Raw genomic sequence first — 131,533 nt, 5'->3', positions numbered from 1 at the left:
ACAAATATTTAACCAGATGTACTTGCATCTCTTGAACTTTTCTATATAAGCAAAACAGTTTTGTGGAGAAAATAGTAGCAAATTTCATAGTAGCTCTTAATAAATATTTGAAAAGGGTTGACTTCACAGTTCCAGAATAGAAACCTACGAGATATGATTTATCAGAGTCAGTGGCTCTCGTTGACCAGCACTGTGCTCGGTCACTAATTGTCCTCCAAATGCCCGCAGGAGGCACATGTAGGACCATGAGGTAGGACCTGGGGTGCACCGGACATGTGCGAACACATTCTATGAGGAAATCACTTGTGTTCTCACATACGCTGACATTATTCACGTAATTTACCCACTGGTGGTCTGAGTTTCTGCTTTACCTGGACTGTTCCTAAATCTGTCTTCACGCCTCTTAACCCCGCGCTCCAATTCCACGTTCTATTTAGTCCTCAAATTCTCCCCACCTGTGTGTTTTAATGTTACCTGGCATGCAAAACCAGCACCTTTTCCTGCCAACACTATGCCATTTCTTTGGTCCCAGGATTTGCAGAAGGGAATTAAAAAAAAAAATCCCATCATTCCTTTTACCCTGCAGTGGTAATCAGTGACCAAGTGATGATAATATTTTTTCCACCTCGTCTCTCACCTCTCTCCCTTCCCGTGTGTTTTCCTGCTTCATCTTCATCCTCCTCAGGACAGTCCAGGGCCCGTCGTGCTCTCCCGCACTCCCCGCCTCGCACGGGCTCTTCTCGCTGCCCGGGGTGACCTCTTCACACCCTCCCTCCACTCACACACAGTCATTCTTCACAGTCCGTTCCCACGTTCCCTCTAGAAACCCTCCCCCCCCCCCCCCCCGAAACAGGGTAAGTGGACTTCCACCCTTTCTGCTGCTTCCTCTTGGGAACGCGTTAAGCACAAGGCAGGATTGCTCCGTCTGGAGTCTGGTGTTGGCGTGGTCCCTGGTGTGTAGCTCCCTGGTTCCTCCTCTCCATGTTTTCTTCTACACGGGGCAACAGAACACTTTTTTCTTCCCTGCAAAAACATTTTCATGTGTCAGCTTCGCAGTGGGCACGACCGGCCACCGTGTCATTCCAAATTCCACGTCTTAGCCAGGTCACTGGACTCCCAGCTGCTGTTACTTCTCACCTTGCCATTCTTGCCAGCAAGGCAGTTTCCTTCCTGTTTCTGTATATAAATGCATTATGTCATATACCTGTACTGTATAATATTTTATATAATACACCCAGCTTCTTGGTGAGTTCACGTCACACTAAACACATAAGTGCCCTGTTCCTTCACCATCTCACCTGAGAAGCTTTGCGCATCCTCTCACCTCCCGAAAACCTCCTCAAAGGACCTCAGTCCCCAACTGATCGCTCCTCATGCTCCAGCCTGTGGCTATTTTTGTAGTACATGCATTTGTCTATGTTGATATTCTGCTTTGTTGTATAAATTCTTTAGGGCAAGAATAATATGTTCTGTTTCTTTTTTGTAACCAACATTTACTTCTTATGGTGAGCTTTGTTGTCTAGATGGACCTAGTATAAATTGCTAACAAATTGTCATGCTTCCCTAAGTCTTTAAAAGTCTTAATCGAATTATTTTCTTTCAGGTTTCTTATACTTTTTTTAAAAGAGAGAAACAACTGCGTTAAAATGTTCAATGTTTTTTCTTAATCACTCCTCCATTCCTTTTCTTATTTAGGTTACATTTCTCTTCTTAGTGTCATTTGGTACATTCTTGAGAGCGTATGGCTCCCCATGTGGAAAGGACCAAAATAAATCGGCCACGGCCAAGTGGCGCTGCCCGAAATGCAACTGACCCTGTGGTTCTGTAAGGATCACTTTTAGAAATGTGACTGTACCAGAATGTTGTCTTTGTGAGGAAATAAGAAAATGGAGGAGAAGGCCCTTCCAAATGCTGGAGTGCACGGCATCAGGGTAGGCCAGTGTAATAAAGAGAGGTGGCAGCTGTGGAAACAAGACCCAAGTGGAAGGCTGCACCTGCGGCTGTGTGTCCTTCTGCAAGTCCCTTAGCCTCTGAGGTGCGTTCCCTATCCAACTGGGTGCCGTCCTTAAAAAGGGTGCCTTAGTTTGCCCGTCTTTTAGAGTTGTGCAGGGGACCGGGGTATTTTGCTGATACAAATATTTAGCAGGATACACATTTAATGAATAAAACTTGTAAAATATAGCACACTGAATTCTTATTTATGGTAATATAAATATAGTCACTAATTATAGTCAGTCCAATTATGGCCTTTTAATCCATGGTGTTGGATAGTCCAATGAAAGATTTTCCATGTAAATCTCACCGCATACTGAAGTAGTGATATTTTCATCACTATATTTTTTATAGGGGAAATGTGGCCATTGATTTGTAAGAGCAATTATTGCAAAGAAATGGGAAGATTTTTCAAATACTAGTGTTTGGTGCGTCTATGGTATTTCTAGAGAAGAATCACAAATTTCAGACATTTTGGACAGAAGAATGAGTCAACTCTGAGAAAGCCGTATCACGTTGGAAAGAAAACAATAGAGTTATAGGAGCAAAAAGGCATTGTCTGTCCAGTCTGTAACATTTAGACAGAATTGAATCCTGGCCACAAGGGATCTAACAATTAATGGAACAGAACTGTTCTCATCCTATGCCAACAGTTAGATGAGATTTTTTTAAAGCTTTTTTTTGTTTGTTTTTTTAAAGAGTAGTTTGATGTTTCCAACAAACTGGAGAGGAAGGTACAGAGCTATCTCAGATAGCCCTGCCCCCACACAGGCCTAGCCTTAGTGTTCTGGATTTTGGCCATTCTCATAGGTGAGGAGTGGTATCTCATTGTTGCTTTAATTTGCATTCCCCTGATGGCCTATGACACAGAGCATCTTTTCACATGCTTATTTGCCCTCCGTACATCTTCTTTGCTGAGGTGTCTATTAATGTCTTTGGCCCATATTTTCATTGGATCGCTTGTTTCTTATTGTTGAGTTTTAGGAATTCTTTGTATATTTTGGGTAAGAGTCCATTGTCAAATGTGTCTTTTGAAATATTTTTTATACAGGTTTCTGGATTGTCTTCTAACTCTCTTTGATATTATCTTCTGCAGAACAGAAATTTTAAATGTTACTGAAGGCCAGTTTATCAATTATTTCTTTCATGGATTGAATCTTTGAAGTGGAATCTAAAAAGACATCACAATACTCAAGGTCATTGTGTTTTCTTCTGTGTTACTTCCTAGGAGCTTTAATAGCTTTGCATTTTATATTCAGGTCTGTGATCCACTCAGAGTTGATTCCTGCGAAAGTTGGAAGGTCTGTGTCCAGATTCATGCTTTGCATGTGGGTGTTCGGTTGTCCCATCACCACTTGCTACAAAGACTGTCTTTGCTCCATTGTATTACTTCTAGTCCTTTGTCAAAGATCGGTGACTATATTTATGTGGGTTTATTTCTGGGCTCTCTATTTTTTTCCATTAATCTGTGTGTCTGTTTTTTCACCTATACCACACTGTCTTTTTAATTTTTTAAAAAGATATTATTTATTTGTTTTTAGAGAACAGGGAAAGGGAAGGAGAAAGAGGGGGAGAGAAACATCAATGTGTATTTCCCTCTTGCTCACCCCCTATGGGGGTCTGGCCTGCAACCCAGGCATGTGTCCTTACTGGAAATGAAACCAGCTATCCTTTGGTTCATAGGCCCATGCTCAAGCAACTGAGCTACACCAGCCAGGGCACCTATACCATACTGTCTTGATTACTGTAGCTTTACAGTAAGTTTTAAAGTCAGGTAGCGTCAGTCTTCCAACTTTTTCCTTCTCCTTCAAATATCGTATTGACTATTCTGGGTCCTCTGTCTCTCCATATAAACTTTTGTAGGTGAGGTTTTGAGACCATAGGAATAGTATTTTGATGGTGAGTTGGTGTTTATTTATGATCACTGTATAACAGCTACTCCTAAACTAATGATATAAAGTAACTACAGCCATTGATTGACTCAAAATCTGTAATGTGGGCAGCGCTCATCTCTGCTCCACATAGCATTAGCCAGGCAGCTCAACTTGGGCTAGAGGATCCATTTGTCCTGTGGCTGCCGAGCTGGTGCCAGCTGTTGCCTGGAACGTCTGCTAGGGTTGAGAGCCGAGGTCCTCATTTGTCTCTCTGGGAGCTCCTCTCTGGGACTTCCATAAGAGTACGGTGGCTCGGTTTCAAGAGTGAAAGTGAGTGCCTAGAAGGGGAAGCTGCTGGTTTCTTAAGGTTAAGGTTCATTTATACTGTATTTTCTAGGTCAAGCAGTCACAGAGCTCAGAATCAAGGGCAGGAGATATGGACCGCCCTACCTCAAATGGGAAGATTGTCAAAGAATTTTGGAAACATGTCTTATAAGCTCTACGGATGAAGAGGGAATGGGTCTGAGTGTTGGAGGGGAGGGTTGAACTGGGACGTTGGGTAGCCGTAAGGGAAAAGGGTCTTATCTAACTGTTCCAGAAACAAGTGGAAACCGCTAGGTATGACAGACCTGTGCAAGTGCAGGTTAAGAAAGAGGAAGTGGGATGGTGCCCGACACCTAAATTATTCAACTTCTTAATTTTCTTTAGGTTTTATTGTGACTGAAGTGGGCTCTGTATTTATTATTTTCTTTAATCCTCTCTAGGGAAACTTGAAGATTTGCTGTTGCTTCCTTTTCATTATTTTCTCTTAAGCTGGCAGTTAATTACCGAGTATTTTATAATAGGCTTTGCATATTAACCAGTATGCATTGAATTCGAGACTGTAGGAAGGTCTTCTGTAAATACTAAACTTACTGTCATTCATGTAATTCTGCACGGCTGATAAAAGTTTCGCTGACTTTGTCATTTAGTTGTCGTGCAAACACTGTGAAGTGGGTTGCTAGTATTAATAAGAACCCTCTCAAGAGTAAGCAGACAGGGGACTACTTGGGTGTGAGCCGCTGTGTGTCAGTCTGGGGTCCAGACAGACGCTCTCTACACGTGGAGCACCTTTCCTCCGCTGTGATACCTGGTCGATACCTGTGTTTAAATGGCCAGGCTGTTGCCTGCTCCCTCTGCCTGCTTCCTGAGTTCTAGCCAGAAAGCCCTCAGGATGGAGCTTTGGAGGCCTAATTTCTTATAGATTTTAAAATTTAATAGAGACTCAGAAGAAACATTGCCAAGTGGTTGCTAGGGCCCTTTATTACCTGGGTTTGATGAGGAGATTTTAGATAAAATGGACAGATGCTTTATTAAACCATCTACAAACCCTGCTTTAATTTCTAAACCTTTTTTAGTATAGCAGCCTTTTGTGGACCTTAACTTATGATTTTAGAGCCATAAGCAAACTTTTATTTCTTACCTCCCTCCAAAATATCTTCCATGTTAAAAAGATTGACTCTTTAATAAATGATGCAGAATTGTGGAATCACCATTAAAAAAATTAATACTTTAAAATGTTAGATTTTGAAGTAGTAGACAAGAACTAGAAAAAGATCTGAGGGAAGGTATTCTAAGTTTTAGGACGCAATTTCTTTCTTGATTTCAAAGCTAAGGAAGAAACTGTAAAAGATTGATAGATTTAGATACATAAAAGTTTTTTTTTAAATTTCTATACTGATTAAACATTACAAATGTTTAAATGCACAAATTAGGCCAAAAGGAAAGTTGGGAAGACACTTTGATATTTATACCGAAAAAAGATTTGCTATTCTAAATAGAGACAGTGCTTTTCTACATAAATAGGAAACATTCAAACTCACCCCATAGGATGTGGGGCACAGTTTCAGAGGCTATGGTCACAAGACTATGATTATTTATAACAACAGCAGCAGCCACATTAATCATGATTACAATTACTGAGCATTTTTTCCTGGACGAGACATTATTTTTAGTGCTTTGTTGGTTGAACTTTTCTAGTACACTTCTGAGGGAAGTACTCTTATTTTCTCCATTTTACAACTGAGGAGATAAGATAAAGAAAGGTCATAATTTAATTTGCTCAGGATTACACAGGGAGGAAGTGCCAGGGCTAGAATTCAAACCCATGTTATCTGGCTTTAGGCTGTGGGCTACTTCATTTCTTCCCTCAGGACACAGATGGGGGGGGGGATTTTATTTATTTATGTATTTATGTATTTAATAGATTGAATTAATTTTTAAAAACCATTTTTGTTGTATTTTTTACATTAACTTTTAGTACCCTTGTACTCACTCCCCAGCAATCACCACACCGCTGTCCAAGAAGTGATACAGTCAGCCAATAGATATATACAATAGTTAACCTCATTAATAAGCTAATAATTAAAATAATAGTGACATGTAGTCTTTGTTAAATGGACAGTTATTAACAAGCACACCTAAAACAAAAGCAAACTAAAAGGACAGCTAGATCAGGAGTGGAAACATAGAAATGAAGATCTCAAGGAGGGTTAGCAACAGGGGAGTGGGAGGAGGAGAAGGGGGGAGAAGGTACAGAAAATAAGTAGCATAGACAGTAGATAGAAAATAGAAGGGGGGGCAAGAATAGCATGGGAAATATAGAATCTAAAGGACTTGAGACACATGGTCATAAACTAAAGGGTGGGTAATGGTGGGGATGGGGGGTAGGGTGGAGGGGAATGAAAGGGGGAATAGAACAACTGTAACAGCATAATCAGTAAAAAAATTAAAAATAAAATAAAATAAAATAAAAATGAAAAAAAAAAACAAAACAAAACAAGAATCTAAAAAACAACACCAGTGAAAGCAAGAGTATAAGGAAGAGACTAAATAGGTTAAATGTATTAATATCCACCATAAGCCTAAAGTTTGAGCGCAGTGTTTGACAAGCTCATTGAAAGCATGTGACCACCGGTTGACCCGAAAGCTGGACCTGGGCAATCAGAGGCTCCTTACCCCTCCCCTGTCCTCTGAATATACTTTCTGCCCACTGTCCCCACAGTGGCGGCTGTTTTCAAGGACACAGCCTTGAGAGAGCCACCTGTTCTAGAGGCCATCTGGATGGGATATGTGACAAGCATGTAAAATTCTAGCAGGCAGGAGTGGAGGTACACTCGTTCGTGTGGCCGCCTGGCCCAAGCCTCGCAGGCAAGTTCTCTTGCTTGTTGGAGCTGCCACCCACCGGTCCGAGCGGGCTCCCTCTTTCTTCGGGCTCTTCCTGCCCAGTGTGTGTGAGGGCCGGTCTCGGGGTTCACCCAGGGAACTCCCGGGATTGTGCACCAACACGTGGATTTTTACCACTATTCAGTTTAAGAAACTTATTTTAACAATACTCAATGATTGACATAAAAGCACACGTTCAAGAAAAGTCGTCACAGTGAATTTTTGTTTTCGGAACATTTTATCACATAATAAATGCATAGCAAGTATAGAAAATTAAACAATAAAGCTCATCCAGCTGAACATTCTTATCGCATTTGTTTGTCTCTCATCCTTTGAAACATTTTATGTACAGTACAAGGTTGGTTTTGCTTTAAAGTAATTATGAGCAGACCAAAGGTTGGGTAAAGTATATCAACTGATTTTTCTTTGTCATTTTATGCATTTCAAAATTCCCCTTGAAATATGTATTATAATAAACAAATGTAACTAAGAATTTTTAATGAGGCATTATTGGGTTTCCCCAAAAGAATGAGACTTAGAACGTATGTTTGTTTCTCCTTTCTGTTTAAAGCCCAATTAGAGAATTAGAGAATAGATATAAATATATATTTTAAAGAATCAAACTGCACCATACTGGGAAATATCAAAGAATGAGAATGGTGCACTAAACTTTTTGAGAAATTCCCAGAATGTTAAAAGCAGATGCAGTTATAAACACACACAGATGCAGACACACAGACACACAGATACAGACACACAGACACAGACAGACACATGTACAGGCACACGCAGCAACAGCAGCAGCCAGCCTGGAAAGGACTCGAGAAAACGTCAAGAGAAATTGCATTGATAATTAATTAATTAGCCTCCAATTAATTAACTGATGTTAGCATTTCAGTTGCCCTTCCCCCACATACGGAGCAGCTGATAGCAGGGATCTTTGCTCCCAGAAGAAAGCCCTCCAAATCAGTCTCCAGAGGCAGTGGGTGGTCTGCTCAAGAGATGCTCAAGAAGGAATGCTGGAGCCTGAGAAAGAAGCAGAGCTTCAGACCCTACCATCCTCCCCGTCAGATACAAAGAGAGAAGCACAGCGTCAATGCAAGGAAAGATACCTATCCTCAGAGATGGAAAACGTCTCCCTACCACTTCTCCCCCTTTGCTGCAGAGGATAATGAACTGCTCATGGGAAAAACTATTTGACTAACAGAACTTAAAACTGCTCATTAAGCCCACACTCAGTTGAATGTGTCAATCAGTCTAGACAGTGGTGCCAAACTTTATCTTGAAAAAGAATTGCCCAGAAGCTTGTTAAAAGGCAGATTCCTGAGCCCCAGCCTTGGAGACTGGGATTCAGCAGGTGTGAGGTAAAGCCCAGGGATGTGCATTGTAACAAGCGCGTCAGCTAATTCAGAGGCAGGTGGTCAGTATGTGACATAGTGGACCCACAGAAGACCAAAGCAAACTAAGAATGAGTCATAACAAACCAAATCAAAACAATGCAAAACAGAACTTCTCCAGAATAACCCTAATTGCCTTGGGGCTGGGATTTGCTTGGATTGAGTCCCTTTAGCACCAAGACCCTGTTTTTTCGTTTATGAATGCGGGTGACCAAAACTGTCACCTGTCTTTCATTGCTTTTAAGGATCGATGAGATGTCATTTGCAAAGAGATTTTATGGGTAACTTTGCACAAAAGTTTTTGGTTTTAAAGTTATGTTTGTAAATACTATTAACTAATTATTCTGAATTTATCCATAATAAAAGCAAGTATATATTTTATGGCAAGATCACAAGTATCCTGATGATATCAACAATTCATGTAATTATTTTTTACTTTATTTAATATTATTCATTCACCATCATTTAATATGGCTTTAAACAGTCCAAAGCCTCTGGATTGGTACCTGTTTGTATGAATGGCCTGATTGGATCATGTGTTTTGCAAATATCAATGGTAAGCTCCAGCATACAGGCTTCTCAGGCCTTATTGACTGTCTAGTTTACAAACAGCTAATAGCTGTGGTTGCCTTCTGGCTAGTCACTTGGTATTTTGGGACAGCTGTTTCTCTGTCTCAGAAGGCTGTCTTGTGAATTGTTGGATGCTTAGTGGCCTCTCCGGATTCCGTTCACTACATGCCAGTAACATGTAGGGTGACGCACTCACAATGTGCCGCAACCGAAAATGTCCCCAGACATTGCCAGATGTCCCCCTGGAAGACAAAACTGCCCCTGGCTCAGAGCCACTGCTGTAACGCACAGGGAATTTTTCTAGAGTTGTGGGAGGTGCAACAAACAAAGAAATAAGAGGAAAAAACTGCCTGGGCAAGTGTTTAGTGAGGCCTGTGAAACGTGAAAAACATTGTGTTCATACTATCATATAAATAGGAGAACAGATGCTACTGAGTAGGATATCTCGAACTTGGCAAGTGACTCAGTGTCTACTTACTCATCTATAAACACAATATATTGTCGGCCTCACAGGGGTAACAGAAAGATTAATTTTATGTAAAGTACCTAGAAGAGTAACTGAATGTAATAAAGCACCAAATAAATGTCATCAGCCAGTATTATTACTATTAACTATTATTTTTCTGCTTGAGTTGAGTAATGTAACAGGTAATAATTCTAAGTAATTCATGCAAACTGAACATTTTTAGCTAATAGTGACTACAGAGAGGTCTCTTTTGAAAAAGAGCACACACACCACAAAACCTTAAATCTTTGGTAGAATAAGTGGAAAATAAACTTTATTTGGTAATTTTGCAGGTATGTACCTATGAGTGTATGCTGTATTATTTAGATTTGGCTTCTTCCAAAAAGCGTATGAGATGATATAATACATACAATACATAATATAAGCAATGCTGTTAAAATAGAGGTAGGCGTGGACATTTTCAGATGTGAAGAAGAAGAAATAAAAGCCACCCCTTTCTAGTGTTTTAGAGCTAGCCAGCCATTAATAATCTAGACGTTTTAAAAGCAAACCCATTTTTCACTTTGGCACACAAGTGACAGCTGATGGTGACAGATCTCAGATCCTCACTGTCAAGAGGAGATGAGGGAATTATTGTGCTTTACCTATGGGAATCGTTCCTTCCTAACTGTATCAGATCCTGGGATGCTGAACATTCTTCAACTCAAATTGCTGTAAAGCAAGATTTCTGGCGTTTTGGTGATTATGATTCTAAGAAAAATAGAGCAGACATTACTTCAAACGAAGGTGTTTACCCCCACACACAAATCTGTAAAATAATATCAGTTGTCTTTCTTCAATGACTGAATCCAAAACTCATAAAAACAATACAAAGAATTTTGACTCAGAGATTTCTAGTGGAGTATATGTTTCTCTCTCTCTCTCTCTCACACACACACACACACACACACACACACACACACACACACACACACACACACACAGTATTACCATAGTAGTTAGAAGAAAAAGCAAGCAGAAAAATTTAGAGAGCTGTAGAGACTGTTGAGCATACAGTCACAGATGCAAAACGCGCCTGGCCTCGGAAACCTTTGAAAACATGGTCCATTGCCTCTGGTGGCTGGTGGTCAGTGCACGTCTGGACAGTGGAGAACTTTGGGACTACTCCCCGAGGGCCTAGGGCGCCCCTAGAGACGCGGCGCTGGGATCAGAGCAGAATGGAGGGAAGCAGAGACGGTGGGAGTTGTGCGAGGTGTTAGCCTCGCTCTGCATCCGTTGCCCCAGGGGTCCCCTGGGCCGCCAGACGCAGTGACTCTGAGGAGGAGCGCGAGCGCCTCCCCGCTGCTCCCGCAGGGGGCGCCGCGGCCAACCCTCCCTTCCTGGGGCCGCGCGGCCAAAGTCAAGGCCCGGACGCGAACAGCTTTCCTCAGAAGACTGCAGCAAGCCTCGAGCCGACTGGTGGCACAACCAGGATCCAAGACAAGCGGGCATCGGCAGCTTGGCTGCGGGTATCCCTGGCCAGGTGGCTCCAGGCCTGGTCTCCGCAGCTGCGCCTCGCTCTGGACAAGTTTGCCCCACGCTCATCAAGTTGCGAGCGCGGAGCTTCTCTCCGGGGCTCTGGGAAGAGCATCCTGCTTCTCGCTCGGGCTGCTCCGTGCATGGCTCTGCCGGGGGCGGCGCCACACATCTGGGGGTGGCTGCTGCTAGGCGGCTGCCTCCTCGCTGGAGCCCAGGTAAGAATACGGGACCCGCAGCACCTGCTCCTCTGAACCTCCGGCTGCACTCGGAATCAGGTAGACGGAGACTCTCTCTCTCTCTCTCTCTCTCTCTCTCTCTCACACACACACACACACACACACACACACACACACTTTAGTGGAACTACAAAGATATGCTTTGACTGATGTCCTGAGGGTGAGGCTGGGAGGTGAAGGAACTTTTCTTACGCGTAGTCGCCTTTGACCCCATTTAATTAATCCAAATTATTTTTGTCTGCTGGCAATTTACCATCACTTTTGCGAACTTAAACTTCAAGGATCAGATTGTTACCATTACCTGAAAGGCCACCTGGCTCTCCTTGGTAAAAAAAAAAAAAAAAAAAAAAATCATGTATTATCAAAGCAAAAAAACTAGATGGAAAAATATCTCCAAATAGAGCTCAGTTGTTAATGTTAAGAATAAGGGGTGGTTGTGATTTCGTACCATGCTAACTAATACCGTTTAGAGATTTTCCGGGCTTTCACAAGGGACCCTCTCGCATGTGCAGGCCACATTTCATCTGTACATTTTCCTTGTGTCAAATAAAATCTAGAGTTTACACTCAGCTCTTTAGATGAACTAGGAAGAGATGTACTGCTGGGTGTAGTGCAGTTTTAAGAGCCCCGTGAATTTCAACGGAATCAACCTTATTACTCCTTCTGATCGGTAGGGGGCGCGTCTTGACCATCAAATAAAAGCCCCAGTTCTTTAAAAATCCTTCACAGTGAGAAAATTAGGCGTTGATTTTTGCACGGATACTATATAAACTTAATAGTATGTTACTGGCTTTTAGATGACCAATTTGGATTACGATTATACTAAAAGTGCAATTTTTAAAAAACCACATAACCACAAAAATGAAAGGAGATAGTGCCCTGCTAAATACTGGGCTTTACCTGACACAACCAGGGTGTTTCCATAAATTTGTTCTGTTTAAAAAAATCAAACAATGTGTGCATTATACATTGACTGGTAAGATTAGCTGTCAGAGTGGAGGAGGTTTGTGGGGCTGGTTGAAAACTTTGGCGGGATTAAGAATGAAAAGAAGACTCACAGTCACAGACAACAGCAGGGTGACTACCATGGGGGAGGGAGGAGAGGATTTAGACGAGAGTAAAGGGGGCACGATGGTGACGGAAGACGACTTGAATTGGAATGGTGAACACATAGTACAATATACACATGATGTGTCATAGAGTCATACACCTGAAACCTATATAATTGTATTAACTAATGTCAGCCCAATAAATTCAGTTAAAAAAAGATTAGCAATGGATGCTTAAGAGCGTGGTGTGCTTAAACTTGAAAACTTTCACCAACAGAAGTAATATGGCTGAATTGAAAAAAACCCCTAAGATTTTGGTGATAGTTATAGGACTCTGGTGATCTCTAATGTACTGCCCGCATGTCTATTTCCTAAGATACTTGAATAATATGCTTAAACACACTGCTTCCTTGTATAAAAGGCAAGTGAGTGCTAACCACTTATTTTAGTCAGTGTTCTAGATTATTTCTTTAAGAAAATGTGAAAATATCGGTTAGTACAACAACAACAGGAAATCAGTATGGGACTATGGATAGAACATTTCTGTTACTTTTAGATTTCAATGAAACAATCAGGATATTAAACATTGCTTTCTATAAGCCTAAACCAAGGTTTCTCCACCTGGCACTCTGGACATGTGAGGCTGTATAATTCTTTGTTGTGGGTTTGTCTTGTACGGGGAGGATACTGAGCACCATCCCTGCCCATTTCCACTGGATTCCAACAGCGTCCGGCCCCCCTGCCCCTGCCCCTGCCAAGCTGTGACACCAAAGGTGTCTCTAGATATTGTCAAATGTCCCCTTACAGGCAAAATTGCTTCTGGCTGAGACCCATTGGTTTAAAGTGATTTTCATTTATATTTCTAGGTTAAGAATTGTATGAAATGGCAATGTGTGATAATACATTCCATTTTTGGCACTTTAAACAAAATCTGAAAGTTAAAGTGATTGACATGGACATTGAGAACTTTGCTGATCTTTAGTTTCTTTATCTTTGCTGCCAGTTCATACATACATATATTTAACAAGTTTTGATTCGGTGCTAGAATAACAAAGAGAACTCATTCAAGCAGAATTGGCATGTGTGGAATGATTCTTTAATAGTCAATAGACCTTGGATCACATCATAGGATAGATTATATAGACTGGTACTTGTTGATTGTTTTAGAAATTTCTGTGTTTTTTTTGTTGGCAAAGATGGCACCCTTGACTCAAAGCACAGTTCAAAACTCATTCATTCATGCATCAGGCATCATTACAGAGCCCAGCCATGTATTTCCTCAAGTTAGGTACCACATGGTAATGAGGACCACGATATGAATATGTGTAGTATATTTTACTGTTGTCAGTGGTTCCTCCTAAAAAGACTCTGATGGAATTAGGGCTGCAGTGGGTATATTGGGGAGTAATGCTTGTGAGAGATAAAAGGGTACAGAGGCAGGATTGGATAGGGGGAGCCTCAGACCAGGGTGCGAATCTGACAAAGTCATGGCCAACTCAACAGAGAGCTCTGGGACAGTTTGTCCATCAGAGGAGTCCCATGTGGCTAGGCCCTAGCACTCCCATTGTGCTCAGTCATCAGCTGGGGTTGTTTATAAGATCACAGTCTTGGCTGCAGGGCTCAAGCACATGATTAAAAGCAGTGCACCTGGAGGCTAGTGGCCAACTGACTCCTAGCGGACCAATGGCTGGTCTTTCTTGAAGGACCAGCTCCATGGTAACCTCCATGGCTGCCTCCCTTACAGAATTATCAAGGAGCAACATTGGCTTTGCTGGGCTGACCCCACGTGACTCGGTCACTTTCTCCGGGCTCCATGGCAGCAGATCGTGTGGCTCTCAGACAGTGTGTGTGCAGGGAAGTGAGTACAAATCAATCAGCACAGCTAGAAAAATTCCCAGAAGCTAATGACATACTGAATAGAAGCAATAAGTTCTACAGAGTGCCAGGTGTGAGCAGGCAGTCATGGGCAGGGTTTGTTTTTTCTAGTTATTACTCATTTTTGCCTGGGTGGAATCTCATCACTGCCATGGACATTCCCATACAGGGGAAGGGGCGCTATCCTGGGAACCCAGAAAGCCGAGTTCACATTCTTCTGATAACATTAAACTAGGCATTAAACTTGACCTCTATTCTCATTCTGTGTGTGGAGGAGGATGAGTTCTACTGATCTTCCTGTGTGAAGATTCAGAGTCTACTGGAAAATCCAAAATCTCTTAACGGGGTGGAAAAAAACTGGTAATCAGTTACTTAACATGTGTAGAGTTCTGTGCTAAGCATTTTAATCTATTATGATCCCATTTAATTCTGATAGTAACTTTATGAGATAGGCACATTTCATAAATGAGAAAAGGGGGCCAGGAGATTTTAGATAATATTCTCAAGTCCCACAGCTAAAGAGTCACGATTCGCATGCTGGCTTCTATTCTGAGCCCACCCCTCAGACTGGTGCCTCATTATGGAGACCAGCTGGACACTGCTTAGCTGAATTATGTATGTGCGTGCCTCCCTCTCAGCAGTATCCACTCCTGGGTATAGATCCTGAGGAGTTTCTTGGTGACACAAGCCCATCATGATTATTGCAATAATTCTCTGGTATTAGAGAGCTGAGGACAATAAAAAGCAATTGATTCAATGTGCACAAAGCAGCATGAATGAGATCTTTAAAAACAAAGACACTGAAATAGAGAACAAGGGGACAGTGACCAGAGGGGAGAGGGGAGGGAATTTAAGGGGAAAAAATGGGAGGGATTTAGAGGAACAAGTATGAAGGACACAGGGACAATAACTAAGGGGGTGGAAATGGGAGGGAGGTGGGGAGCATGGGGCAGGGTGGGCTGGGATGGGAGAAATAGACAGAAAACTGTACTTGAAAAATAACTAAATAAAAAAACAAAAAATTAAAAAACAGGATATAATACAACACAAATGGGATGTGCAATACAATACCATTTACATACATTAAAATACATGCATGTAAACATGTTCAGATGAAAAGGTATATGTGTATAGATATTTCATATAAATGGTTGGATATAGGAAGGCAGAGAAGTACGAGTGGAGTACAGTGATAAAAGGGGATAGGTGAAATTAATAAAGCAAGTAAACCCTCTCAATCTCAATCTCTTGTGTTATTTGGAGATTCTGGTGACAGTAGATGGAATTACCAACAAGCCATTATTGGTAGGTTTAGAAAGAGGACATAACTGGGACCTAGGCAGTTTCTCCACGATGGTGAGCTAGGGCACTACCCTCAGCACAATAAAATGAAACCTACAGCCAATTAGCTCTGTGTTGTGCTTATTTCCATGAGCACTATTGTAATCAAAGAGCTGATGGTTGGTTTGTTCTTCCTTCCTGTTGACAGCCAGGTCTGTTTCCATTTGTCTTCTAATTATGCGGAGACCTGGTACCCCTGAAGGTGGCCTTCTTGGTGACCACACTAATTGTGGGTGGTCCCTTCAGCCCCAGGGACCCAGGAGCAGCAAGATATCCATCTTGGGAGTCACATGTGGCTTTTTCTTGGCAATGTACAGAGAGTAGGTCTCATTTGCTCAGAACGTTCTCAGTTCATTGTAAGGAAAATTAGAGCATTTTCAACTAACATTCACACATTCCATTTAATTTCCTATCTTGGGCTTCAGCTGGTTTTGCCATCTGCTAGAAATCATCTCCTTTCTTTCCCCTCTGTTTTTGTCTTGCCTTTGGGTTGCTCTTTAAACTTTTTAATGGCAATGTGGCTTCAGGCAATTTATTTCATCTCTTTGTGCCTCCATTTCCTCCATTCTAAAATGGGGAAAATAATCTCATGTATCTCAGGGAATGTGGAGAGTATTGAATTAAAAAATGTAAAAACAAACTGTAATTGAAAAAAAAGTGTACAAAGCAGATAAAAGCCTTAAGGTGTCTGATAATGAAGATAGCAGCTCTTTTCTCTTGTTCCGGTAGCCAATTAATAAAGGACTTTTTAATGGACTGGTTATTATTAATAGAGTGAGATGATATCTCAACCTGATTGGGAGCCACTGAAGGCTTTTAAATGGTGTGTGTGTGTGTGAATGAGTTTTGCAAGGCTGTTCTGTCTGCCTGCAACACTCTTTCTTCTACTTGTGGTTTCTCCTGCAGAGCCCATTAGACATTTTATTTGTAGTACTAATAGGGGATTTAATTTTACATTTATTAATATGAGTACTTGATTAAAGCCTGTCTCCCCCATTGAAGAAGTCATCTGGAGACAGAGAAGTTGATCTGAAGGCAGTGCAGCCGTCACTGGTGTGTCCTTGCACAAATAGAGATGCAACAAGGCAGATGGAATATTCTGTCCGGAGACAGAAGGTACGTTCAGCTGAAGGAGGATTGGTCAGGGCTGGTCTGAGGGTCAAATTTCCAGGTGGGCTAAGAGTGAGGAGCCTGTGATACATTTAATAGGAGGTTGGATATTGGATTATGGAATTTGAGAAAAGCCTTGGATTTAGCATCATTACTTTGCAGGGAGTACCTGAAGCCACATGGGTGAATTATATTCTCAGGGAGAGTATAATTGTATTAAAAGGGCCAGTGAACGTGATTGGAAAAGGCCATGTGGATGGTTTTCTGTAATATTACATCTGGATTATAAATCCACGGAGCAAAGGGGCTAGTAAACAATTTGGAACTCCCTGTGACAATGAGCATGGTGCCTTTGGGTGATAGGTTCTCTATCAATGTTTGAATAAGCTGATTTTTAATCCTTTCATTCCAAGAAAATTCATCCTCTTTGATCCCACTTGGAACTCATCTCTAATCATTTACTCAAGTTTTAATTTTAAAAAGGTCGTTCTGTTCTGAAGGGCAGAGATGGCTGCCATGGGTACAGATGATGCAATGGAAGCTGCATCTGGTCATGAAGATGGAGGGACAAGCGCCACTGGCAGAGCGTGCCTCTGAGAGTCCGTGTTCCAGTGGGTTCTTATTGTACAGCTGACAGGCAGGCAGGCCAAGGGTTGAGCTTGGCAATTATTCCACGGCTGACTCTCAAATAAAGTAAACCAGAGCTTTCTGGAGCGGGAGGTTACTATGCAGAATGGTTAAGGTTAGGGACTTTATCAGAAACAAAATTTGGAATCTGTTTCCTACTCTTTTAGCCCTCACATAACATCTCAAAAACTCAGTCTGTTCATTTACAGAACAGCAATGAACTAAATGAAAAAGAGCATGTGGATGGTTTTCTGTAATATTACCTCTGGATTATAAATCCATGGAGCAAAGGGGCTAGTAAACAATTTGGAGCTCCCTGTGACAATGAGCATGGTGCCTTTGGGTGATAGGTTCTCTATCAGTGTTTGAATAAGCTGACTTTTAATCCTTTCATTCCAAGAAAATTCATTCTATTTGATCCCACTTGGAACTCATCTTTTCTAATCATTTACTCCATGGAGTTTACCATGGAGCTGGTCCTTCAAGAAAGACCAGCCATTGGTTTGTTAGGAGTCATTTGGCCACTAGCCTCCAGTTGCACTGCTTTTAATCATGTGCCTGAGCCCTGCAGCCAAGTCTGTGATCTTATAAACAACCCCAGCCAATGACTGAGCACAACGGGAGTGCTAGGGCCTGGCTGTTTTATCACCACATAGGACTGCTCTGATGGACAACACAACATATTCATTGTGTTGATGTGCAGATTATGTGCAAACCTCAGGAGAAGCATGTAACGCAGTGCCTGTCACAGAGTTTGCTTACTGTGAGTGTTGGCCATCACGGTTGTCATTGTCCTCCTTGTGGTCATCATTATCGTCCTTACCACAATTTCGATTACATTTTCTAATTATGGCTGCTGGAGGTGATGTCTGTTATTTTTATTGATTGATTCATAACTACCAAGTTTATTCTTGGACAGTAACAATTTTCTCCAGTATCTATCTCTGCTTTCTCTTTTCAGTCTGTCTTATACTGGATTAGTTAGAGCTCCCAGTATAATGTTGAATGGCAGTTATTATTGCAGGCATCTTCTCTTGTTTGTTACTTCAATAGGACTGCTAAAGATTAATTATTAAATATGATATTTGCATTAGGTTTTTAATAGATGTAACATCATTGCTAATTTTGTTAAGTTACATGTAGGCTAGAAAAAGAGTTTCAAATGACAGTGTGTATGATATTTATTTTAAAGTCATAAGTATGTTATTTCTTTTAAAAATGTCATATTAGATGCATCAAGCTTCTGCCACAGATACTGGGCTAGTTGAAAAAACAGAACTGATTTTCCAGTAATTTTTTATGGTATTTCAGTACCCAGTAGATGCTCATTAAATATTGGCGTTTGTGTGATCATAGGTAGAAGGGCTATGATATATTGCTACTTGAATTAGCAAATAAATCAAATACTTTTGTTAATAATAAGATACAGACTGATAAAAAATTAAAATATCTCACAAACAAAAATGTTGTTTAATACTCCTTGGCCAGGTATTTTTTGTGACGAGACTGGAACCATCTTCTACATGTAATGGAAGTGCCCAAAGGCAGACGGCCGCCTCTTCTCACCGAAACCCTCTACACTGAATTGCAATCTGGCCGAAGTTTCCTAAATGAGAATAATTTATACTACTTGTCATTTTCCTACTTATATAATTAGGCTAGCTCTGTTTTCCACAAGAAAAAGTTTTTCAGTTATTTTTAAAGGCATTTTTGGGATTAAGATTGTGGTTAACAGTGCATTTAACCCAAGACTGTGGGCATGGCTGTGCGGAAGCTTGCTTAGCCTTCTGCCTGCCCCGCGGGAGGACCTGCCTCCGGAAGGGCACTCATGTCTGGGATAAGTATCTAGGTGGGACTTCTCTCACCGTGTGTTCTGACATCTCAGTTTCTAGATGACTAAAGTCTGTAAGATCCAGGATCCAGGAGCTTTTGATAGTCACATGAGACAAACTTCCAAGATCAGGTGAGACTGGGTGTGTTCCGTGTGGCATGGCCCTAGACACATGGAAGCAAAACTTAAGCACAATGTTCGTGTTGATTAATTGAACTTAGAGATAGATTAGAGACATCTGAGAATTAGATGAAACCTTGAGTAGACATACAGAGCTTTCCCGTAGTCTCAAAAATGCCTTTTAAAGTTCATCTGAAAGGTACAGCAGACTTCTATTTCCGTGAGGTTGGTAACATGTTAGTAACTGCATTTTGTTACTGAGCCCATTGTGGTTTTTGTACCACTCATGGTGAGCATGTACTAAGTGCCTGAGAGCCATACCGTCCTCCCCCAGGGCTGGATGCACGGTGCCTGTAGACGGTGTCTTCCCCATGGGTGGCCTCAATGAATACTTGTAGAATAAATACGCACAGCAGTCCTTGCTGCTGAACCAGCACAAACACTGTAGTATGAGTAGAAGTCGTCATTCTGTGAAAATGAGGATATATCCTTCAATTAAAATTCTTCTTTCCAAGGCATCTTCATTTTCAGTGTAGTAAAATTACACTGGACTGCTAAGTATTGTGTTCATTGTGCAGGCTCCGTCTTCCAAGAGGCTTTCGCTATGGAGGGGGCAGGTTGCCTGTAAGCAGAGATGTGTTCCTTGCCTCTGTTCTTGACTCTCATCTCCTCCCTGCAGTATCTATTCATTTTCCTTCTTTCTAATGCATCCAATCTGCCTCTTGCTTCCGTCTGTGTAGGTGTCGATGGTAGATCCTCAGGTGGGGACAGGAAAGGCCTCCCCGATCTCTGCCCAAGGTTTCTCATGTTCAGCATTCTTTTTTTGCTTCAGTAATTTATTTTGATCAAATGTTGTATATTTAGAAAGTGGTAGAAGTATAGACTCGGTGATAATAGCAGTGGTAATAGTTAGTGCTTGTGCAGTGTTCACTCTATCAAGGCCCCTAATTAGGCACTTTGTGTGCATTATTTTCTTTAGACCTCACAACCTCCTTATGAAGAAGGTTGAGCATTTTTACGCCTCTCCAACATCCATTCTGTTCCTCACCAACTGTGTGGCAAACACTAGTAATTGGTAGAGTAAGGACACACTGAAAAAAATGCAACCTCCTAAATCCTTGCTCTCATAAATTTTACATTCTCTCATGCTCCTGAAGTCAGCTTTACCTGTGGATTCACATCCATGTGCCAAAAATTTTTACTTTGTCACTTCTCAGGGGAGGTCGAAGTCTAGGTGCCCCAGCCAGCTGCTGTTGACAGCCAAGGTGAGGAACTCCTTGTCGCCGAGGACTGACGGCGTGAGTTCTGCTCTCACGTATTCCCACCGCACTGCAGTGGGGTGGACTTGGGGCTGCTAGACTGACTCTCACTAGGTCTTCTCTGACACCGCCCCAGCGGGGAGATGGAGGGACACTTGTTACTGCCAGGCTGGGGTGGAAGTCCAGGCTCCCCACAGGGTCCCCTCTGGCACCTGGGGTGGGAGGACAGTCAGTGGCCTTGTTACAGACCCGTGTGGGTGGAGTCCTGGCTCTTTACTTTGCTCTGAAACTACTCTGGTGAGGGTGCAGGGGCACCTTCTTATGGCACCTCCTTAAACCTCCTTGCACTTGGACTTTGCTGATGTGGATGGTGGTTGGACTGTGTTTTTTTCTGTTTTTTGGGCTGAGTTATTATTGTCTAAAAGTTATCTGCCTTGTCAGACTGCCTCTTTGCTTTCTTTGCCATAGAGAACAGGGGTGCTGTTTTTGTTTTTTTTTTTTTGAGACTTTATTTTGGTAAGTGCCCATTGGTGTTTTAGAGTTGCCAGTTTCTAATCCAAGCTAGGAATATATGAGACCAAAAGAAAACTCAGAGAATTTCCTCTTGTATTATCTTCAGGATCTGAGGTCCCTACCTGGTCTGCTTTCTGCTTTCCACTTTTCAGAATCATCTAATGTTCATTTTATAGAGAATGTCCAGAGTTTTTAGTTGTAATTACTGGGAGGAATAGAGGAAATATGTTTACTCCATCACACCAGAAGTAGACATTCTAGAATGCTTCTTTTAAAATGCATCTAATTTATAAATTCATGTTGACTTTAAAATGGAATAAATGTGAATGTTGTACTTATGAGGATTCATACTCTGACATTAACAATTAGTGTCTTTAATGACGACAGTAGATCCTTTCAATAAAATACACATAGTCAAATTAGAACTTTTTTAAGCAATCAAGTTATGTGACAAATTGAAACTCAACACTTTATTTCGTATTGTAAATGATCACTTGCCCATGAAAAATGACTAACATCTATTTTTCCTAAAAGTACACTTTTGTTTTGGATGCAATTATTGCTTTGGGAATAAAATAGAATATGAAACACCAAAGTAGACATTGGCTATGAAACTTTGAGGTATATATTAGGTATGAAAAGTGCTCTTCTGTTTTAAATGAACTAGTGTCTACAGTGAAGAATGCTTGTATCTGTAACAAAGGAGGGGAAAAAAGCAATATAAAAAATGTAATAAGCATTTTCTTACTCTCACTTGAAATGACTAAAGATCAATTTAACAGATCAAGAGTAAGTACATCTTAATCAAATTTGCTCCTGGATTAAACTGGCTACATTTTTTAGAATAAAATATGTTTAGAAGCTTTGGTTTACAAAATGCCTAGTTTCTGAAAGGATTATCACAGCAAAAGGGCCACAGATATACAAAAGAACACAACAATGTATTTGTTCAAGTAAAAATGGTACAAGGAGTGATTTTAAATATTTGTGTTTGATATTGAAGTCAAACTTTTCTGAATCAAATTTATAGTTCTGAAATTTGGTCATAGCTTGCCCAGTATTTTCTAGGATTTAAATCAAAGAATTAACTATTGAGCTGGAAAAAAAAAGAAACAGCTTGAATATTTCCTGACTTTCTGGAGGATGAATGGGGAAGAAGTCAATTTTCCTTCCAGGCCTACTCAGATGACTCATGTGTTTTTATTTTATTCTCCCTTTGTGATATGTGAGATTTTATGGGTTGCTTTTTGTGTGGCTGCTTATAACTCAGAGTCTGCATTGTGTTAGCCTTAGATGTGGCTGTAAATCCTGTTGTGTAAGCCAGCATACTCCCCAAATTAGTTTTTGATTATTCTCTTTTTTTTATGAAAAAAATTATTAAAGTTTATGCGGGCATTGAGCTATGGATATTATCTAGCAATCTCCAAAACTATATACCTGATTATTTATTGAGCTACTCTTTATATTATAAATATATCAGTATTAGAAAGTAATAACTCATAATTTTCAGGAATAACACATTTTTTGTTACTAAAACTAGTTCTTATGACAGATAGTTTTTTTGTAAACTTCATTTCAGTTGAACCTGTCGGTCTACCATTTTGTGTCATTTATAATTATTGTATCGATGATTAATAATCTGTAATTGTTCTTTTTTATGTCTAGTGATATAAATATCTTTAAATTTCTTGGTTCAGTCCACAATGTCTTATTATAAATATAATATTAAATATATATAAAAAGGCTTATATTCCACTTTCCTTAAATAATGGTTCTTGAGAATAAGTGTATTTGCAGCTGAAATGAAAGATTTTGGATTGACAAAGGATTATAGGGAGTTTGTCACTTAGATAAACTGATAGTTTTTGTCATCTGGTTGGATGTAGGAATCTCTAAGTCTCTAAATGAAAATAGACCTGCAATGCTCTGGGCCCTGGTACCGTTATGAACCTACAGAACACAGAGCACTCAGCATCCTTTTTCTAGAAAATAGATGATCATGTGCAGAAAATTGTGGTTGTTTCAAAATATATTTATAAGGTTTTTGATACTTCCCTTTAAAGGTGGAGATTGACTTCTCTTTCCTTGGTGAAGGTTGGTGACTCTCTTTTAACAAATAGACTATGAGGGGACTGATCACGCGTGACATCTGAGACTAGGTCATAAAGGGCTTGTCGTTTCCTTGCTCGCTTTCTGGAGTCACTCTCTGTGTAGGAATGTCCACAGTTGACATGCTGTGAGGACGCTCGAGCACCCAGACAGAGAGAACCATGTGGTGAGGAACTGAGTCCCTCCGCCAATAACCATGTGAGGGGGCCATTGTGGAACTGGGTCCTCTAGTCCCAGGCAAGTCTTCAGGTGACAATAGCTATGGCTAAAGTGTTGACTGCAATCTCCTAAGAAGAGACTCTGAGCCAGAACCACCCAGCTAAGCTTCTCCAAGCTGTGAGACAATTAATGTTTGCTGTTTTAAGACAGAGTTTTGGGTTAATTTGCTACACTACCATCGGTGACAAATACAGATTTTTCCTGTCTTAAAGTTCTGTTCCTTTGGAATCACTTTTGGCACAAAATAAATTGCATCATGTTGGATAGAAGCATGACTTTGTTATCAAATGTTTTGGAAACTAAGTGGTTTGAAGAGATCTGTATGGTGCCAGGTTGGCAGAGGTGGATTTTGGTGGCTTTGTAATGTGTAAATTTGGCTGTGTTAGACTATACTACCCCCAGGATTGTTTTCCCTTCATGTTTCTCATTAGGGTGAGCCGCAAGAGGCAATTGTTCATGAGCGTTGGAGGCCAGAGATGAAGCAGCAACTGTTTCGTTGTTTTACACCAGGAGGTCAAGGCTGGCACTTTTGTATCACGAAGGGTATTCCTTATCTGTGGGGTCATCTCATTAGAGAGGGGCTGTAGGCAGACCTGCAATGGCTCTCCCTTCTCTGGGTCCTCCTTTAACTTCTCCGATTCCTGGGTCAAGTGCGTGTTTAGGTCTATGATGAACCTAAAGAGGCCGAGTGACTTGCCCAAGGTTTCACAGTCATTCTTCAGTAGAGCTAAATTTAGCCTTCTCGTCCATTCTTTCTGTGTGCTATAACCAACATATTGCAAGAGAATGAATAAAACATCAGGTCTCCATAACATTGTAGAAAATTTCCAATTGGTTTATTATTTTTCTAATTATATTATATCTAATGTAATTACTTAATAATATTAAAATTTTCTAGTATGGGAAAATTTTTTATTTAGGCAAATTAGGTGAAAGTAAGATTATCCTAACATCTTATACATTGATGGATTTTGAATTTTGATTCAAATAAAGGACTATTTCAGATAGCTTGATATCAAAACTTTGATTTTCAATTATATCAGAAGGGAAAACCACTCAAGCGTATATCATTGCTTTAAAAACTGTTGTGAGAGTGTTTTTCACGGTTCGTATTCTGCTCATTTCTGCAGCTGGATTCCGACGGCACCGTGACCATGGAGGAGCAGATCGTCCTCGTGCTGAGAGCCAAAGTGCAGTGTGAACGCAACATCACGGCTCAGCGCCAGGAAGGAGGTGATGTCGCTGAGTAAATCGTGTCCTCCTTGTGGCCCTACTCAGTCTGCACCAAGATTGCAGATTCCCCTCCTTAGTTAGTGTTAGGAGAGCCCCTTAGTCATTTCGTTTCCGTTTGGAGGGGTGTGTGGAATCAGGCTCTTTTCATCTCTTGGACCCACTAGCTTTTCCCTCCCTGTGGCAGGAGGAACTTGCTTGAGTTGTGAGTTTGGGAGCAGCAACTGTGCACACCAGCCTGTGCCTCTGGCCTGTCTTTGGGCTCTGCCTGCCTGCAGGGAGCAGGCCTGCTGGTTTATCCAGGAAGCTTGGAGGGGTGGGCTCTGTCTCTGGGGGTGTGGCCTGCAGTTTTAGGTAGGATGTAAAATCCAGAGGAGCAAATAAGCAAGCCCTTTTATATGTACCTAAGTTATGTTCTCAAAAATCCTTTTCCTTAAAGTGATTATTTAGAGTTCGTCTGTCTGACTCCTTATGTAGTTTCTCAGATAATTGCCAATTCAACTGGGAAGGGAACTACTATTTACTGAGCTCCCTAAATTCCCAACAACCTGAATGCAGCAGATAATGTTCTTACAGCTATGTCCTGTAATAAAACATGTAGTTTGCTATCTGCTTGCTTCTAGTCTCCAAATACTACAAAAGTTTTGTGGTGAGTTCTTGATTATTATCAAAGAATGTGTTCTGCATGGTACTGATTCTTTTTTTTTTCTTTTTAAAATTTTATTTAGGTATTTTTCAAGTACAGTTTTTTGTCTATTTTTCCCATCCCAGCTTCCCCCACCCTTGCTCCCCACCTCCCTCCCATTTCCACCCCCCCTTAGTTCTCGTCCCTGTGTCCTTCCTATTTGTTCCTCCAAATCCCTCCCCCTTTTTCCCCTTAACTTCCCTTCCTTCTCCCCTCTGGTCACTATCCCCTTGTTCTCTATTTAAGTGTCTTTGTTTTTTGTTTTTGTTTTTTTTTTTTCTGCTTGCTTGTTTGTTTTGTTGTTTAGCTTCCTGTTAAAGGTGAGATCATATGGTATTTGTCTTTCAGCACCTGGCCTATTTCACTCAGCATAATGCTTTCCAGTTCCATCCATGTTGTTGCAAATGGTAGTAGCTCCTTCTTTCTCTCTGCAGCATAGAATTCCATTGTGTATATGTACCACAATTTTTGGATCCATTCATTTACTGATGGGCACCTAGGTTGCTTCCAACTCTTGGCTATTGTAAATTGTGCTGCTATGAACATTGTGGTGCATAGGTTCTTTGATATTGATGTTTTAGGATTCTTAGGATATAATCCCAGCAGTGGAATTGCTGGGTCAAAAGGCAGGTCGATTTTTTATTTTTCTGAGAAAATTCCATACTGTTTTCCATAATGGTTGTACCAGTCTGCACTCCCACCAACAGTGAACTAAGGACCCCTTTTCCCCACAACCCCTCCAACATTTGTTTGTTGCTTTGTTTATGATAGCCATCCTGACTGGTGTAAAGTGGTATCTCATTGTGGTTTTAATTTGCATCTCTCTGATAGCTAATGATATTGAGCATCTCTTCATGTGTCTCTGAATGTTCTGTATGTCCTCCTTGGAGAAGTGTTTGTTCAAGTCCTTTTCCCATTTTCTAATTGGGTTGGGTGTCTTCTTAGAGTGGAGTCGTGTAAGTTCTTTGTATATTTTAGAGATTAAACCTTTGTCTGAGGTATCATTGGCAAATATGTTTTCCCATACAGTTGGTTGTCTTGCTAATTTAATACTGTTTTCTTTAGCCATGCAGAAGCTTTTTATTTTGATGAGATCCCATTTGTTTATTCTTTCCTTTACATTCCTTACTCTAGGGGACATATCAGTAAAGAAGTTGCTGCGTGAAATATCTGAGATTTTCTTGCCAATGTTCTCCTCTAGGACTTTAATGGTGTTATGACTTACATTTAAGTCTTTTATCCACCTTGAATTTATTTTGGTGTATGGTGTAAGTCTGTGCTCAAGTTTCATTTTTTTGCATGTAGCTGTCCAGTTCTCCCAACACCATTTGTTGAAGAGGCTATCTTTACTCCATTTTATGTTACTGCCCCCCTTTGTCGAATATTAATTGACTGTAGAGAGTTGGGTTGATTTCTGGGCTCTCTGTTCTGTTCCATTGGTCTATGTGCCTGTTTTTATGCCAGTACCAGGCTGTTTTGATTACGGTGGCCTTGTAATACAGTTTGATATCAGGTATTGTGATCCCCCCTACTTTGTTCTTCTTTCTCAAAAGAGCAGCTGCTATTCGAGCTCGTTTATGGTTCCATATAAATTTTCGAAGTGTTTGTTCTATGTCTGTGAAATATGCCATTGGTACTTTAATAGGTATTGCATTGAATCTGTATATTGCTTTGGGTAGTATGGACATTTTGATGATGTTAATTCTTCCAATCCATGAACACGGTATATGTTTCCATTTGTTTGTGTCTTCCTTGATTTCGTTCTTCAGGGCTGTGTAGTTTTCTGCATACAGGTTTTTTACCTCCTTAGTTAGGTTTATTCCCAGATATTTTATTTTTCTTTTTGCTATATCAAATGGGATTTTTCTCTTTATTTCTGCTTCTGCTGATTCACTGTTGGTATACAAAAATGACTTTGATTTCTGGATATTGACTTTGTAACCAGCTGTTTTGCCAAACTCATTAATTAGTTTGAGCAGTTTTTGGGTAGAGTCTATAGGATTTTCCATGTACACTATCATGTCATCTGCAAACAGTGAAAGTTTTGCTTCCTCCTTTCCTATTTGGATGCCTTTTATTTCCTTTTCTTGCCTGATCGCTGTGGCTAAAACTTCCAATACTATATTGAATAGAAGTGGTGAAAGTGGACAACCTTGTCTTGTTCCTGATCTTAGTGGAAAAGCTTTTAGTTTTTTCCCATTGAGTATGATATTGGCTGTAGGTCAGTACTGATTCTTAACAATGTGTTGTGACTTACTGGCTTATATTGTGGTCAGTTTTAGTAAATGTTCCATGTGGTCTTCAATGGAATGTGATTCTCTGAGTCCGTTGTCTTACAGTGTCCACTAGGTTAAGGTTATTGGTTGTATTATTCATGTATTCTGTATCCATAATGATTTTCATCTGCTTGGCCTATTCTTGTCTGAGGTTTATATCTTAAAATCTCCCACTATGATGGCGAATTTTTTGCTTCACATATTTTGAAAATATTAGGTATACAAGTTTAGAAATGTTATATTTCCTGGTAAATTACACCTTTCATTGACATGAAACAGCCCTCTTTATCTGTAGTGGACTTTTGCTTTAAATATAAAATAATATAAATTTATTATATTAAAAGTACCAATATTTAGTAAAGAAAATTTCTTTCTCTCTTGATAGGTATTTGCCTTACATATCTTTTTCCACCCTTTAGAAATGTTGCTAATTATAAAATACACATAACATTAAATTTACCATTCTTAAACATTTTTAGTATATGTTTCAGTAGTGTTACATATATTCACATTGTGGTGCAACCAATCATCTTGCAAAAGTTGATACTTTATGTCCATGAAACAAGTCCCTATCTTTTCCTGTTCTTTCACTAAACTTTTCTGTATACTTATGTTTTGGTAGTGTCTCTTATAAATAAGACATGTATGGATTCCTTGTTATCTATTCTGATGATCTTTGTCTATTAACTGAAGTATTTAGTCCAATTACATTAATTGCATTTATAATATATAGTACCTGATTTTAATTCTACTATTTAATTCATCTTATTTGGGCTCTTCATTTCACCACCTTTTCCTTCCTTCCACTACTCACCCCACCTTCTTTTGGGTTCTTTTGAATCGAGACTTGTTTCTTGCTTCCTCCTTCCTCCCCCTGTTACTCTGTGAGATATATATTATATTTAATTCTTTCAGTGATTAACCTAGAAAAGCCTCCAATGCAGTGCTTGCTGACGCTGCAGAATAATTTCTGGCCCCAGATTTATTCTTGTAATGCATAGCCAGCCCAGCCATGTTTTAAGGAAGGTCTTTATCTTATTTTAGCCTTTGTTGATGCCTTCACTGGGAAGCAGCCATGTGAATGGCCAGACTGACAGTGTCAAAGGGGGTCAGCCGTGCTACCTGGATAGGACATGGAAGGAGCACTACACCATGAGCAATTTGTAAGGATTATTATGTATGGAGGGCTGAGCAAGCTATTTTCCCTAAAATCTCAGGAAATTTTGAGCTGGAAGATATCTTAGGGATTACTTAGTCTAACATTATCATCTTCAGTGTCCTTTTCACATTTGTCAAATATACTATGTGTCCCCAGTGTGTCACTTCTTACTACACACTGGAAAAAATGAATCTGATTCTGTCTTTGCCCCTCGGAGGTTAGGACATAGTTAAGGAGACTGATATTTTCAGTAGGATGTTACTAACAACAGAGACACCACGAGTATGGAAAAGGCTGCTTAATTCATTGTGGAGGGGCTAGAGGGGGTTTCCTGGGGGAGTGCGAGGTGTAGAGGAGGAAGGGAAGGACGTTCCAGGCACAGGGAACAGCGCAGGTGAAGGCAAGCGAGCGTGAGTCAGTGACACACCACAGAGTCGCACATAAAAAGAGCAGACGATCTGGATGTAAACTTATATAACACCTAAAGGTGTGGGACATATGAAACAAGTGGGTGGATAAATATTAAAGGAGAAAAGGCACTTTCTTTGAGACATTTCTCCATACAAATAGGATTGAATTAAATCTGGTCAAACTTTGGTCTACCTTTGAACAAAAGATGTCTAATTATATGTGAATTGACTCTAAATTTCTTCCCTTTGTATGTAAAAATGTAGAATGACATTTTGAATTCACTAGCTAACTTAAAAAATTTTTATTTTTAATTTTTTCTAAAATCAGGAGATACGTATTAAAATATTTAGGAGTGAGTTGTTATGCTATCTGCAACTTAATTTAAAATGCCACCACAAAAAATAAATATGAAATACTATGGCAAAATATTAACAAGTGTCAATTCTAGATGATAGATATATAATATTCTCTGTTTTGTTTATAAAAATTTGTAATAAAAAATAAAAATCTTCTTCATGTCTATGAAAGAAAGAAAAAGAAAATATAAATGCAAATAACCAGTTATAAAACTAGTCAAGTGTTTAAAAACACAATCCAAGTATTATTGACACTGGCTCCACTCACAAATGTATTGTTACTGTAGAACTGAAGAGACCAAGGCAGAGTCTTGAAATTTTAGATTGTCCTGTGAAAAATATCATAGATTAACAAACTTCACTGGTACTGGTTTGTCCTATCACATACAAAAGAGAACAGGAAATGTGATTAATGGTATTAATTTATAAAGGGAGATTGGAGAGTCATCAGGCAATTAATTAGTTTCTTACTAAATAATGAAAGTATTCACTCACATAAGGGTGAGATAATTATCAAAGAGTAGATGTTAATTCAGATCTCTGTATTACCACTGCGGTCACGGCTTCCTCAAGCTTGTCAAGCTTTTGAGAATAGTTATCATTGTGTTTGTCCAAAAGCCACCAGAGTGGTGAACATGTGTATAGAAACCTTATTTTGGGGAGTATTGGTTTTCTGGATTTTGGCGGTTATGTCTGTGTACATATGTGTGTGGACTGGTACCCTGTAGGGAACCAGAAAACTGTCCTTTTCCGAACATGAGGAAAAATCAGAGATTTTTCTCCACAGCAGTTTAAAGACCACAAGACTATAGAATAAACTGGTCATTGGATTTCAGTCTTATCCAAAGACCTTATTCCATCATGTGCTCAACTCTGGCCAGAACGCCTCACATGACATTGCTAGGTACATTTTAGAGGAACAACTCGTTACAAGAACACAGGAGTGTGTGTTGGGCTTCAATTTATGTAGACTGCACAGTGGATGTCTACCAGGTAAAGGACTGGGCATCGGGGATGAGCAAGGATGCGTGGCTTGTTAAAGACAAAGCGATGGATGGGAAGCCATCTGGAATGCTATCAAGAGAGAGGAGTGTCTGGTGCAAAGTTGATAGGAGAGATCGATTTATTCCACTCTGTTTAGACAGGAAGGAAAACAACCAGGCAAAAAGCAGGTGAGGGTGGAGAGGCAGGTGAGCTGTGCCTCAGACGCAGGAGCCAGTGTAAGCAGTTCCTGGTTTCTTGCAGAATGTAAAGCCCAGGCTTTTATAATGTGAACAAAGTGTGGCTGTTTCTGGGAACAGGTTCTCTTCTGTAAGAAGAGTGTGGGTGGGGGAAGACATTTTCTTTCTTTTTTAAAAAATTGCCTCAGCAAGGCACAAAGCAAATCAAATACGTGTTTCTGTGTGATATGGTGGACACTAAGAAGTGCATTTCAGATTTATGCTGAATTCTGTTTTGCAGAGATCTGTGTTTGTGGGAGGTTCTGTTATGCTGAGTATTCAAAAGGGAACAAACTTGAGGTCATGAACATTAGTGAGAACGAAAAAACGTCGGCCACAATTAGTGTAATTGGTAACAAAAAATTGAGAGAGCTGTAATGGCTAGTACCCCTACTAACAAAATAAGTCATGTCCCAAAGATGTCCACTCCCTAATATCTGGTGTTATGCCTGTGCATGTCCTGTTACATGATAAAGGGGCATCATAGATGGAGTTGAGGTTGTGGGACTTAAAAGAGGTGGATCATCCTGGATTACTTGGATGGGCCCAGTGTGATCACACGGGCTCTGAAAAGTGGTTGAGGAGGGCAGAAGAGTCACAGAAAAGGAAAGCGAGAGACTCAAAATGTGACAAGTATTCGACGTGCTTTGTTGATGTTAAAGATGGAGGAAGGGGGTCTTGAGCTAAGAAATGCTTGTAGCTTCTAGAAATTGGAAATAGCCCTCAGGTGACAGCTGGCAAGGAAATGGGGACCTCAGTCCTACAGCTGTGGGAGTAAGGAGACAGTTCTCTGTCAGAGCCCCCAGAAGGGAACACAGCCCTGCCCACACCTTGATTTTGGCCTTGTGGGTCTGGAAGCAGAAATCCAGCCATGCTTGCTGGACTTCTGAGTGACAGAATGGTGAAGTAATAAATTGTGGTAATTTGTGAAGGTCGGACTAGGAAGAGTGGTCTCTGTTTGGGAAGTCGGAGTATAACATGGCTGAAATGCTCTCTGTTTGGAAGGTCAATACACAACTAATGGAGAGGAGTCCCGCAGAACTGAGTGTTGACACCTGCTGACTCTTGTTCAGCCCCTCCCTGCTAAGGGCCAGGTGGCTAATGCATGAGAGTAAACAGGCAAAATCCCCCACCCTCAGGGGCTTCAACCCTATGGTTTAAGAAAACAATAGTAAAATAACACAATATTGGGAGGTAAAAAATATATCAGGAAAGGTGATACAGAGTGTGTCAGGGTATAATTTCACAAGGGGAAAGTCTGCTCAGAAGTTGAAGTTTGGGTAAAAACCCGTAGGAGGTAAGGGAATATTCCCTTGGAGGCTGTCCCAGGCAATGGCGTTGAGTTCACAGGAGAGAAAAGAGGCCTTTGGCAGGGGTTGAGGTCAAGGAGGTAATCTAGGGAGAGGGCCATCCTGTCGGAGCCTTCAGACATTGTAAAGGCTTGGCTTTTGCTCAGAGGGAGATAGGAAGCCTTTGGGTGATTTGGGGCTATTATATTAAGAATAAATTAAAGAACTTATTTCACTTAGCATAATGCCCTCTAGGTCCATCTATGCTGTCACAAGTGGTACGATTTCATTCTTCCTTATGGCCGAGTAATATTCCATTGTAGATATGAACCACATCTTTATCCAGTCATCTATGGATGGACACTGAGATTGGCTTCCATATCTTGGATATTGTAAGTAATGCTGCAATGAACATAGGAATGGATGAATATATCTTTTTGAGCTAAGTCAGACAGAGAAAGACAAATACCATGTGATTTCACTTATATATGGAATCTAAATAACAAAATAAGCAATCTAAACAGAAACATACTTGGATACGGAGAACAAACTGATGGTTGTTAGATGGGCGGGGTGTTTGGGGGAACTGGGTGAATAAGATGAAGGGTTTAAGTACAAATTGGCAGTTACAAAACAGGCATGAGGATGTAAATACAGTGTAGGGAATGTAGGCAATAATATTACGATCACTGTATATGGTGCCAGTAGGTACTAGACTTATGGGCGGATCACTTCATAAATTATATAAATATCTAAACACCATTCTATATACCTGGAGCTAATAGAGTATTGAATGTCTACTGTAATGAATAAAAGAAGAAGAAATGAAAGGAGAGCAAGCAAGAGTCAGGAAGACCATGTTGCTGATGACGGGCGTGGACCGTGCTGGTGGCAGTGGAGGTTGTGAGGAGTGAGAGGATCGTGGATTCATCCGGAGGAGAGGAGGGCTTATGAGAATTTTCTGTGAAATGAGTGCTAGACACAAAGGAATTACTATAAGTGTTAGTAAAAGGCAAACCCACATCTTGGAGCTTACCTGTGAAACTCAATCTGTTTCATATGTCATGTTTTTTAACAGCAATTTAAAAATAAAATCTAGGGTACAAAAAGTAGCTATAGCTATAATAGTTGGAAAAATTTTACTGCAGAAGTTGTTCACAGTGAATTCTAATGTTTCTTATATATTAATTGCTGTAACTCATTCATGTTGGAATCACTAAAATGTTTTAAATTTATGCAAATCAAGTGTTCCTATCAATGGCCTTTTAATGGGGCTGAGTGGGTGAATTTTAGGACATTTACATCCTATCTACCTCATTCTAGTTTCCAAAACTACCGGTTTGTTTTACATTTCGTTACAGGCAGTGGCTTGACATTCTATATTTTGAACGAATTTACTCTCCGATCCTAACTGCGTTTTTGTTTATTTGCTTTTAAATTTCTTTTTTCATCAGAGGGAAATTGTTTTCCAGAATGGGATGGACTCATTTGTTGGCCCAGAGGAAAAGTGGGGAAAATATCAGCTGTCCCATGTCCTTCTTATATTTATGACTTCAATCATAAAGGTATTGGGTTTTTCTGAAATGGTTAATTTGGAACAGAAACTTACTTTTTTTTTTTTTTGGTAATGGACTCTAAGGGACCTGAGCAATCTCACTGTTTTTCTTCCTGTCTTCACAGGCATTGCTTTCCGACACTGTAACCCCAATGGAACATGGGATTTTATGCACAGTTTAAATAAAACCTGGGCTAATTATTCAGACTGCCTTCGCTTTCTTCAGCCAGACATCGGCATAGGAAAGGTAGTGGTGATTTTGTGTTTGTGGATCCCTACGGGAAAGCCAAATAATGATTTTTTTTTGCAATTTTTGATTGTCAACCATTATATGTAAAACCCCTTTTATTCTATGACACAAAGATTATAAAAGGTAAAAACAAGGTTGGGATCTTCAGATACCTAGTTAAGGAAAGGTCCAGGGCCTGAAACATTCTGGTATTTTCTTTAGGTTAGAGTTACCTGGCTAAGATACATACAGATATGCTTATAAATATGTGTCTTTCTGTGTATTGTTGCGTTACATTATGTTTACATTAGATTATATTATGTATAAAGATTTAAGTAAGTAATTGGCATCATGATTCCTGATTTTCTTTTGATTATCTGTAGATGTCTGCTTCTCATCTCATTCTACATTCTAGGAAAAGCTTTGTATTTTAGAGATGTATTTTCCATCTCTTAAGATTTGCCAGTAGTTGATTTCATTAGTATGTGAAAGACTAGAGTTGCAGGATTAAAGAGGAGCAAGGGGCGTTCTGCAGGTGCTCCGTCATGGTACCTCAATTTCACACACGACAGTCAACTCCAAACCCAAGGTTAAGCGTTGACCAAAGTTACACGCTCACGAACGGCAGGGTCTAAAGCACAGCTCTGATTTACAAATTTCTCATGAGTGCTGTAAACTTTGAAAACGTCTAGATATTTACTTTTAAGTTATACGTGGTGCTTTAAAGTCATGCTTAAACTCCTATCACTCAGACCACGTGAGTGAAATGCATGATGACATGCAGAGGGGGCCGGGAGTGAACACGGCAAACTGGTGCGTAAATGATTTTTATGAGAGCCCTGAGAGCAGCTGTCATACGTAAACTCTCCGACAGTAGATATTTTTCTTTATGCTGCATGATTTTTTTAGGTGGTGAGGAAGTGGGTGAGAAGTGGTGAGTTGAAGATTTCTTTGATTTTTCAGTAAATAGTCAGACCTTTTTCTTTTCTAACATAAGGCATTATTACTACCTAAGCGAGCTGTTTAGTAAGTTGCTGGAAGATCTTCAGTTTGTATTTCATTGTTGGTGAACTTCTTAGACAAAACTAGTGAATGTGAGATTGTTGTATACTCTGCAGTTGAACGAATGCCAGCAATGATAGTAAAAAATGCTTCAAAATGATTTCAATTCCATAGACACAAATAACATTCATGATATCTACTGTACTCTGTGATGAATTTATTTGTGCATTTAATTATGAAAAAATGCAAGTCTTTCACAGGTTTTAAATGGCCTTTAAATTCCAATCATGGTTTTATTTACACTGAACTCTAATTTTATGACCGTTTTTTGTGGTTATGATGTATTCTAAGAATCAAGATACCTAAGGATGGTAATATACCCAAGATATACACTATTTTATATAAAAATGATTTAAAATTTAATTGAAAAATTTGAGGAATTTTGTTAGCATAAATAATTTGATCTCTTGAATTAAAAATAGAAAGTGTTTCTATTGTTTACAACCATAAGCAATAATTTGAGAAAACTTAAGAAAAGTAAATATCTTCTAATAAGGAAACTGGATATTTTCTGACATTTTTGATACTTTAGGAAAAAACAATATTACTTAGTTATGCAATATTAGTTATTAATGGTTATAAAGAAAAAATTTTGTATAAGAAACACAAAATAAAAAAAGTGTGCATTTCAAATAAATGCAGCATCTTTGTAGGGGAAATAAGACTAAGATATTTAAAATATCCATTATTTCATTCTTTAAATAATTTCTATATCATTGGCTTGACAGAATGAGATAATTACTTTTAATAAAATAGAAGGAAAAAAACATCATGATAGATTACAAGATTATTAAATTCTTTAGTGTATGAGATCTAAAACACCAGCTTATTGTGTAAATTACTGTATCATATATCTCTTGTCTAAAGGCAAAGTGTATTTCTGGGAAGCTATTTAGCAATATATATTTAAAAACTTCAAAGGGTTCTATCCTTTGAGCTTATAATCATACTTCTAGGATTCAAGCACAACGATTTGGAATGGGGGGGGAACCAAATGGATTTACTGAACCATTAAGAAAAATATTTGTTGAGTGCAGGCTGCAAACCAAAGTGTCACTGGTTTGATTCCCAGTAAGGGCACGTGCCTGGGTTGCAGGCCAAGTCCCTACTTGGGGCACATGAGAGGCAACCACACATTGGTGCTTCTCTCCTCCCTTCCTCTCTTTCTAAATATAAATAAAGATAAAATCTTTAAAAAAGAAGAAAAATATTTGTATCTCTTAGACCAGCTGTGACCTCTGAAGGGTTAATAATTATGTGGATATTGTGAAGAATTAAAATTTCCAATGATGAACTAGTTAAATAAACTTAATTTTTTTGTTAAGGGTTTTTGGCCTTAGAAAATTCTTTTCTCATACATTTAATTGAAAAAAAACATGTAAAAATGTGTATAAATTGAGGATGAAGATGTCCAACACAATAGGCAATGATGCATAGAAATAGAATTAAAAAATACGTGAAATACTAACTGTTTCTTTTTGGTTGGTGAGAATTTGGGAGTTGTTTTCCTCTGTTTTGTATTTTACACATTATCCAACTATTTTATATAAAACACTTTAAAGTTTTATTAACAAAATACCGTGTAGTAAGTGTTAAAAAAAGAACCAAAGGCAGAGTCTTCCGCTTCTAGTCAGGAAGTTGCAACAATAAGTGGAGTGAGATACAAAATCAATAATTTGTAAAAAATGCATTAGTGAGTAAAGGACGCCAAAAGTGAAAATGAACCAAATTCTGGAGGAGGGCAAGCCCTTTCTCTGAGAGAAGAGACCCGTGGATGCATTCGTCCTGGGTCTGCAGCAGAAGAGGAGCAACCAAACCAGGGAAAGGGATAAAAAGGATATAATCAGACTTTCAAACCAACTTTTAACAGACAAGGTTGGCACAGGGGCTTAGGATCCGGAGGGCTGAGTCCCACTCACAGTGGGCTATTAATAGCCCACCAGCCAGTTGTTTCCCATGGGGCCTTCCTTCCCTGGGTGCCTGGAGGCGGCAGTGTGCCAAGGGCTGGGACAGCACAGGAGGGCTGAGAGAAATCCCCCAAGATGTGCATGGGGCCCTCATGAACAGGGGAAGGCAGCAGCAAGCTGAAGACACAGAGGAGGTGAGAGCCATGTGTTGAGGCGCATGGAGCCCTCACTAAGTGCATGGCTGTTGCAGCCCACCGGCCAGGGAAGGGCGGGAAATCCCCACGGTGCACGGATGTCGGTGCGTGAAAGGCAGCAGCCTGACTAAGCAGAGCTGGGAAAGATTGTTCCCAGGCACAGAGGCTTTGGTCTAGTAGGGCTGTTCAACCTTTTGGCGTCTCTGGGGCACTCTGGAGTAAGAATTGTTTTGGCCCACACATTAAATAGACAAACGCTAATGAAACTGATGAGCAAAACAAAGGTTTTAAGTAAATTTATGATTTTGTGTTGGGCTGCATGCGGGCTGCAGGTTGGATGCCTCTGAAAGCAAGGCAGTGCCTCACTGAAAACTGGGGCCCGGCATTGGGGTGCAGTGAGATCTGCTGAGATGCAGAAAGCCCAGGGAAGAGCTGGAGAGCCAAGTGAAAACCCCCCAGCAACTTAAAAAGCTGCTGGGTGGTTCAAACAACAGAAAGAGTTCTCCTGTGGCTTGGGGACTTGTCGGTAGGACTGAAGCCCATGTAATGGACACCAGAGGTTGCCAGAGCTTGGATCCTGGGGTCTGCTGAAGGGGATGTCTTGACATAGCTCTCAAAGCCTAAAACCAAGATGAAAGAATCATAATAAAGAAAGCAAAACAAAAGCTACAACAAAGCCCAACTCCAGTTTAAGAACAGAGTAATCCATTCACCCCACCAAGAAGCCTGAGAAAAGGAGAGGTCTGTCCCTTTCAGGCCACTAAAATTATGTACTTGGTTCCTGCTATACTTTGACCTGCAATGCCTGGAATATCATAAAAAATTACAAGGCAGGGATCCAAAATCTAGAGTAAAAATAACAGCAGAAAGAAACAGATGACCCAGGTGTTCAAATTAGCAGATGTCTCCTTAATGACAAACTATTATAAATATGTTAGATGATTTAGTGAAAAAGGTGCATAAAGCCAGTGGGAAAATTAGCAATAGAAAATGAACAAACTTGATGATACATGCAACAACTTAAATGGGTTTTGAGGTCATTATCTGAGTGAAAAAAGCCATTCTCAAAAGGTCACTTACTGTATGCACAACTCCACTTATAGAACATTTATGAAATGACAGAATTGTAGAGATGGAAGCAGATGAATGGTGGCTGGCTGTTAGGGATGGAAGGGAGGGGGCAAAGGGACAGCACAGGGAGGTCTTTGTGGTGATGGACTAGCTCTCTGTCTTGATTGCAGTGATGGGGATAAAAATTTACAGGTGCATTAAAATGACACAGAAAACACACAAATTGCACCAATGTCAAATTCCTGATTTTGATATTTTAGCATAGTTATTTTTTTCTGTAACCGCTGGAGAGTCCTGGGTGAAGGGTACATGGGACCTTTCTTACTATTTTTCCATTTCTTGTGACTTTATTGTTTTCAAATAAAAAAATTGAAAAGGAATGAGTTTGATTCATGCAGCATCACTGAGTTTCAAAACAGTATATTGACAAAAAGAGCATATATTATGTAATTCTAGGAACTCCAGGAACAGTCAAGAAGTAAATGAAATACACGAACAAATAGAGCTAATTTACGGTGACAGAAATAGGAATGGGAGTTCACTGGGGGTGGATGGTGGGTGGTTTTTTGACTTGCAAGGGGCACAATGAACTTGGTTCGTCAAAACCCATCACACACATTTAAAATTAGTACATTTTAGTTTATGTAAATTATAGCTCAATAAAAAAGTTAAGGGGAGCTAGAAGTAATATGCCAAAACTGACATATTTTTGCCAGTTTCTCCTTAAAATAGTCCCATAACATGTGTTTTGTTTACTCCATGTACCTGATGTTTCATTCCAATTAGTTAAAATGAACAATACAAAAATATATGAAATAAACATTGCGACATTTAATTTGACCTCACTTAAGTAATGAGAAATGCCAAATATCATTATTACATCTTTAATCATGACTTCAGTTTAGGAGATAAAAGGAAGACTAGGGGGGTAATCTATAGTATTCTATGAATGTGATAACACATTGCCTCTCACTAAACTGGCAGAAGTGTGATTTTTAAGTTTACCTACATCGACTGATTGGCTCAAACCTGCTTTTCTGATTAAATCTCTTCACCTGCAGCAGGAACTCTTTGAGCGCCTCTACGTCCTGTACACTGTTGGATATTCCATTTCCTTCGGTTCACTGGCTGTGGCTATTCTCATCATTGGCTACTTCAGGTGCGTGTTTCCCATTCATATTTTTATTCACAGAAGACATGGAGGCCTCACGATTTGTGCCCCTGAATATTTTTCCCAACTCAGGTTTTGAATTCAGCTTAATGTTATTGTATTACTTGACTTTGACAATTTATTGTTTTCATGAGAAGGGTTTTGTTTAAAATCTTAAAGTATCAAAGCACTATGACACCCTAAAGCCAATAGATATGCATTGCAGTGTATTTGTTTGCAAAGTGATGCAGAATAGAATTGAAGGAGTTACATACATTTTCATTCATGATGAAAAGTGACTTGTGTCACTTTTCCCAAATGACTTTGGTGACACTGGACAGAAATTCATTTTAAATCTCCCAAATTATTTGATGTCATATATCAAGAAGTAGTATTTATTACATTTGCTCTGGTGTAGTCTTTATCTACTTATTTGTTCAAGTTAATTCAACTTAATCTATACCAATACAAACTTTTGATTACCAATAAGGAGATAGAACAGTGGACAACGTGGATAGGCTATATATGCTCAGGATGCTTGCAGGTGGCTTGTAACTCAAATGGCTGAGGACACCATTAGTGCACAGCTTGAGAAGGGCAGTGGTCCGGTTGGTTGTCAGTAACTTGGGAGAGCAGAGGAAGGAGATGAAGGAAGACCTCCCAAATGAAGGGGAGTCTCAAAAATACATGAGTACAAGTAAGATTGAACCAAAAGAGGAAACTGGGGAAGAGAGTTCCAAACCTAAGTTTCGATTTTAAAAAAGCGTAGAGTATTTGTGATTGGAATTTTGGTGTAGGTAAGTGATGGGCATCAAGAGAGAGGAAAGCTGGTTGAGAAGCTATTGAGAACTGCAGGTTGTAAGGCACTGAACATAACCCTAAGAGTCAGAAAGAGCCATTGAAGGATTTCAAGCGAAGGAGTGACAAGAAAGGGCACTCGCACTGGGAGGTGGAGTGTGAGCTGGGGGAAGTGAGACAGGAAGCCCATTTGGAAGAGGCTGTAGAACAATCCAGGACAAAAGATGGTGGCCTGGGCTTGGGCAGTGGCCCTAGGGACTGGATGGAAATGGAAGGTTTTGAGATACAGTATTTGTGATAGCACACGGATAAGAATTTAGTGCTAAATTATGTGTGGGAAAAGGAGTGAGGACATAGTTTAAAAAACTGAAATAGAGCATTTAGAAGCTAACAGAAACTGCAACTAGAAAAAAGTTTTATATTTTACTTCCTATCACATTATAACCATCTCTTGAAACATCTCACACCTATTTTCTGCTTTGTTTATTTCCTTTGATTTATTACTATCTAATGTACTACCTGATTTACTTATTTATCTTTTTATTTTTTGTCTCTTCCTCTAGATTGTGAAGCAACATGTCTAGGCATTTACTTATTTTGTTCTGTTTGCTCATTGCTACATTTTCAGTAGCCACAATGTACTTGATCGGTATGCACTGGTACTCAGATATTTGTTGAATTAATAAATAAATGACTAGTTCTGATATTTCAAAGCTTCTCCTCACACAGTTACCTACATTGCAGCGGCACAGTTTATATTTCCAAAGCTTTTTCTTTATTGATTCACTAGGCCATTTATTGAACAAACATTTTTCTCTATCATGTGATAGACTCTTTTGGGCGTCAATGGCGGCCAAGTTATGCTGTACACCAGAAAAATGGTGTACACAGCCTTGAGAGAAACCAACCCATTAAATAAAATAGTATTAGTACTGTCATTATTAAATAAAATATTGTTAGTACTAGAATATCAGTTTCTATTATATAAAGGGTTTTGGGAACACCAAGGAGGCAGTCTGGAATTGGCAAGATGGGAAAAACTTCCCAGAACAAAGACATGTGAGCTGACATTGAATGGTGAGAAGGAGTTCAGCACATTCCGGAGGCTGAGAACAGAATGTGCAACAGTCAGAGGTACAAAGGAGCAGAGGACAGCTGGGGAAATAGAAGGGTCCTGCACGAACACAGTGCTCCGTGTGTAGGGAGGGGCGGCCACTTGGAATGTCCTGGAAGAGACTGGATTTTGTGGCACTAGGTTTTGCAGGTGCTTGTCAGGGGCTTCGAATTTTGTCTTCTAAAAGTAGGTAACAGGGAGACAATAAAGTTTGAAGTAGAAAGGTACCACAATCACAACTATGGGATTACAAAGGGGTTCCTCAGAACAGTCTTATGAAATTGGCTTTGCAGGCCTTATCCCATTTTAGAGACCAAGAAAAACGAAGCTCATTGTCCGAGGTCACAGGTGATGGGTGGTCCAACCGGAAACAGAGCCTTCGTTAGCTGACTCCTATCCAGCGGCCATTCCATACACCAAGCTCAACTGTGCTTATTCAGAATAAGACACAAGTGTTTATGAGAAATGCACATTTCAGGAGCATCTGTGTGACTAACAATTCTTTAATTTACATAACAGTTCATCACAGTATTTAACAGTGGAGTTTTTAATGATTACTTTCTATGTAATTGCTATACTATACAAAAAATGAATTATACAAGAATTTCAGAAACTCTTCTGTTTCACAAAACAAAAATCTTCTTTCTTCGGATAGCAAATAGTGTCCAGTCTCTGAAAAATCAAAGCCTACTATATACTGGGGTGGCACTAATCACAGTAAATAATCCTCATGTGCTTATGATAAACTCTCTGGCCACATGCTGCTCACCTGTGAAGACACTCCCCTTGAAGAGCCAGTCTGAGAGGACTACAAGGGACAGAAACATATGTCCCTAACATATTAACGTGTAATACTTGTGGAATGTCTAAGTTTAGCTTATTTTCATCTGACCTTCCCATTCTAGCTTATGAAATAGAGAAAGAGGCTATTGGATTAAAAGTTTTCTTACCCCCTGGCACTTGGGCACTTGGTCTTCTGGAGGAGAAGTAGTATAGAGAGTTGTGTTTTCTCACAATCAAGCAGTGGCTGAGCGGGGCCTTTGGACCAGATTATACCTTTTCCTAGAGTTTTTTTTTCCATCAAAGTTGTAGAAAAACTCTTTTTTTGGAGTTAGCCTTCTGCACTGGAAATTAGTGTTATGATATCTAACAAATGAAGTATGTCACTGACTTCACTTGTGTCTATGATCCTTTTATAGTTTCAAAGCTTTTTATGTTCAAATAAGCTTGTTTACTCTCCATCATGCCTAGAAAATAAACTGTATAATGCTATAACAATATCTCACTTTTTCTTATAGAGAATATATTGAAAATGTGAAAGTTAACAGTCTTGGCGATGTTTATCTCTGTTCAAGGGGTTCTCTATGAGCCGATATGCAGTACAACATAATGCTCTAGTGTAGTCGAATATGATGTTTAACACTGCAAAGTCTGCATGAACGTGGTAGCAGATAAGGACAAATTTGAAGTTAATTTCTGAAAAGTCACATTTTAGTTATTGATCCCAGTTGTTTCCATTGAAAAATATATGATAATGGTTTTCTGTCTTTGTTCAGGTTTATTACATTTTCCTTTTTTGGGGGGGGGGAGGAGGTTGGGCCCATTTGTATATTTCCTTTGCCCATTTCTATTTTTAGATAAATCTATAACCGAATATTTTCTCTCCATAGACGATTGCATTGCACCAGGAACTATATCCACCTGCACTTATTTGTGTCTTTCATGCTGAGAGCTGCAAGCATCTTTGTCAAGGACAGAGTGGTCCATGCTCACATAGGGGTGGAGGAGCTGCAGTCCCTGATGATGCAGGACGACCTACAGAATTTCATAGATGCGCCTTCTATGGACAAATCACAATATGTAAGTGTTCTCACCATTTTCTCTCACTACTGACTTGTAGAACATTACACATAAGTAAAATCTTACAGGTCACTGAATATGTATTAACTTGTTTGGGCTTATCTTTATCTCCAGACTAACTGAAGTAGATGACTAATTTGTGTGCTGATGCTTACTATTTCAATTCTGTGCTCAAGTCTCATGTTTAATTGCTCATTCAAGAATATTCTGGAATGGCAACTGCAAAAAGCACATGATTGAAATGGCATTTGATGTATAACATAACAGCTGTCACCACCTCCAAAACCAGAAGCTTGGAATTTAAAAGCTTATGACATTTAGGTCCTTTATTGTAGAAGCACAGACTTGTTTCAATATAATATTCCATGATACCTAATCCTGCTGTTAAATATCTTGGTGTTATTTACTAAATAGAATCACCCAGTGTTTCATTTAATTAGCTCCTTGAAGCAATATGTTTAGACGTTAAGTCTAGTAGATTAATTGTCTTGTTGGTACGAGTCAATGCCCTGTCTGCATCTTTGCCCTTTGCCGTGTAGCTTTGTAGTCCCTGCTGATCCCAATTCTAGACTGGCTTTGTGACTTGTTTTACCCAGCAGAACCACGCAGAGGTGATAGTGTGCTTGTTGAGGGTAGACCTTTCGGAGGAAGCCTAGCCAACCAAGATCAGCTGAGCCTGGCCCAGATCAGCACAGTCACCTAGCAATCATTAGATTCATACAATGTATTTAATGTTTTAAGTAATTAACTTTTGGGGCATAAAAAATACCAGAATAAAATGAATTTATGGTAAAATGATGGATAATATTTTCTTCTTATTGCTTTTCTATACTTTCCTCATTTTCTGTAGTGATCATGGGTACTTTTTCTAAACAGAAATAATTAAGAAAAAGTAATTTTTAAAATAATTTTTTAAGAAAAAATCTTATTTTAGAAATAGAATCAAATTTACTATCTTAAGAAAGAACATATGAGGGGAGACCCCCCAAAACCTGGGATTATCTTCTGGAGGGTGAGGCCCTTGTAGTACACTGGATTTTTGTTCTGAGAGCCCATCTGTATCAGTGTACCAGCTGGTGTTGTTGTGAGAGGTCACGTTTGGCTTCAGTGAAATTTTTTGAAGACTCAGCACTTTTCATTTCATGATGTGTGTGATTTATTAGCACACCAGCCTAGACTGTGCTGAGTGTTCAGCAGTTTTTGGCCAAAAACTGCACGACCCCCCATACCCAACCCACCCTATTCACCTATTCTTGCCCAGAAGAACATTTTTTTCATTTTCCCGAATGAAAAAAAGTTTTCAAAGGGAAACATTTTGCTGATGTGGAAGAGGTGAAACAAAAAATGGCAGAGGCATGAAAAGGCATCAAAATTGATGAGTTCAAAAACTGTTTTGAACAGTAGAAAAAACATCTCAATAGGTGTGTTGCATCAAGTGGAGAGTCTTTGAAGGTGACTGAAGTTTAATATGTAAGAATAAATACACAATTCTTTCATAAATAAATTCTGGTTTTGGTCCCCCCTCATGTGTGCATACATGCAAAGCCCGTGGATACAGACTACAGTGTGGAGAAAGCTGGGGTTGTGGGGTGCTGGGTGGAGGGGGGCAAAGAGAGGAAAAATGGGGGACATCTGCAATTCTGTCAATGATAAAAAACGCTGTGTTAACATAATTTTATTATAGTTTTTTCAAATGCCTTGGCCTTGATATGTCAAGAGGCAGATTATAAAAAGGAAAATGAGGAGTCGCTTTTCAGTCGTTGTCGTTGGCACTCAGTAGAATGAGGAGTTCTAATATAATTCCACTCTGGTTTGTTTGCAACAGATTGGGTGCAAGATTGCTGTTGTGATGTTTATTTACTTCTTGGCTACAAACTACTATTGGATCTTGGTGGAAGGTCTCTACCTGCATAGTCTAATCTTTGTGGCTTTCTTTTCCGACACCAAATACCTGTGGGGCTTCACCTTGATAGGCTGGGGTAAGGAAATTATGTCTCTTTTTCTTTGAAAGTGTATTATGGATGTTAGGGCTTTCTGCCATGCCTGTCATTAACATTCTTTCAACCATTTTCCTGAAGTCATCGCTCCTCATTTTATCTTTATCCCTCCCTCTTTCTCTTTCATTGTTCACTGAGGAAAATTGTAAGAGCAAGGCTATAACTTTCCCAGTGGCAACAGGCTTTTCATGGTTAATGTATGGCTCGTGCTCTTAGGCCAGATCCTTGAGAGGATTTTCTGGTGGAAATACAAAAGAACACACTGTGTGCATTACACATTTGGAACTGCTCTGTTCATGTCTTATGCCAGTGTCCTGATTGAGCAATAATTTCATCCTAAAATTTTTGATTTTTGAATTTCTGAGCTAAAATGGCTCATTGTTGATTTGTGTTTGTAGGTTGTCTGATGAAAATGCCAGACAGGAATTTGTAAGACCATCTTGACTACATGTCACAATAAACAGTGCAAAATAATTATGTAGATTTAGCATGTCTTTTGGATAGAAATAATTCAAATTCCTTATGGGATAAGTAATGTAAAAAAAAAGATATTCAGCTCACATTTCAAAGATGCCTTATCACTACTGCAGGGATGATTGGACTAGGCATGAATGCAACATGATGTGGAGAAAAGGATGTTTGTTATAATTGAAGACAAATTAAAACTCATATGTAGTTAATATTAAGAAGTTTCAAGATTAGCAATTGCATATCAGGATTGCTATTTTAATATAAAATTATGAGGTGCTCAGTATAGCAAAAAAATGAACTAAGTGGCTCAAGATGAAATTGGAAGGATTTTTTTCCCCTCTCCAAAATCAGAATATTTCTTGGCCCATTTTTTCCCCTCTCCAAAATCAGAATATTTCTTGGCCCATTTTACTAGACATTAGTAAAGTGTTAATTTACTGACACATTTATCAATAAATGTTGAATTACATTATATATTTTTAGATTTCTACAGCAGTGGTCACACAATTGTAATTCATTCATTTTTCTTTATTTACTCTGGTTTGATAGCTAACCAATGAAAATGTCGGTTCTGCTCTCCCTTATGGTCTGAACTTTGTTTCACTGAAACCCAGGAAACTAGTTGTCAAGTCTCTCTTTGAAAAGAGAATTAAAAAGTCCAGTGAGCTTCTATATAAGTAAGAGATTCTTACCTTTTTTAAAACAACTTCTTTAATTTGTTCACAAAAGTTTTGTGATAGGAATGATAACTACAATAAAGAGATATGCATCACTCTTTGAAATCATTTTATCGAATGGCTTAAGAACATACATGAAAGCAAGGAGGATTTACATGGAAGCTCACTTTGAAAATGCATTTATGCTCACTCCATTAACGATAGTCTGAAACACTAATAACCAATCTTTATAGAGTTATGATTCTAGGGTTGGTCTCTCTTCTGACTCCCTCTCTTTTAAACTACATTTTTAAAAAAAGTAAGGGCTCCAGTTTAGGACATATATAATTAAAAGAATAGTAATATTCTTTGAAGACTCTCTGTCTGCTACACAAATGCATCTATTTAAGAAAGAAATGTCTGTTTGATTAATAGACCATTCCCCCCTCACTATTGAGAGTCTGATCTTAAAACATTTTTATTTCTTACTAATTTTTCCAAATTACTATGAGAAAAATAATGATCAAAAACATTACAGCTGCTTTGCCAGGGTCCTTTGCTAGAATAATTCCTTCTTTTTTCAAGGATGTGATTTGCTGGCTTCACTAGAGAGGAGAGCTTGCTGGGACTTCTTTGGTATTTATTTAGATGCAGTCACTGTAACTTTAGCTTTCTTCAGCTGGGTGTGCAGTTACATCATTTATATTGATTTTGCTGATTTTTAGCAATCCGTTGGAAGGGAAGGAAATGACAAGCTAAAAAGGATCAGATGTCACATCTGACCTTTAGTAAATTGAAGGCAAATATTTAAAATTACTGCTTTTACACATCTTTATTATAAAACAAGATGTATAGAGGTGGGAAGCCAAATACTGGTGATGAGTATGTTTCTTTTCTTTCAACCATCCTTGTTCCTTGTTTTCCTCATCTCTGCCTCAGTTTTCTCATAAATATGGCACTTTATTCTTGATTCTATTTTGTCTTTTTAACTACACACTCGAAAAACATAGTTAGTTCTCTATTTAAAAGGTGTCAGTCTTGTTTCTTTATCTTTATTGAAAGTAATTTACCTCCATATCAGCAGCCATCCTCTTTTCCTTAAACTTTTAAAAAAGATTTTATTCATTTATTTTTAGAGAGAGGGGAAGGGAGGGAGAAAGGGATAGAAACATCCATGTGAGAGAGAAACATCGATCGGTTGCCTCTTGTACGGGCCTGGACCGGGGACTGAACCCACAAAACAGGCCTGTGCCCTGACTGGGGATGAAACGAGCGACCTTTCACTTTGTGGGACAACACCCAACCAGCTGAGCCACGTGGGTCAGGGCGGAGGAGCCATCCTTAATCTTCAACTGTTAAGTGCTATGTCAGAATGTACATATTCCTGTAAAAGCACCTTTTCTGGTTATACCATGTAGTCATATCCCTATTGCCAAGCTTTCACGTAGAATATTTTCATGTTCTATATCCTCTGAGAATAATAAAAGAAGGTACTACATCTCTAGTTTTATTAGCTCTGTATAGAATGAGCTCAATCCAGAAACACTATTTTATTATTCATTTGGCCGTAACTACAATTGAAATGCAGGGATATGGGCAGAGACCCCACAGGAAGCATGCAGTCTGACCACTTAGCTTATTTTGCTTTTTGTTTGTCTGTTCTGATGATATCTATTCTATTCAAAATATTTAATGTATAAAATCTGTTTAGCCTAACCAGGTAGCTCAGTTGATTAAAGAGTCATCCTGATACTCCAGGGTTGCAGGTTTGATTCCCAGTCAGGGTACATATAAGAAGCAACCAGTGAATGCTTAAATAAGTGGGAAAACACAGTGATGTCTCTCTCTCTCTCCCCCTTATGCTCCAAAAATAAAATAAATAAACTTAAAATCTGTTTATGTGATTATTTTGATAGTCAATATTACAGCTTCATATAATTAAAAATCTCATTGTATTACTTCAAACATAAGTTAAAAGAGAAAAATCTCTCTTCTCCCTTATGGTTTTTAATATCTTTATTAATTCTACTGAAAGCTACCTTAAAGTAAAAATTATATTACCCATTCAAGTTAATAAAATAGCTATATTTTGGCTTTGCCTTATAAAAGATAAGGAACTTGCTACTGTCTGCTTATCACTCTTCCCACACTTTTTTAGGCTGTAATTTGGGGTTTTACTCAGTCATTTAAAATTATATAGATTATTACCTCTGTAAATGAAAATGAATGATAGCCAACTTCAGATTCATATTTCTAACAGTGATGCAGATTTATCTCTCTCAGTTTACTTGGTTCCAAGAGTCAACCTCCTCACCATCAATTTGATTTTCTACAGTTTCTGCACACTGGCAATATTTAACTCAGCAAACATATTCTCTTTTCCATTGCAGATCTTCTGTTTCATATCGGTCCTTTTTTATAATGCCTTATTCTAGTTTTCGCAAGTATTTTGTGGTCTGACTATAAATGTGATATATTTTTTAAAGATTTCTTTTGTTTCCTGTAATAATTTCATCTCAGCAGGAGGCAGCTTTTCTACAGTTTCATATATAGACAGTCTTCTTTGTAACAACAAGACTTTCAAGGGCTCTGCAGTTTTCCTGACAGAGAGATGCTTTAATTCATTGTTGGCTTAGAGTCCCATGAGAAGGATTCTGTGGAAGTTGTATAGGGGACTTCTAGGTTCCTTAAAGAAAGGACCAGCTGGGATGATTTGGAGCATCCTGCCATAAATAGTGAGGGACCTGGAGGCACAGCCCGGAGCTTCATGTCTGGGCAGTCACTATCCTGGATTCCCAGGGTCGTCCAGGTTTATTGTTTCTAAGACATTGTATGTCTGTAGTGAATCTAAGAGTCCCCGTGTCCTGATGAGTCACTGATTTCTAGGACTAACTCTATGATCAGTCTGCGACTTCACAAGTCTGGAATAGCACCATAGGATTAGGGCAAGGTTGAGGTGGGGCTCCGTGAAGCCTCTGAAGTATTTAAAACAAGATGAAACTACATAGACAAGATGAGGAGAATCTGCTCCCCCTGTTTGGCTTCAAAGCATCTGTCTTTTTGCTGTGGGGGGCTGTGTATGTTTTATTTGAAGAGTCTAATTGCTAAAGTATTTTTGATTATTAGTTGAAACCTTCATTTGAAAGGAGAATACTAATGGAGCCACACCATAACCCAAATCTACTTATTCGCAGACCAGACATTGCCTCTCAAAGTCACTTACTTATGCTGAGATATTTTATGAAAATAACTTAGCTCTCAAGGTAAATGCATATATTTAGTTATATTAACATTAAATGGACACTTAAATTTAAAATAACATTGAATTTTGAACATTTTCCCTATATTTCTGTGTTCTCAGTTATGTGATAATGTGATACTAAGGTTGGTGGTTCAAACAACCTTAAAGAACCCCTAAGCGGTTTCTGCTCTTTATTCCTCCATGGTGGTCTTAATGCTAGTCTTGTCAATGGGAGTCTTCCAAGAGCATGAGAAAAGCAATATTTATTGAGACATGGTACCTGATATAATATATTTGTTCTGATTATCATCTGAAACATAATTCTAATTCAAGCACCATTAATCAATGCATGCGGTAGAACATCATTCAGGAAATTGCCTGATTAGGAGATGGTAAAGGAAGCAGAAGATAAAGACCCGCAGGTGAGAGAATGTGGAAACTTGGCTCAAAGGAAGACAACCACTCTCTAAAGATAGCCAAGGTGTCAGGGCAGCAAAGGGACATGTCAGGCCTTTGTGAACCATGCTGGCAGAAGGAGCCATGCTGTATCATCCTTGTTTTTCTTCAAATCGCCATTGATAACTGTAGTTGTACTATTAATCTTGCCTCCTTCACTATAAGTTTCAGAGAAACAAGGATTTTGTTTACCTGTTCATTGTTTTATCTTCAGACACTAGAACAATCCTTGACCCAGGACAGACAATAAATGCTTACTGGATGTGTGGGTAGACACTGGGTAAACAGGGATGCAAATACTTGGATGGCTGAATAGATAGGGGAAGAGAGAGACAGGATAAGTGAGCTGGACCTAAGAAGTAATCAATCTATTATGACAAAAACAATTTTTCTAGAAGATAGAATTTGAGCAGATTTTTAAAAATAGGAGTTACATACAAACAGAAAGTAACATTGGAGTGTAGAATCATAAAATTAATAGTCTCGCAGGCAGGTTGAAGTTAAATTCAATGAGGTAATTTGCTGAGGAGACCTCTCTATTGTAGAGTTACATCTTATTCTCATTTTCTCATGAAAGTTTTTTCTTTGAATATATTTCTTTGTTCACTTTTTTGCCAAGGAGTAATATCTGAAAAATTACAGATATGTTGTTGAAAAGTAAAGAATTTAATATTATGTTTAATAAAAAATTCTAAGTTAGATGAAAACTTTTTCTCTCCCTTTGTAAGATGTTTCCTAGCTTCTGTAATTTTTTTCATCATGGTCTCGCTCTCTCTTTTTAAAATCTTCTTTATGAAAGCCACATAATGAAAATTATCCATCAAATCCTTTGGTCCCCTAATGCAATGTTCCATAAAAGTTATGGTTCATAATTACTTTCTGTGATGTCAAAGTCTTATTAACTACAGCATAAACTGAATGGTCAGCTTTTCCTGGGAGCAACAGACTGGTGGAAACTCAGTGTAGTAGATTTGACTGTTACAAACTCACAAGGTGCTTATCACCAACGAGGTGCAAACTCGTCACACTAACATAGTGACCACCCTTCGCTAACCTGTTAATGCTTGCAAATGCTTCTGTCTTGAGTCAATATGAGTATACACACACACACACACACACACACACACACACACACACACAAGAAAAGGAGGCTACACTGATCAAAACCTTCTGATTTTGTAATTCACTGAAATTCCACTTTTAGAATGAAGACTTCTAATTTTTCGAAACAACAGCCTCCCTGCAGCTCCTCATGAGTCCCTCTTGCTGCTTGACTCTGCCCCGAAACCATGTGACTGTCGGTGAGCACGGCAAGAGTCACACCTCAGTGCACCAGCCACTGCCTGCCCTGGCCCCGGGAACCTTAGTCCGCTTTCCCTATGGCTGGACTGTACATCTGTCAAATGAGAACTGAGCCAACCTTCATCTTCTTACTTTTGGGACCAAATAACACCCCTGTATTGGCTCATTTCTCAAATGAATGCAATGAAAATTAGACTTTTTCTTGTGCACATATTCACATTTTTCATGTCTATTTTTTCTCTCTCAACTTTTAATAGTATATTTTTATGTGTGATGAATGTAAGAGAAAAAGTCCTTAATCTTAAAAGAAAGACAGCCTCTGTGTTCTTTTCTGATTTCAGGGTTCCCAGCCGTGTTTGTTGCAGCCTGGGCCGTGGCACGGGCAATGCTGGCTGATGCAAGGTGAGTGCAAAGAAGGGGCAAAGAGAGAGCCTCAGGTTGTCTCAAGATGCAGATTTGCTGCTTGGAATTCACGCTCGATGGCATCACCCTTCAGGGATGTTGTGTGGGAAATTACCTTGATGTAATGGTAGCCTCTGATACACTACCAGCAAGCTATGCATCCCAGAGGTCTTGGAATGGAAAGACTCACAGACTAGATTAGGATGCTCAAATTTCATGACTTGTGAAATCAGTTTAATACAAGGGGAAACTCATGGGTGAGTTAACGCAGTTAGGATATGGTGCAAGTAGGTGGAAGGACCTGAGTCCTGGGATGGGCAATATTCATATCTGTTCTCTTGCTTCATCTGCCACATCAGCTTTCACCACTGATGGTGTGTTTACGAGCACCAGTGATGAGATCGCAGCCAGGGGACCCACAGCCAGAAGGTGCCCTGAGCCAATGACACACACTTGCTGTCTCAGAGAGATGCAGGTGCAGGTACGCTGGACCACAGCCGTAGCTTCCCAGGTAGCCAGCTGAACAGCTCTGGGCTTTATTTGAGATACTTGGGCAAAGGACATGTGAGCATGGGTTTCACCAATCAGTGGCTCAATTAAAAGTCACGAATATTAAGCATTTACTGTATATCCAAGATATTTTGTGCCTCGTATATTTAGCGTATCATGAATATTTAGTGCCCAGTTGCCACATATATGTAATACCTGTGTTTAACATACATGTGCCCAACTTATTACTTATTTATATTTAGTGACTACTATGGGTTTCATCCATTCCATTTGTTTTCTTGTCTTCTATAGTATAATTATATATTTTTAAACAACAAAGCAAATGCATGTTCGAAGTGGAATCCATCCTAGTGACTCACTCCCCCACTCCCCATTTGTCTATGTTTGTCTTCCGGGGACACGTGATTAATGGATACTGAAACATTTAATTTTTCATATTATTTCTATTTTTTGTAATGATGAGTCAAAGAAAGAAAAGGAGAAAGTAGAAAAGAGTTCAGGTGCCTGATGTGCACTCTTGTAGTCAAACTGATTGCTACAGAGTGGTCTGTGTCTCCCCAGACTTTATCTGTGGAAGCCTTAACCCCCAATCAGACTGCATTTGGAGACAGGGTCCATACTGAGGTGATTCAGGTTGAATGAGGTCAGACGGCTATGGCTCTGACATGATAGGATTAGTGTCCTTATAAGAAGAGACACCACAGGGCTTCCTGTCTCTCCTTGTGCACACAAAGTGTAGGTCTCGTGGGCACACAGCAAGGTGACAGGAAGAGAAGCCTCACCAGGAATGGACCTGGCTGGCATGCCGGTCCTGGACTTCAGCCTTGGGACTGGGAGGAAATGAATGTCTGTTGTTTATGCCCCCCGGTTTGAGATGTATCGGGATGGCAGTCTGAGCCTAGCGGTAGATGAGGAAGTGATGTAAACAGAGGCAGCTTTAACTCAGCCCACCTGCAGTTGTGCTGACCATTCTTTTATGTTATAAACACAATCCAATTTAATATCCGCAAGTTGTGTACACTTCAGGACAGTATTTTTGTTAGCTCCTGGGACCCCTTCTTTAATCTGAGCCTACATGTTTATTTTGAGTTATCAGGTATTTTCTTCAGAAATAATTTGTCTGCTAAGCAATGAAAAAAATTGCCACACTATGTCAGTGTGTGCACTGTATAAAGAATATGTCTCTGTTTCTGAAAATCTGATCTCTATGGATGATCGTCTTTAGGTGCAGCCTCCCACTACTTGTTCCCACACTCGCCATTCATCAGCTTCCCTCAGTCCTTTGTTAGCTTTCCATTTTTACTTGCCTTTATCTCTTCATGCTATTTGGAGATTTTAGCTGTCAAGGGCTAATGTTATCTACATTGTTGTATTATGGCATTTTATGCCTGAAACCTTTGTAATCTTATTAATCAATGTCACCCCAATAAATTCAATAAAAAGGAAAAAATGTATAATTTCTTTAAAGTTCTACATCAAAGTTTTAAGTGGAAGTAGTTTTAATCAACTCTATGCTAGTTATTCTAGTGAAAGACCAGATTGGGTGAAGCTCAGTCAAACTTACTTTGAATTCAGTTCAATTCAACAAATATTTATACCTATATGCTATGTATTAGTCTAGGCACTTATAATGCAATGGAAGACAAGAACCAGATGATCCCTGCCCATATAGAACTTAAATTCTGGTTAGGCGGGAGGGAAGTAAAAGATAAATATAACAATTAGGTAAGTTATATAGTGTTTTTCATCAAATACTGCTAAAAACTTTTAAAAATGAAAAGTAACATTGTGGATCTATACAAATATAGATCACCTGTTGAAGATTTGTTTTTAACTCAGTAATAAATGACTGAACCAGTAAGATGTGATAACTGCTCCAAAGGAGAAATAAAAAAAATAAATTTACAAATAAATGCAAAAACTAGTCAAAATTCACGGGTCACTGGTCAATTATATTTCACCTAACATGGCTAATTTTTATTTCTATGGACAAAAATCATTTGTATTCAGTTTTCTATTGCATCCCTATCAGTAAGACGCATTTGCGTTATGGTAAGTTTTCTTTTCCCTTTTTCGATGTTGAGAGTACAGTGATTAAAGCTGGGGGCAGTGAAGCAAGGAAGGGCCTGGGATAAAAGAAGCAATGGGAGAGAGCCCAGGCGCTGCTTTGTCTCTGTAGAAATGTTATGGGAAAGAAGTGAGGCAGGGGGCTCTGTGGTGAGCTCACTGGAGAGTCAGAGAAAAGGAAGCCTTGGAGACAGGTTCAGGGGGTTGGCCCAGGACGAGCTGCCGCTGCCCATTGATCCCCCGGTTGCAGGTCTTGCGGGGACCTTTAGAGTTTAGGAGACAGGAAGTTCACTCCAAATGAGATTTGAGCGGGTGTGCCCCAAAGATAGAAAAGCTGTTGTGTAAGTTGTCTACTGCATTCCTTTAGATAAGAATGATTTGCATTATTGTCAGTGTTCTATAAGTTATGAAGCTATAACATAGAATTGCTGTGACTGCTGAGAGTCAAAGCACTTCATCATTCCAATGGTAATAAAAATGAAGTGTCAGTTGTGCGTCATTTAGAAGACTAGTTTTTTTGTGGCTCTGGAAACGTGGTTTTGACTCTTGTTACTTGGGAGTAATTCACCAATATTTGTAACACTTTCCAGCTAATAGTATGGAGACCAGAGCCCCTTACACATTTTCCCCTCACTGATTTGGGTGTTTTACAAGATTCTTCTTTTTTTTTTTTAGTCTATTTGTTTCTTAAAAGCTTGGGGGCTGGGGTTTTTGGTAAACTTAAAATACTGCTTAATTCTCATGGCTTGTTTGCTTTGCCAATTTATTTATGAAAGCTCTTTCCATGTCTCAGATGCTGGGAACTTAGTGCTGGAGACATCAAGTGGATTTATCAAGCCCCAATCTTAGCAGCTATTGGGGTAAGTTCTGAGGCCTGTATAGTTTTTTTTCTTTTTTAAAGAATGCATGATTAAGCTGCTGTTAAAACCCAGAGAAAGTTTGTCACTTTGTTCCAGGAAAGTGTAGGAAACTCTCACATTATAGCAGCAGCTGTTGGGAGCATCTAGGTTGGGGATCAGACCCTTATTCATGGCTGACACTGAGAAATTTATTTGCTGAGGTTTCTGACTTGCAAAGTGAAGCAGTAAAGTGACTACAAATAGTCTAAAAGATTTGCCATTGGTGAGGAGGGAGCACCAATGATGGGACACTCAGTAAATTTGGAAGGAAAGTTAGGTAGAAAAGGCCATTTTCATCTTCTTGAACTAAAATTAGGACAGCTCCAAAGCAAGAATTCTTAAGTATTTTTTCAATATTACACAGTCCATTGAATCTCTGAAATCAGAGAAGAGATTCAAGAGCACCTTTCCGTTCACTGAGAGTTACCTTCTTGTTGCATTATTACAATTTAGGGGCATCACAATTTCCTTTGCACTAGGAGCCGTCAGTAAGGGAGGGGTGAGCCCTGGACACCCATCTTCACCCGCTGGCCATGGTGTTCCTGCCACTGAGCTGTTATTGGCCTGGAGCCAGGAATGATGCTCATGGTAACCATGCCACACAGTGCTCACCACTGCTGGGACCCTTTTAAGTGCTGTATTATATTAATTTTTCTGATCCTCCCCATCACTCTGAATGGGGAAACTGTTCAAGGTCACACAGCTAGTAAGAGATGGAGCTGGGATTCTAACTTCAGGGTCAGTGTCTCTACCCATTGAACTCCCTGTATTTTTACAGTAAGATTGAACATCCCTGATACTCTAGGGAAGACCCTGTCACTCCTGCCTGCTCCCCCCCACCTGCTGCTGTGCCTCAGCTGTGTTGTTTTCCTGCAGTTTCTTGAACTTGTCTACTTCTGTCCCTTTCATTGTACCCTGTACCCCTGTAAGACTGGGAGGTACTTCCTTCTACTCCTAACTTTATTTCTTATTTTATTTTATTTCTCTTGTATCTTCTTTTCTTTTATTTCTTTTGTATCTTATTTTCTTTCTTTATTGTATTTCCCATTACCATTTCATTCCCTCATACCCGGCTCCTTCCCACAATCGCCAAAGTGTTGCCATGTTTGTGAGTGCTCTTTTCTTTTGCTCAGTACCTCTCAGCTTTAAATGCCACTGCCCTGGGGCTTCCTGGATGCCCCAGTCTAATTTAAGTCACCTCTTATCACCTGCACAACACAATGAGATTTTTTTCTTCTTAAGCTCCTTACAGGGTATATAATGCTTCTGACTATTTGTCGAATGCCGTCTTGCCTGCTAAATTGCAAGGCTAAGTGAACAAAAACCGTATTTTTATTCTAAACAGTATTCCCAGCACCTAGCAAGTTTCCTGACAAATACTGGTCGTTCAGTAAATACTTGTTGAAAAAATAAAACACGCCGATAAATTAGATATCCTGGGGAATGTAGGAGGCAAGAGGGGAAATAAGAGCACAAAGCAACTGTAATTTCCAAACTCTGAGTCCATTTCATGCAACCTTTTTATTTTCCTTGAGGAGGAGACTATAACCCACGCAGGTAAAGGTCACACAGTTTGTGTGGCAGAACAAGAACTATAACCACTATTTTTGACCATGTTCATTTTGCCTGCATTCTAAAGCATGTCAAGACTGTTTTTTTTTTGCCCAGTAAATTCAATAAAATAAATAAATAAATAAATTGTGTCTTGAATTTATGGAAAAGGATCTTTTCACCTTTATGGCAATATTTATGTGTTTATATGTATTAACTTTAGGGTAAATGGTTTGTTTTTTAGTCTTATATTACATGTAGCATGGTTTTATGTAAATGTAATGGGTAGGTTCCATAGATGCTGCCAAAATATTATTTGCCAAGAATTTTAAATGTATATTAGACCCTTCACTTAATTCAGGCTTTGGAAATCATCATAGTATAGATTCTATTAATTTGGTTTTTGTATATTTGGGAGTAAAATCTAGTAAAATGTGATCAGAATTTCTAAGCAATATGTGAAGCAAAATATATTTAGGAGAATAAAGGCGTTTGCAAAGAATGAGAACTTACAGGTTCTTATTGGAATAAGTCATAGCAAACTAATTAAATTTTAAGGATCATCCCAGACCTCACTCAGTACAAATTTGGAAGGAACCACTTGATTTTGGAATCCTAGAGTCTAAATTTGTAGCACTGTTGTTTTTTGTGTTTTGTTTACATGTTAAAATTATGTTAAAGAGAACTAGAGTCATTAGAAAACATTATTAAAAAAAATAAATCTCTCCATAAAAAAATCATCAGTAAAAAAAGAGAAGAAAATAAATCTGTCCAAATAGAACTTAATTGTTCCCTGGCAGCATCCTGATGTTGTTGATTTGACGATTATTGTGAAATTTTTCTATGTAACATAAAACTGTGAGAGGAATGTTTCCGAAGTGGCAACAGGGCATTTGCGTGGTTTGGGTCCCGGGCCCTCCAGACCATCACTAGCAGGGCGTTCTGCCTGACGGGCGAGGGGAGCAGCAGGCAGGGCGGCGTGGTCGGAAAGCGGTAATGGCGAAGTCGACAGGTGGAATGAATTCTGACCAAGCACTGCCCTCTGAGACCTGAGGGCCGGCATTTACACGGGTGTCAACTAAGAGAGACGGTAGCAACTGGATAGAAATAAAACCACAGACAGAGGACTGCAGGTTGGGAACCTGAGCAGACTTGTTCACGAGTACTTAGGAGGTGGCCTCAAAGATGCCAGTCATATGGGGTGGAGACAGGTTTGCTTCTGGCAGAAATCTGTGATCTTGAGTTTATCAGGTAAGGCAAAGGAAAAGAGGAACTCTGTGGTATTTGTCTTAATTAGTTGTTTCCTTTGTCCCATGTTAGTTGACTCCACCCACCCATCGTCCACTGCTAGGTGACCAAATGGTCTTTCTAGTCCCTGCTCAATTTCATCCTTACTAAAAAGTTTTTTGATTAATTAATTTATTGAGTCTAGGGAAAGAGGAATGGGGAGAGAAAGAAAGAGAGGAAGGCAGAGAGATGCATTTCTTGGCCCGCCCACCCGAGCATTCCCTGGCCGATTCTCTTCCTGGGCCTCCAGTGGGGGTGGGACCTGCAAGCCTGGCACATTAGGACCACACTGCAGCCCACTGAGGTGCACGGCCAGGGCAAAAGTCCTTCTTTTGTCCCTTGACAGAGTTAAATCTTTTACTTTCTATTCATCGTTTGTTGCATAGATATGTTTGAGTGCCTTTTTGCTTCAGGATTGTCTCAGAATCTTTTTTGTATTAACCCTCAAACAACTTTGAGATAGTTCTTTGCATTAGTCTCAGTTTTAGTCCCAGAGAAGTTATATAACCTGTTTAGGGTTACACATTTAGAAAGTGCTGAAGCAGGGACAGACCCAGGCAGAAGACTGTGGTTCTTGAGCCCACTGTCTGTACTGTTAGTGATGATAGGATTTAAGCTGGGCTAATGTTTCCCAAGGTGGGTCACATGTTGCAAGAGAGGATTTAGGTGGTACATGCATGGTTATCAAGAACCATTGAGTCACATAGTGAGAACATTGGTCCTTTCCAACCCTTCTGAACACATCAAGGAGAAATTCTCATTTTGGTATATTTACTTATTTTTAGGTATTTATCATGACTTAGCACCATTGTGCCCCCACGTGAAGAACAGACCTCAGTGTTGAACATATAGTTAGTGGTGTGTGTCATGGGCTTGCTCATTGTGTGAACAGTGATGTAGTTTGAATGAATGACCAAGTAGTGGCTCTGGAGGAGACTGCAAGCGTCTTAGAGTGCATTAATGGAGACCTCCAGTTTTCAGTGTTTTTTTCTTATAAATGGTTTCTCCCCAAAAATACCTTTCAGAACATCTGAGGGAATTCCAGAAGAAGGAATAAGGTGGCACTGTTAATGAAAAGCCTTTAAGAAAAATTTTAATTGACTTGTTTTAAAATACATCCAGTGCATTTTGTAAAATACGAAAAGAAGGAAACAAATAAGACCTCAGCTTCTCTGTGGCGCTGGGTTGGTGATTCATTTCCTCTGCTTGTAATTAAAGGAGGTTCAATCATGAAAAACAAGGTGTCAGCGTGACAGGGATGACTGCTAAGAGGGGAAAGTAAAATGGACAAAATTACATCTAGTCTTTGACGGAATTGCAAATACCAAGTTGATTTCTTTCTCAGAGGAAGATCGGCATTCCAGAACCCCTTTCCTCTTTTACATCAGCCACATTTAGAACTTCAAATGAAGTTAAAGCTTTAACATCATATGTAGATGCTGTCCCTGGTTACAAGTTGACTTCTCGCTCCCAGTCGCTATGGAAAGCAGTGCAGCTGGTGCTCGGGGCATGCTCAGTGGGAGGAGGGCAGACAGGGTGGCGGGGGCACCAGGGCTGACACAGACTGTCAGCTGAAAAGGGAGTGGGGCACATGAATCACCCAATAACCAAAATTCTTCAAATTCCAGTGATGTTTGAACACTGCAAGACAGGGTGTCCCCACGAACACAGCACTGGCTGGGTCCTCCCCTGTGGCCGTTGCTCAGGCATCGACAGGAACCCACTCTTGGCAATCTGAATCCCCCCTAACTCTGAGGACTGCAGCAATCTTCCTGAATGAAGGACTCAAGTGGGCAGGATTGTACTTCCTCGGACCCCAGGCCTGGAGACCATGTTCTTTTTCTTCAGTTTGAATCTCTTCACTGATCCTTGAGACCCTCACACCTAAAAGGGCTTATCTTACCAATACCTTCCCTTTGTTTTTAAAGCCAGAATTTGATTGTCTCTGATGGTGCCTACACTTATATTTCTAATTCAATTTAATTGCCTGTGAGAGCAGGCTTGGGGGGGGTACTTTTCTTATATGGCATTTTATTTGCCCTAAAAAACTTATCTACGTCACCTAATATTTTTCATACATTATGAGAGAGACAGTGTACCCCAAACAACTCTTATTTCTCTCCCTAAAATAGAGGCAGAAGCCGGGACTTCATTTCAAAAAGGCCAGTTGGTTACATTTATATAATAACTATGATCCTTCATCCTGCCAGTTTGCTCTAGGCCTTGATCTGCACTTTGGTTTGGAAACTCCCTGTGGACTCTGGCAGACCCTTCCCTGATGTTTCTGGTTTCCAGAGTTCTTGAAACTTTTTCTTCTTGTGTCTTCATGGGGGCAAATCAAAAGTCATTAGCTCTCCAATAGCTTATCTCAAAGCCCCTCACTGATGCGTATGGAATGGGTCATTTTTAGTCTTTGAATATAAAAAAGTTCAATTTATGTAAATTTGATAAACATCTTGAAGACAAACTTAATAATGCTTTGTAATCTTACCTTCTCTTTCAGCTGAATTTTATTCTGTTTCTGAATACGGTTAGAGTTCTAGCCACCAAAATTTGGGAGACCAATGCAGTTGGGCACGACATCAGAAAGCAGTACAGGTAATTCCAGGACAGGCATCCATCAGAGGAAATGTTCAGGTATTATTTAGTGTAAAGAACAGATATCGATTGGTTTGAAATATTTCTAAGATATAAATTTATGAATGTGTATTTTTGTTTGGTTCAATTTGTGATTCATTAGAAAAGATATATATGTATTTATTAGGAAAATATGTGTTTTAACTTTTTAATCCTCATCTGAGGATAATTTTTTAAATTGCTCTTAGGGAGAGAGGAAGGAAGAGAAAGACAGAGAGAGAGGGGGAGAGAAAGAGAGAGAGAGAGAGAGAGAAACTTCAATTGGTTACCTTCTTGTGTGTGCCCTGACCAGGAATTGAACCCAACATCATTTGGTTTCCAGCACCATGCTCCAACCAGCTGGGCTACACTGGCCAGGACAGAAAATATAAATAACCCCAAAGTTTCCAGTATGCTTAAGTTTGTAGTGTGTGTGTGTGTATACACACAAATATATATACACAAATATATATACACACATATATATTTGTAACAAATACATATGTATTTATATATGTGTATATATATGTATGTAACAAATACATATGTATTTGTTATTAGATTGGGATTTTCCTATAAACTATGTGGTGCTGTGTCAGACACAGAAAAGAAGAAATTATAGTCAGCATTTAGAAAAAAGATTTTACTTATTTATTTTTAGAGAGAGGGGAAAGGGCAGAGAAAGAGAGGGAGAGAAACATCAATGTGTGGTTGCCTCTTGCACGCCCCCCACTGGGGACCTGGCCTGCAACCCAGGCGTGTGCCCTGACTGGGAACCGAACCAGGGACCCCTTGACTCCCAGGCCGCACTCAATCCACTGAGCCACACCAGCCAGGGCCACAGTCAGCATTTTGATTCCGTCTCACAAATGTTCTGTAGGTTCTTTGTTGAATTACTCCCCACTTCGGCATTTAGGCAGCATTTCCTTTGGGCTGAAAAGACTCCAGCTGTAGACTGGAGTCTGGACGAGGACACACAGGATGAACAAACCAGCAGCGGCGAGCTCATTATTTCCAATGTCCTGCAAGTGAGAGTGTTATGATACGAATTGTGCACACGAGTTTACAGTGAGGGACCTTTGCTACTGTAATGTAGCTTTTCTCGTGTCACATCCCATTGGTGAAGACAAAGGACAAAGGGTGACGGGGAAAATATAAGTAGCCTTTCATTCTTCTTCAGAAAGTGAAAAAGTGCAATGGTGTTGGAAAGCTTCTTATTTCTGAATCAGTTCTGAATAAAAGCAACTTATTTCTGTGGTTCTGAATGATATGAACTTGCATTTTCAGTTAAAAAGTTGCCCAAGCAATTTGAGAACCTCTGGAGAGGGCGAGGGGTAGAGCATCTTAAAAATAGGATAGACAGTGTTTTGAGTTCATTCATGGGGATTATTTCTCAGAATAATTGAAGAGAATAACTTACCAAGGATTAAAATACTCTACTATTAATAATTCATAGTTAATTTTAGCCCTGGCTGGTGTGGCTCAGTGGACTGAGTGCCGGCCTGCAAACCACAGGGACACTGATTCGATCCCCAGTCAGGGCACATGCCTGGGTTGTGGGCCAGGTCCCCAGTGGGAGACGTGCGACAGGCGACCACACAGTAATGTTTCTCTCCCTCCCTTCCTTCCTCACTCTCTAAAAATAAATAAATAAATAAAGTCTTTTTTAAAAAAAGAATTCATAATTAATTTTAAATAATCTGGTGCCCAGAAGTTTCTTAAATTTGAAGTGATTAATTAGAACATGGTCTAGACTAATAGTTGTCATATTTTTCAGCCCAAATACATTTTGTTCCTAGAAGAAACATATTTAGTATTTTTGACAAAGTTGAGCTACAAGTAAAAATGTAGTGGGGCATGATATTTTGGAGAGAAAAATGTGGGAACCGACTTGGCAGGGATTTGGGAATTCAATTCAGTATGCAGTTTCTGAGGCCACAGGGGATCCGGTTCAAATAGCTTCTGACTTTTAAACAAAGAGACTTAGGAAAATGAAACCTGTGTTCTGTCCCAGTGATATTCCTTGTGGGAGGCTTAACAGAGTATTTAAATTTACACCCACTCATTTTTGTACCTTTAAACTTATATTTTATTTGGTTATTATTTTCGTCAAATATTCAAATATTCCTGTTAAAATGAAAAAAAAAGTATTTCCAAACTGTGGCACCTAAAACTGCTTTTAAGCACATTTCCTTGCATATTACTGTCTAAAGGACTGAAAACAGAGTCTCCCCAGGTGAGCCTGCACACATAGAAAGAGACTTCTGAAAAGTATATGATATCACTCCATCCATATAACGGCTTCAAGTTGAAGTGGATTAATTCAGTTAGCTTTAAAAACTTTTACCTTGAGGTACCTGCAGAATTACATGCAGTTATAAAAATAATACCTAGAGACCTCAAATGCCTGTCACCCACTACCCCCTGCAGGTGCCATCCTGCATGACAGTAATTTACAGTCACTCATTTTAAAACAAGGTTGATGTGAATCCATTAGCCAATCAGATTTTACATTAGAACTAATACATTTTTTCTCTTTTAAATTACAACCCAATTCCTTTGCAAATTAAGCAAAAATTGCCAGGACTAGAAAAATATGAGAGAGATGAAAAATGCAAGATTCACTGGAAAAGAACATTTGAATGTTTTGGCTAACTTGGCTTTCCATTTAATATTAGACAAAGGTCATATTTAATATTTATATTTTTGGAATAAGTTCAATGAATATTTGTTATGCAGTTTGATAGTACATAGGACAGATTTTAAAGTCAAATCTACTATTAACCGTGTAACTCTGGATGAATTCTTTGCCTCTGTCTTCACCTGGACATGGGATCATAAAAGTTCTCTCACATGGCTCTTGCCAGAAGAGAAAGAGATAGAGAGCTAGAGAGAGGGGTGCATGTGTAGAAAAGAAGGAAAGATTAATTTAAGGCCAAGGGGGATTGAAGAGGAATAGTTTTTTTTTTTTTTAAGCTAAGTTAACTCTTAAAAGACAAGTAGAGCTTTTTCAGAACTTTTTACCCAGGGAGAGATCACCCAGGAAGAGATATCACAAGAACTGGGTATCTGTTTTCTGCATAGGACACTGAGTCCAGTGAAGCATTTGCCCTTTGTGTATTCTCATGGTTTTGTCCTATGGGCCAGCACTGTGCTTTGGGCAAGCCAGAAGGCCACTTCCAGTTTTCACCCCTGAGTCATCTCACGAGGCAGCTGTGCCTTTTCAGAGAGCTGGTCTGCAAAGATATACAGTGTGCATCGGTGAGCAGATGGACCCTGAACCAAATCAATGCCCAGGGCTGCTGACTGATTTGACCCGTGGGAAAGTCCATCTTTATAAGTGAATAGACAGATGACCTGTACATATGTTGGCCTGGGATGCACCACTACTTTAACTTGTTCACTCTCTTTGAAGGATCAGTTTTAAAAGAGGATGTAACCATAACTCTTACACAAATATAAAGGAACACATTTCAAAAATTTTATTTGACTTATTAATGAAGGAACTAGCAAGATATTACGTATGTTTAAAAGAGAATAATGAATGCTGAAATGAATTGACAAATGGATGTGAATTAGCAAAACATGTCCATAACCAAAGGGCTGTAATTAGTGGCCTTCCATTGGACACAATTTGCATTTCTATGGGCAGCAATTATTTGAACTGCTCTGAGAAGCAGATTTAGGCTACATTATATGGCGAAGGTGATAGAAGACTTCATCCCAGCAGCCTGGAGAGAGATCTCTTGCTGGCTTTGAAGAAGCAATCTGACTTGTGGGAGATCCTAAGGCTGGGGCCTGAAAACAGCCTGAGGGAATTCTGCAGAACTGAAAAACCTATCACCAGCAGCAGCCTTGCAATAGCAAGGAGCCGATCTCTGCTAGCCATCTGGATGAGCTTGGAAGAAAACCCTGAGGTCCAGGTGAGAATGCGGTCCTGGCCAACAACTTAATTCCAGCCTTGTGATGCCCTGTGCAGGGGACCCAACCACACTGTGCCTGGCCTTCTGGCATAGAGAAACTGAGAGATAATAGGTAGGTGGGGTTTCAGCTACTAAATGTGTTCCATAGCAATTAAAAATGAATTCAAGTACTGCCTGTTTTCTACAAATTGACTTTTATCTCTAGAGAGTTGTACCAGAGTCTGGTCATAGACAAAGAGAAAACCTGGATGGCTGAGTTAGCAGGATAGCTACTAAATTTTAGTCTTTGACAACTTTGTCTCACTCTGCATGGAACAAAACTGTCCCTAAACTTTTGCTAAACTTTTGATTATTTCACAGTGTATTTCTCTGCTTTATTTTTTGTTTTAAACTAGTTTTTCAGTCCTAGGCATACACAGTAGGAGCTAAGTTAGCTAGATTTGACAGTAGTTTCCAGGGGGATATTTATCCATTCGTGTTAAAGGAAGAAACAATTTTCTTTTTAGTGTGATATTACACAAGACTTCGAAGGTTCAGTAAATGCAGAACCTGCTGTGCCCCTTTATCTGGTTAGACTACTGCCATGAAGGTATTCTCTGTGTCCTGACCATGTACACAGTGATATACACTCACTGGTCAGGATTCAGGGGGAGGACAAGCACATCCCAAGGAGCCTCTGAAAGGTGAAAGGATTAGTTAGGTCAGAGAAACCCATAGTCTTATCAGGAATGCTGCCTTGAATACAATGGATGTAAGGTAGAATTTTCAAATTAAGTGGATTGTAGGTGACCTAAGGTATGAGATATGAGGACTAGGAGCAGCATAAGAGAAAGTGCACAGGTTAGTGGGCAAACTGTGGATGGGAGGCCAACCAGACGGCCCTGAACCCAGAGGAGCAGATGGTCCAGGTACTGAACAGAGGTGAGAGAGGCAGAGGAGAATGAGGTGGAATGATGAGCAGTCCAAATGTCTAAATTAGGTATTTCACTGTGAATGATGGGACATTCCAGCTTCTGCAGCAGCTGAAAGATAGTTATGATAAAATAAAGGATGTGTCTCCTAGATGATCCTGAGGAAAGTCTTAGGCTGTTCCAATGGATTTCTGGGCCCCACTCCCTCATGTCAGAGATAAGAGAACTGAACTCTGACCACATAGTAGTTAGTCTCAGGTCTGGAACTGAACTCAGTTTTCTTTCATCTCAGTCCGGTGTAATAGTAGTACTTGCCCACACAGTTCATTTCCAAGAAGAAAAATAAGTAAGTAAGTAGGTTAATAAGTAACTAAGTAAGAAATGAAAGAAAGTAAGTAAATAAAGTACCTAGAGGGAAGACTAGTGAGAAAGGAAGGCGGCTGCAATGGTTTGAGATTACCAGGGCATGAATGGTTCACAGAGAAAAAGGAGTGTTTGAGAGATAAGAGAGAAGAAGCCAGATTTGACAGTTCCTGGGATAGGCAGTGCAAAAGACAAAACAAACAAATAAGCTCAAACACGGAATAACCAATCCAAACACTGGAAAACGATGGCTTGGCTGTACTGGCTGTCTATTGTGCAAATGAATTATTACAAATGTAGTGGCTTAAAATAACATACTTGTTCTTTCACAGCTTCTGTGGGTGCTTCAGGGTGTCTTACAAGGCTGCAATGGGGAGGTCAGGGCTACAGTCTCACATTAAGGTTGGACTGGGGAAGAATTCACTTTCAAGTTCATGTGGTTGTTGGCAGGATCCACTTTCTCGCTGGCTGTTGGCCAGGTGCCATGTCTCCTTGCCACATGGTGGTCTCAGCTGAGTAGCTCACAGCATGGTCATTTGCATCACCGAACTAAACAAGGGAGTGAGTCTTTTTGTAAGATGAAAATTACAGTCTCATGCAACTTAATCACAGAAGTGATCTTAGCGGTACTCTGTTCATTACAAGCAAGTCCCAGGTCTTGCCCACATTCAAACTAAGAGAATTAACAAGGCCATAAACACTAGGAGGTGGAAATCATTGGGGGCCACTTTAGAGTCAACCCATAAAATCAGAAACCTATCATTTCTCCAAATATGCAAGAAAAAATATAGAGAAAGGCAGTTAAAGTAAAGTAAAATTGATTTGCTTTCAACCCCTCAAACCCCAAAATGAAATCTAAAACTATAGACAACTTGAGGTTGAATATTTTGACATAGACTGTTTAGGGAAGGTGACTACCTGTAGCACCTAACAAAATGTGAAATGATAAAGGAGATCCAAGTGTACAAAGAAACTAGGGAATAGTTGATTTGAAAATGAACAACACAAGCCAAAATGGTGCCTACAAAAGTAAAGACAGTTAATTTAAATGGAGGTAATACTTACTTAAATCTCAAACATCAAAATTCAAGAGGACTTGGGGCTGGAAAAAATAAGGCATTTCATGGCTTTATGAAAATGAGTATTCTTTAAGCAAGAAGAGCAGAAATGAGATTAGAGAGACTTAGGGGGTAATAATCATGGGAAGTGAGAATAAACTACCTGATTTAGTATAAAAGTGACAGGAAGAGGAGAGAGGGGGAAAACTAGCAGATGACCTGGGATCCAGACAGATGGGGAAAGCCGGCCCCTGTTAGCTCTGCTAAGCTTGATTTTGTCCCAGCAAGCCGTCTCTGCGGAAAGGCACGCCAAATTGATCAGTACAAAGGCTTTGCACTCTCCTGCAGGAAACTGGCCAAATCCACACTGGTCCTGGTGCTGGTCTTCGGAGTGCATTACATCGTGTTTGTGTGCCTGCCCCACTCCTTCTCAGGGCTCGGGTGGGAGATTCGGATGCACTGTGAGCTCTTCTTCAATTCCTTTCAGGTAGAGCGCCATCTAGTGAAGTGGTTTTTGTGATTTGCTTTTTCTGCCCCCGCCCCTTGCCGCCTCTTCCTCTGCCCCTCTGGCTTTCTCGCACGGTCTCCTGAGGTCATGAGGGGGCGCTATTCTCCTCTGCTGCCTGTGCTTTTCCATCCTGCAGAGGTCAGGTCAGCCTGTGACCACAGCAGGAGCTGTTCCTCACAGTCGAGAAGTAGTAATCCATGCGACGGATCACTGGGGGGTGAGAAGGTGTGTTTTAAGCTGTGTACCACCTGCAGGACTCAGGTGCTGAGTTTTCCGTACCCACTCTGTGTGGGTATGGAAAACGAATGAAAACAGAAGGAGAAGGCAGGGATGAGGAAATAAAGGAGTTAAAAAAGAGGAAGAAGTGGCTTCTACAAGGAGTTAAAAAAGAGGAAGAAGTGGCTTCTACGCATTTTATCTTGTTTGAAAGTAATACTGTCATCGTCACATGGATCACTGCAGGCGCCTCCTCATCCTTCCTCCTGGGCCGGTGTTTGCCGCCACCTCCCTCCTTCCCTCTCGTCTCCCTACAATAGTCTGAAGAACCTAAAACGTACGTTTGATCGTGCTGCTTATCTGGCAGAAGCATCCAGAGGCTTCCTGTTGCACTCAGAATAAAATCCAAATGCCGTTTCCTGGTGTGCGCAGCCCTGCGTGGCAGGTTCCTCAAGCTCATTCCTGCCTCGGGGTTGTCCGGGCTTTCGGAATGTTCTTCTCCTTAATATTTACAAGGCCTAACTTGTTCTTGTCACCCAAACCAGCTTACGTGTCACCGCCTCAGAGAGGTCTTCACTGAGTGTCTTACCTAATTCATCTTCATTCTTCTCTGTCAACACCACTTGTTTTGCCTGCAGAGCCCTTATCGTCATACATTTTTCTTGTGTGGCCATTTGTTTATGTTTTATCCATTTGTATTTCCTTCTAGAATGTAAGGTCTAAGAGAACAAGGACCATGTCTGTCTCGATCCAACTGTTTATCCCTGGCACACGCGCACTTCACATTGCATAAGCTCAATAAGTATTTTCAAATGAATGAAAGCAACCCTTTGTCTTTTTTACTAGACAATACCCGATGTCTGTAATTTCCAGCATTCACAGTGCATAAATATCTCTTACCAACCAGGGGATATTCAGTGACCCTTGAGTGGCAACATAAATGAAACGAATAGAAGAGAAATCAGTTCTTTGTATTTCGCCATGTTGTATTCAGTTACTTGCTTGGTTCAGCTACTATCAAGGAAAGATCTCAGGCAAATTTAATGTGCACTTAAGGATTTGGAGACGTTGGGAGGGAATAAGAAAACATTTTCCGAAGGACTCATTTGACACGAGCCAGTGTAGTGCGGGGAACTCCATGCATGGCCAGCACCTGACGTGCCCTTTCGTTCTGCAGGGTTTCTTCGTGTCCATCGTCTACTGCTACTGCAACGGGGAGGTAGGCTAAGGGGCCCCCGACGGCCCACGGGTCTCCATCCCGATGTCGCCGAAGCTCTTTAGGGTCCCCGGGAGTCATGGGACGGCATGGCCAGGGAGAGAAGAGATGTTTTCATCATAAATTATTTTGAGAAATAGAATTAGTTTCAATAAAATAAGGTCAATTCATTTATAAACCCTGATATTAAAAAAAAAAAAACCTCATTGAATGCAAACTGAGACTCGGAAGGAACGTGGACTTCATATTCCAGTTCATGCTTAAATTTATTAATCGATTTCAAGTTCTATAAAAAACTTAAATATGTATTCTCAGGACAAATCCATTAGAACACTTTGACATTTTTTAAACTACAAGGTGGTGGTGGGACAATTCACCATTGTCCAGGAGTTGGCTGAAGGGGAATAACTGAACTGTCCTTTTAGGTGACATGAGCTTTCCAGGTTTCCACCCTCTATGGAACTTCCAGATAAGCTTCCGTCTGGAAAGTGGCCACAGCGGTGGAATTCACTCTCCAGCCAGTGAATGGAAACGAGAGCCCCACCCCATTAGGACTGCATTTGAGTGTCTGCTTCTCAGAGTCCAGTCCTCTCCTGTCTTCCTCCTTCATATACCTATGCAAGGTGATAGAGTCACATCTCAGGCTGAGTTCCTGTCATGCCGTTCCTCAGCCATAGCTGCCACTATTAATCTCTCTTTCTCTTTCAACCCGAGTCCTCTTTTTCCTCTCCCACAAGTGAGATATTGCCATTGGCTGTGTTTCAGCCTCCATCAAAATACTAATCTTGGACAATGCCCTTTATCCTCTTTGTAAGCCTCAGTTTGCTCATCTCCAGTAATAATACCTGCCTTGCAGATTTTTTGAGACTGAGAGAGTATACATATGAAAAGTCCCTGGCACACATCAGAGCCTTAATTAATGACTATTACATTCACTGCAATTGGGGCAAACATTCATCTAACAAAGCGGCAGGGTCTCCCTGATGGTTTCTGATGCACCATATGGTTCTCGCTGTTTAGGTTCAGGCTGAGGTGAAGAAGATGTGGAGCCGGTGGAATCTCTCTGTCGACTGGAAACGGACGCCCCCATGTGGCGGCCACAGATACGGCTCCGTGCTCACCACCATGACGCACAGCATCAGCAGCCAGTCGCAGATGGCCACCAGCACTCGAATGGTGCTCATCTCCAGCAAAGCGACCAAGATGGCCAGCCAACAACCTGAAAGCCATGTGACCTTACCTGGCTATGTCTGGAGTAACTCTGAGCAGGACTGCCTGCCACACTTGATCCAGGAGGAGACCAAGGAAGGTAACGTGTGGCAGGGAGATGAAACTCTAATGGAGGTGTCTTCCAGACCATTGGAATGTACCCCAGGCCCTGAAGGAAGCAAAGGAGAAGGAGAGGATGTTCTCTGATTCAACATCTGTGGCTCAGAAGAACTGGCCCATCTGACTGTCCTAGAGCTGATGGTCCAAGGGATTGGCTCTCATTCATCTGCTTGAGCCCCAGAGCTGAAAATTCAGGGGTGAAGCGGCACTTTACAAACACTTCAGGCTCCATGAATTGGCTCCTTAGAAATAGTAAAGATACAAAAGGAGAGGTGTCAGTGGCGGACTTTGTTACCTTATTTTGGCATCAGATTCCCCTCTAAATCAATGTGTGATACTTGCTCTGTGTTTATTTTTCTTCTACTTTTGGGTAGAACACGTTTTAATTGCTTGGCTTAAATTTCTCTTATATATACACCACTCTGAGTATGATAGAGATCATTTGGTATGTGTCAGTTTCCTTCTAGGACATTAGTATTCTCTTTCCTTCTTTCCGGCTTGAACATACTCCTATCCTGGCACTCACTCTGCCTGTGTGTAAGAGCGATCAGGGTCTGAAAATGAGCGATCAGAGACTGAGGATGAAGAACAAGTGCACACAGGAAAGTGAGCGAGCTGGACTTGGGAGGATAATGCGCCGATGATGGCTAAACTTGTTTCTTTCCAGGAACAAGGAAAAATTACTTTAAAAAGAATATTGCACGTATTTGTCCTTCTGAATGTCCCCCTCTGTGACCAGCCATGCCTCAGGTCTTCATTCCTTTGTACACCTTGACCTGTCATAAAGTTTTTCTGTCAGTGAGCTGGTGTCTGCAGACTAATCCTATCTGTAATCATTTCTATTTATCGTAAATCATTTATATTGATCATAATGAAAAATCATTTATATTGATCGTAAATCACACTGCGCCTATGCTTTTTTCTACTTTGTTCTGTTACTATATTCCAAATGGCATGTGGGATAAATTAAAAGTTTGTTTTAAAAATACATTTTGGGTCACTTTTTAAGATTTTCTCTCAGCATCTCAGCTTGTTTTTGGGAACTGAGCAAATGTCCTTTCTCTACATGTGCAGAGATCGGCATGTAGCTCCAGTACTTTTTTTAACTTGACATTTCAGTATGTTGCAGTAGTAAAACATTTACTACTGAGTAAATGAGTGCATGTCAGGTAGCCAGCATCCTGCTAGGTGTTTGCAGGCATTATTTAATCCTCACTACAAACTTATGGAATAAGTTGTATCACTGTCACCCTTTTTACAAATGATATCATGACTCAGAGAGGTGGAGTAACTTACCCAAAGTCACACAGCCAGGCATTGACAGGACATGGTTTCAGACACAGATCTGTTGACTTCAAGGCCATGTTCTTAACCATTATGCTATAGTGTCACCACTATAATGTCACCCATTAGCCACTTCAAAAAATTTAACTGAATTCTTTCTGTGTGGAGAGTACTTCTGGAGCTCTTACTGTTCTGTGTTTTAGCTGCTGAACCTCATGAAGTTTTCTCTCTGGTGGGGGTGGACAGATACACACAGGAAATGAAAATATCACAGAACAGTGCATTTTCAGATGAAATGACACTGGTCCATGCAACCTGTTTCATTTTACTGAATGATTTAACCACCACACACATCGCGTCGTGATGAGTAATGTGCTCTGATGTCTACACACCCTCTCGACAAACATTACATTCTCTTTCCCTGATCCTTCCTTCCTCCCTCCCTCCCTCCGCTGCGCCACAGTGTAGGCCTTTTCCTTCCCCTCTGGTTCATGAGGGTGCTGTTGTGCGTATTTAATTAATCTGATTCGTCTCTACATGGTCACACCCCACGCTGCCTCCCTGTTGGGAGAGAGCCATGGTGGGCTGAGCTGGAGAGGAAGAGCAGCTCCGCTGCGAGCTTTGTGCAAGGCTTTGCCCAATCAGTTAACTTCCTTTGTTGTTCGCATTCTTTAAAATGAAATAATATGTCTACCTTGGAGACATGATCTGACGATCAGAGGAGTCACATATTGAAAGGACTTCATAACATAAAAATTTCACACAAATACTTGGTTTGGGTTGTTGTTACATTATTGTTTTCAGTTCAACCCCTTTTGCCCCATCATATTATAAAAGGCCTCATTGGTCATTGCAATATAATAATTGTTAGTCTATCTATCTATCTATCTATCTAATGAATAATATAGAAAATATTAAGGGTTTTTACTTTCTAAGCCAACCTTGAAATCTAAGGCTAGACTACTACTTCTTTACATTACAAGTACGAATCATGCCTTCAGAGCTACCAATGTTGTCCTTAAAGTTTGGTCATTCATTAACTCACAAATGTGTACTTCGACCCTATTATGGGACAGACCCTACACTACGTGCTGGGGCCACAACCAAACACAAGGCGTACTCCGCTCCCTCGAGAAACAAGGCATCCCTCAGTTTCTAAGGCTCTTGATCTCATCCGCGTCCACATGTTTTTTTCTTCTAGGTTTGGATGATGTTTGTATCCAATTAGTCAGCTAAGACAATAAGTTATACTACTCTCTATATTTTATCAAGTCAAATATCAGGTAGTTAATCAAGGATTGGCTGATTGAGACCCAAAGGTGCCAACTACTGGCTGAGAAGCTAAGGTTGGTCCGTTACTGTGTTTTATTGCTCTGTCACTGGGTGACGGCAGTCAGCTGCTGCCGCTGCGTGGTGGCTGGTGGCTGGCCTTTCCAGATGGGGCAACGGCTCCAGTATGCCCAGGGTTTTCCTAGCCACGTCCAATTATTTCTACCACCTTTTGGGCTCCATCCTCTGATCTAGACAATGTATGTACGTAGAACTTTACCCCAGTTTTCTAAAATATTTTTGGGGAGGGGGTATGACATTCTATATGATTTTAATTTTTCTAGTAAATTAAGCAGTGAAGTTTTTTTATGTAGTGGTATTTAACTTAAGTTTGGTATACTAACAAATATTCTGTTTAGATGAGCCCATTAAGAGAAAAATTCATTTCACAATGTCTGTGCTTTCAATCCCACACACACCATTTGAAGCTTCCTTTCTAAGCCCTCACCGGGAGATACTTACTGCTAATACAGCAATATTCTTCCCTTTGGAAATACAGCAATTCCTAGATGCAAGTGGGTGAAATGATATGATAGGTTCCAGAGGTTGAAGACGGCCTTAGAAGGCTTGTTGACATGGATATTACATTCTGATATCCTGTTCCTCTTGGAGCCAAAGAAAGCCTGACAATCAGTGATAATCCATTTTCATCACTGAGTGTAATCAGCTCTCAGAGCTCTTATAGCGTTGCCTCTTTCTGCTCTTGTTAAATAACAAGGAATACCTTTGCTTTGCAGGTTCTAAAGTTGTCAGAAAAGGTACTCCTCTGTTTTTGAATGGTTGGAAAGAAATGCATAAGGTACATGTGAGTTGCAGTATATGATTTATCCCCAGAGATTAATGTTACAGAATTCAGAGGTAATCTCCTTTGGAGATTATGGTAGAACAAATCGAGTACCCCCACTCCCCCGAATTTGTGACAATGTTAGATTACTTGGCAAAGAGGAAGGTTGTGAGTAGAATTAAAGATTACTAATCAGGGAGATTATCCTGGGTTGTCTGGGTGGGCTGGTATACTAGTAACAAAGGCCCTCAGAAGTAGAAGAGGGAGGTGGAAGAGAAGACCAGAAGGGTGTATATAAGGACCGTGCTTGTTGCTGACTTTGATGATGGCAGAAAGGGCCCTAAACTAAGTGGTGTAGGCAGAGAAGCTAGGAAGAGACAAAGAAATGAATTCTCCCCTGGAGCCTCCAGAAAGGAAAACAGGAAAACAGCCCTATTGAGTGAGACCCTTGTTGGACTTCTAAACTACAGAACTGTACAAATAATACACTGGTATTGCTTTAAGCCACTGAGCTTGTCATAATTTGTTATGACATCTATGGAGACCTATTTCAGAGGTTTACATTGCTTGCCTATCTGGAAAGAACTTCAACAACTGCTCACTTAGACTATGTCATTGTTGTTGCCTGCATGCTCCACGGAGTTTACTTCTTGCTGCTGTTTGTGGTGTTTTATGTGATGTGTTTGCACGAAGGAGTGTTGGCTCACTTGCCATTTAACTATAATTCACACTCTCACCAGCGGTTGTTTCATTTTAGAAATGTAAATATTTACATGGTTGGGTTTATTCCAAATCTGTGAAGAACATTCTTATGTTTTCTGAAGAGTTACTCAATATCTAGTTGTATGAGTTGGATTGCAGTCTTTTTCTCTCATCAAGCCTGCTCTGCCTATGTCCTCCACTGTCGGACCCTCTCCCTAACACACAGGCCACCACTTACTCAGGAAAGCTCTTCCCTGCTCATCCTGGGATGCTCTCTGCTGAAGAGATGGCCTTGTCCCTGTGGGTTGTTTAGGAATAGCACAGGAAAATAGCTGAAGGACACCCACTTTGCTTTAAGAGTTGAGCTCAGTATTTTCAGCATATTATTATATAATCTTCATAACACACTACGATGTAGTTTTTGCCATTTCACAAAAATGTTGAGACAATCAAAAGTTAGGTGGTTTGCTCCAGGTCGGAGTGACTGAGCCATGGTTTGAACCAGTTCAGTTCGACTCCAAGGCCCCTGATTATTCCCTCACTCACGTGGCTCTTTTTACTTTCTTTATCAAGAGACTAATAGTATAAAAAGTCAATAAGGAAACAAAAAGGAATTAGTTCATTTATTTTAATAGTAGAATTAGCAATAGTTATAGGAATATAAAATATAGTAACATGATTATAGTTTCAGATTAAAGTATTTGTCTCTCAGTATTTCACGACTATAACAATAAAAAATAACTTTTAAATCTAAACCCTTCTTTTAATTCTACCCAAAATATCTGGAGAGATATAAAGATCCAAGTCCTGTTCTTAAGCTGTCTCATGAGACCATGGGAAATTTGCCCACATATTGTTGTAGAAACGACTTCTGACAATTTTACTTTAGATTACTCATCTTTGTGGCATTTACAGATAGCTTTTATGTAGTTTTGCACTTATTCACTATTACAGAAACCACTCAGCAATGGCAGTATCTATAAATGGTGCAGAACCAGGCAACATGGTAAACACCCTCATCTGTCACTGACTCTGGATTTAATGCGGTGAGCATTGAAATTCAGCTCCTACTTAGACCTCTAATCTCTTCCCAAAACTCATCTCATTTGGGGAGCTTATGTGGTTCATTTGCTAATGATTTAAATGCCTAATTCAGCATATGAAGCTGTGAGTTTGTATAATATTGAAAAATTTTTTAATGTTATACAAACTTGGCCCCGGCTGTGTGGCTCGGTTGGTCGGGCATTGTCCGTAAAGTGAAAGGTCGTCGGTTTGATTCAAGGCACATGCGTAGGCTGTGGGTTCAGTCCCTGGTCAGGGTGCATACAAGAGGCAACCGATCGATGTTTCTCTCCCTCTCCTCCTTCCTTCCTTCCCCTCTCTCTAAAGATAAATAAAGTCTTTAAAAAATTAAATTTCTTGGAGTGACATTGATGAATAAGATTATATTTAACTTTGTGCGGTGAGCACATGATGTAATATACAGATCATGTATCATAGAATCACACACTTGAAACCCATATGGTTTTAGTAACCTATGTTGTCTCAATAAATTCAATGAAAAATGCAAATAAATAAACAAAAAAGATTGCATAGGCTTCAAGTGCGCATTTCTATGATCTGTATATTGCACCATGTGCCCACCACCCAAAGTCACATCTCCGTCACCGTATATTTGGCTTCTTTTACCTTTTACAACTCCCTCCCCCACCGTTCCCTCTGGTAACTGCCGTACTGTTGGCTGTGTCTATGAGTTTCGGTTTTATATTCCACATATGAGTGAAATCATATAGTTCTTAGCTTTTTGTGACTGACCTATTTCACTTGGCAAAATATTCTCCAGATCAATCCGTGTTGTCACGAGTGGCAGTATTTCATCATTTTCTGTGCCTGACTAGTATCCCATTGTGTACATCTTCTTTATCCAATCATCTACCAAAGGACACCTTGGTTGTTTCCATGTCTTGGACAACCATGCAAAATGCTGCAGTGAACATAGGGATGCATATATCTTTGTGAATAAATGTTTTCAGAATTTTTAGGGAGATATCCAGAAGAAGGATTGGTGGGTCATATGGTAACTCTAGTCTTAATTTTTTGAGGAGCCTCAATACAGTTTTCCATGGTGGCTGTACCAGTTTACACTCCCACCAGCAGTGAACGAGGGTCCCTTTTCATCCACATCCTCTCCAACACTTGTTATTACCTGCCTTGTTGATAATGGCCATTCTAACAGGTGTGAGGTGGTATCTCATTGTAGTTTTGATTTGCATTTACCTAGTAGTTAGTGAAGTTGAGCATGTTTTCACATATCTATTGGCCATTTGTAAGTCTTTTTGGGAGAAGTGTCTGTTCAGGTTCTCTGCCCATTTTGTAATTGGATTGTTTGTTTTATTGGTGTAGAGTTCTGTGAGTTCTTTATACATTTAGGATATTAATCCCTTGTTGGAGCTAAAGTTTGCAAATATCTTCTGCCATTTGGTTGGTTGTCTTTTTGTTTTGTTGCTAGTTTCTTCTAAATGTAACTTTTTTTTCACATCTCTAAGACATATAGCAGATCCTTGCTGACCAAAGATGTTTCCAAAGTCTGCTCACCTTGACCTCCCCACAGCATGGTGACAGAGGGCCTCAGAAAAATGCCAACCTGTGCAGGCGAAAGACAGGCAATTTAGCTTAGATGAGGGGTATTACCATTGAGTAAGTGGATCATGTAACATTTTCAAAGCTACTGTAGCTTGGAAAAAATGTATCACTTAATCATAGGAACTCTTTAAAATGTGCTCTTGGATCAGAACAACCATGTGTGCTCTAATCTTGCTGGATCTCGTTCTGGGGTTGGGTTATGGACAGAATAAATGAAGGAGGTTTTCACAGGCTTTCTTGCACACAAAGAAAGTGACTCTTTAAAATAGGACTACTTTAGTAAGCACTAGTTCCCTGACACATATTGACCTTGGTTTAATCATTAGAAAAACAACAGATAGACCTAGATTGGGGACATTTGACAGCATAATTGGCTAATACTCCTCAAGACTGTCAAGGTCATGAAAAGAGGTTAGGCTGAGAAACTGTCATGGTTGGCAGAGATTGGAGATAGATATATGATGACTAAATGCAACAGAAAGAGGAGATTAAGGTAAAATCTGGTAAAATCCAAATAAAAGTCTGGAGTTTAGTTAGTAGTAAATGTGCCAATATTAGTTGTTAATTTTTGACAGACAATGGTAATACTGGGGTGTATAAAAGTAGGTTTACATTGTGAGTATGCAAAACAGAATTCATTCTTGTATTATTATTTATTATTGTATTATTTTTCATACAAACAACTGTAAAACTACTTTTGCCTACCCCTGTATAAAATGTTGAAATGGGAAACCCATTGTTAGGCAAGAGGTTTACTATCTTTGCAACTTTTCTGTAAATATAAACTATTCAAAAAATAGTTTCAAAAAATCTTATTTTAGCAAATTGGGAATAAATTTAGAAGATCAGTATGACTATCATATTCTAACTCCACTTGAATTTTTTTATATCAAATATTTGATATGGTTGAGTTGCCATATTAACAAAAACACATACCAAACTACTTTGGCTTATAAATATATCTTATATTAACCCCACTTTTGCTGAATGCCTTTATCAAAAAATGTTAAACATTTGTTTTTAGTTGTTTGCATAGCAAGCCTTCTACCTGTTTCACATTCATGAATTACAATTCAAATTTTCTAGTTACAATTTGATTTTAAAGTTTTTGAAACCCTTGGGGTGGAGGAAATGATGAAAGAGTGGTCTGGAGACTTTAGCGTTTGGAGATGGAGTTGTCATTTTGTCACTATTTTCTCTCTGGTCAAGCCTTTCTCCCCTCCCTACTTCACCTCCCCCATTTTTTGAATGTTATTTTTATTATAGTAGAATTTCTGTCACACTGGATAGAGTTGGTAAAAGGTCAGACCTGGAGCTCAACTCCTGTAGTTTTGTGATATGAGTGACAACATCATCAAACATACAACATAAACTCTTCTGTGTATTTTGTGCTTGACAGTTTCCCTTCTGTGAAGGCATCAGTTTCTAGAATGAAATCTATACTACACATGGTCCTTTGTAAATGAAACAGTCACAGTAATTTCATTGTTTGCTTTTCATCTTCGGTTTCATGCATATATACATTCATTGATTAGAGTTAAAGTAAATAATGTGTAGAATTTCTTCATTGTAGAGTTTTAGACTATTCCCTTACAATCTTGGAAATTTTCAGTTGAGTGGCAGTGGCATGATGACTCACTTTTTTGTTGTTTAACCAACATCTATTGAACTCCTTTTAAAAATCATAAATTTAAGATATACAAATAACACCCTATCCCTACTGTCAAGATACTCAAGGTCAAGTTTAAATACTGTTGGGAGAAAAGGTCATTAATGGGGACACGAAAGGGAGGTAGTTGGTTCAGACATGGAGTAGAAAGAGGGCTTTCTGGAGTAACGCAGAGTCTCTAAAGAAGAGCAGAAGTGAGCAGGCAGAGAAGGGAGGAAGGTATTCCAGGAGGTTGAGCTTGCAGTCAGAAAGCTATAAAGGTTGGAAAAGTGGTACATTTGAGGAAATGTGAGCTGTGAAAGAAGCGATGTAAGAGATGAGACTGGAGAGGGAGGCAGGGAGGATATTGGGAAGGGCTTGTGTCCCTTGCTGTAACTTAAAGGGGCTAAGGAAACCTTAAGAGACGTAAGCAGAAAAAGGCAGATGTGTATTTTTCAAATAACTCCCAGGCTGTATGAAAATAATCTAGAAAAGGTTAAGTAGGAGCAAAGAAATAGTCACGAACAATTAAAGGAATATTAAATAACACACCCTCTGCGCTCCTTTGTGTTTTCCTCATCTGATCAGAATTAGTAGAACTGAGTAAAGCTAAATGATGTTCAAATACTAAGGCAGGTGTGAACCAAGCTATGATTGGTGGCAATGAAGGGATTAGGAGAAAGATGCCACCGAGAACCTCTGGTTTTTGCTGCCCAGTACCTGTTGTTCTTTCTGGTAACAATACTCCACATTAGGAAACCACCCCTCCCCGATTCTCTGGCACGTGATTTAAGTGGGATCCATGCCACTTACAACTCCCAAGTGGGACTTCTTAGGCTGCAATCAAGCAATTTATTTCTTCCCTCTGGCTAGTTATTGGGTGGTCCACGAGGGCCTGACCAATGAACGTTGGGCTCTGGGGAAGAAGAAACTTTCTTTCTTACCAGACTGATTGTTAAGATGTGTGCCTGAAGCTGTTATCACACAGCTTGACAAGAGAGCCAGCCCCAAAGGGGCAAAGCTGACTCTCGAATCCTGGTGATGCTGAGGTAAGAATCCCTTCATTTCATATATAAGCTCTTCAATGATGAAACCAACACATTCCTTATTTGTTTGCCTGCTGTCAAGGCTTTTCTGCCATTGTCAACCCAAAGTGTATTGAAACAAAAAGTTGCAGTTTATTTTGAAGTTTATTTTATTCATTCAACAAATATTTAATATGCACCAGGCTGTGTTCAGCAGCAGAGATTAAAGCAGTGAACAAGGTAGACAGGGTCTTCACTCTCAGCATGATTGTATTCTTTGGGAAGAAAGCACACACGGTAAACAAACGAAACCTTGCACAGATGAGGTAGTTTCGGACAGAGTGGGGTGCTGTGAGGAAAATTAACAGGGTGCTGTGACAGAGAGTGATGTTCAGGGAGATGCTTCAGAGACAGTAGGCAGGGAAAGCCCTTCTTTTGAAGCTGTGGCTTCTGAGCTGAGACAAAAGACAGCTATGGAAAAAAAAAGCAAATGGCACAGCAAGGGCAAAATTCTTCAGCTTGGAAGAGCTCTGAGTGTTCTGAAAACAATGAAAATCAGTATTATTTGAGGAAAACAAAGAGCAAAAAAGAGAGATGACTGGGGAGGCAGGTGTGGTGTACCTCTACCATGAACTAACTGGATTTTAACCCAGATGGGTTTCCTTTTCATTCACATGTCGCATACCCTTTTACATGCCAGGCTCTGTGATAGATAGAGCCGATAAAAGGATGAATGACTCAGAATTCCTACTGCGGATAATCTCACAAGTCTCTGAGAGTTCTGTGCACCCACAGCCTCCGGGATCTCACGTACTTTTCCAGGTCTGGGCTGACCTCTTGTGTTCTGAGCTTGGTGTCCATCTCCTCACATCCACCACCAGTTCAGCCAAGCACTGTTATTTCTGATCTGCCTTCCATCACATTTTTCCTGTGACCTTCTCAGACCTACACTTTTCTCCTTCCAGTTCAGCTCCCTACTTTTTGAGTTGTAAGCACTTTTCTTAATGCAAACCTTTATGTGCTACCTAATAGCACAAGTACTATCAAAGATGGTATATAATTTGTTGTAGTAGTTGCTGGTGGTCTTAGCACATACATGCTTATCATTATAATTTTTATATGCATATTTTTAAGTTGCTTTAGGCTTGTAACAATGAGTTCAGGAATTCTGTATAGAATCTAAGACTGTTCAATGATGTTAATGGAAATAATTTTTGAGATTTTTCTATACATTTTCTTAAGAAACTTAAAGCCAGATGGGCAGATAGATTATGAAAAAGTAACTAGAGAAATGGCCACACATGCATAAATCTGCTTACTAAATTGGGAGACCCAGACCCTACATTTTTATGAACCTCCTTGAAGGTGCTTCGGTTAGTTACATCAGAGAGAAGACCAGAAAAAGAGCGATAAAGGCAAACAAGATAATTTTGATTGGAAGACAAATTAATTGACTTTGGGTTATTCAATAGACATAACTTATAATTATGAAAAGAATATTTGAAGGCAAAGTGATGAGAAATCAGGAATGTATTTTGAAAATATTGAAGAAGTTTGAAAGCTTGGACTGACCAAACTCCATGCAGTCATTTGGAATGCTGAGACAAGTATTTCACACCGACCCAAGTGTTGTCCATATGGTAAAAATGAATGTAGTTAGTTAACTTTATTTTACTTTTCCTCATTTATTATTTTGTTTGCCTTAGCCTTCTGAGAAAACCATCAAATAGCAATGCGGGTATAGATATAGAGCTATGAATTTTATATGTATTTAGGGGATAATTTTGTATTTAAATGTAACCTCCTATATTTTTTTAGTCTAGTAGAATCACATGAGGAAATGAGGGGCAAACCATGGACAGGCAGACAACACAATGAAACTCTGTGGAGTTGAAAAGAAATGGATAACACGTACCTCTCCAAACGGCAATTAAGCATGAAATATAGCTTACAAATGGAACCATGTAAATGATAAAACAAAAAGTTCGGTATTTACTGAATTTGTGTGAACATCAAAAGTGTGTGTTGGATAGTGATTTATGTTAGTATATAAGCTGATATGCCGATCTATTTTAAACATAAAGAGAAAAGTAAAAAAAAATATTTTCTTTGGGGGAAGAAATCTATGCCTTTGTCCATGGAAAACTTACGATAAATTCTTTATTAGGTTAGTCTGTTTTGTGCTTTTCTTACAAATAAAAATAATTTTAATGTTAAAAAATGTGTGTTGAGATAGAGGGAGAGCACAAAGACAAAAGGATGTGCCACCTCATGGCCTGGCTCGTCAGTCCTGACTGGGCCGCGTCTCTGCATCCCTGTCCTGCTACTTCTGACTGGGCCTGGTGGGGCACAGTGATGGGGAGACGCACTAACAGGGTGAAGGCAGCTCTTGAAGCCCACTCTTCATGAGCAATGAGCTGCACAGTTTATTTTCTTTGTGATCAAATTATTACTCTCAGCAAATAATACCACTGGGATTGTAACATCACTTTATTTTAAAGCACTTGCTTTGTATTTCTTCAACTCTTTAGCTTTTTCCCCCCCTTGCCCCCCCCCCCCCCACCTACCGTTCCACCTGGCAACCATTCCTGTAAACAAAAACAGAAACGATTGCAAAAGATACCTGGAAATTGACATTTTTCATGCCGAGTTTCCCAGTGATTTTGTTAAAAAGACTTTACTGTATTACCATAAAATAAAATGTTCCTATTTTTAAGCATAATGTTCAGTGAGTTTTGACAAAAGCATATGCCTGTGTATATTACCACAATCACAAATATTTTCTTCATCCCAAGAGTTTATTTGTAACCCTTTGTAACCAAACAAATGGAGGTTCCACTGTTGCCACAAAAGCCAAACTCATGAGGCAGATGCTGGTGCAAAAGAAAAGAGGTTCTCTTCAGGTGCTGTGTGACCTGGGAGAGTGGTGAGTTCCTGTCCGAAAGACCATATTCTCTTTCTGCCATGGAATGAGTCCAACCATGTCTGCAGCAAGGCCGAGACAAAAGCCAGTGTCCCGAGCTCCTGCTCCGATTTAGAGTACAGTCCTTTGGAGTCCTTTGGCAGCTGCTAGCTGGTCTTAATCCCCACCCAGGTAGCTTGTTCCTGGCTGCTGTGCATTTCAGGCTCCCTCCTGGAGCCAGCCTGTGCAGCCTGCACAGCCACGGCCACACAGCTGCCAGTGCCACATGCTCGCGTGCTGGTGAGAGCTTCACCAGATGGGCAAGAGAGTGAGAGAGTGGCTCCCTCCTGGCGGCCATGGGCCACGTGGCTGCTAAGAGAGAATAGGCAAGTGCACTGTGTAAGTGCAAGTCACAAGCCAGAGAGAGAGAGAGAGAGGGAGAGAGAGTGTAATTCTTTGTTTGCCTGGGATTATGTTAGTTTGGGTGTGGGATTAACCAGGTGCTTTCTCAAAACGACCCATCAACTTCCCAACATTTTGTGTACTTTGGCTGAGTCTATCTTCCAGTCAATCCCTTCTTTTCCCAGGCCAGACTGATAGCCTGTTTGGTCCAGCACCTCCTGCTGTGGCACTTTGATGTTGATGGCACGTGTGCCTGCCTTCCCCTGGTCCCACCCCCAACCTAGTACTGGATTTGGGGGATAGGGCTTTTTTTTTAAAATGCAACTATCTTGCTAGCTTTTCATGCACTCAGTAGAATCCCCCCTATGACGTGACAGTTTTACAGTAACATCTTCACCCCTGAGCAGACAACTACTGATCTCCTTCCAGTCACTATACATTAGATTTGCCTTTCTAATGTTTTGTGTAAATGCAATTGTACACCATGCTAATTTCTTTTGTTTACCACAATGCTTTTGAGATTTATCCATGAGCTAAGGATCAGTAGTTTGTCCCGATATTGCTTAGCAGTACTCCATTGCATAAAAATGTAGTATTTTAAAAATTAGTTCACCTGTTGATGGACATGGGCTGTTTTCCATTTTTGGCCATTATGAATAAAGCTGCTATTAACATATGTAAATAAGTATTTGTGTGAATGTGTATTATTTCCCTTAGGTAAATACCTAGAAATAAAATGTTTAGATGGGATGTTAAACTTCATAAAAACTACTAAACTGTGTTCCAATTCGGTGATATTATTTTACATTCACTGGTCATATATTAAAGATCATAATTTTGGCCATTCTACTAGTTATATAATGATGTCTCAGTATAGTTTCAATTAGAATTTCAGTGATGACCAGTGAGGCTGAAGACTTATTCTCAGATTTTTTTGGTATTCACATACCTTCTTTTATGAAGTACATATTCATATATTATTTTCCATTTATTTTTTTATTCATCTTTTAATTGTTGAGTCATAAAAGCTCTTAACATACTCTGATACAAACTCAGTTTTAGATATAAGATTTGTGGTTTTGTGACTATCTTCTCTCAGTCTGTGCTTGCCTCTTTATTTTCTAAATGATGTGTTTTGAAGAACAGAAGTTTTACATTTTGATGAAATGCAATTTATCCATTTTTATGATTCATAGTTTTTATGGCTTAAGACATCTTTGCCCACTGCACAGGAATTTTCTTCTATGCTTTCTTGTAGAATTGTTAGGGTTTACGTTCAGAATTGTAAACCATTTTGAATTCATATCTGTGTACGGAGTGAGGAAATGTTCAAGGTTACTTTTCCCCCATGTAGATATTCAGTTGTTATAGGACCACTACTGAAACACACTTTCTTCCCCCTGTAATACTTGGCATCATTGCCTAAAATCAGTTGACCATGTAGGTGTGAGTCTATTTCTGGACTGTCTAGTCTGTTCTATGGAGCCACATAATTACTCTTATCCTAGAATAAATGTTGTTATAAAATTTATAATAATTACATGAAATTATTAACATTTAAAAACTATTAAAAGTTTTCCAATTTTGTCTTCTTTTCCCCCAAACTTGAAGTGGAGTGTCCACTTACTGAATTTATTTAATCCCACTCTAAAGAAAGGGCTTTATTTTCATAAAATTATTTTATTGTTCAGTTACAGTTGTCTGCATTTGCTCCCCACCACTCCCTGCCCCCTGCTGCAGCTGAATTCTCCTTCTTCCCTTGCTTCCACCCCCTTCAATTATGTTCTTTTTAAAATAATTGTTTTGAATTTCCATATAAATTTGAGAACCAGCTTCCAATTTTTAAAAACAAAGCCTGCTGAGATTTTGCATGAGATGATAGAGATTAATTTAGGTAGAACCGACAATATTAACAATATTAAGTCTTTTGATCCACCAATATGTTATATCTTTCCATTTGTTTATATCACCTTTTAAAAATTTTACATTGCCTTCAATTCCACTTGGCAATAATTTATAGCTTTCTGTGTATGGACTTTTCACATATTTTGTTAAATTAATTCCTAAGTATTTTATGCTATTCGATGCTATTGTAAATAGCATTTTAAATTTTGAATTTTTAGATGTTCTTTGATAGTTTAAGATATAGTTTTGCTTCTGATTTTAGAAAATAAACATAGTATCCTACAACTTTATTAGCACTCTGAGGAATTGTAGGGTTTTTAAAAAACAATTTCCTAATGATTGTCTGTACCAGCATGTCAGCTGCGAATAGTAATAGTTTTCCTTCATTCTCTCTAGTATGTGTGCCTTTTATCTCCTTGTGTTGTCTTATGACATTAGGTAATATTTTCAGGATGATGTTGAAAACAGTGATGAGAAAAGACATCCTTGCCTTGTTCCTCATCTTAGTGGGGAAGTTTCTAGTTTCTCACTATTAAGTGTAGTGTTAGTGGTAGGTTTTCATGTAGATATTATTTGTCGAGTTCAGGTAGTTTTTGTAGCTTACTGAGAGTGTGTACCATGAATGAGTGTTGGATTTTGTCAAATAATTTTTCTACACCTATCGATATGATCATATACTTTTTCTTTTATAATCTGTCAGTGTGATGGATTACCAATTTTTGAATGTTAAACTAGGTTTGAGTACCTGAGATAAATCCCGCTTGGTTGCAGTGTGTAATTCTTTTTTGTATATTGTTAAAGTGTATTTGCTAATATTTGTTGAGGATTTTTATCTCTATGTTCATGAGAGATGTTGGTCTGTATTTCTCTTACCTTGTATCTTTGTCTGGTTTGGGTATTAGAGTGTTTGTTGCTGGTCTTATAGAATGAATTTATTCTTTTCAAAATATTTTCTAATAACTCTTAAGATTTCTTCTTTGACCAATAGATTATTAAAAGTGTGCTGTTTAATTTCCAAATATATGGGAGCCTTTTCAGATGTTTCTGTTATTTATTTCTAATTAAATTCCAGTGTGCTCAGTAAATATATACAGAACTACTTTCACTATTTTAAAATTTATTGAGACATTTCACGCAACATTATGTGGCCTACCTTGGTCTGTGTTCCACATTCATTTGAAAGAATGTATATTCTTTTGTTGTTAAAAGTTATTTATAATTAATATAGAATTATACCAACATTTGTGTGGTTAGTCATAGAAATTATAGTATTAGTCATTGTACGCATTTTTAACACAGTGGATGGAGTTTTGAGGATCTAACATGAAATGCCTTTTAAACTTATTAACAATCCATGCGATTTTTCATGTAGAAGTAATTAATTAAGGAAGCAGGTACGGCAGAATTTATACCCAAATTCAAACGGTTGCTAAAAATGATTTAGTTCGTAATGAAATTTTATTTCAAATAAAAGAGGTTTTTTTTCTTTCTATCAGCCAGTGAAAAGCTAGGGTGATATGCTTAGAAATTATGAGCATCCTCTATTTTTGCTATCCATAGAAGAAATAGGAATAGGTAAATAAGCAACAAACAGTAAAATAAGCACCAGTTACATCTATTTTGTAGAGAAAGTCATTATCTGAAAATTCCAAGATGTAAGGCTATATCTACTTTATAAATTTTCATCCTTTTGTTATTTGGTTTATAGCAAGTTAAAAACAAACCACTCATCCATGTGTTGCTGTGGTAACCTGTTTAAAAGCACAATTTTCCTGAAAAAAAAAAAGGCAAAAATGTCTATGTAACCAATCAAATATCTCCTTTAAACATCTAAATGAGAACTAGTTGAAGAGAGGAATTGAGTGTAGTGAAGCATGGAATTGCAAATTGAGAAAATATATTACAACACGGTTTGCCTGCCATAATCTCTCCCACAGACTTCACTCAGGGGTAACAGGCGTGCTAAGGGAAGGCACCATTCCCTTTGTCCTTCAAATATACTGTCACAGTGATTGACTAGTAGTAAGTTAGAAGGCGTCCTGAGCTACAGTAAAATGAAGAATTCAGCTTTGTATTGATGCATTTAGAACTGGAGGATAAACAAGGGTATATAATTCATATACGTACAAGTATAATTCATATTGGAGTAGGTGTATCATGTATTAAAATGAGTGATGGTTTCAGTATTAGTTAGGAATCTGAGTTTTGGCAAATGTCACGGTGCATCACTCAACTATCTATATGTAATGATATCTCGCATTCAAAGTCAATGTACTTATTTCTGAGCAAGGTAAAAAAAGACATAATCATTATAGTAATGGGAAGAAGTCATGACCCTAAATTAGTGAACTAAACTCAGATACAGTAGAAGCAGGCACAAACCATCTCCCTTCCCTTTATTTGTAATGTGTGTGTGTGTGTATTATCAGTAGGTATAGACCTGTGTGTCTGTATTTGTATAAAGTTAATGGGAAGTTGTACATAATTTATCAAATTCAGTGTCAGGTAGATAAACATAGTAAATATGCAGGAATTTTTATTAAAAATCAAAAACTGGAGAAAGCTTAATGAGCACAAAAATACATTTGAATTAATTAAAGAGCTGTCACACCCAGTGAGAATATTTCCATAGTAACTGTGCTTATTTTTTAAAGTTTCTGCATAGATTTAAAAATCCGAAGGCCCTGAAATATGTTTCAATGACACTCTGTTGGGAAATGATATGTTCTCCTCAGACAATGTGTGTGATATGAAATTATTGGCTTGCTGAAAGAGGTTGTGAAAATGTAGAAACAATATTAAAGATGAATACTGGAATATATGTGCATGTTCACACGCAACAAGAATCTGTAAAAAATGGAGTCAGGGATAAGAGTGATGGGACTGAATAAGAGTAATGGGACTCAATTAAGACATTTCAGAATAATGAACATATAAGAAGAATTGGACAGTTACTTCTTTCATGTTGTTCTTTCATTCAAAAAATGATGAAACCTTGGTGAAATGAAGGGCCTGAACATGAGTGAAGACTCTCTAATATGAAATATATTTAAATATATAAGATTTGACTAGTGAGTGCCCAATGCAGAAAGTCTCTAAATCATATAGCTTATTCAAATGCAAAGGAAAATGATATTTTTTTATCATCTTACTTAGTCAGCCCTCATTGAATTCTCACTAGGTTTATAATGAAATTGATGTCCACAATGTAGTCAATCAGGATTTAAAGTTCATTATGCACAGATTATTAATAATGTTCACATGGCTAATTGATTAGCCAGATCCTTGTTTAATAAATCAGTCAGTGAGGTAACTAATCTCATTTAGGTGGAAGCCATCCAGGCCTGGGAGCCAAAGGGCTTGTTCTAACTCAGCCTGGAGCAAGCCTGCCCTGCAGCCCCCTAAGGTTGCCCATTATTCCATTTTAAAACAGGTGAGTGAATAGTCAAGCTTTCCACTTGAAGTCTTCATGACTAAAATCTTCTATCTAGATAATACTCAATTTTTTCATGTGGAAAACAATCTAAGGGAACCAACAAACCGAGCAGTGCTTTTTTCATGACCCTTTCTTGTGTTATGTTGTGACTACTGGGGACTGTCCTCCAGGTTACCGTGGTGGGTAGCAGTGGCTGGAAAGCAGGGGTCCTCCAGGAGTCCAGAGCAGGAGTCCCTATGACACACAGGCTGCTGCACCCCTGGGTGGCAACCAAGGGCACTCTGGCTCTGCCAGGCAGTGGGTCGTTGCCCAGGCTGTAAGTATTTGGTTTGCTCCCATGTCATCATTTATCTCCTTTTAGCTTATCAAGTGCTCCTTGGATGAGTAACAATTAAACACTGCCAGAAACAGCTCACTTCCTTAAATCGATATAATACAAATATAATCAGAAAATTTTTTGATAAAAGAGTCAATAATGATTTTAAAGGTATGAATGCAATATCATTCGGACATATAATTGATACATTTCTGTCAAAGCAATGCATCTATCTTTTTGATACTGATATGTAGCAAACAACTTCCTTTGGAAAAATCACTGCCAATATCTCTGACACCACTTTCTAGAATATGGGGCCATCAAGATTCCAGTTTGAAGAAAAGTAATCATGTTTAATATTAAGTGCAAGGGGGTGAAGATAAGCTTGGCTTCCCTTATTTTTGTTGTCTATTTGAATAACACCCCAGCAGCATTTTTACTTGGTCCTTGGTAAATAAAAGCTTAGTAATTTGTAGATGGATTAATAAGACCTAGTTGTAGTATGTGTGTGGTTGTGTGTTCTGTATTGTGAATAAATTGATTTGCATTCTGGTGTTGCTCTTCTCAGTAATATTTGATTAAAAATGAAGGAAGACTAAATGTATAGTCCATTACTTAAAAGCCTCACATTTTAAAATAAGCTAGATATTTTAAATGTTTATTGAATAAGGGAAGAAAGTGATTTTAAAATGTAAGGGAAAATGGACAGTCTCACATAATTAGGGCACATGAATGCAGGCTTTTAATATTCACTTTTCTTCCTATGAATCAGCTGCAGAACTCTCAGGGATAATGCTATTCATTATATTACTCTCAGCCAAAATTGCATTACAAAGAGCAAATGGCAATATTATGATGGCTGGAAATATCCAAGTTAGCGTAAACCTACTACAATATTTTATCATGCTCCTAAATGCACTTTCTCTGACAAGTAAGACTGTCCAAGAACTCAGTTGATAGATTACCTCTTCCTTTTCCATGGGTTTTGTTTCTCCTCTTCCACTTCTCACACAGACGCAACAACCCTGTCTTCCGTTCTTGTGAGAGTTGTTGAAACTAGAAGCGCTACAAGGGCAGGAATTATGCAAACATGCTCCCAACTAAAACCACAATGTGGGCAAATATAGGGGCTTCCAACTTTCAGTCAATGACACAATTTGCCCCGCAAGCAAGGATCTTAAATGGTTGTTCAGAACTACAGGTATAAAAACCACAGGTATAAAAGTTAGGGTAATTCCTCCATTTCAGCTGATGTACTTTGGTCTCCCATCCAAATACTAATCAGGCCCAACCCTACCTAGCTTCCGAGATGAGACGAGATCGGGCGCGTTCAGGGTGGTATGGCCTTAGACTCAGCTGATGTACTTTGGAGTGGCTATATCCCAAAACCTTTGCTCAGGGCCCCCGAGGTCCTTTTTCCAACTGCGTATCTGGGCAAGGCTGGATTTTCTTCATCTCCAACCCAAAACAACACTTCACAACAAATTGGTTGAAAAGCAGCTATGAAAACCTGGTTGTGTTCTGTTAAACAAGACTTTAATTAGATTTTATAAAAATATAAGACAGTGGTATTCTCACTATGTTTTGAAACTATAGTCATTTTTCATAAAAATGTTTACTATTATGAATATCATATATTGTTAATTTGCAATGACTATCAGTAAGTATATTTAAATGCCACACTATTAATTTCTAATATGGTGAATATTGATGGATGTAATGGACACAAATGAAAGCTCTTCTGGGTTCTCAATATTTAAGAGTGTGAGGGACCTGGGACCAAAAAAAATGGAGAATTGATGCTTTAGGGTATACCTTCTACCAAGTAAAGCAGAAGAAAATGTATTTTCTCCTGAAAATGAAAATCTGAGTACATATGAACTCTGGGTTCATCATCTCAAGCATCTATTTTAAGGTTGTCTTCATGGCACTCGATAGTATGAGGTTTTATTTATTTTTATTTTTTCCTATTTGTCAAATTTATTTATGAAAATGAGAGAAAAATAAAATACTGCAATTTCTCTTTTACAGAATCTTAAGAAGATGTATTTTTAATGATTTTTCTTACATGTATTTTTTAAAATTGTTGTTCAAGTACAGTTTTCTTTTACTCCCATCCAGCGCCCCCCCCAGTGCTCCCCACCTCCCTCCCATTTCCAACCCCCTTAGTTTTTGTCCATGTGTCCTTCATACTTGTTCCTGTAAACCCTCCTTCCCCTTTCCTTCTGAAATTTCCTCCCCTCTCCCCTCTGGTCCCTGTCAGCCTATTCCAGCCTGTTCTCTATTTCAGGGTCTTTGGTATGGGGTTTTGGACTAGCATCACTACAGATCCCCAAGCCTGAGTCAGCACAGAGCTCGTGGCAGAGGCTGCCAGTTCTCCGCATGCGCCCGCTCTGGACGCAGCATTCCTCTGCGCTCCCATTTCAAGGCTTCCAACTGGAGCACCTGCAACTGATCGCTTTCAGACTTTCTCCACTGCCAGAAGTGCTGGGGAGTAAATTCACCCAGGGAGCAACGCTTAGCCAAAGACAGACGGGAGCTAATGGATCCATACCCAGCTCCTCCACCCTCTGGGAGAATAGGTCAAAGCTGTGTTGGACAGTTTCCCGCAGGATGGAGCTCAGTTGACCGAAGTCATAACCTGCTATTCACACACCCTCTACTGGCTTCATTCCCTTCCCTGTCACAGCCACAGATGTGTTTCTTGGAATCACCTGTAGTAAACTATTCAAATTCTTTTCTCAGGGTTTGCTCCTGGGAGAACTCAACATAAGACAACAACTCACCCAAGAACACACCTCTTGTGTGCAGCTGGAATAAAATAGACAGGAATAAAATCCTGAGGTCTCTTGCTTATCAATTTAGGGAATCTTTTGTATGACCCTTAGTCTCTCTAAAGCACAATATACTTCAAAGGACTAAGACACTACTGCTTTTTACAAAAATAAGTTATCAGTAATTAAAATGCCAAAAGCTGGATCATTCTGACATTTCATTATTAGAAGACATCCTCTGTTTTCATTTCTCTCAGAGATTTCCAAATCAAAACATTTCCACCATTGCTGACCTGTCTTTCTAATAAAGCACCTCACTGTTTCAGATGCTGTTTGCATTAGGTAAAATTGCAATTATAGGTTGAGATTAATTACATGCTCTCCAACTACAAATAAAAAACCCTGTTATTTACTTTCTTATACTGTGTTAATCAACCACAATTGATGACAGCCCTCTAGCAAATGTAACATTGTAGAGTGTTTCCCCTTGATTTTTGTTGCTAAGTATTTTCATGATATGCAAAATCAAAAGTTTACAAAATTAGAAAGATAAAGCTTTAATTGAATGCATCCCCAAAAGCGACAGGAGCTATAGCCCTTCTCTTGTGAACTCTAACAGAATCTGAATGATTTTAAGACGTGTTTATATAATTCCTTGAGTAGTGCGAAAACATATTTAATTATTTATATTTCTTAAATTCCTTTTGGTGTTACTTTAATATGTTGAATTCTTAAACTCACCTGAAACTTGAACTTAACATCAAACCTTGGAATGACTACGATGCAGGCCAGCATAGGGAACAGATGAAATTGTTTCCTAAGAGAACCTGGGAACAACACTCAGGTTCCAAAAATGTCTTTTTCCTTTACATTAATATCTGGTTTTGTTTCATGTATTTGGAGCAATAGATATAGAAAAATTGTTTTGGAGCCTCTCTATTTTATACTTCATTAATCACACAGCCTACATGACTCTCAAACGTTTTTCAACCAGACATGCTCCCTGTATCCACAAATTTTAGGTTTATTTACATGAAGGAATCCAGGAACACCATGTTTAAAAGATATTTTATAGATGGGTACTCTCCACTAGTGAATATTGTTAGCCATTTATAAAAGCAGCTGGTGAAGGGTAATCATTAAAACGTGTGTGCAAGCAGGAAGGGTCAATCATGGGTAGTTAGTTAATGGGCCAATTTTGAAGTAAAAGTAAGGCTATTATTTCTACCAGCTAGCAATGGCTTTCTCTGGTACATTTGCTTTCCTTTTATTCGTTGTATTTGCTTATTTTATTTTTTATTTTTTTTTACTGATTATGCCATTACATTTGTTCTATTCCCCCGCCCCTTCGTTCCCCTCCACCCTGCACACCCCTCCCCCACCATTCCCACCCTTTAGTTCATGAACATGTGTCTCAAGTTCTTTAGATTCTGCTAACAAAGCAGAGATGCAGTTTCTACTTAGCATTTGACATATAACCAAGGATTGTATCTCAAGACACTACTATCCACTTTGCCTCTTCCATACCTGCTCCTACAAGGCCGGTGAGTTTTTATATCAGAGATTTCTCACTAGTTAATTCCATTGTTTCATTTGAAATTTGATTCAAAGTTCTCTGTGTAGGAAATTTAACGGGTGTCTGGGATCACTCTCTTTCAAACGTCAGTAGTCAGGTTTGCCTGCCATTAGCCCTAGGATGTTCCCAGAAATTCTGTTTCCTCACAGAGACACTGCAACTGCTGTTTTTCTTCCTATAATACAGTATCCTCACAATGGGTAAAGTAGGCTGTGTTATAATATTTTTCCCCTTTCCAATGAAAAATAATGGAATTCTTATTAGTCATAACTGCATAGCCTGATGGCCTTAAACAATTCTTATTCTATGAGATAGATGCTGAGGTATCTCCAAGATTATTCTGTTTTGTGGCATATTATCCCTTTCTCATGGTGGATGGTTCTGAATTCGATTAGACTCTCATTAGTGCGCTGTGAAAAAACATCCCCACATCCCAGCTCAGTGGCAAGTTCTTTATACTGATGTCCTAAGACTTTAAAGTAAAACACATCCTCAATATCATCTTAAAAGTTACCCAGTAATGTCCGTTTTAAGCAGGGGGTACATATAAGGAAGATGGAAGCAGCAGTAATTAAATGTATACCAATTATTAGTCCAGGGGTAATTGGCAATGTCACCAGAACCTCAAAATCATCTGACCCATGCCCTGCCCCTTACCACTGCCCTTTGCCATTGGAGTCCCTGGAGGGGTCTCTCTTGTGCCGCTGAAAGGCACCTTCCCCCTGACCACCTGGGCCATCCTTTCCTTCCCAATAATCACAGAATGGCTAGCGTGCACTTCCTAACCCAGCCTCAATGCCCTCCTCTCTTTGCCGCGGCAGCTGTCCTCATGCTATGCTCCAGCAGTCATTGCATTTGAGTGGACAAGAACCACTTTTCTACCTGACATTTGGTTAGAATTCACTGCTTATAGCCTAAAACAGAGCTGGGGTGTGGGCTCTCGGTTTCTCAGATGTTGTTCCCCTCAAACACCATTCATTTGTCATTACTTTCCCTCTTTCCATTCTCCTCCAGAGTTTGGCAAAAGTCTCTTAAGGGCTGAATCAGATGACAATTTGAACAACTCAAGATTTACTTTATTCAAAAACCCAACCAGAATTCCAAGACCAATCTAAATCTATGCACCTAGACTCTATTCTCATAATGATCCCTCTTGTCTCTCAATCCCATTACACAGCCAAGGAGGATAAGGGGCAGTCACCGTTTTCTCTCCTGGCTACCATTGGCCCAAATGCTCTGAATCATGGTGTCCCTTCTAAGGATTACTATGTCCAGTGCGGTCTACCTTCTTCCGCTTATCTGAGGCACTCAGAACCATGCAGGAGAGACTGAGTGGTAGGACCTCAGACTCATCCTGAACAAACTCTGTATAAATCTTTCTTTCCTGGCATGTTATCTCTCGATTTGTTAAACTGTCATCTCTGAATTCTTCTCCATTGACATATGGTGTATAACCGGACCCCAGGCGTGCAGTGATGAAGTCATTGTAGTTTCCGACAGCTGGATCAGGAAATATCCCACCTTTGTCCAGCAGACTTACCTGAGATAAATGGCTGATGGGCAAGTCGAGCTGAGAACTGTACAAATCAAGCTGCTTTTCAGGAACACATTTAAGAAGAATACCTTTAAGTCTGTAAGTCAATGATGAAGGGAGCTGAAAACAATGCATTGAGTTTTTCTATTCCCAAGTATTTATTGACTGTGGGTAGGGCTCTCCTCACTTGAGATTGGATAAATAAAGTCATCCAGAGAACTTCTGTCTCTGAGAGTGTTTTGCTGTGATAAACAAAAGAGAATTTTAGAAAACATTTTTGACCCCTTTTATAAATGCAAATTAGATGGTCTAAATGAGACAGGAGCAGGGACCTTGGGATAGATGACACACAAAAATAGTGCAATGGCTTCTGTTGGTGGCAGTGATGTCGACTGGAAGAGCTGCAAAGCATCTGGAAGTGCTGGGTAATACAGCTAACATTCCTCTTTAGTTTATGGGGGCATTTTTGTCCCATTAAGAAATAAAAAACCCCTGGGTTCTTAAATAATGTCCACAGTCCATGTATCAGTCATTTATTACAATAACGATGCAACATAACCAATGACTACAAAATGTCAGTGGCCTACAGCAATAAGCATTTCTTGCTCACATGTCTGTGTGGTCAGCCTTTTGGCTTTGCTGACCTCAGCTGGGCTGGCTCACATGTCTCGGGGTAGACTGGCTGTGGACTGAGAGTTGTTGTGAGTTTAATTGTAGCAATTTCATAAATTGGAGTCCTAACCTTCAGTGCCTCAGAATGTGACCTTATTTGAAAATATAGTTGTTTATAATTGCTTTATGAGTTGCCTTTTAAATCAGATAGAAGAAAATGGTTTCAAAACTCATATCCGATAAATGACTTATATTCAAAGTACAAAAACTCTTAAACTTGATCATAAGAAAATCAAGACCCCAATTTTAAAAATTGGCAAAAGATCTGAACAGTCACCGCATCATACGAGATCTATAGATGACAAATGAACACATGAAAAGATGTTCAATGTCATTTGTTAATTAGGAAGTGCAAATTAACAACAACACTGAGATACCATCACACACCTGTTAGAATGGCCAAAATCGGAATCACCTGACATACCAAGTGCACGTGAAGATGCAGAGCAATAGAAAGTCATTCATTACTGGTGGAAATACAAAAGTTTATAGCCATTTTCCAAGAGTTTGCCAGTTTCTCACAAAGAGAAATGTTATCTTACTATATATCCCACTAATTGTGCTGCTAGGTATTTACTCAACTACTTCCAAAATTTGCATCCACAAAAAACCTACATGTGAATGTCTATAGCAGTTTTATCATGACTATCAAGAATTGGAGGCAAAAAAGATGCTGTTCAATAGGTGAGTGGATAAACAAACAGTAATGTATCCATACAGTGGAATAGTATTTACTTCAAAAAGGATTGCGCTAACAAGCCATATAAAAATTTAACTTTGCGTAAATCTTAAATGCATATTTCTAAGTGAAAAAAGCCAGTTTGACAAGGATTTTGTTGATAATATTTTGGAAAAGGCAAAACCATACAGATAATAAATAGATCAGTGATTGCCAGGGAGGTGGGGAGTGGGGAGGGTTAACTAGCTAAAGCACATGGGACTTGTCAGGATGGTGAAACCATTCCATGCAGTATTCTAATGGTGCATACGTGACATTATGCGTCTATCAGAACCTATAGAACTCTACAACACCAAGAATGACCTTAATGTATGCAAATTAAAAGAGGTCTCTGACCCTCATCCAACAAGAAGCAGAATCAAAAATCTATAGTATGAATCTATAGCGTGAAAGTATGAATGGTTTCTTATGAGAAAGGAAGCATAACTCATAGTTCCGAGCCAGGAGGGCAGGCGGGCCAAGTAAAAGTACTCTTAGAAGGCAGAACTGGGCTCCATTCAAGCAATTGGTGCTATGCCTATCTGGATTTCAGAATTGCTATGGAACATATTATATGCCTCCTGTTCCATTTATTGGAAAAAGTCTATTGATGCCTGTTAAATTGGACTCTTGTGTAATCCCCTCCTTTCAAATCTGAGTTGGCTCTGTGGGTTCTCTTCTGACGGGTAAAGTGCCGCAGATGTGACGAGCAGTGCACTCTGGCAGCTGCTACTGTTGAGGTCCAAAACAGATGTTGAAAAGGGACAATCCCTAATGAGCCCCGGATAAAGTTAGGCTGACCAGGAACAGGGACATTTTTACTTCCTAAAAGGGCTAACCGCCAACTACCAGCACTCACCTTGGGCAAACACAAAGAGCCTTTTGAATTTCCCTAATAAGCCAATGGCAATCAGCTGTATACAGCCGCATCTGCTTCTGTTCAAAGCTTGCTTGCATACCCCTATATAAGGACATAGCTGTAAGCACATAGCTGTAAGCGCTGGGGCACGGCTCTCATCTGCAGCTCTCCTGAGCATAGTGTTCTCAGACACTCAGAGAGCTCGCCCCTGCACAGGTAAAACTTGGCCAATAAAGTAACATCTTGAAAATTCTGAAAGTCTCCGAACCTCTGTTTCTCGTGACGGCGGATGCAACACTACCTCTCCCGCAGCTGCCTATCAGGTGACAGTGAATTGAGGTCTGATTTGCTCCATCTAATTGCTGTAGAGACTTCTGATGTAAGAGTACGTGCCACCACTTCAGAGAATAATTTTTAGGCGAATCGCTGATCTTTAAATTGTTTCACTTTGTTTTTAAAAGTATCAAAAATTACTTAAAATTTCTGTATTTTACTGAGTCTTAAATAAGATATTATCTATACGAAAGTGTAATTCAAGGTTTGGCTGGATGATATTTGGTAAGAAGAAAACTACTTTTAAAAAATTGTTCAACACTGGGTCTGAATTGAGCAAAGGAGAACGTGGGGGAAGTGAGTGGTATTGCTGGGTACCGTAATTTTGCTTCAGAGAAGTCATCCATTATTTGAATTTCATCTAATCTTGGGGTTGTGTTTATTTTTTGCTTCTTGTTTGTTTCACTCTTTTATTATGATAGGAGAACTAGTCTCTTCAGTGAATGAGGAAATGAGTTTCTAGAACGTTAGGCCTGTAACTGCAGGATTTCAACTTGAGGGTTGTGCAATAAAAATTCCATTATGAATGACGTCAGTGCTTGATTCTCACTCATGGTTCTTCTAAACTGAGTGGAAAGAAATAAGCAGACTTGCCAAATGCAGCAAAACTACATGTTAGTAGTCAAGAATAAAGATTTCCACCCCCTCTTCATCCAAGAAAACTAACCAGAACAAAACAGAAAAGATCCCATAAACTGTCTATAGCCTAACAAGTGAGCAAGAAATAAGAATGTAGAGCGGCCCAACCCCCCCCACCATGAAGTAAGGTCCCAGGGATAGGGTTGGAATCATTAATCGTCATTTACCAGGATTCCTTCACAAATTTTATAACTGAAATGTTGTTTGAAATATTTTAAAAAGCTGGCTAGGTTATGCCTCTTTTTCCTGAATATTCCTAAAGGTAGGGGGATCCTATTCATAATATAATTACTTTAAAAATGTTGCCCTGGGGTACCACAAAACAGGACCACCTAGTATGCCAGCCCCAACTCAGGCTTACTGCTGTGGAACTCTTTGGTTAATTCTTGCATGTGCCCTGGTGCGGACCAAACCTGTAACCTTGGTGTATGAGGCCGGTGTTCTAACCAGTTGAGCTACCTGACCAGGGACCTGCTGTGGAACTCTTACATTTGGTGGTCAGCAGTCTTTTGTCCTTCAGTAACAGCACCCAGGTTTTCCTTTGCAGAATCTCCACACTCTCAGTCCAGGTGCCTGTTTTGAATAATGCCATTCCAGTCTATGGCCATGCCACCCTGAATGCGCCTGATGTCATCTGAATAATGCCATTCCAGCTTAAGTAGTAGTCATGAGATGCTAGCCTGGCCAATCAGAGTTATAATAATTAGTTAAGGAATTGGCAGGCCATCCAATCAGAGCCAGTGTAAATTATGACATTTGGATTTCTCTAGGCACTGTTTTGAAAGAGGTGTTGTCTTTCCCTTGGCAAGGTGCAGCTGGTAGAATGCAAACCTGGAGCTGCTGGTGACCATCCTTCCTGCCACTTGCAGAGGCCCTTCCTGGGCATAAAACCAACACAGAAGGTTGCAGAGAGATAAATGTATGAAAATACTATTTAAATACCTGGTTTCTGTTGTTTCCGGAGTTGTGTTCATTCTTATACTGTTCATTTCATAAGGCAGGAGATTCTTTTATTTTAAAATGAGTTTGGGTTAGCTTCTAATTAGTTATAAATATCAAGATTCTGACTAAAGTAGTCCTTATATCTGTAGGTTGATGGCGGGGGTGGGGATGGGTAGAAAGGGGAGGGGCTGTTCAGTTGACCTGCAGTGAGCTTGGCTGGAGGCTCTGCTGATCTTGGCTGGGCTGTCATATTCATGTGGGAGTCAGCAGATCTAAAGGGCCTGGCTGGATTAATCTGGCTCTGCTCCATGAGACCCTCCACATGAGACCAGCTGGCTGGCCCCAAGCATATTTTTCTCATGGCAGTGGCAGCAGTGCCACTGTGCAGGCCTGACCACACAGGTGCTTTTAAAGGCTCCACCTGTGTCATACCTGCTAACATCTCATTGGCCAAAGTCAGTCACATGGCTCAGCAGAAATCAAAGGGAAGTATGGCACTTTTACAGTGGGAAGGCGCCACATCGGTGCAAAAGTGTGGAGGAAGAGGAGTTAAAACACTTAGCTACCCTGTCACATTGAGACTGAGAAAGAGAATGTTCTAATAGCCATTCCAGCTGATTCTGTGCACAATAAAATTGGGAACTACAAGCTTAGTGCTGTGGTTTTCACTGCTATCATCTGAGGACTGAAAAATTCTGATGCTTAAACCTTATTCCTATAGATCTTAATTGATGGGATGTGGGCATTGGTATTTTAAAGAAAATGATTCCTGGTTAAGAACTTTTCTCCTAGAAGAATTTGAGCTCCAAAAATATTGCCACATATTTTCCCATCTGCTGAAAATTTTTATAGAGATGAAATCAGTGGAAAGTATAAATGGAAAACCAAGTCATAGAAAAAAAGCAGCTCCTAAAGACTAGTGCATAAACAGTCTTTATTGGATATCTCCTTTATGCTGGGCATTTTGCTGGGCACTGGAGAAATTATGGCAGATGCCAGAGAGGTGGGCTTGCCTAGATGAAGCTGAGAGTGCCTTTAAGAAGATGAATGATAAGTAAATATTTACAAATTATTAATCAACAGTGGGTATGCAAGATGCTGAAAAAGTACAGGCTACTGTGAGAATAATAGACATTTGCACATGGATATCCCTTAGTAACTAGTACAGTCAGAAATGTGGCACAGGTGAGAAGGGAAATTTATTTATTTTATGTTGAAGTGTGGCTGGTATACAATATTATATGAGTTATGTTAGTTTCAGGTGCACAATAGACTGATTTCATATTTTTATGTCTTACGGTGTCATCACCCAGTAATTCCGGTAATCGTCTGTCATTGTGCAAGTTCACCACAATGTTATTGACATCCCTCTTCACCTTTTCGCCCCTCACCCCTCCTTTGGTCTCTGTTTCTATGAGTTTATTTTTGTTTTATTTGTATTTTTATAGTCCACATATAAGTGAAATCCTACAGTATTCGTCTTTCTCTGTCTGGTTTATTTTACTTAGCATAATATTCTCTAGGTCTATCCATGTTGTTGCAAATGGCAAGATTCCAGTCTTTTTTATCGCTGCATAATATTCCATTATATATAAATATATGTGTTTTTGTACATATGTCTTCTTTATCCATTTATCTATCTTCTTCATCCATTCATCTATCAAGAGACATCTAGTTTGCTCCCATATGTTAGCTATTATAAATAATGCTGCAAGGAACAAAGTATACATATCTCTTTAAATTACTGTTTTGGATTTCCTTGGATAAATATGCAGAAGTGGAATCTCTGGGTCACAAGATAGTTTCGTTTTTAATTTGTTGAGGAACCGCCACACTGTTTTCCATAGTGGCTGCACCAATTTTTAGTCCCACCAACAGTGCACTAGGGTTTCCTTTTATGCAGATTATTTGTTGACTTTTTAATGATATCCATTCTGACTGGTGTGAGGTGATAGCTCACTGTGGTTTTCATTTGCATTTCCCTGATGATTAGTGATAGCGAGCATCTTTTCATGTGTCTGTTGGCCATCTGTGTGTCTTCTTTAGAAAAGTAACAAAAAAATCTGGTCAAAATCTGAGAAGAGGACATTTGTCCAAAGGAGACATACAGATGGCCAAGAAGGGAAATTTTGCATGAAAATTTAGAGCCACAGCTCTATTTTATATCTAGTTTCTCCTCTCAAAGTTTTCTGCCTTGTTACTGTTACATAGCCTGTCTGAAATAGAGTGGATTCAGCAGGAATCATTTCTTAGAACCATTTCAAGAAATGTGAGAGCTGGACCATTAACAGCACCTTCAATTAGTCATAAGCTAGAATCTAGGCAGCCTGGCAAATTAACTTTCTTGTTGATCCTAATTGAATCTAGCCCTCCAGAGAGTAAAGTTTTCATATAGTCTGTCACATGCACGGCATCATGCATAATTATGTAATTCTGAAATGCACTCTGTTTAACAAGTGAGACTTGTGAAATACAAAAAATGTAGGAGATTTATAATTTAAAAAATTTAAAGTGAGGTGGTAAGATTTAAAAATATTTCAATTTAAAACTTTAAAATATGACGAGGAGTCTAATTCACTCAGTTTGGCAAGCCTCCTGTTTTGTGTTGACTTTCCATCAGGTGAGAGTCCCAATACACATTATGCCAAAAGAGAATTACTACCAAGGAATTCAGCTGTTTTTTTTTTTGTCCTGGGATAATGCATATCTTCTGCCATCCTATTTCACAAATTATTATAAGACTTTTGTTTAGTTACTCCACATTTTCATATTCATTAGAAATGAGTTTATCACCATATCGATTTATTAGAGGCATTGCAACTTTCCAATTGACTTGTAAAATATTTTACCTACTGAGAGCATTTAGAAAAGTATTTAAACATTAAAAATAAAAAGATGGCAACATTTTCAATTTTGCCTAACTACTGGTCAGAAAATATATAGATTGTCATTCAAAAGTGGATCTAAATTTTAAATTAGTTTTTGCCACATTTTTTTTAAATCATGGAACCATAGCATTTTAGACATTTTGACTCCATTTTTAGGCTGCTGCCCTTATCAAATTTAACATTTAAGTTTGACACGTGTTAGGTTCCTATTGTTACACAACAAATTACTACAAACTTAAAACAACACATTAACTATATCATAGTTGCAGTGGGTCAGGGACACTCTTAGGTCTTAGCTGGGTCCTCTGTTTGGGGCGTCTCACAAGGCTGCAGTCAAAGTGCTGCCTGGGGGGCGGGTTCTTCTCATCTGGAGGCAGAATTCAGGGACATTTACTTCTTCAGGGCCAGCAGGGCAGCATCTGTCTCACACTTGATCTTTGAAAGGCTCCTCTGATTAGATCAGGCCTACTTAGGGTTGGTTCTGCCAGTCATGAAGGAGAGGATTATGCAGGGTGAGTACAAAAATGGGTGGAAATTTTGGAGGCTGCTATGACCTGAACGTGTCCCCCTAAATTTATATGTTGAAGTGCTGACTCCCAAAGCTGATAGTATTAGGAGGCGGGGCCTTTGTTAGGCACTCAGGTTATGAAGGCGGAGCTTTCATGAATGGTATTAGTGTCCTTATTAGAGAAAAGGCTTGGGGAGGTCCCTTGCCCACTCCAACATGTGAGGACACAGAGAGAATCTTTCCAACTTAGAAAAGAGCCTTCCCATGACTTTGCCGGCATTCCGATCTCATACTTCCAGCCTCCAGACCTGTGAGCAGTAAATAAGCTGCTACTCAGTCCATGCTGGTAGCAGCCCATAGGGACTCAGGCAGGAGCTTAAAATTCTGCCTACTACACAAGTGAAAGTAAGATCTAACATAGTTCTAAAATACCTTTGAAAGATAAAAATTAATTTGGCATTTTATTAAAAAGTTAAAAATTCACATCCAACATTCACTAGGGTTCCTGGACCCAATTCCAGTGTGGGGTTTCCCCCACATCAACACCCAAATCCTCTGGTGTCAGCTGAGTGTCGTGCAATTTAACTCAGTTCTGACACAGTCTACCCAGAGATAGCTTCAGGTTCCACAGACTGAGGACTCAGTCCTACAAGACTGCCCTCTTCACCTTAAAAGCTAGTCAAACCCTGCTGCAGCTGGTGTGGCTCAGTGGATTGAACGAGCACCAGCTTGTGAACTGAAAAGTCATAATGTTGATTCCCAGTCAGGGCACATGCCTGGGTGCCAGGTCCCCAGTTGGGGACTTGTGAGGGAGACCACCAATCAGTGTTTCTTCAAATAATATTGATGTTTTTCTCCCTCTCTTGCCCTCCCTCTAAAAATAAATAAATGAAATACCTTAAAAGCTAGTCGAACCCAGGTTGTTACCCATGCTTCTGACTGACTTGAAGTTACACACAGCCTCCTCCTTGGGTTTGATTTGCTAGAGAGGCTCACAGAACTCAGAGAAATGTTTACTTACTAGAGTACTGGTTTATTACAAAAGGGTATAATTCAGAAACAGCCAGAGGAAGGAGATGCGTAGGGTCAGGTATGTGGGAAGAGGGGGATGGAGCTTCTCTGTCGTCTCTAGGTGTGCTTTCCAATCTCCCAAACTCCATGTGTTCACCAACCTGGAATTTCTCCTAACCCCATTCTATTGGGTTTTATGGAGGCTTCATTACGTAAATGTGATTGATTAAATCATTAGTAATTGGACTCAGTCTACAGCTTCTCTCCCCTACTTTGAGGTGGTGGGGTGGGGGTAGAAATGAAAGTTCCAACCTCTGATCACAAGATTGTCTCCACTGAAAAGCAGCCTCTTTCCTTAGGTGCTTTCCAATGGTCGTCTTATTAACAAAAGACCTTTATTACTCTCAACACTTAGGGTTTTCCAAGGGTTTTGTGAGCTGTGAACCAGAAACCATGGACAAAGTCCACATATATACAACAGTAGCCAAATATATATTTTCCTTATAAATCACAAACATGTACCTAATTTATTATGTTTCACTTTGCAATACACACTCATTCCAGAGTGCAATTTTATACTACAGTGTAGTTAGTTAGTGACCATTTAGTGGAGAATATTTGGTGAATAATCTTTCTTTTGATTGTCCTTCAGCTACATTTTCAATACACTTCAAATCAAAGACCAATTTTAAGGGTTTAAAAAGAAAAAAACTAGTTGGTTATTAGCTTGATGAAGGCTGGAGGTATAACTGAACAAAAAATGGAGGTTTAGCTGCTGGTTGCCACAAAAGCCAAACTCATGAGGCAGATGTTGGTGCAAAAAGAAAGAGGTTTCATTCAGCTGGGTGACCTGGGAGAATGGTGGACTCCTGTCACAAAGACCTTTCTTTCTGCCATGGGAAAAGTCCAACTGTGTCCTCAGCAAGGCCAAGACAAAAGCCCGTGTCCATAGTTCCTGCTCCATTTTGAAATATAGTCCTTGGAGCCTACAGGTGGCTGCTAAGCGGTCTTAGTGCCCATCCAGGTGGCTTAGCTTGTCCCTGGCTGCTGTCCATTTCAGGTTTTCTCCTGGAGCCTGCACGTGGAGCTGGCATGGCCATGGGCCACGGTCATGTGCTTCTGGGTGAGAACATCAACAGGTGGGCAAGAGAGTGTGAGTGGGGCTCCCTCCTAAATGGCCATGGAGAGAACAGGCAAGTGCACCGAATGAGTGCAGGTCACAAGCAAGAGTGAGACAGCATCTTTGTTCCCTTGGAATTATATTAGCTCGGCTGTGGGATGGACCATGTGCTTTCTCGATGACTTCTCAGATTTTTGCTTTAGGTGGATCTACCTCCCAACCAAACTCTTCTTTAGCCAGGCTACTCTGGCAGACCTTTTTGGTCCAGCACCTCCTCCCGTGGCAATTTGTTATTATTATTATTATTATTATTATTATTATTATTACAATTTCTTATTGTTTTTCAAGTACAGTGTTCTGCCTCCACCCCCAGCCCCAGCATTTTTGACCTGCTTTTCCTTGGTCCTGCCCCCAATTGGGTACAGAAGGGATGGGCTTTTTAAATCCAATTATCTCCTCCTTCTTAGCCAATGGGGGAGTCTCCCTGTGCCCTGACTGACTGTTCTATAGTAACAGAAAGACAACTGAATCAGGTCAATAACTAATTGTTTGATGAATACATTCTTTTCATTTAAAAATAATTAAATGTGTTAATCTTGCCTTGCCCCCCAAAATAGTTATCCTAAGAAATAAAAGCAAAACCCACTAGGAAATCAATAGAGTCTTGATTAGGAATTACTTGCTAATATTGGTATGTATATGTGTATATTTCTTTTCAGGAGGGAAAAATGCTTGCCCATTTCCCTGGCAGCATTATTAAAATATATTACTAGTGAGAAAATATTGCTAAGAAACCACAGAAAAATATTGTAATTAATGAGAAATGATCATTTTGGAATTTCATATTCCTGTAGGGTTTAAGTACACTTTCCTGAAACTATTCTCATGTTCTCCAAAGAAAAGAATTCAGATAAGTCAGTTAATTTGAATTCATTATTTGACTAATACAAATATTGTTTTAAGATGATTCTTAAAGGCATCTTCATAAGCTATCTGAAGAGCTCACATGGATTCTCTATATTGGAGAGTAAAAGTTGATATGTTTTAGTAATTCCCTCATTCATTAATCATGATATATGAGTTACATCCTTGGTGATATTTCATAAATTTAGTGAATGGAATTAAGAGAGGTAGCAACAATTAATATAATAAATTTATGAAATAAAAGTTAATAGGAAAGTAATAACAGATACCAAATAAAAGAGGAAGCTGGGGGTGAGGTTGGAGGCAGATCTCCAATTTGTCATCAAGGATTTTAGAAGCCTGGAAAAAGGGGAAATGGGATTCTAATAGGAGCACAGAGAAAAATGTTGCCCTTGATCTTGGATTCCTAGACTCCAGAACTGTGAGAGTAATATTTCTGTTGTTCATGGGGTACACGGTTTATGGTGCTCGGTTATGGCAGCCTGAACAGACCAAGACACCCAATTTTACTCTCCCTTATTTCTCCTCTCCTCCTAACTTCAACTTTCTTTAGAAATGCTATTTTACTTCAATCTACCAATGGGTAAGTAGTTTACTCTTCTCAGAAACTTGTGATTTATCTTTCATGGCAACTTGCAATAAAAAAATGTTGTACAAATGATAGTGAGGATGTAGAGAAAAGGGAACCTTAGTGCATCGTTGGTGGGAATGCAGATTGCTGCAGCCACTGTGGAAAGCAGTATGGAATTAGCTCAAAAAGTTAAAGATGGAACTGCCTTTCCACCCTCTGATTCCACTTCTGGGAATATATCTGAAGAAATCTGAAATGCTAATTTGAAAGAATACATCCATCCCTATGTTCATTGCAGTGTTACTTACAATAGCCAAGATTTGGAAGCAGCCCAGGTACCCATCAGTAGATGAGTGGATTAAAAAACGGTGGTACATTTACACAATGCAATACTACTTGGACATTAAAAAAGAGAAGGAAACATTACCTTTCATGACAGCATGGATGGTCCTAGAGAGTCTTATGCTGAGTAAAATAAGCCAGTCAGAGAAAGACAAATACCATATGATTTGTCTTAGATGTGGAATCTAATGAACAAAACAAACAAAATGGAAACAGGCTCATAAATGCAGAGAACAGACTGACAGCTGTCAGGGGGGGTGCTGCTGGGTGAGACAGATGCAGAGATTAAGCAAAAACACACCTCAGGACGCAGATAACAGTGTGGTGATTATCAAAAGGAAGGGGGAGGTGGGGGAAGGAGAAGAGAGTAAACAGGGAATAAATGGTGATGGAAGGACACGCGACTTTGAATGATGAGCACACAATACAATATACAGATGATGTGTTATCGTATTGTACGATAACCTATACAATTTTATTGCCAATGTAACCCCAATAAATTCAATGAAAAATCGTCAAGAAATCTTGAGTGAAGAGATATCATATAGGAATTGGGAACTCTGAGATCAGAACCAAAAGAGTAGAAGACTGGAATGTGTAAACTGACAAGCCACGGAGGAAACACCAATAGCCAATTAATGTATGAAAACACGTACTTCAGAAATAACCAGAGTATGTGAGTTAAAACAATGAGGTTTTTAAGTGGATACACACACACACACACACACACACACACACACACACACACATATATATACATATACATATATACACACATATATATGATTAATAATATTCAGTGTTGACAATTGTGTGAAGTAAATAGTGTTCTATTTTGTTGATAGTAGTGCGTAGACTTATGTCATTTTTGGATGGCAGTTTGGAATTACCTATTAAGTTCAGCAGAGACGACTTTAAGGCTGCTGCTAACTCATATGAGGACTTTATGTTGACAAGAAAAAAATAGTTCTTCAGAATATTTTACAGCCTTGATTAGAAATGTCTGATGTGCATGATAGGAATCGTTTCCCTAGAATTGTGGCCTGAATGACTGTGTTCAGAACACCTGCACTGAGGACTGGCTATCCACCTGCACTTGCACCTGGTGCCTGCCTCCCCATACTTTTCACAGCCTTTCTTACAGTGGGGTTAGCCATGTGGCTCTGTTCTGCTCAGTGAGACAAACATAAGCAAATGTCTGTTGGACTTACGGGCAATAGCTTTCTTTACTGATAAGGGAATAGATTGTAGCAAAAAGAGGTCCTCTTCATGCTCATCTCCTGCTTGCCTCCTATTGAGGAGGTTGCTGGGTACGGATGTGAGATGGGGATCTGTGGCAGCCAGCTTGATACCATGAAGAGCAGGACAAGACATATCCAGGGTCCTGATATTGTTGAGCCACTGACATAATCTAGAACTGCCTCTAGATTCTTGTAGAGAGAGGTACGTAGTGCCTTTTTGTATATGACACTGTTATTTGTAGCTAAAAGCATCCTAAGTGATCTTGGTATGTCACCAGGAGTTGATTCTATAGAAACCTGTGCAAAGAAGTTAGGTGTGGGGATAGTGACTGTAGCTTTTTTCCCAAAACAACAAAATGCAAAGAAGCAAAATGTTCAACAATAGGGAATCGGTTAACTAAATTTGGACAATTCATAGGATGATTCAACACTGAAATTCTATTCAGTCATTAACCAAAATGAGAAAATTTATGTGCTCACTGGGAAGATGTTTAGCTTATGCAGCTAAATTGAAAAAGAAGTAGAACAACTTTTAAAACAGTATGCTTATGCTTTCACGTTGTTTTGTAGAAATTCGTCTCATTCATATGAAAATTACTTTAAAGGGAGCAAGGGAAGGGGCTTGCCTTCTGAGGAGCAAACACAGCAGCCTGCATGACCCTGGCATTTCTCATGCAAAACTAGAGTCATCTAGTGAATACCATCAAAGTGAAAATATGAGAAACTGGAGCATTGAACTTTATAAAATGCATGGCATTCACATATTTCATTTACAGACACACATATGGTATATATCCATAGGAAAGATGCTAAAAAATGATAGCATGTTTATGTAATTGATCTTTTTCAGAGAGGACAGTCTGTTAATTTCAACAAAGCCTTAAGGCTGCAATGAAAAAAAATTTAAATATATTTTATTGATTATGCCATTACAGTTGTTCTATTTCCCCCCTTCATTCCCCTCCACCCTGTACATCCCCTCCCCCACCATTCCCCCCTTTAGTTTATGACCACGTGTCTCAAGTTCTTTAGATTCTATATTTCCCATACTGTTCTTGCCCTCCCCCTGTCTATTCTCTACCTACCGTCTATGCTACTTATTTTCTGTACCTTCTCCACCCTTCTCCTTCTCCCACTCCCCTGTTGCTAACCCTCCATGTGATCTCCATTTCTATGGTTCTGCTCCTAATCTAGCTGTCGTCTTAGCTTGCTATTGTTTTAGGTGTGGTTGTTAATAACTGAGTTTGCTGTCCTTTCACTGTTCATATTTTTATCTTCTTTTTCTCAGATAAGTCCCTTTAACATTTTATATAATAAGGGCTTGGTGATGATGAACTCCTTGAATTTGATCTTATCTGAGAAGCACTTTATCTGCTCTTCTATTCTAAATGAAAGCTTTGCTGGATAGAGCAATCTTGGTTGTAGGTCTTTGGATTTCATGACTTGGAATACCTCTTTCCAGCCCCTTCTTGCCTGTAAGGTCTCTTTTGAGAAATCCACTGACAGTCTGATGGGAACTCCTTTGTAGGTGACTGTCCGCTTATGTCTTGCTGCTTGTAGGATTCTCTCCTTCATTTTAATCTTGGCTAATGTAATGATGATGTGTCTTGGTGTGTTCCTTCTTGTGTCCAACTTCTTTGGGACTCTCTGAGCTTCCTGGATTTCCTGGAAGTCTATTTCCTTTGCCAGATTTGGAATGTTCTCCTTTATTATTTGTTCAAATAAGTTTTCCTCTTGTTGCTGTTCCTCTTCCCCTTCTGGTACCCCTATAATTCGGATGTTGGAACGTTTAAAGATGTCCTGAAGGTTCCTAAACCTCTCCTTATTTTTTTTGCATTCTTGTTTCTTCATTCTTTTCTGTTTGGTCATGTTTTTCCTCTTTCTGGTCCACTCTTTTGATTTGAATCCCAGTTTTCTTTCCATTACTATTGGTTTCCTGTGTATTTCCATTCATTTCAATTAGTTTAGCCTTCATATGTTCCTCTAATTTGTGAGTAAAATCAACCAGTTCTGTGAGCATCCTGATCACCAGTGTTTTGAACTGTGCATCTGAAAGTTTGGCTATTTCTTGGTTGCTTAGTGTTATGGGCTCTGGGGTTCTGAGTTGTTCTTGAGCCATGGTTTTTTTTTAAAAAATTTTATTTAGTTATTTTTCAAGTACAGTTTTTTTGTCTATTTCTCCCATCCCAGCCTCCCCCACCCCGCCCTGTGCTCCCCACCTCCCTCCCATTTCCACCCCCCTTAGTTCTGGTCCCTGTGTCCTTCCTATTTGTTCCTCCAAATCCCTCCCCCTTTTCCCCCTTAACTTCCCTTCCCTCTCCCCTCTGGTTGCTGTCCTCTTGTTCTCTATTTCAGTGTCTTTGTTTTGATCTGTTCGTGCCTGTTAAGTAGGAGGAGGTGTTCACCAGGGCGGGGCCACCCAGGTCGCTGGTTTGTGATGCTGTATGTGGGGGCGGGGTTAGAGAGGGACAATAGCGGTCCCCTCTGCCTCTTCCCGCCACTGGGGCCTGCATTGTCTGTGTCACCGCCAGCTCCTTCACCGGTTTATCTGTGCGCAAATGTGTGACTGCGGTCAGCCCTCAGTGGGTCTACTTACTGCCTTGAGCCCTCAGTGGGTCCGCCCGCTACTCCACACCTGGGATCCGCCCACAGCTGCCGGCCAAGTGCCCAGGTCAGTCTGGTGGATCTTTCCTGCTGACCCTGCTCTGCTGCTTGCTCTGCCCCTCTTACCGATTTGGCTGAAGGGTTTGTTGTTGTCAGATGTCTGTATAGTTCAATTTTCTGTGGTTTGGCTGCGTTTTTGTGGCTAAAACTTTATTGTTTTTAAACTTGGTTGTGCAAGAAGTACAGTACTTCCACCTATGCCTCCATCTTGGCAGAAGTCCTGTAATCAAATTTTTAATATCAACCTTTGTACCAGTTTCTAAACTTAGAAAATTAACTCTTGCCCATTGCAATTATAACTACTATTCGTGTAAGACTTTATAGTTTATCTCCCCTCTGGCCTTTCATCCAAAGAGGCATGCAGATGAATGACAAAGAATTTCAAGATTTCTTACTTGAACCTCAAAACCAATGTGTAAAATAAGCATATAGGGTAGATGTTACAATACGATGAGAAAACTACCAGCAATGCTTTGTTCTGGCTCCAATGCTAGTTAAGGGCAGAGGCTGAAGTGACCTAGGACTTCTGACTCTGGACCTGGAAATCTTTCTAGGGTGCAGTATTGCTGGTTCAGGACTACCAGGGTCACCTCCAAATGTCCCTCCCTCCCTCCCAGCCTCCCTCCCTTCCTTTCCCCCCATATATTGAGTTGCTTTTCCTGTGACTCAAATGAATGATTGAGCAGGATAAGGTCTGCCTGCTCTTCCATAGGGCATAATCTAGTGAAGTGTTCAGTAGAAGTACAGTGATCATCACCTTATATTGTGTACAATGGGAGGATAACCCATCTTTGAGTAGAATTATGCCCTGCCTTCCTGTGGCCCAGTCTCCCTGAGCAGCGCTGCGGTGAAGGAAACACGTCATGACTTGCATCTCTCAAAGCACATTAAGTAAAGGGCACTGCGTTCACCCCCTCCCACCCCCGCGCCCGCAGCCCCTGATGATATTCCCGGTCCCTGTTCTCACAGTCTCTCATTTCCTCAAGCTGCAGTGGGGCTGCCCTCCCTCAAACCCTTCTTAACACTCTTCCTCTAGCCTTGGGGGCCCAGGTACCCATATTCTGCATCACAAAAGCCTGAACCAGGGGAGAACACTTGTAGGACTCTCCTTATGGGGTGAGGCACATAAGAAACTGAGTGAAGACAGAATTCTCACAATGGTGGTCACCCCTTGTGCAGAGCTGATGGCCAGCATCTCAGTCAAGCCTAATGCAAAGCCTCAGTCTGGAATAAGCAGAAATCAGTATCAGACACAAGATATTGGGAAGGCCAAAGGTCTACATGTTTTTCTTCCTGTGAAATAAAAGACACATTTTTCATTTTCACCAATACCTTTATTTAGATATTTTGAGTATGTCGTCTACCTCCCTCATGGTATAATGTTGATTGTTCTCAATTAATGTCTCAATTTGATCACAATCAACTTCAGCTGGTCTACATAACTGCGGAACATCATCCAGTGAGAAATCTCTAGCAGGAAACTTTGCAAACCACTTATGATACATTTAATCAGTCACAGCACCTTCTCCATACACTGCACAAGTCTTGTTTTGGTGTTTCAGTTGCATTTTTACCGTTCTTGAAATAATAAAACATAATATGCTGAAAATGTTGCTTATTTTCTCTCTTCAGTCTGAAAATGGCCACAAAAAAATCCACCCATTCTGATAAGTTTTTTTAAAGTGAATGCTGATATGACAGCTGTCACAGTACAATCTAACAGAATTGTTTCGAATGAAGTTAAAGACAACTGAGTGCTACAAGAACTATCATGTGGAAAAAACAAACGAACTTTTTGGTTAACCCAGTAGTAAATCCATAGGGTGGCTCTGTGAGAGCAAAACTGAGAAACCATTTTTGCTGGCATCTCACAGAGAGACTCTAGACCTCGAGGGATTATTAGTCCGGTAGGAAGAGCTCTTGACAGCTCCTGATGATATGAGTGAGTAAGCAGCCCCACCTAAATAGGTCTCTAGTTGTCAGGACAGCACTGAAGTGCTTGTGAGTCTTGCTCATTAGGTTCAGAATCTTTGTTGGCTCCTCTCTTAGAAGTGTCCTGAAGTGCCTATAGAATCCCACGTGGCGACAGAGGGCTCCTGGCAGTGAGACAGCTGCCCCCAGGGGCATTGTGATTCACACCTTAATTGGATGCCACTTGCTAGGTAAATGCTGTAATCCAAAGTTAAATGGAACAAATTAGCTATAAACTCCTGGTGTCTTCTGATTCCTGGGTCAGCCCTATAGTTTCATGGTCCCAGGGGGGGTGTTGTATTCATTCCAAAGTACTAATTTCCCACACAAATAATGTCAGATTGTACACATCAGACTTGATTGTGCCATTATTTCTCCCATTCATCTCTAGATTTTTTCTTCTTCACAATAAAACTCTTCAAAAGAATGATTACCCCAAAATAGCAACAACAACAACAAAATGATAAGAGCAAACACTTGTGACTCCACAGTTTAATCCAATTGCATGAACTGTGTCATTGTTTAAAGAACCTTAGAAGAGAGGACGCCCTTTGGAAACTCTGTCCTCTTCCTCTGTATGTACACCTATTGTTTTTATGACTTGAGTTCTATTTTCTACTTTTTTTTTGCACAGTTAAGTTTATACAAATGGTGAGGAAGACAAGGATTTTTGTTTCTGGTTATACTAGATAATGTATTCAAAGATTCAACTGAGTATATTTTAAAGATCTTTTTGGCTTTATTCAGTGATTCGTAAGTTAGGCAGCATTCAAGGAAGTTATACAACAGCGAGTAACATTGTTCTGTTATAAGGCCGATGAGAAAATTAATCGATTCCTAGCCAGAACCACTGTCTCTGTGGAGTTTGCTGTTTTCCCCACGTCTGCATGGATTTTCCCTGGGGACTCCGGTTTCCTTCGACGTCCCAAAGGTGCGCAGTGAGGCGAAATGGCATCTAAATTGTCCCTGTCGTGAGAGAGTGTGGGTGAGTGTAGGCTGCGACGGAAGGGCATCCGGCCCTGGGTGGCTCCTGCCTCCTGCTCTGAGCCGCTGGGAGAGGCTCCAGCCACCTGCGAGCCTGAACTGGAATAAGCAGGTTGGAAAATAATTATCTTACATGTTTTTATTAATTTTTCTTAAATATATGTGTAGCTCATATTTTTACTTCATGTTTAACATTAGAAGTGTTTTGGGTCTTTATTTGGAAGTTTGGTGATGTTTCTATGACCAAAAAATGCTGGAGGGATTTAAAACTCTTGTTTATATCAATTAGTCTCTGGTAAAATTGGCTTCATTATATATCGTTTTGCTTAAAGGCGCAGTTTCCAAGAACCTACGGATGGCGTTAAGTGAGGACATACTATACTGGGCATTTGGTGATTGGTTAAACCAGGGCTACTTTCTTACATGGAGCAAAGGGCCTTCTCCAAGCTGGGTCCCGAGACAAGTGTGATGTGTACAATCTGAGCAGGCAAGCGCTGATTGGTGGACCCGGGCCCGCCTATTCTGGAAAAGCTGAGCACAGGAACTTGGTTCAGTTGTAGTTTGCTGGTGTGGGGCTTAGCATGAGGGACTCCATCTTAGGTCTACTTTGGTTACTCTAACAGTTGTATTGCGTTTTCCTTGGTGACTCTGGGGCCAAGATGTAGGGGGCCGAAGTATCTGCACTTCTACTCCTGGTGGGAGGCAACAGATGCTTGATGCTTTATCTTAAGAACATGTATGTAAGATGTTGCCTTTGCCTGGCTACATAAAAAAGATTCCTCTCCATTTTTGCCGTCTCTTTAGTGGGTTGTTTATGATGTGCATCACGTGCTGGTTTAATGCTTATTCAGTAAGAAAACTAAAAGTGTTTAGTTTTACATGTGTTACATGCATATAATAATGTTATATGCAGGCGTACATGGCTGACACCTGTAATTCCTAGGTTACAATGCCCTTGTGATTTTCTTGTTTATAGAATAAACTGCTATTAAAATGATACAAAGGTGTTTCCAGAAGAGAAAAGATGCCTCTTCACAGTACAGGACCAACTCATGCCAACCCAGATATAATTATGGTGGGGAAATGGCTGGATCCATGAATTGTTATAAACTTAACCATTGACTATAAGACTTGGGGGAAAGTACACTAACACCATTGAGACAAATAAAAATCAACTGGATTGTACTGGCAACACATAAAGGCTAAATTAATTACTTAGAGCTCTGATCAGTGAGGATCCTGGGGTTCTGATGGGGATTCAGAGGGAGGCCTCCCTCCTCTTCGCTGCCTCGCTCCTCACTAGAAATACTCTCAGACCAGTTTAAATAATTGAGTCTTTAGCTGCTAGTGGGATACTGACCCAGGGACATGTTAAGAGGTAGGGTCCTCACTTTTTTCTTTGGTCAGTTTACTTGCTGCTACTACTCTTTCCCTCTTTCCAAATTTCCATCACCAAAGCCAAAGGAAGTTGATTTCTATTTCTATCATACTTATGACTTCTATCTTGGGTATCAAAGAAACATGATCTTTGTTTATGCTTTCCTTTACATCCTGTGTATGACCACTAACAGGGAATTTGTGGATCACTGCTTAACTCTTCTTCCTCTGACAAATCCTTATAAGTCTACCTAGGGTAAGAGCACACACCTTTTCAATAGAATTTTAATAGACTCACTCCACAGCATTATTGCTTATATAATGTGTTGTTTGGAGAGTGAATTGTAGCATGAAGCTTGAGCTGGCGCAGCAAAGATCGGCTAATTTCTAAGCTTGTGCCTCATTCTTTATTTTAATTTAATTTAATTTAATTTTATTGATTATGCCATTACGGTTGTTTTATTTCCCCCCTTCATTCCCCTCTACTCTGCACCCCTCTTCCCCACTACTCCCCCCTTTAGTTTATGAACACATGTCTCAAGTTCTTTAGATTCTATATTTCCCATTCTATTCTTGCCCTCCCCCTGTCTATTCTCTACCTACCGTCTATGCTACTTATTCTCTGTACCTTCTCCATCCTTCTCTTCCTCCTACTCCCCTGTTGCTACCCCTCCATGTGATCTCCATTTCTATGGTTCTGCTCCTGATCTAGCTGTCCTCTTAGCTTGCTTTTGTTTTAGGTGTGGTTGTTAATAACTGTGAGTTTGCTGTCCTTTCACTGTTCATCTTTTTTATCTTCTTTTTCTTAGGTAAGTCCCTTTAACATTTCATATAATAAGGGCTTGGTGATGATGAACTCCTTGAATTTGATCTTATCTGAGAAGCACTTTATCTGCCCTTCCATTCTAAATGAAAGCTTTGCTGGGTAGATCAATCTTGGATGTAGGTCTTTGGATTTCATGACTTGGAATACTTCTTTCCAGCCTCTTCTTGCCTGTAAGTTCTCTTTTGAGAAATTTGTTGACAGTCTGATGGGAACTCCTTTGTAGGTGACTGTCCCCTTATCTCTTGCTGCTTCTAGAATTCTGTCCTTCATTTTAATCTTGGCTAATGTAATGATGATGTGCCTTGGCATGTTCCTTCTTGGGTCCAACTTCTTTGGGACTCTCTGAGCTTCCTGAATTTCCTGGAAGTCTATTTCCTTTGCCAGATTGGGGAAGTTCACCTTTATTATTTGTTCAAATAAGTTTTCCTCTTGTTGCTGTTCCTCTTCCCCTTCTGGTACCCCTATAATTCGGATGTTGGAGCATTTAAAGATGTCCTGAAGATTCCTAAACCTCTCCTCATTTTTTTGAATTCTTCTTTCTTCACTCTTTCCTGTTTGGTCATTTTTTTCTTCCTTCTGGTCCACTCCCTTGATTTGAATCCCAGTTTCCTTTCCATCACTATTGGTTTCCTGTGCATTTCCCTTCATTTCAATTAGTTTAGCCTTCATATGTTCCTCTAATTTGTGACTAAAGTCAACCAGTTCTGTGAGCCTCCTGATCACCAGTGTTTTGAACTGTGCATCTGAAAGTTTGGCTATTTCTTGGTTGCTTAGAGTTATGGGCTCTGGGACTTTGAGTTCTTCTTGAGCCATGCTTGGTCTGTTTGTGCCTGTTATGTATGAGGAGAGGAGCCTGAGATGTTCACTAGGGTGGGGCAACTCAGTCTCTGGTTTGTGACGCTGTATGTGGGGGCGTTGTCAGAGCGGGGCAATTGCTGTCCCCTGTGCTGCTTCCTGCTGCTGGGGCCAGTGAAGTCTGTCTCATTTCTCACTCCTTTGCTGGTTTATCTGCGCAGGAATGTGTGACCATGGTCACCCTGCCACCTTGCACCCTCACTGGGTCTGCTTGTTGCAACCCCACGCCTGGGATCCACCAACTGCCGCCTGTGTTCCTGGGTCAGTCTGGTCGAATTTTCCTGTACAACCTGCTCCACCAGTTGCTGGCTCTGCCCCTCTTACCAGTTTGGCTGAATGGTTTGTTGTTGTTGGATTTCCGTATAGTTCAGTTTTCTGTGTTTGGCTGCATTTTTTTTTTACTAAAACTTTTTTTGTCTTTAAACTTGGTTGTGCTAGAAGGCACAGTATTTCCACCTACGCCTCCATCTTGGTGGAAGTGCTTGTGCCTCATCCTTGATTGCACCTTTTTACTGGTTGAGATATATGACTTAAAGTTTTCAGTGGGTCAATGACTCATTATGAAAAGAACATTTTCCGGTAGTTATCCTAGATGTAGACTATCTCTGCTGCTTTTGAAATTGTTTTTGAAAATTCAGTCTAGTAAGTCATTACTACAGCCTTTCACCTATTTTGCAATTTTTAAAAAAAATTGCTCTTTAGAATAGAGATTATTGTTTTATTTCCGAGGAGAAAATTAGGATGGTAACATTTAAAGACAGAATTTAAAAAACTGTAGCTTTTGAGCTATGCCCCTTTAGGTGCCATTCTCTCCTTTTTTCTGAATTTTACATGACTGATGTGTTTTACATAAGTGGACACCAATCACTAGTTATATTAAACTTCAGGAAGAGGGGCACCTGCACCATAATCATGTCACAAACCCTGTGAGTGCCCCCTCCCCGCTACTCCTCCCTACCTGCAACTTCCTAAGGGAGAAGAAGTTTTGAGTCTGAGACAAGCCCACGATTAGTCTTGGTTTACAGTTCGCAGGGTCATTGAGTCACATGTCTGCACTCTGTGCATTGTGTTTCTCTGATCTTACTGCTGTCACATTTCTAGATGAGGATGCCCATTGGTTATGCCACATCATCTCTTAAATATGGCAGAATTGTCAAAGGGAATTAGCACTAAATATTTCAGAAACTAGGGTATCTTTCTCTTTGTACTCAAGGGAACTCCTCCAAGGGAATATCACGTGAACTCCAGGCTTTCCCGTTCCTGTAATTTCTAGTTCAGAAGGAAGGGTGTAACTAAGTGGTGTAAATTATAGTCCATTTTGGCCCTGCTCCATGTTCCAGGAGGTGGACTCCTGCCAATTATGTCACTTGGGCTTCTTGTTGGGTTCAGCCAATCAGAGGTCTGGTGGGAGGTTGAGAGTGGGAGCAAAGAGAGTTTGGCATAATTTTCCTTCTTCCCCCAATTTGGCCACAGTTTAGGCACTGGCTGCATTTCTTCAAATGGCACTTCTTATTAGAGAGCCTCTTTTCAAGGTTCTAATTCTGATTCTGGTTCTTCCCTTTGACCCATCAGGCCTGGGGTGGCAGATGATTTCTGCTGTTGCTTGTCCCTGAGTGCTTCAACTTCCCTTGTCCCCTTAACCTTGCCAACCCTCTCTAAATAGCCTCTTCAGGAAATTCTCTTTCATCAATCACTTTGTGCGTATCCTGATTTCTTGACAGCTATTTTATGCTTTAAGTATAAGCTCATATATTCCAATGTAATTCCAATTAAATCAGTTAAACACATCTCTGAAACACCTGTACTTCCATTAGTAATGCATTACTTATATTTTCCCCTAAAGGAGGGAAGATTCATAGGTAGGATCCAGGCATTCCAGAGTCTGGGACAGAAGTCACATTCTGGTCCTGCAAACATTGTTCTTGACTTCCTATCATTATTGTCTCTGAACTTTTCATATTCCCTAGTATATGACAGACATTCAGTAAATAATGTTAAGTGAATGAATGTTTGAATGAATACACAGAGTGGTATATTGCCATGCTCATATTGCATGTGTGACTGTTTTTTCCCCACTCAACAATTATTATTTCTTAAGTTATTTAAAAAACTTGACAAATATTTTAAGTATATATAAGAGTTTGACACCTATTTTAAATGGCACAGTAGATCAGCTCTCTTCATTCTCTATGCTGAGACAGTAAATGATTTTCTTATCATTCTTGAGAGGGGAAAACCCCATTTTCTTCGACAGATGATTAATGTACCAGAGACCAAGTAGACAATACAAAATTGTGCTGTTTCAACTCTTAACTATTTTCCATAATTGGCATGCCTGCTCTACCCATTAAATATCCAATGCAGGAAGCCATATTGCCAATTATGTCCTTTCAAACACAAATAGCAGTGAGGTGGTGGCTATATTTCTCATCTGTAAGATATGTTTCATAAGTGACTTCCTGCCTATGCACCAGGTAGCTGCATAAAGGGATGCCTGGCTGAGGAGGCCAGTTGGAAGAGGGGTATTTCTACCCAGCACTGCTCTAGCTGTTTGAATCCTGGACTGGCCAGATGTTGGAAACCTAGGTGACAGCCGCAGACCCAGGTGAACTGATCCACAGAAGAGACATTAGTGTGACACCTAGCCACTCAAAAGTTTCTCATCCCACTCCCAATGCCTGGAATTTCACTCTTGGAGCAGTGTTTCCCAAAGTATGGTGCCCAGACCAGAAGTATCAGCATTACCTGGAAACTCTATAGACGTACAAAACTTGGGCCCTGCTTCAGACCTGCTGAATCAGAAATTCTGTGGATGAGGCCCAGCGATCTGGGCTTCAACAAGCCTTCCAGGTAATTCTGATGCTGAGGTTTGAAAATCAGTCACTTCTAGTACTGATATTTATCAGATATGTATTCATTAATGAAGTACGGATGTTCAGAGTAGGTTTGTTGGGGGAACAGAGGGAAGTAATAAGAGGGATCTTGTCTTGCAGTGGGTGGAATACTTATAAGGAGGGAAAGAGTAGGCTTTTCAGGGAAGCAAATGCCCCAGTTTATGTACTTTAGAGAAAAAGCAGCCGAGCTCAGAAGTACTTGACTATTATTGTGAGTTTAAAATCATCTTTTGTTTGCCAAGAAATAAAAAATGACATGGGGAGGGATGATAGGTTCTTGAGGAGAAGATGGTCATTAACATGTGTGCATTCAGACATCCAGCCAGGTGACAACCCTCCTTTCTAAGGGAGGACATTTGTGAGTCACCCCATTTTTCCCAGACTCTAGATGCAGCCCAGCCAACTGGGCTCAAGGCTACTCTTCCTCTCAAACAGTTCTCCACGCCCACGAAGTCTTGGTTGTGTAGGCCCTCAGTGCTGTAGGGTTTATAGAAAACCCACTCTTTTGTCTGCCTTGGGTGATTGTGTTCTTCATCCCTAACCCTGAGAAGCAAGAAAAAAGCTGAATAGCCCTTGAATATCTTCAGTTTGGGAATTGCTCTTTCTGTGTGCTCTTCTTAAGGGATATAGATTTTCCCAGAAAAAAAGTAGCTTGTGGTTAACAAAAATGATAGAAATAATTATAATTGTTATAGCCGTCATTATAAACAGAGCTGGTTGATGGCCTCCCCGAGACCTACTGAGCACTGTTTTACTATGTGTGACAGCCACCTGGCGGCCTGGTTACAATGCAGATTCTGGTTCAGTACATCTGCCTTGGGACTCAAGTTGAAGCCAGTAATGCTGAGTCCCTCACCACACTATGAGGAGCAAAGAGAGAAAGAACGAGAATTATGCCAAGTTTCTTTCCAAGCGGAAAAAAATAGTGTCGGTCTCATTAGTCCCTACAACTAAAAATAAGCTATTGTCTCTGCTTCGTCACAAATTCTCTGGTAACAGAACTTTGCAGTGTTACAGCTTTCAGACCACATGTGCGGGATGTGTAGGTTGATTGAGCCACAGTGCTATAAGGCATCTGAAGGGTAAATGGAAATGTCAGGCCTGCGTTAAATTCAAAATCAGAAATCACTTGTGATTAATGGTAGAATAATTAAACTTCTATCATAAATTGTGGAAGCTTAAGTTCCCAAGTCAGCTTTTTTTCCCTGTAATCCTGTAGAGCTCTTGCAGAAGCAATCAGCTCCTCAAAGCGGTGGGGCCGCATTTAAAGGGATGTTTCAGTGGGTGAATACCAGAAAGTAGCAAGAGAGTGATGCTTTCTAAATGTCTGGGTTATTAGTGCAGTACTTTCAGATTTAATGCAATGCAGTCTGCCCAGCCAGAAGTCCAATTCTTATCTAATACCGATGCTTACTAGCTATTGGGAATTAGCTAGTAAAGAAGTTGAAGGTGAATGCTGTATGGTAGTGGAGTAGAAGAAGAACTTCTAAATATTGACTGGCTTACGCTGTATGGGATATTACCCACTCCCCTTTTGTGGCATTAACTGTGACATTACATTTTTCTCTAAGACTTTATTCATGAGGCAAAACAGATGATTCAGAAGTTACACAAACAGGGTAAAGATGAATTATTTTCCTTGCTACCTATGATTATAATACACATATTTGCCAAACAGGTAAGTAAATATTGACCTTATTTTAAAGAGGGAGGAACTGCCCTGACTGGTGTGGCTCAGTTGGTTGTGCATTGTTCTGAAAGTGAAAGGTTGCTGGTTTGATTCAGGGCGTAGGCTTGGGTTGCAGGTTTGATCCCAGGTTGGGGCCAAACCAATCCATGTTTCTCTCTCACACTGCCATTCCTCTCCCTCTTTCTCTCCCTCTCTTCCCCTCTCTCTAAAAATAAATAAATAAAATATTTAAACGAATAAAGAAAGAGGTCTTGTCCTAATGTCACATGTTTCTACGGTAGTCACTGGACTTAAATGTAAAGTGAGAGGCTTCCAGCCCTGTGTGTGGAGTGTTCCAGGCCACCCTTCCGGGGCCAGGAACTAGTGGAGGGGGGAGTAGCAGGGGAGATGAGATGGTCCTGATACATTGCTCTGGAAAGTAATTATTTCACCATAGCTCATCTTCAATGGTTAAAAATAAAAATACTATGAGTGGAGCTTAATCAACAAAACAAACAAAGAGCAAAATAGAACCAGAGACTTGGACATAGAGAACAAACTGACACTGACCAGAGGGGTGCGGGGAGGGTGGTAATGGGGGAAAGAAGTGGAAGAGGCAAGCAAAGGAACAAGAACGGAGGACTCATGGGCACGGACAATGGGTGGGGGGAGGGTGGATTGACTGTGGGTGTTGGTGGGTGGGGCAGGGGAAAACAATGGGGAAAAAGGCAGGATACTTGCCTTTTTGTTCATAGATCTGTTGCCAGAAGTTGTGAATGGCATGAGGCCCAAGCGCTTGGGGTAGACAGATTTTAAAGTTGGCCCCCAAGACACCCATCCTCTAACACCTTTCCTTGGGCGTGAGCAGGACCGGCGAATGGGATGGAATTTGACTCCTCTGACTATTTTACTAGTGGCAAGTACTAGATGGTCAAGAGTTTAGATGAATAACTCTCCAACACAAGGAACCAGGACTCCCTAGACAAGTGGCTGATTTTAGGGCTGAATAGGAAAAGTACAAGATTAGTCTGGAATATATTGTGGTGCCAGAAAATAAGAAAGTTCTCAAAAACGGAGGGGGACATGTTAAAAAACAGGTACTAGCTTGAAGTAGCCCTCAACAGCCAACTCAGTAACAGCATAAGTAATGATAGGCATACATTTTAATCCTCTGAATAAAATATGAATTCAAAAATCCATGGTGACATAAATAATTTAAAAAAATTAGTGGGAGAGAAGTAAAAGTTCTTTATAGTAGAATTCCAAAGATTAAATGTAGGAAATGATGAAAACAGGAAATTCCATTTGGCAAACAGTAATAATTACTTTAAGTGAGAATCATCAATGGATGCTCAAGGGAGTGGCTGAAAGTGTGATGGAAAACAAAATACTGAGGCTACATAGTCTTAACTTATCTCCCCATAAGACACATATTAATTATAAAGGGAAAGATAGTAATTTTATCATGGAGAAATTATCCAGCTACCACCTGTTGTGGGATGAATTACATTTTCTCTCCCCAAATTCGTATGTTGAAGTCTTAATCTCCAGTACCTCAGAATGTCACCTTACTCAGAAATAGGGTCATTGCAGATGGATTTAGTTGAGATGAGGTCATACTTCAGGAGAGTGGCCCTCTAACCCAATATATCTGATGTCCTTATAAAACAGAGAACTTTGGAGATAGGTGTACGGGGGAGAGTGCCACGTGAAGGCGAAGGCAGAGGTCAGGGTGGCCCTGCTATATGCTGAGGAATGACACAGGTTGGAGAAACACAGGGCAGGCTCCTCCTTGCAGCTCTCAGGGGGAAAGCAGCTCTGCCGATGCCTTGGTCTCAGACTGCTGGCTCTCATAACTCTGACACAGCCTGTTGAAGCCACTCAGCTTGCCATGCTGTGTCTCATATGCCCTACCAGACTAATACACAACCCTAGCTGTTTGGTCATAGTTAATATCACCAGTTGTGGAACAGAAGAGCATTGCATTCTCTGGATAGAATGCACCAGGGAAGCTTCTGTGGGATTTCAGCAAAAATGCATAAGGTGAATTTCATAATGATGAAATGGCAGATCAGTCCTTATTGAGGGACAGTATTAAATAACTGTCCTCTATTCATCAGTCTGAAGGTCATGAAAGACAAAAGACTGAGGAATTGTTTCAGATTAAAGGAGACTAATGAGACATGACACATACATGCAATGGAGGTTGCAGATTAGATCCTAGACCAGAAATAGAACATTATTAGTGTGGCTACAGGAAAACTCTGAATGAAGTGTCTAGATCAGCTAATATTGTACCACTATAAATTCCCTCATTTTAATAATTAAATACCGTGATTATAGAAGATGTTAATATTTGGAGAATCTTGATGGAGGGTAATACAGAAATTCCTGTACTATTTTTACAACTTTTGGGGGGAGTCTGAAAGTCTTCCGAAATGAAAGTTAAAAACATTAAAACAAACATTAAACATTAAAAACATTAAAACATTAAAACAAAACAAAAACAAAATCACTCTATCAATGAAGACTACCAAAGAAAATATTTTCCTTACCATTCTACAAATCAAGTCCTTTCAGTTCTGTGAGAATGTGGATTAGAAAAAATTCTGAAAAGTTATGCATTACTCAGATGGCATTAGGCAGTATTATAGTTAAACCATTATAACTCGATAATTTGACTGTAAGACTCAAATATTAATTCCTCCTTCTTATGCCATTTAAAAATTATATTTCCAAGTCTTTTTCTCTGACTTTTAAATTATTTTAAACTCCCCAAAGATAAGAATGAAATCCTCTGATTATTCACAAGTGCACTTAAACATGGTAAAATTAAAGCTTCATATTATCCTGGGAGGGACTTCACCACACCACATGGTTAGGTCACAGAAATGTTTACTGACCTTTCCAATAGTGAGGCAGCACTGGTGGCAGGCAGAACAGAAGGTCTTCAGGTAAAACCAAGTGACTTCTCAACACAGGATGGCCTCTTCAGCAGCATTCCTGACGGAGAGACTCTAAGTCTCTTTTCAGTGATCCGTAACACATTTGGGTAGAAAGGTTGATGGTTTGTGTACAATGTGCACACAAGGTCACGCAAGAATTTTTATCCTCTTAGAAACAACAACTTTCAGGCTCCTACACTAGCTGGACATCTCAAACCTTACTCTTCTTCTTTGTTTTTTTGGTGCTGGTGAGGGGGCTGGTAGGATTGGCAAATGTGTCTAACTGTAAATGAAGCCTATCTAACACAGAGACAAGTTGTTTCTCACAGTGTGTTTGGGTACTTGGTGTTGCTACAACAGCAGCTGGTAGATCGCACCCACCTTCTGGCACAATTAATTTATAGTTAAGCTTCTGAGGCAGTGCCTGAAATTTAGAGGAAGAGAGAGGCTGTACATGCTGAGATGTTTGGAGGGGTAAAGCATTACAGGACAGATGACCTGGCTCGTGTTCTAAAAGGGAAAAGAGTTACCATATCTGAGTGTCCATTCAGGTTGGGATGTCACTGACTGTCCCTTGGGAGCAAGATGTGCATCTTTCTTTTGGTTATTTGAGTGTGTCTAGTGCTTCCTGTGGCAGACACACCATAAAGGAACCTCCCAATGAGTCCCAGCCTCATACAATCTCCTTTGCTTGGGTGTGGGTGGGTCCTGTGACTTGCTTCTAACCAATAGAATATGGCAAAGGTGATGGGATGTCACTCCCTGAATTAGGTTATATTATATAAGCCTTGCTCTTAGCAGTCTGGATAGACACCCCTTGCTAACTTTGGATGAGGAAGCTGCCATGTTCTGAGGGCCTGTGGTTAGAATTGAGAGCAGCTCCTAGCCTATCACCGACAATTAAACAGGACCTCAGATCTCCAGCAAAGAGATGAATTCTGCCAACCACCCAAGGAAACCAGTACCTCTTTTCCAGCAGAGCCCCAATGAGAATCATCAAACCTAATGCCTTGATCAGGTAGTGAGGCCCTGAAGTAGAGAAGCCAGCTAAGTATCCCCAGATTCCTGATCCAAGGAATCCCATGAGACACACAGTGTTGCTTGAAGTTGTTAAATTCGTGATAATTTGTTAAACATCAGTAGAAAACCAACCATCCCCCCATCCAAACCCTTGTATTACCACAGAACACCTGACCTTACTTCAGTACATAGTCATTTACTCATCTTCCAGAAGAGGTATGAGGTGGTTCCTGATTGCTGCTTGTTTTGTTTTTGCTTACAGATACCAATGGTAGATGTTACACTGTAAGTTTAAACTTAATTATACACAGACATTCTGTGGCACACTTTCCAACTCTAAAAACCCTGTATTTAAGGATGTTCACCCACACAAGAAAATGCCTGAGGCCAACTTTTACAAATGATAGACTTTCTAATAGAATACTGGCTCCAAACTATTTCCCACTGTCACATAATGGGTCAGACAAGGCTGGGTCTTTTTTGAGATCTCAATTGGATAAACCAGTGGGTCTTATCTTGAGCCTGTGCATTGGGACCTGTCTCCTTTCCTGAATACAACCACACACACATGCACACACACACCGTCACTTACTCACTCATGCTTACATGTTATGAAAGAGTACAGAGAACTGGAGAGCAGCAAAAAGGGCCAATGGCTTTCATTACACTACAAGAAGTTAACGAGAAACTGGATTTACTTTACATCCAATTGTGCTGATTGAACCATATATAATATGAATGATTCAGATTATTTTTGGGTTCTTGCTGGTGTTGTAAGACATTCTAGGCTTCAATACTAGAGAACATTTCCATTCTAGGAAGAGGATTTCTAATGTTCTCTGAACTGAATTCTGATTAACGAAACAATCCATGAAGAGTCACAAACCACAGCACATTCTTTGATTCCCCTGGCACTGTTAATGTCCCAAGTTAGCAAGGAGTCAGTGTCCAGCTTGCTTCGCCTCCTGACCCTCTCAGCCTAACTGCTCCTGTTTAAAGGAAAAGGCAGGTCCATGATATTTCCTACGGGGTAAAGAAACCAAGCACTCTTGTGTTCTTCCACTGCTGTGGCATGCAACACTGATGCAGAGAGGACCTGACTTTCTAAGTAAGAGGGTGACTACCACAGTACCCAGAGCTTTTCTTGGGAGGGATTTGAAGAGTGTTTATTTGCTCTCTGATTGACTGCCAGCTCCAATGTGGGCTTATCCATATGAAAGACAGTTTCTCCTCAACCTAAAGGTCTGACTTGATTATCTATCCTTTTTGTGTGTGACTTGTGAAAGATTTAAGTCATTTTCCTAATTATTCAGTTTTTACTTGAGAATATCCAATACTGAACAGAGGGTCTATATTGTGGAAACAAATGCAAATGACAGCATTCAGTGGAATACAAATGAATATTTTACTTATGTCCTATATGAGCTTTTCAGGTAGCGAGTCCTCCCAGCAGCTGGAAAGACCACATTTGATGGGAATTCTGGTACCATGAACTGCTGTCCTTGGTCCATGATTTCAATAATTGAAGTGAAACAGAGAACGCAGTACATGCTAATCTTTCCACTAATTGGTTACTGACTTTATTTAGTTGCTAAAATAGGGAAAATGTGAAGACACTATTCTATTACATTAAAGTTAAAATACATTTTATGAAACTTGATTCCAGCAGAGGTGGAAATTCCAACGGAGGTGGACAAACAGAAAACTTAAAGAGCTAGTTCAATATTCTTACCTACCAAGCTCAGATCAAACATTTTTGGTTTTTCTGTGAGGGAAGAAATGAGTATCTGTGAGACAAATGCTTTTCCCCAAAGACCTCCATTCCTTCTCTTTTTATTTGGATCGAATACATTGACATTGTTTACCCAGAAATAGATTCACGGGCTCAGGAAAGTCCACCACTATCAAGGTTCTATAACTATGTGTATTTGTGTGCACACGTGTGTGTGTGTGAGAGAGAGGGAATGCCTGAGGGCTGTCAAAGACATAGTTTAGCAGTCCTAGGGGGTCTGTGGGAAGCTGGGTCTACTGTGTCCATGGCATACTAATAGCATATGTAGAATCACTAGTTAGGCTGCCGAACACAAAATGTATTCTCTTTCTGGTACATTCTGAATAACAAACACACAGCAAAACAATGCCTCATAACTGAGGTAGTTTATTCAGTGGATGCCCTCTAATCAGGGATAGATTCAGGGTTTGTGAGCTCTGAGCTTTCTACACCCCTTCCATTGAGCTCCCTGTTGCATGCTGTGAACAGAGGCAGGATTGTGTTGGTGGCCCTCTAACTTGGAGATTCTTCACACTCAGCTGCACCTTAGACTCACCTGGGACCTGTGCACATTAAACCAGAACCTCTGGCCACATGGCAAACACTGATCTTTTCCCAAGTGCCCTGGCTAATTCTAATATCAGTCAGGGCTGAGAACCCTGGAACTGAATAGTGACCCTGCAAGGAGGGCAGCTAGGCAAAGAGCACAGGGAGCTTGGTCTGACTCCTGAGCTTAGTGCTCAGCTGTGCCTGGATGGGGGAGTCCCCCACATGACAGGGGCAACAGGGGCACCCAGCTTTCCAGGTTCCACAGCAAGAGATAGGCAGAACCAGAAGTAGTAGGCATGGTCATTTGGACTCTGGACATCAGCAAGTACCAGGAGAAGTAGCCATGGAGGCATGGCTCACGTAGCAGCCTGGACCACCAAATCCTCTGTGGCAGATGGGGCAGACACCTGGGGAGATCCCCAGCAGGGGAGGAACAAATGGGCAAATGTCACGTCCTTGAACACATGTGAAACATGCCCTGGAGATACCAAAAATGACTTAAGAAAAATTTAGAGGGATTGTAATAATGAGTAGGAACAAGAAACATAAGTGTTGCTTATTATGGCCATAATAGGACCATATTTTACCTGGGCTGAGGGGTCCTAGACATCTGGATAATATACCCTAAGACAAGTTTTCAAGTACTAAATAAGCTGTGCTTAGTGCCTGGTAGGGCAGACAACAAAAGTTATCCAATACAACAGGATTTTGCACAGGCAGTACACCCGTGCCCAGTTTTCTCCCTTGAAAAAGCACATGTTAGGAAGCTGCAAACCATAGTTAATTCACCTAGTTTACTACATCACTTAACAGTAAGATTATTGCAATTCAGAGATTAAGCACTTTTACCTATGTTTGCATAACTGTTTAGAGATAGCTAGCCTTGGGCTTCTGACTTCCAATTGGATTAAACTTGATTAAATCTTAACTGTTTGTCTCCATTGCACTTAATCTTCTAAGTATTTTTTCAACTATATTTGGGGTCTAGGATTTGTTTTATTTAAGAAACAAATGATATGTTCTCAGGGGTCAAACCCTCTGTTTCCTTGGGGATGCAGGGCACAGTGTTGGTTAAGAGGAATGAAGGGGGAAATAGAACAACTGTAATGGCATAATCAATAAAATATATCAAAAAAAGAGTATGGACTTCATAGTGAAACAGACATCATTTAGAATTAAGGCCCATTCATTTACTATCTGTGATTTAGGAAAACTATTTAACCTTTATAAGCTTTAGCTTTGCCAAAAATAATAAGGCTAAACTATTGTTTTTATTTTTATGGTAAAACATATGATAATGTGAGCTATCATTATATAACTCTGTTCAGTATGCATAGTACAAACCCTTGATAAATATGAAGATGGTTTTCAGACATTTTGGTGAAAAGCCAGAAAATCAAATAACTTATAGATAATTCCATTCAATGTAATTTTTGCAAGTCTGTATGGTTGCTGAAATAAAATTAAAAACCGAAGCAATACATTGCACCCTCCTTGAGGTACTTGTTACTTTTTGAGGAAGACAGCTAAATGAAGTTAGAAGACTGCAGCATGCTGTTGGGATTCAGGAGGAGGAAAACAAAATATTTGAAGAGAATTGATTTAGAAAAGGTTCATGGAGGATGTAAGTTTGGAAACATGAAGGGAGAAGGTATAATAGCAGGTGAACTATCTCAAAGCTTCAGTTTGGGGAACTGGATGTACTGGGGAACTTGGGGTTCTGGCTGGAAGATAGCTTACACAAAATCTTTTCAAATTCACTTATTCCTTATTTCCAAAAATTATTTAAAACAGTGAATGCTCCCTCCCCCTCCCAGATGTTACAAAGAACCATAAAAACCCAAGAACAGAGTAACATAAGAAAGTCACGAGAAGAGGCACTTGACAATACCTACTGCCAAGAAAACTTTCTTTCGACCAAAGATTGCTGCAATGAGAAACTTCATCATGAGCCCTGGAGAAGCTCTGGTTCTCTCTCCAGCCCAGTGATTACATCCTTTTTCTTTGCTTCCTTCGAACTCATTGTCAACCCACTGTGCAAATAAATGCTGAGTCACTGATTGTCATTCATACATTAACATGGTGCTTGAACGCAGAGAGAATGCTAAACAAAAAAACATGGTTACTATCTACAAAACAATCAAAATCAGATTGGGGTTCAAGACTATTAGATTGTTTACATGGTAATGTGCTTCAAAATATGTCATTTGAATTGTGTGATATAAGTATTTTAACTTGAATATGTAATCATACATATATTGTAGTATATATACTAGAGCATGGTAGTAGCATTAGAAAGACTTAAATTAGAAATTCTTACTCCAATTGTGTTTTTGTATATTCTTAAAATATTAATCTACTGCAAAGGGTTCACTAATAAATATAAAGGATGTTAGAAACAATTTTTTCATTGGTGAAATGAGTGAAGTTCAAGATACATGACTGACTAAGACAGTGGTATAGGCACCATCACCTTCCACGATCCAGGGACAAGAGTTCATGAAGCCCGGCTGCCTCATGCTCACAGTATAGTGTTACAAGTTTTAGAGATTTGTTTGGTAGTGTGTGTTCTGCATTTTGCCCATCGTCTGTTCCCAAAAATGTTGGATAACCTGTCAGGTTATTATTGGTGATGCCTTAGAATGAGGATCTCCTGTGGTGGGTTTGTGAGAGCATACGGATGGAGATTTCTTAGTGTCTGTCAATTGCTTTTACAATGACAGAGAGATGATTGGGGAAGGGGATGCTAGATTCCTCTTTCTTCTAATCACTGGAGGCCACTGATAGTTACCCTAAAGAACTGGGTATTATAACTGCCAAATTGACTGACATAAGTGCATAGCAGACATCCAGATTTTTGGAAAACATAGAATGCATTTAGCACTTTTTTTCTAAAAGCCGAGTGTCCAGCTTCATGGATGATGACCTGATTTTTATGTCTTCTACTATGGTCACTCACAATATGTGAGGTCAACAACTAAAAAAAAACCACCCCCAAACTATATTATATAATTCTTTTTAGCATATTTTACTAAAGAAAACCAAACTTTTTTTCTGACATAGAATTGCACCTTCTTTAGTACAGATGTACTGAGATTATTAAGAGAAATAAAGGAGATCAGGATGTTGGACTTGGAAAATTTGAGGTTTTCGCTGCTAGTAGGATGGGAGTAGGAGAAGACAGAAAGAAGCCATGATACGATAGGACAGAGACCATCTTGAACAACATCATTTTTTTTCCTGAGTCCTTACTTGGAAACCACCGACAGAACACTGGCCAGAGAAGCAAAAGCTCTAAACCAGAACTCTGTGCCGTGAAGAGGTGATAATAACAGAAATAGGAGAAGACAGGATGTCTGAGATGAGAAAGCGTGAAGTGCCTCTTAGATGAAGACTAAATAGAGCATTTACTTCCCTTTCTTTTTCTTTGTTTAACCAAAGGAAGTTTCATCTCCCCTGTGGAAAAGAGATGACATTAAGGAACTTATTTGGAATTGAGGTATTAAGAGTATAAGGACTCACTGAAATAAAGCTGTAAATGGGACAAGGATCTCTCCAGAAAAAATCTCTTCTACCTCGAGCTCCTATTGTCTGTTTGGAGAACACTTTGGTTTTTCTGTTCTTTTATTTCTAAGCAGGATTTCTTGAATGCAAAGTGTGCTCAACACCCAAACATAATTTTAAAATCAATGAGTGGGAGCCAGAGAAAAAATGGTTGTCACCCACTGCTTTATCTACTTCCAAGAAATCATCCTTTCGGAAATCATCCTTGCAATAGCATGCAAGACATTTTTAAATTAAAAACTTGGGTAAAGAAATATTTTTTTTCAGTTTGGGTTGTAGAAGCTGTGACCTTTATAGTGTATTATCTAAAGGCGTGGGGTTGTAACTCACATATTGTTATTCTTAATAGCACATCCGTCTAGTTATATTTCCTAGCTTTTTGATGAAGGCTAAAAATGCCCTTCATTCTTGCTGAAGACCTGAAGTCTTTTAAGATTCATCTTTCCCAGTTTAAGCCTCATCTAAGGCCATTAGGACTTTTTTTAAAGTATAAAATGAGGTGAGATTATTGCCTTAATCTTACCTCAGAGAGGGGTCTGTAACTTGATATGAAGATTAATCCAGGCTATCTCATGGGACAAATTTAAATCATCTTCTGGTATTTCTGGTACTTTCCATGTCTAAATCGCCAATAAAATAAATATGAGTTGAATGTTATGTGCTCATTTTTTTCTCTACGACTTCATGACAGGAAGTGAAGGATAAGAATTAATCAGTTTAGCCTTTGTCACTTCCTATCTGTTGGAATCTGTTCTCTTTCATTAATTACTCATAAATCCAGTAGCTGCTTATGTAGTCCAACAGTCCCCCATGTCTTCCAATATCTGGGCTCCCTCTTACCTTTACTGTCCAGATAAAATAGCTCAGATTTCATCCTGTAAAAATGAAAAGTGCAAATCTCAAATCCCTTGTCTATATTTTTCAGGACTCTCAGGATGGTGCTTAGTGGTTTTCCTTCACTTTTTGCCTTGAATTTCTTTTCTCATCTTAGTTCTTTCTTTTTTTAAAATGAGGTTACATTGTTTTGTAACGTTATGTAAATTTCAGGTGTGCAGCATTTTAAAATGATATCCGTAAATACTACAGCAGGGGTGCAAACCTCATTTTCACCTGGGGCCATATCAGCCTCACAGTTGTCTTCAAAGGACCGGCAGTAATTTTAGGTCCGTATAGATGTAACTACCCCCTAACAATTAAGCAACAGCTCGGCACTGCCGCCGGGTACAAACAAGGTACCAGCAGATAAAAGAAGGTGAAAGGTCGGGTTCCGTCCTCGGGCCTTGGGTTTGCCCCCTGTGCACCCCCCGTGCTTTTTATCACCGAAGGAAAGGGGCTCAATCGACTCTTGCTTGTCAAGATAGGCTACCTCCCCCGGCTGCTGTCCCACTTTAATTCTTTAAGTGGCCTCTTCATCTTTATTCCTTATGATACACTAACACCAGGCTATGGTGTAACAATCTTTTCTTGTAGGTTTTGTTCCTGTGCAAAGATTCAAGCAAAGAAAAGAAGCAAATAAAAACAATATCAAATATCCTGAGTTTTGCCATTTGGCTTTTTCCCA

The 131,533-nt window shown here is 39.8% G+C and overlaps 1 protein-coding gene across 1 annotated transcript; it reads left to right on the top strand.

Annotated features, from left to right (window-relative positions):
* The first annotated feature begins 11,107 nt into the window (after window positions 1-11,107).
* PTH2R (parathyroid hormone 2 receptor) lies at window positions 11,108-70,697 on the top strand. The gene is made up of 13 exons (XM_037166025.2): window positions 11,108-11,236; window positions 24,441-24,543; window positions 33,391-33,501; window positions 33,617-33,738; window positions 39,016-39,113; window positions 42,687-42,876; window positions 44,702-44,855; window positions 51,341-51,401; window positions 54,772-54,838; window positions 60,219-60,313; window positions 66,935-67,073; window positions 68,488-68,529; window positions 69,547-70,697. Exons 1-13 carry the CDS (start codon window positions 11,162-11,164, stop codon window positions 69,940-69,942), a joined length of 1,653 nt encoding a protein of 550 aa, XP_037021920.1. The 5' UTR covers window positions 11,108-11,161; the 3' UTR covers window positions 69,943-70,697.
* The last annotated feature ends 60,836 nt before the right edge of the window (window positions 70,698-131,533 follow it).

This window comes from Artibeus jamaicensis, unplaced genomic scaffold (assembly GCF_021234435.1).
Source record: "Artibeus jamaicensis isolate MK-2021 breed Jamaican fruit bat unplaced genomic scaffold, CSHL_Jam_final contig_1015, whole genome shotgun sequence".
Taxonomy (NCBI): Eukaryota; Metazoa; Chordata; class Mammalia; order Chiroptera; family Phyllostomidae; genus Artibeus; species Artibeus jamaicensis.
The sequence above is the reverse complement of the archived record's forward strand: the minus strand, read 5'-3'. Positions and strand labels throughout refer to the sequence as shown.

Bases quoted from the DNA above. Each gene is read 5' to 3' on its own strand.
- PTH2R (XM_037166025.2), top strand. From the start codon at position 11,162: ATGGCTCTGCCGGGGGCGGCGCCACACATCTGGGGGTGGCTGCTGCTA. The intron at 42,877-44,701 runs GTAAGTGTTCTC...TGTTTGCAACAG, and splicing joins CTATGGACAAATCACAATAT to ATTGGGTGCAAGATTGCTGT. The intron at 67,074-68,487 runs GTAGAGCGCCAT...TTCGTTCTGCAG, and splicing joins TCTTCTTCAATTCCTTTCAG to GGTTTCTTCGTGTCCATCGT.